Genomic DNA, 134,249 nt, shown 5'->3' with positions numbered 1-134,249 from the left:
CGTTCCGGTTTTGTTCTCTTGTCGTTGGATAATTGGAACGGCTTCTGACGATGCTCGTCGAAAGGCACAATTAGACGAGACCGTCCAGATGGCGAAATACTTGCCATGAAACAATTAGCGTAATGACAAAACCCTCTGCAACCACGACAAGGACGCTCAATTGAGTTGTTTCTTCTGATTGAAAACGATGCTCTGATCCTGTTCACAGACATACCGTGAAATTCTTTCATCCCTGTTAACAAACCTTTGATTGGATTGCAACATACCTCAGCCAGCCTCCAGCCAACAAAGAGGTGCAAGCCCTTCTGGCTCGTGATATATGAGCCCATTGCTGTAATTTGTATCGGAAGCTGTATTGATAGTCATCTGAATGGTTAACATAGTTTATTTTTATAGCGAATGTAATTCAAAATAGACTGATTTGCCGACGTTTGACAACAGCATAGCTTAGTTGTAACACACACACACACACACACACACACACACACACATATATATATATATATATATATATATATATATATATATATATATATATATATATATATATATATATATATATATATATATATATATATTCCGTATTACTTTCTGTTCGCTCTTATGCACATAGTCTTTATCTTATCTGATTTATATATTTTTTCACTGATCTTTCATTTTGGATTCTGTAACTCTAGCAGTATGACATGTTGACGTTAATTTAGACGGTTTTATCTTCCTCTTCCTGTTTACTTGCGGTTAGTTTTTGTTGGGGGTGGGGGTTGTAATTCCGTTTCTCTAAATGTTTGGAAACAACTTTCATTGGCACCATATAGCAATTATTGTGTTGACTTACTGTTGCACATTGCTTACTGTCTACCAATAAACCAACGAGTGGTGCTTACCGTCTACCAATTAAAGAACGCGTGCTGCTTACCGTTTAGACGATGCTCAATGGACATTTTTATTTAAGGGAGTCTGAAAACGCACCTATTGAACATAAGTAATATTTTATTAATTTTCAATTCATCTGTGCTACACACCAAATGTGGCGTTGTTTTAATGTGTGTGTGTGTGTGTGTGTGTGTGTGTTGGGGAAGGGGAAGGGGAGTAACACCATTTTTCGGCATTGGATATGGCGGTCAGTATATGTGGTGGATGAAGAACACGGGAATAACCAGCGACCAACGGGAAGCTACTTGAACACTTGAACCCACGCAGGCAGAGGTGAGATGTAAATTTCTGTAAAGGCGAGTCCCTTAGGCTTAGACCACCCGACATCCCAACGCTCGTTTTGTATCACTCTAGTCTATTCTGACACAGTGTGCCCCATGTAGCCGAGTAGTCTAAGGCGCTCCCTTTTAGAGATCACAGCCATCACACCTCTATCCACGTGGGTTGCTCTTTGGGAAAGCTTGCCAGTAGGTTCCCTTTAGTCAATGGTTCTGTCCTAGGTTTACCAGGGTTTTTCTTCCATTAGATATGCTAGCCGCCATGTACAGCCCACCATGTGCTGGAAAATGACGTTAAAACCAACAAAAACGAAATCTAACTGTTCTGACACATGGATGGCGTAAATGGCTGCTTGCCCTTGTTGAGTGGTTTCTCGTACTAACTTCCTTAACAATTCAGTTAATAGTAACGTGACTGCGAACAAGCTAGTATCCAGTATTTCACGAAAGAGAACTTTATTCCTTATATCTCCGCCACTGTTGTGGGCGTTATTGTTACCGCGATGTCTGTCTGGATTGAAATTTTATCGTTTCGGTTATTAGTGTATACTTGCTTTTGAAAGGTCACTGTTATAATTTTGAGGACAAACTTTATAACGAAAAGGTATGTTTCGATTGTACTAAAACATGTTGCCTACGTACATCTACTGACTGCGCGTTTATGTAAGCTATATTCAAAGAATTTACGTCGAGATGATGTAAATCAATGCGTCGAACGACATCTGAGTGTCATTTTGAGACGGGTTTGTTCCAAATGTAGTTTTCACCTGTTCATCCAGATTCCTCTACAAAAACGTTGATCAAACTGTTGTTCGATTTGCTTCATTGGTCCTGAGCCAGCTTAAGAAACACCTATGAATAAAAGACCCATGCATATTGAAGGATGCTCAAGAGAGATTGTTTCATCTGACTAAAATTCCGAATTTCTTTACAATTGCAGGAATCAGCTAAGATATAAATAAATATTAGTGAAAGGCGATGTCTCTTAATTCATGAATGGACCGAACAAATATTGATTTGAATGCCACAAGAAAAATAGCCCATCCACTCCGAGTAGCTGTTTTACTGTAGACAAGTGCCAAAATTCCGCGACACTTGCAAGACGCTTTTATTCAGTGCAAAAAAAAAAACTATGTACTCTCGAATGTACTGCGACCTTAATCGTACACGTACGATTACCATAAAATGTTAAATTTATATATGGTATGACATGCTTTTTGCCTTTCTCTAAGGCCACAGTTGAAAACAAAAGATTATGTAACCCTGCACCCGAAGACTGTATCAGAATGTAAGATTTATATTTGTGTGAAAAACACCAATTTTGTCAGCGTGGATTTGGGAGCGGAGGTGCACTGAAAGATACTACTACTACTACTACTAATAATAATAATAATAATAATTTGTATGTATGTGTGTGTGCCTGACAGTTTGCCTGCCTGAACACACGCACATACGTACGTACGTATGTATGTATGTATGAGTGCGTGCGTGCGTGAGTGCATGCATGCATGGATGGATGGATGTAGCGTGCGTGCGTGTATGTATGTATGTATGTATGTGTGTGTTTGTATGTGCGTGTATGTGCTTGTGTGCGTACCTACGTACCTAAGTAATTTACAGGAAGGAAACTTACCAGGAGATGAATTGACCATCGTTGTAGAAACAACGTTAACAGCATCAAAATAAGTAAAGTGGCACTGAGTTTATTCAGTGATTAACGCTATTTTGTGGAAACCGTAAGTATTTTGCTATACGGACAAGTCATTTTCTTCAATTAAAATGAAAACTCTAACCTCACTAAAAGTTTGTATCTTTTCTTCCTTCTGTTTAAAGTATATACAATCCCTCCATTCCTCCCGTCCTGAATAATACTGATCTCCTCAAATATTGTTTATATTGCTGTTTTGTCCTTGCTATAAAAGCCGACCAGGGAACGCATAATTCCTATAAATACTTTGATCACAGAGTTGTAATGTTATAAGACCACACGTATGTTTCCAAATGTCCAATATCTAAAGCTAATTTTGTTAATCTAGTTCCTCTTTACTTTCATTATGTAAATTATAACAGATTTTGAAACAAAGTAGTTTGACCTCAGTAGACATCAAACCGCAACACTATAAATTTTCTCGAGGTCCATCACGAGCATCCGTTCATTTACTCTGTCGTATGCCTTATTGCACAGAACGCTTTCTCATGTGATAGCGATAGGATCGAAACAGTCTTTATATTTAATGTATACCAGATTTAGTACAAACAATGTTTTCCCACAATTAGTCACTTCATAGATTATCAGGTTATGACTTTACTTCAAACACAGTTACTTATCCTTGAAGGATAACTAACTTGGTTTATTGTTCTTGATATTATCTGCAGCACCCAAAAATAAATAAATATCCATTTGTGGGTATCGCTATTTAATTTACTGTTGATTTGAATGGAGATACCGTGCTGAAGGTTGGCCAATTCAAGAGAGATATAATATTGCCTATACTTCGCGAATGAAGATAGTTGCGATTAGTTTCAGTGTATAATTATTAGGACTTATGATTCTAGTTTCTGTGTGCTTTTAGTGTTCATCGAACAAATACTTAGCGGCTTCTGCAAATTCTTGCTTCAATTATATAGAACTTGATCATCACGGGCTTGATGTAAATCAGTGAGTTTGGGCTTTCCATTTGTTATGTGAGCTTAGTCTTGGCGTAAGGTTCCTTTAAACCACATCTGCCATCTGCAACATGATCTTATATATATATATATATATATATATATATATATATATATATATATATATATATATATATATATATACACACACACACAGACCTTATTATTTCATATCAATCTTTCCCTGAAGTTAGCGTATGTCTTTCATTCGGCTAAATTGAACTCTTAATTTTATTCTCTGGTGTCCTTCCGACTTTTCCGTGTTTAAATTAATCATCGCCATATCCATCTGGACCCCATGAACAGAACTTCATTTCATGTATATACATGGTTGTTAGCTATTGATCCTTCTATCATAACGGCTGCCTTGGCGATTTTATTATATTATAGCAATCCACAAGTTCTGCATCAGGAACACGTTTATTGTTTCGTATTCATGAATAAAACATGTTAATGTTGTTGCCAGTGTTTATCTTGCCGTATAAAGCATCTGAATCTATTACATTATGCAATGGTACTTTTCTATGTTTCAATAATAGAACATTTCTTATGTCATTTGTTTAGGCTCGAATAAACAGTAACACAAGAAAGAGTGAAAATAACAAGCTTTGAAAAAATACAATAATTTATTTCCCTGGAAAAATTCTGTAAAAATGAAAAAAAAAACATGAACTTACAGTTTTATAGAATCAAATCCAAAAATTATCTGAGATTTATCAAAAAATAAAATTTTTGAAGTCCTAATAACAAAGTGTTCTACTGATTTCACAACGATGTATCCATGATGGAAGATGATGACGTATGCTGTAACCTGTAGTGTTAAAGTCTACAGTTCCTTGTAGAAACAAGAATTATCACTCCGGTTTCTGATAGCTAAATAACTTTTTATAAAAAAACTGTCCTTGTTCTACAATATTACATGAGCACACTTATTTCCAGAAAGATAACAGAATTCATCCTTTTGAATCCAAGTAATTTGAAATAACTCCAAACCATGTAATTTGAAATAACTCCAAACATCACAACATACAACATTTTAACAGCCCAACTTCTACTGAGATTAATTCTCCAAAACATGGGTTATATGGGCTTTCTAAAAAGTGAATAAGGGTCACGTGATCATCTTCTGGAAGTTTATTGAAGGAAATACTTGTTACAGATGACGTTTACCCAGTGTGACCCTGACGAAAACCAATCATTTTTAGAAATAACAAAATTGTTTATATCATAAAGACAATGTGCCATCATGACCTTGGAAACAACAAATCATTTTAAAATGAAATAGAACTTGTTTACGAAAATTGCTATCAATTCTGAAAAAAGGTCAGGATTTAGATCAACACCTGGTGTTTATAAACTAACAGTCAAGGTCAAACTATTTTCTAAAAATTGTATCATCTCTAGTGAGTAAATTTACATTACAATATCATGTAATGAAAAATAATTTTTTTCTTCAAACTGACAGACAATTAAATTGAAATAAATATATATTAAATCAGATATAATTAAATCAACTATACATAATAGTATTGTTCTCTTGGATGTAATGTGTATGTGATTCTTTTACACTGTACAGATTATATTCCTTGTTTAGAGTTGGTTTCGATTAGATTTGTTATTGACGTAATTCAGGTCTCCGGCATATTGTTCTATAGTACACAGAACTAAAATGGCAAACGTTATTGCACAATCCCATACACTATAAATTACAATAATATTATCATGTACCTTGTCAATTTATATCAAAATACAGCGAATCAATTTCGACGCGCTTAGAATAACTTAGCTTTTCAAATTTCATAAAATTTCTTTTTCTCGCCTGATTATACCAGGATTATTGTAACAATATCTTCTCCACATCTGAATATTTTTAAGAAAGCAATAAATGGTGAACGCCGATTTTAATCAACAAATACACTTTCTCAAAACAATGTTTTTAATAATAATGCATATTTATTGGTAAATCTACAAGTCTTCCAGTCTCAACCTTAGATCATTGACAAAGCACACACATCTAGCTATTAAAGTTGTATGTAAATAACAAAGCAGATATTTTTGATCATTTAACATAAGCGTATACTGCCGAGCTTCGTCAGATTTTGTACATTCTACTAGATCTCCACATCGCTATTATTATTGTGTTCAATATTTGGGAAAATTGGTTGACACATAAAGGTTGACATATGCACACATACCCAAAAAGGTTCAAAAATCAACATATTGACATATCCACACATACACAGAAAGGTTCACTAACCAACATCTCGACACATCCACACCTAGAAATGTTCAATAACCAGCATCTTGACATATCAACACATACCCAGAAATGTTCAATAACCAACATCTTGACATATCCACACATACCCAGAAATGTTCAATAACCAACATCTTGACACATCCACTCATACCCAGAAATGTTCAATAACCAACATCTTGACATATCCACACATACCCAGAAATATTCAATAACCAACATCTTGACATATCCACACATACACAGAAATGTTCGATAACCAACATCTTGACATATCCACACATACCCAGAAATGTTCAATAACCAACATCTTGACATATCCACACATACCCAGAAATGTCCAATAACCAACATCTTGACATATCCACACATACCCAGAAATGTTCAATAACCAACATCTTGACATATCCACACATACCCAAAAAGAATTCTGATTTTTGTGGCCCATGCTATCCTACCAGTCATCTAGTTCCTTTAACGTCTCTAAGTGATTATTTGGACATCGATGTTTCTATATTTGCACACACTTGTACGAATACGTAGTAGATAGTCATCAAAAAGCAACGAACTAAGGTAATATTCCATATTCTCCTTTTACGACCGAGACACAAAAAATTGAAATACATTCAAGAAGCATACTCTAATATATACTTTCTCAATCGAATTCGAGTATTGGCATCAACAAATTTCATTCAAAAAAGGAATTGTTTTATCATTGAAGATTATAACAGACTGCTAGTTGCCACTGGCTGTCTATATACAGTATTGCATTTTATAATAACACATTTGTCGTATAGTCGATAGATGAAGTTTTGTTTTGCCACGTTTTGTGTCCACGGCTTGCTCTTTTCTTCCATTTTGTGGGGGGCGGGGAGGCTTCTTTTATGCATTTGTTCTTAATGATAATTGTGATTTGCCATATTTCTCAGTTTGAGTCAGAACAATTTCCTGCATGCAAAAAAAAATGATAAGCAGATAATGCTATATACATTAGTAGTATAACATTTTACACTTGTTTTATTTTCTGGTACAAATGCCTGGAAATAAACAACAGATTTTCTGTAGCTTTTAGTTCCATAAGCGTATCGTCTGTTTTGTAAGGAGACAGCTGGCCTACAGTACACCTCTGACTTGAGCTTTTTGCTTGTTTGTTTTTGTTTTGGGGGCGTTGTTTATTTCTTTTATTGTATTGTTCTTTAGTCATCTATTAGAAAACAACAGCTCTTCTCTTTTGTTGTCCTTTTTTGGTAACATTTGGTTTTATAAACCAGATGACTCGTACATGCAATAGCAGTATTCTTCTTCCCTTACCATACACGACCTTATTTATTAAACGTTATCAGTGTGCAGGGTATATTTACAAACTCAGCTGTACACAAGGAACAACTACAGAACCACAAAACTATTCTTAAAGTATACGCCTCAGACAATACATATTGAAACACTGAATTGTCAGGGTTTGGGAATCTTAATAAAAAAGGGATGCATTCAAGTTTCAAAGGAAAAGAATTCAATATACTGTCATCATGATAGACACTTCATTGAGAATTGGGAAAATTTAATTTCGACTACTCGGGATAGGAATATTTTCTAGGTCATACTCTACTATTTCAATATGCGTAGTCATATTATAGAAAATTAAATTTCCAGTTCGCTTTCATTAAATACAGATAAGACAGTTAATAAACGTAGGAAGGATATGGCCATTAGAAACCATTGGACCATTGGAAACCACACATTTACACTTATTAATATGTATGGACCAAATAGAGACAGTCCAGACTTTTCCCTTGAGATAAAAAAATGATATATTGTATTTTTAAATTGATTATGTAAAATTTAGGGAACATTTCAATCTTTTGATGGTCACGTGCATGTTTTTAATTTATAATAATAATGTAAATGACCAAAGAGAAAGAGATGTTGTCGTAGATACAGGTATAGAACATAATTTCGTATATACATGACGCCGACATCATATAGGGATAAGTAGGTATACTTGAAGGGAACGTAATCCAGTAAAACAATCTGAAACTCGACTTATTTCTCGATTGAGAACACCTGTTGATAATTATTGGAAAAGTAACTGTTGATAAAGTATATATACTATAATATAATATGTATAATTCTTTTGTAAAGATGAATATAGTTTTAGATAAGGAAAGTAAAGGGAAACATTCTGAAAAGTTAATAATTCATCATTGATAGACCCAATCTATGCTGGAAGAGCGACATATGTTATTTTAAAAGTAACTCATCAATAAATGTGTCCAGACCGTTAGATACTTTCTGATAATATACCTTTATCTAACTTTCTATGTGTAATAAACGGTCAATTTTTCTGTGAAATGGTTCGATTAGAAATTAGAGGAAACATCATTTCATATGCATCATTTAAGAAATAAACTTAAGATCGGCAGGAAAATCAATTGGTTGCAGATACAAGTAATTTAACAGCGGGAAAAAGTATCAGTGAAACACTAGAACTTGAGTAAAACGAACGAATTATAAGACATTGTAGGAAACAAATAAATGGTTGGCGGGAGAATTGGGACTAGAACTTCGTGGATAAAAGGAGAGAAAGTGACCAAATGCTTCAATAATTTAGTAAATAGAAAATAAGTAACTTAAAGTATGCTGTACGTTATTAATACCAATGGATTTTTTTTTACAGTCAAAAATTCATTTTGGATTGGCTAAAATTATCTTAAATGAATTTAATAAAAGGTGTGAAGTTGCTCCTGTCAATCTTGATATGGTTCTTAGTGATCCAAACATTCCTCGTCTTATGTATATTTGATTTAATTTATATCCGATTTAATTGTTTGTAAGTTTTAAAATCTTTAAATTGTTTTAATTTCATTTTGCAAAATAATGTAGTTTTGTTCACTAATTTTTCCAGAAAATAGTTTGACCTTGACTTTTCATTTCTGTAAACACATAAGGATGACCTTGTTCCCGACCTTAATTCAAATTTAATAACAGTCACGTCAACAAGCTTTTCTTAATAAATTTATTTTTATTGTGGAAGTAATAAGTTTGAGAACGAGACTGTGATTGATACGTGACAATCGACATGTAAATAGTTTTTAATGAAGTAAACAACTTTTTTCTCGGAGTAATATGATTGATTCATATCATGGACATACAGGGGCTGCATGATTATTATATGTAAACATGATCACGTGGTCCTTCTCCGGGCATCTGTTTTGCGTAAAATTCAAGATTGAAACCATCGTTTTAGAGAAATAATCTCAGTTGAACATCTAAACACTGAGACGTAAAGGTGTTTCATTCTTTGTGCCATTTTGGGAATTACATTTTAATGTTGATTCAAATTATTTGGATTCAAAAGGATTATTTCTTTTCTCTGGAAATATTTTTGAGTGCTCATACAGAATTCTTGAACAAGGACATTTCTTAAAACTTTTGTTTGGATTTCCGAAACCAGATGATTATTATTTCTTGTGTTTCTACAAGGAACAGTAGACAACAATATTGCATAGGATACAGCATACGCCATCGCCATCTTGGATTCTTTGTCGGGACTCAAACTTGAATTCATTAGAACATTTCAGTATTAAGACTCCTAAAATTGTATTCGTTAATTAGTTTTGAATATTTTTGGATTTTATTCTGGAAACCGTAAGTTTTTATTTTTTCATTTTTAGAGTATTTTTCCAGGGAAATAAATTATTTGTTAAATTGTTCAAAGCTTGTTGTTTTTGAAATTTTCTTGTGTTACTGTTTATTCGATCCTAAACACAAAACATGCGACTAGATTGAATGATTTCCAGAAATTTCTGTTAAATGGTCCTGTATGTTATACAGAAGCCGCAAATATTCTTTAAAGCAAATTAAGGAGCTGATGGATTTACGTACGAATTTGATAGAATTCTTGGGACGTACATTAGACAGTTTCTGGCGAAGATGGTTAATTTGGGTATAAACTTGTTTAGTCGTAATCTGCACAGTTAGAACGAGTTATGATTTTTCACATATAAGACACATTTTATTCTAGAATGCATCATACAAAGTTGATTCTGAATGTATTAAAGCAGCACTAAAATTGTCTTCCTCGCAGTTATGCACAAAGATGACGAAAGATTTCTAAACTTACGAAACATTGGAGAGATCATACGAAACCTGCGTGATTTAAATTTTACGCCAATTAAAATATTCTTCAGACGCTTCTTTTGATCGATTTTGAAACCGCAATTAACTGAGTTGAATGTAAATTCGTTGATAAAGTGCATTGTTTTATTTTGAAGAACGAATAATAAATTGCACAAAACCTTTTGTGGAAACATAAAATCTACTGTAATTTTTAATGATAAATCCATTAACTGGTTCGGGTTCAAAAAAGCGTTTAGACTGCCCATATATTGCTCCCAGTTTGTACAGGTTTTAACATATTTGAAAAGGAAAAATGAATCTATTAATAGTATAAACATAGGTGATATCAACCCTTGTTCTTTCTCAGTATGCTGACGATACATCACTAGTCCTTCTTGGTTCAAAGAAACCTCTAACGTCTGGTCTACATCTTTTATGTCAATGTTCCCTATTTTCTGGTTTCAGTATAAATATTGATGTAAAAACAAAACACAAAGATACATTGGTTCCGAGATAGAACACGTAGCAGCAAGAACTACAATACTGTTCAGAAAACAAGCTTAACTGGGGTTGAACTGAGCTTGTTGTCTTACCTGTCAAGTTTTCAGCTAGCTTGAAAGAAAAATGCAACTATTACTTATCCGTCGCAGACTTCAGAACATTAACAACCTGCTAATTCAGGGGGATGAATTGTTTTTAGCTGTTTTCGAAGCATAACTAAGACAGTTTTAACTATCTCTTCTAACCTGGATCTGACTGAACTAAGTACGCTCGTGTATACGTTTGTATAGTATGAGTCAACAGGCAAAACCAAAAGTAACATTGCCGGGATCGATTATCATGAGGAGGTATTAAATATGATTAATATATCTAATTTTGTGAAGGCTTTCAAACTTAAATGGATGAGGACAGTGATTTTGTTGAGACGAAATTGAAAACTGTGTTACAATCTGCAATATCAAGCAACATACTATCTTCGAAGTCTGAAAAACTAAAATAGAAACGAATTTAAATCCTTGTTGGATAGAACTTTTCCAAGAATTTTAGGTCAAACAAGATCATCGAAAATGGCAACATTTGAACATTATTTGAAACACAATTAATTTCTTATATTAAAATTGAAAGACAAAATATGTATTACAACACGTGGGTTACTAATGATATTCGGTTTATGAATAATTTTATTAATGTTTAATTTTATTTATGTTTTCCCGTTGTCTGATAAAGCTACAAAATTCAAACCTTTGAAGGTTGCAGCTTAAAATATTACTTAGAATATTGCCTTCCAATGCATGTCTAAATATTATAATTAATTTCAAAGGACATCTTGTCGTATGTTGCATGATGAGACAGTATCTTGGGGATTGTCAAATAAATGTGTCTTTTTCATTTATATTTTACAATGGAAAAAAGTAAATGAAACCACCCAAAAAATGTGGACATCATAACAATAAATATAATTTTAGAACTAAACGACAAATCCCAGGATGACGTTTGTATTTAATTTAATTTAATTCAATAAGGAAAATGTATGTTTATAAATCTTCATTTACAAAAGACAGGCCAACATTTTTGTCGCAAAGGAAAGAAATGTGTGCGTTTAATTTTAAGGTAGAAAATAGAAAACGTGAAGAAACTGTCAATGAGAAAAGATTGAAAATTGACGGCCGTTGTTCAAAAACAGTGTTTAGAGTAGTTTAGAATTATAAATACCGTCTATTCTGGCCTTCGAATTTCCCAGTGTCTTTTGCCTAAAATTTCACATTGGGAAGCAATCATGTATTTTGTTACGTAGATCATCAGTCATAAAAAGGATATTTCAAGCATATTGTTCACCAACTTGATATCATTAAACACATATAGTCCCATTACAAATTTTGCCCCCAAAAGTGCACAAACAACTTAGTGTCTCCAAATTGAAACAATATAATGTGAAACCGGCATTTCTCGAAGTACTGTACAGCCAATCAGAAACAATCAATACAAACTAACAGAATGTTTAGTAAAAAAGGGCATCCATCCTAAATTGTGTACTCAACTAGATTCTGAAAGCTCGGTCCCACCACTCGACAAGTGGCATGTCACCTGGAGCAGATGATATATCAGAAGAGGTCTACAAATCAGGAGGTTTGCACATGGCACAGAAACTGATTGCGCTCTTCCTTCCAGTCAACGTGGACTCAAGGAACTATACCTTATTATTACCAGGATGCATCCATCGTTCAAATGTACAAACGGAAAGGCAACACACAATCCTCTGATATTCCTCGGGCATCCCCTTGCTTTGAACAGACGGCACAATCATCGCCATAATTCTGCCGATTCTCTTTGTTCATCACGTGGAACAAGGACTCCTGTCTGAGAGTCAGTGTGGCTTTCAAGCATTTATACTCTGTTGATGATGTCACGGATGAGATGGGCAGACCACAACAGGTTGTCCGAATAGCGACTACCAATGAAGATATACGGTGTGCTGAAGGAGAATAGCAATCAAGGACATCAGAAGAAACGCTTGAAAGATTCCCTCAGGTCATGCTTGAAACATTTAAACATTGACCCTGTGTATTGGGAAGAACTCTCACATCTGGATCATTCTCATCCATACTGGAGCTACAGACTTTTCACTGAGTAGAATTGCAGAGGCAGTGCAAAATCGTGAGCACCGCAAATCTAAACAATGCAACACATCCTCTACTGATCAAGAAAACCCAATGGACATTTCCTATCAAGTGTGGCATAGGCAGTTCAGCGCACAAATTTGCTTCATTAGCCACTCATATATTTAGAGAAACCAGGTAGCTATGTCATGGTAATCTTCGAACTCGAGGGACGAGCAACGACAAATCTTAATAAACGCTGAACCAACATCATGTCACCCCCCAACCCAACTCCCAAACAATACTATTTCACTGAGAATACAATATCTAAATTTAGTTTGATGTGTTTATAATAACGGTATATATTTTGATGAATGTGACGCTAAAGATTTTCGTCCCCGTTAGATCTTACTGAATTCGGGAAAACGATACACCAATATACTAATAAAATTGGGCTATTTGTATAAGGCCATTGTTCATAATTCATCAATGACCGCCAGCGCTGAATAAACCAGGGATTGTTTCATCAAAGTTCGCATTCATGTCAGTAAATTTAGACAATATGTATTTGTTCCTTTGAACCTGCTTCTATTTCTGCGCAATTGTTGTCATCGGTATGTAAAATAGCGCCGAGTTCTGATACGTCATTTGATATATTCACTTTTGCATCTTGATCACAGTAAATCGTGCTGTTCATGTGAAAATAACAGAGGGTTCAAAACATAGCTCTGGCTGGTACCTATTGTAGATCCAAGGTATTCAATTAGACCACTCTTCGTTCTTGCACAAGATTTTATGTAATGTTTCAAGATATTATAATAGTCTCTTACTCTTTGTCATAGAAACAGAAATCAATAATTTATCATGAAGAATATTATGTAATGTTTCAGGATATTATAATAGTCTCTTATTCTTTGTCATAGAAACAGAAATCAATAATTTATCATGAGGAATAGTATCAAATGCTTTGGAGAAGTCGATAAATAAACAATAAAATTTAACTGGAGTGCTTGAAAATAGATTTTTGTACTAATAATTGCAAAATGAATATATCATGAATGGTAGCTTATCCTAAATGGAATGCCACTATTGTTTTATCGATCAGTTTATTTCGTTCTAAAACAAACCGTAAGCGTTCACTTAATAATGTTGCAAAGATCGTCACCTTGCATTAATTAAATATTCCCTTACTATTTGAATTCTCATCTGGCCCCTTTACAAACAGTGGACATATACCACTCTCTGTCGTTAAAGCATACAAGTGCCAAACATTTGTTAAATAATACAGCAAGTAAGGTCACAAGATACGAGGAGGTGTGTTTAATTTAGACCGTATGAGCCTTAGACGACACCATCAACCGCACACGACACTATCAGCCCCAAACGATTTACAAGCTTTCAGGTTACAAATGCCTACTTCATTTCGTGGTTATGTAGGTAATTACTATTCATCAACCAGACCTCTTACCTTCGTTTCAAGTAATTCAATGTTTTCTTATTTTTAAATAGGTTCAGATGTGTAATTATCAACTAGTAGGGATGTTATACTAACATCCCTACTAGTTGATAATTACAATTTAAATTGTTTATAGATTCTGTCTGTCTTACCTGTCGAAGGCTCTGTGCTTTTCTCCGCATTGCCATTCACAGTAAGAAGAGGCGACATAATGACTTCAATTCACCAAGTTGCAGAGACTGTAATTTTGGGTAGTCAACATTTTCCATTTATTTTTATTTGGCTGGTGAAACATCCCATTTCTTATACCCAATGGCATATTGCTTCCATACATTTTCCAAGAGACTTTAAAAGAGCAATTAAATCTGAAAGGAGAGAAACACGTGTTGATATGGGAACAGTTGTAGTATTATTCAACTAGTAACTAGCAATAATTAGTGTTATAGTTCAAATGCACGTTTTACAAAATGATGTACACTAGTAGTGTAAATGTGTTTTTAATGCATAATGTCCATTCATGCCTAATTAAGTAATAGAATCTGAAAATTATGTTTTTTTCTGTCATCTTACAGTGACGAAAAATCATTGTTTTAGAACTGATGTACTAATATAAAGTACATGAACCATCTTCTGTATCTTTCTCATTTGCTTCATCTATACGCATTGCTTTTTCTTCAATACTGTCTTCGCCACATCTTTATGTTTCAAGCAGTTCTTTATCAGCATATTCTTTTGTTTTAGATAATTCAACCTTAGCATGCAATTATAGGTAAAATCCAGCGAATGTAAAATCTTGTATAGTTTTGATCTTTCTACTCTAATCTGTACTAGGTAAAGCATTTAAATTGTAAAGTGTTTTCATCGATCTAATTGGATATTGATTAGCATTCAATGTACAGTCTCCGTCAGCGCCAAACATCATGTGTTAGCCTTATCATTTAGTCTGTTTCATTTTATTATTCAAGTCATTATGTAATTGATTTAATTGAGATTCTAATGTAGTTTTCCAGTGATGTTTTGCTTTTTTATATGTCACTCCCCAAAGAATCCATGTCAGTGTATGTTCCCTGCACAATCGAGTGTGTATGTTCTAAACCCCTAGGCACATCTTCATATCTTTCTCTTTATGTTATCAGAAGCTGTATAGCAGTAGCCTTTGCTTGGAAACTGTCTAAACAAACCCCGTGCATCTAAATTTAATTCCTGTCATCGTCTACGTTTTTATTAGTTCTAAGATTTTGTTAGCTCTTTCATTAGCACTCCGATCATTAACTTCAAATTTATTATCAATTGTTCCTTGCACATATTGATATCTTTCAAATTGTTTAGCTCTGAGGTTTTGTTAGCTCTTCATTAGCAATCTGTTCATTAGCTTTTATCCTTTTGTCAACTTGTTCCTTCCACTTCGTGAAATCTTTCTCCCCGAGTCGTACATATATATCAAACTGTTGTTACAAAGGAATTCATATTAGCCACATGAAATCTGTGTACTAAATTTATTAGACTACCAGTAGGATTAAAGTTTCGGTTTAAGTCACTGTTCGGTGTTTCGCCTAGCGCAGGCTTGTCAAACTTTTCTGAACACATGTTTCAAGGAGAGAACTACCAAGACTTTTAAATGATATTTCTCCACTCTTCCTGTCCACGAACTATTTGGTTCATATTGCATAAGGAAACATGTTATATGCATACCTGATATCTATCTGAAGTTCATATTCAATATGTTAAATGTAACCATTGTAATTGTGTGCAATATCCAATAGCATTGGATGAAGTAAGGCCTACATGAAAGTATATTCGAACAAGAAATCACTCTAACATAATCTCCATCAAAATAATTGTTAATGTTATTGATTGAACTGAGGAAAATGTATACATTTTCGGGTTTCAACTTGATTCCGTAGGCTTATATACAAGTCACTGTCGGCTGTTAGGGAATCATAGCAATTAATATTGGTAATATGTTATAACAATAGTGTAATAGTTCCTCGGAGTGATCTGAACTTGTGAGTGGTGTTTCACACATTCAGACAAATGATTTCTTCTTTGTGACCAACTGCAGTCATACTTTTGTATCTTTCATCATGTACATACCAACGTTGCAATAACATCCAATTTTTAAATTCTCTTTCTAATGCCTTTTGCGATAAATGTATGTGAATATTTTGTTTTTGAGTTCATTGGAAATACTGTAATGCCAAGAAATGAATTTCAATTCTCAGATTGACTTCTTTCTCGTGTAGTCTGTACATTATTACATAGCCCTCTTCTTTTGTAAAGGTTTCGTCTTTTATTTCTGTAGAACAAACAAGCGTAGACACGAGTTGTGACTTTGTCGTCGCCAGTAGTAACGAAATATCCAAACATTAATTTGGTTTTAAAAAACTCATTCTTTTGTAAATTTAGTCAAGATCTTTTCCTCGTTCTGTTCGGTTTCGCATTCATTTGTTAATGTTTTCATCTGCATGATATAGGCAACAGAATGAACCGACTTTGATGTTCCGTGTTACCTTGTGTTGATAATGTAAGTTGTGTTTCTCCATATCTTATTATCAATATTGTTATATATATCTATAGTTTTGCAATTCATGGTACAAATTTTTGTAAATTTTGTTCATAGTCGTAAATTGTACAGAATATCTTAAGATAGATTTTGTCTAAGTGACCCGAGTCTGATAAGAACATAATATCACATAGGATATATAAATAGATGCTTACGTATGTGTTGACAATTACTAATAATAATATTAATAATGAGACTCAATGGCGCCTTTGTATTAATATCTCTTTGACTGATGGGGTTTGGACTGTTCAGCAAGAATTTAGTAACTTCCCATTGGTTGGTCTAGGTCACTTGACTAGGAAATTAGGAGGAAAATGAGTAGTAACATCCGTCAAGTGGGGTATATCGTGAAAAATAGTTGCATAATGAGGTTACTAAGCAATCAGAATCATTCCGATTTTGGAGTCACTCTCATTTATTGTGTTCCTGTTGTGAGTCTGCATACAGTGTTTTATGATCTACTTATTCGAGAGGAAAAACACTTGTTTGGACTCTTTAGTGGAAACAGAAGGTGCCCATTATTTGGACTATAATATTATAACAGAACTATTATGACGTATACAAAGGAGTTCTGGGAAACGCCATCATGACAACGTCACGATTCTTGTCGGATCAGAACATTTCCGGTTTTGAAATTTATACGGGACTTTTCAGTCTTTTGGACTTTCATGAAACTTTGTCAGGATTCGTTTGGATTCACTTCGTAATACTGCAAGTTCCTCTCATATTTTCATGTTGGTTTTGCTTCTTTCTGTTACTTCGTTTGTGACCATAGGGTTATGACAGTAGCCTCGAACAGAAGCATTGAATTAAAGTTCTCCTAAAGCATTTAGAAATATATATTTACCTTCACATTGCTTTTAAAGTTGTTAACAATTTTGTGAGTAAACATTCCAGTGGCACTACGTAGTTGATTCTAAACTAAGTGAGCAAGGAATATATAATTTTACTATTCCTGTAATGTATGTGTTTGATTGGCGACTTTTGACATATTAGATATGTCTTTAAAGGACACACGGTACTAATTATACGAAAGAACCCTGAGCCAGTCTAGAAATGGGCGAACAATAGAGTATTTACGGGTTTGGTGGTCCATACTTGGTTCATAATGAAAATTAAAATTTTAGTAAAAATATATTTTGAGAGCTTATTGTATCTGTAATTTGAAAAAAAAATATATAGACAAATTTTAGTATTTCTACATTCTTGACGCAGGAGTACTCAATAATGAAAGTAGCACCTGATTTATTTGGTGTAGAATCAATAACATGTGTTTCATGCACACGTAGATTTAAAAAAATGCCGCGGGCCATATGGTGTTCTCCACACAGAAGCTTGCACCAAGGATAGTTGTGCATGGAGACATGTAAGTCTGATCATCAGCACCCAGAAATTTTAAGTTATTGAATTTTGAATATGATGATGTTTCCATATGTTTACTATGCAAGTTGAATTAGTACCGTGACTCCTACGTGTGACCTATACCATAATAGGAGCCTGTTGTTTCCATGGTTACCATGTGCATCCACAGTATCATTTTGGTGGATTTTGCATAAAAAAAGTATCTCTTTTTCATGGTTTGCATGTGATTTTGGAGAAACAAAATCTTTACAAAAGACAGATGGGAAGGGTTTTATACACTGGACAGTGACAGTAGCTAGCTCAGGCATGAGGAAAAGAGCATAGTATGGCCTAAAGGCAGATTTTCATACGATGATACCCACAGATTGGCCTATATGGTTAAATACCATTTAACACATGCAACAATTCCCCAAACGGGGATGGGGGAGATATTTTAAATGTAAGTCGCTTATGTCACAATCACTTATGTATCAATACTGATCATTTATCTTTAGAGACACATTCAGTAAATCAAATTAGAGAACACTGTAAAAATCAAGGACTGTGCACAAAACTGCACATGCTGCATTGCCTCAACCTGTAAATTGCATTATTATACATTGAGTCACATTGAATATCAATTATATCTGTCTTATTTCCTATCACAGAATTAAACTCCTTGACACCTTTTCTATGTTCAGCCATGTCTCTCATATTGGTACATTCACTTGTTTGGCAAACAGTATTGGAACTTTTCTGCATCCCTTTTGTTGAGGGAGCAGGGAGGGATATTTTCACTTAAAAGAATAGTTTTCAACCCTTCATTCCCAATAGAAGTCTGCAAAAGTCCTATCTGTTGTACATTATTTACACAGGCGGTTTTTCTTCCCCAACCTCTCTTCGGCATCTCTTCATACCGTTGAAACATTCTTGATGTATAACTGCAGGTTGAACATATTGCTCTCTCCCACCACACCAGACCTCTTTTCTCTTCATGTACCAAGTCCCATGACAGAAAACCTTTATAGTAAAGGTGTTGGAACTGGTGCTCTCGGAACACATTAATCCACATCTCAGCATTTTTTTCCTGTGTGCACTAAGCGATTTGTTTTTTCCACCAGATATGTTGTTGTGAATAGATGAAAACAAGTTTCATGTCAGAAATATGGATTCCGATTTAAAACAAAAGCTATTTATAAGTCAACGTTGATCTGCGCTTACTATCAAGTAATAGTAAGGAATCATTTAGCTGCAATTTAGAGGTTGCTACTTGGTATGCTAAATCAAGGTGTATTGCCTCCCCTTTGACTGTAATTGAGTGATTGCAAGGTTTGCTTTGTTTCTCTTTTGTTCAATAATTTATGTATTTTATTCAGCTTTATATTAAAAAGAAAGTAATTTAACACTGCTTATAGTGGAAAGTAGCCACAATAATGATTTTGAGACTTTTTCTTAACTTTTTATGAGTTTTGGGTAAATGTAGGTATAGATTTATGTATTAGATAACTTTAATATGAAATTCAATTATATTACTTAAATTTAACAAGTAGTTTATGCAGTGATAAGTTTTATCAGTGTTTGAATATTGCATAGCAACATGGACTTGCCTTAGCATCGCAAAGTTTTCCAAATATTTCTGCACCTCCATCTTACTTCATAGCTTGGGCCGCAGCAGTTTGTACATGGGCTTTCTGTCTCCAACATTAATGTCAGCATTATAGGAACTTTCCATAGCTTTTTCAAATTTGTCTCTTGTTGTCCTTATGTAACAGACCTCAAGTGGCTGTGTCTTTTGGGTTGATGCACATTTCCCCCCTTGTTGTGAGGAACATTACCAGGCTTGAAGAAATTACTCTGTCTAGTCTTTGCTTCCTCACCCTTCCTCATAGTTTTATACTAAAATGTAGCACTATGTTATTTAATTCTTCAGTATAATAAAGCTTATGTAACTTTTCTTTGGCTTTTATACGTTTTTATTAAGATTTGGGGGTGATGAATCACACGAGTTAATAGTTTAAATAAGTTTGGAATGTCAGCATCTCTTGATGCTTCATGGGTGTGTGTCTCTGTTTTAGTCACAAAAGGGCAATGACCTCTTATCATTTTGACCTGTCATGTGGCACACTTATTTGTTTTGTTTAACTGATATGAATACGGATGTGCTGCATCTTATTTCTGTGAGAGTCAGCAAGAAAAGAAATGCAATTTTGAAATTTAAAACATTTAAAACTTGTCTTATAGCCAGTGAGAGATGAAAATACAATGCGTCATGTAGTTTGATACCCTGTGATGACATATTTGCTGATGTCAGCATGCTTGTGTTTCTTTTGTGTAGCATGCATGCCATAGAAAGAGCACGAAGATACAAAGGCAGAAAACAATTATTTTAATAACAAGAATAAGTCACTAATAAGTACAATACAACACAGCAACATGTAATGCGGATGCAATTTAGCTATAGAGAGTGGTATCACATACAATGCTATTACACTATTATCCATGCACAAGTATGACCAATTATTTCTTACAATTATGATCCAATATCAATGAGTAAAATACAACTTTTTCAACAAAAAATTAAATCTGGTTATAGGACACACGGTACTAATTATACGAAAGGACTGTGAACCAGTCTAGAAATGGGTGAATAAATAATAGAGTATTTACGGGTTTGGTGGTCCATACTTGGTTCAAAATGAAAATTAAAATTTTAGTAAAAGTATCTTTTGAGAGCTTATCCTATCTGTAATTTGAAAAAATATAGACAAAATTCTATTGATGCAATTTTAGTATTTTTACATTCTTGACGTAGGAGTACTCAATAATGAAAGCAGCACCTGATTCATTTGGTGCAGAATCAATAACGTGTTTCACGCACATGTAGATTTAAAAAGAATTCCTCGGGTCATATGGTGTTCTCCACACAGAAGCTTGCACCAGGGATAGTTGTGCATGGAGACATGTAAGTCTGATCATCAGCACCCAGAAATTTTAAGTTATTGAATTTTGAATATGATGGTGTTTCCATGTTTACTATGGGAGTTGAATTAGTACCGTGACTCCTACAAGCGTTATGTATGTAACCACTAGAAAATATTTAAATCTTTAACTGTATTGTTTAATCTATTTTCCACGCTAGACTTTAATGAAGTATTATATCAACACTCGGGTAATCGCCATCATGAATTGCTTGAATGGAGTGGTTTCTTCATCTGTTTCTAAATGCTCCTCGTACTCCTTCTCTTTCTTCTTTAGACACTCTGAAGACCAATGTCCTTCTTCCTGACACTTTGCTAAAAAGACACCAGGAGAAGAAACCACGAAGCGACGACGACAGTTTTCGGTGTCGCCTCACATTCTAACTAAAAGGTTATTACAAACGCATACCAGTGATTTCGAAAATGGCATGAGTGAGCTTTAACCAACACTCTCTATATCTCTCAGAAGACCAAGCGAGTTAAGCTCCACCAAGACAGAAAGTCTTTTGATAGCTCTCGAACATTATTAGAGAGACCCAAAAATAATGCCAGAAAATTGAGAACCACCACTTACACAAACACGGTGCAATTTAAAGAGTTTAATTGTCAAGTGCCACCAAAGATGGCAGTTGGTTTCATGTTAGATTTGTGTGATTCATAGTTAGAGACAAAGAAACGCCGATCGTTTGGCGCTCGCCATTGACGATAATAGTTTAGTACACCGTCAGAATTGACAGCTCCATAGTCATCGACAAAATTCAACACGTTATGCAATCCAATGACGAGCCTAATATCACCTGTGTAAAAGCCACTGTTCACATGACAAACGTTTCGCCTCCTAGAGGAAGCTTACGCCAAAAGTGTTCTTGGTTCACGAAATTCGCAATAAACAACGCATTATCGTCCAAGCCGAAACTTCACTAGACAAGATCGTTTTAGCCCGTGTCATCGTCGCTGGTCGACCTAAGACAAAGAAAAACCTGACAGTGTAATGAAAAATACAATGGGGTAGGATTCGAAAATCAGAAAGGACATTACAGCAAATCAGAATTCCTTTTGCAGCAAGCGGGCATTTCCAAAGGAGTGAATGGCATTACCGAAATGCAGAAACTGCAAGACGTGTTTGCTCCTCGTTATAAGTTGATAGTATATCCTTAAGACCGTCGCGGAGATCTCCTATTTCAAGGACCATATTTCGCAGACAAACAAATACGCTCATGTGCATCGTAATCAAGAACTTCGATGCTATTATCGTTATCAAAAAATGTCGCTAACTATTGTGGCAAATGTGACCAAGGATTTAATGACTCGTGACCAAAACATTTTGTGCCCAGAGAGATGCCGGGGCTTATTAGCATCCAACATGCATTACTGAAGTAAAAGAACGAATTTTGCTCGACCTGTAAACAAAACGTTTTCAGTACACTTTGTTACGAACAACGTCGGGGACTAATGGTCTAAATCACTCGTATAGACCAGATCTGTCCGAGTCTCGGGCTCAGTCAATTTGGGTATATGAGAAAGCTGCCAGAAATTTACCGTGGGTATGTGGTTTTTACTGTGGTTTTACAAATTGCAGAATTAATATGAGAATGAACTGGGGGGGGGGGAGGCTTCAAGGAAGACTAGCTAAAAACAAAACAAGCAGACAACCAATCTTGGCTTCGAATATACACATGAAACTTGCATTCATATTCCCAAGTTTTGCGCAGCTTCTCTAGCTTGTGAGAAAACATTCAAGAACCTTTACTGTTCCAACTTTAGTAAGATACCAGGAGGTTGAGAAATACTCATTCTGGCACCCTACACTCTTTCTAATTTTGCCTAACAGATTCTGGACCCCACATATGATATTGGGAGCGAATAGGACATCCAGTGTTATGGGGACTATCATCGATATGCTACAATCATGGGTTACAATTTCTCATGATACAATGGACAATTTCTTTTGAAATGTTATTCAAAATAAGGTCCCGACTGTAGCCAAACGATTATACAAGTACAGTTAAAAGGTTCCACGATTTATTTGCAATGCTGAACAGAAGATTAAAACGTTTGGAATAACATAAATTGCCAATGATTATTTCCCAGACATTTTCAATACCGAATGTTATGTATATTTAAAATTTGTATATGTTAGTTATTTTTATTAATGATTATATGTTATTATAATTGTATTTGGGAGTTGACCTTGTCAAAAACAAGTTATTTCTATACCTGACCACTGACTTTTATTATTGGTAAACAAATGAAACATAGTTAATAGTTCCGTATAAGTCGGAGTTAAATATTGTGATCATTATCAGAAAAGGTAAACGTGTTTTAGGGATTAGGTCTAGGAAATTGGTATTCCGCATGGATAAACGTGTTGTACCTGATGTTTGCCAAGGTCTTTATGATGATGTTAGCAACAGGTTCAAAATGTTCTTGAATGGAAACTTCCATTAAGTGTCAGAATATTTCCAGAAAATGATAATTGGAACCTAGGTCAAGTACAGTGGGTTATAATCTGGGTTACTTGAGAAATTACTCATTATTGCATTAACATTTTTAGCTGAATCATTCTTATTGTTGTGTTCAGTATTTGATTTTAGTGGAATTATTTATTCAAATTATTATTCACTGGACATACAAAGTGCTCTTCAATAATATTCTTGGATAGAAACGGTAATTTGGAATTATAGTGAATTTAAACAAGGACATCTTGGATTATATCACTGAGTTCCTGAAAAGACTGTTCGCACATATGTGCGTGACATGCCGCAACAGGCATATGAACACATTCAGCGCTGAATCTTATTTCAAGCACCACTGGAATTTAATTAGAACTTTACTCGTTTAGACTGGTGATAAAACGTTTTGAATAATTTGGGATTTAATTCGCAATACTGTAAGTTCTTAAATTTTCACTTTGTTTTATAGGAAAATAAATTATTTGTTGTCTTAAACAAAACTTGTTGGTTTTCTCTCTTTCCTTTTGCTTAGTTCAAGACCATAGTCATAGTACGAAGCTAATCAACACGTTTTACCCATTAACCCATTTGCCTGAAATTCACTATTATGAACCCGATAGTATGCACACAGAACTACATGAGCAATGCTACGCTTGGTACCAAACTCATTCCTCTAATCCATTGACTTTCAGGACAATGTTGAAATATCGAAGATTTGATATGGACATTTTACGCCGTTGCAATGGCAAATTTCGACAATTACTTATTGATCATGGGAGGTGCCGATCTTTTATTAAGGAAGCTGCTACCGTCGCTAAGCCATGTAAATTAGTGTATCGAAAGATATCCGAGAACAAATTTGCCATCATACCTCTCATTCATAGCTCTCGGTAGGCCGTCAAAACTCAGCCAAAAATCTGAGCTGGCTCCATTACTTGTGTTAAAGTTATGACACATTGATACATGCTACAGACAGTGTCGAAAAGATAATTGGAACTCTTTCTAAGAACGGTTAGGATTTAGAAAAACCTCAGATCGTCTACGAAATCCGGGAATTTTTATTTCACGGACGCACTATTTGTTTTTCTCACCGAAACCTGTAAAATCCCTTCTCAGAGTTTACCATGGAAGAGAAACATGCCAACGACGCCTGCGATTAGAAAGTCAGTGATACAAAATGACTTCAGAAATTAGACGCATTAGCGAAAGTACGATGTAGTAGACGTCGAATAAAATACACAACCCCGTGTATATTTGTTAGACGCCAGTCTCAAAGACGTGTTACGATAGTTTACTTAGAAAGCACGTCAATTACTACAAGGTATCATTCACATAACCCATTAAACCAAACGAGTTTTTGAAAAACATAAAGTAGCATTTCACGGCTGGCAGATCCAAGAATCGATACTCCGACTCCCCAGTAATAATATTAATTATTAACCTTGGAGTTAGTTGCGATTTAGGAGGTTCCTTTTTAATATCGGATCATAATGGCACAGTTAAAATCCCTCCCCCGAGACTACAGCAGACCAAAAATACGAGTAGCGGCACAACAAGTTCACACAAAGAAAAAGAAACGTCCCAAGAATAAAAAAATCAGAGAAAACAGATAAAAAACAAACATTTTCTGCCAGAAAGAGAAGTACTGCTTCAAGGACGCGTACGTACCCCAGAAGAACACGCCGCTCATTGACGATGTTTCCTGCTACTTAATTTTCAGGAAAACATCATAATGTCTTTGCAAAATGGTGATAAAGAAAATACCTATCCGACAAACGAAAACATTGTTCGTTCAAAGATGTCGTTCAACGAGGTCGATTTCTTCCAATATTGACTGGATCTTTGTAACAGCGACTGCTCCACTGCTTGGACCACTTTTAGAAGGAATCGTGAGTTATGGAAGAAAAAAAGCTCAAATATATACCTTCTCTTGAAAGATGTCACACTTATACCTTTTGATATTTGTGGAAGGACGAAAACTCAGAACAACCGACACTTCATTTGCCTCCAAACCCTAGTCACACCTAGATGTCCGAGTTGCAACAATATTTACAATCATTATTGGATTTAATATGTCAGAAACTAAACACATCGCAAAGGTATGGACAAGTATTGCAACGTTTTGAAAGGTGTCACCAGAAATGTATAGACGAAATAGCGAAAAATACTCTGAGTCATTTCAAGAGGTCGTAAAAGAGAGAAGAAAGACACCGGAACAGACACAGACATATGGATGCAAGATGAAGACACGACAAATGTTTCAACCCCTATTCTACTCCAAAACCTAGTAAGATTGCAGTTTCATGCTGATACCATCCTTTACTCTCAAACGTGACGAAACAAAACTATTGTGTCAAAACCTTCTTGTAAAGAAGAATCAATGAAGGAAGGCAAAAAAGTGAGAAAACTAATCCATGAAAAAATTTACCACCACAAAGAGGTTCCTACCCCGATTTCTCGTCGGATACGTCAAGCCTCGTCGCAATCCCTAAACTTCCACACGAATCTAAAAGTAGTATAAAAACAGTGTGTCACTTTTTAAGGAGCAGCAGCAACAAACATCTCAATCAGTACCATCGTGGAAACACGTTTAGCCAGCTTTTACAACAATCCTGAACATGATGTTGGTTCCGGGTGGAATTCAATAATTATATCACCTTGCTAAAACCCAAAATGAACAATGTACGTCTGTCAATAGCTACAAGAACAATTGATGTGTACGTTACACAAACCCATTCGACGAAATTATGCAGAAGTCAAACTAGAGTTGCAACTATCGATCATCATGGGCAAGCAGATTTAGCTAATGTCACTCTTTTCATGGCGTACAATCGTGGTTACGAATATTTGATTTGTGTCATTGAATTGCTTTCAAAACGAATTTGGTCCGTTTTTTCAATCAAGATTAGAGATAGTATGAGCTTTAAAACTGGTTTTAGAACAAAGTGGTGGTAAGTTCTGAAGCAAGCTTTTCAGAAAGAATCGGAAAAAATACATTCATTTTTTCATCACTGCGAATTCTGAAACGAAACCCAGTGTCACAGAACATTTTCAAGGATTTTTCAAGAAGATATGTGCAACTATTATTTACATATCAACATACTCTCAAGTACATCAAAGTGTTACCACGTCTTGTAAGAGCTTTCCATCAATGGTATCATCATATGTGCAAGCGAAGACGTGAGCCCTGACAACTACGTTATGACATTGGATCGTTTGGAACGTCACCTACCAGCAAAACGACAGAAGAGTTGTTAAGGACTGGAGATTCGATTTGCGTTGGAAAAACCAAAAATGATTTTGACAAGGATTATCTACTTAACTGGATAACCGAATTGATTCGTGTTACGGGGCAAGTATGTAGACGTGATCCGCTTGTATATAAAGTGGAAGACATGAACTGAGATGTGCTGAAAGGAACTTTTAATTTGCCTGAACTACAACGAGTGAGCCAAAACGTAGACGGCGTGTACGATATTCTCGATCGAGGAACATATAAAGTGGGCTATCGTCAGCTTGAAGTGAGAGTGCGTCGAAAGGATATCCAACTAGTTTTAATTCTTAGAATATAATCTTATCTTAGAAACTAATAATCTTAGATAACTGTCTCTTCAAAAATGATTGACCATATTAAGCATACGTCACCATCATGCTGCTAAAAACAGCAACTATCTCAACGTCTCAGAGTTCCTCTCTTCAAGAACTACAAAAACAACTTTTGTTTGTGTGGTGTGGAACACGTATTCCGAAGCACAAATCGTATTTCTAGGCCAAATCTTGGTAGTGTATTGTGTCACAGAAACAATGATTTCCAATCCGAGTTAACAACAAGAAGGAAAACAATTGTGGACAGCTTTATTCAGCAATTGTATTGATTATCCACTTCCTTGAAATAAACTACCGATAGTAACAACAAGAACAAAGGTAGCCTTGCAGCCAACTCCTGTCATAACAACATTTATCCAGTCACAACATCAACCCTCTATTAGAAAACTTGCTAAGTCGTCTTCATTTGACATCGAGTGTTACCAATTTTATTTATCTGTACGGAGTGACAGTTCCAAAGATGTATTTCCCAACAATAATTTATGTCGTTTCAAAGCTAGATTTCCTGAAGCTATAGAACTGGATGACGAATTTTCATTGGAAGTTGCTATGGTAGAAATCATTCATCCAACTCATGTCCTGAATATCAACGAAGATCAAAACACTTTCCTAATCAATATCCTGAACAAATAAGTTCAAGAACAGTTGGACAAAATCTATCCTCTCATTTACAAATCCAAAACAATAACATCTTCCCTTAACTTTCAGTTAACTACCTGTAAGATGAGAATTTATGATAGGTATTGATTTAATATTCAACATCTGGTCGAAACAACTGCGGCTATTTCGAACGATATGCAACAAATAATCACTAAAAGCTGACAAAGCTATAAAAAAGATATGTAAGCACAAATAAGACATACCCTAGGTTTACTACAATATAGCTACCTCGAAAGTGATCTCGCTTAATCAATCGGTGCCACGTGATGTTACCCAAATTTTTTGATAACAAAAGACACCATTCTCTGTGTTATATATGCCGTTGTAGGTAGGTTGTTCATGTAACCATCCTTTACAGAGTTCTTTATTTTCTTTTTGTCCCTCTTAATTTGTTCGCATGGTTTATTGATATTTGTGCAAGAACAGGACTTACAAGAAAGTAGCAGAGATGTATTAAATACTCCTATCAACCAATGAAAACGGAATAAAAACAGCCAGAAGCTACTTTCCGTTCCACAACGGGGACGTTTTATTTCAGAAATTGGCAACATTTCTGCAGTCCTTTTAGAAGTATTAATAATGTAAGATTTATCTCAAATGGGAGTGTTATTCGATTGTGTTGTTTTACTTTTAAATTTTGTAATGGTTAGTTTAGTAATCCTCGTATTCTTTACATGAATGACGGGTCTGGGACTCTATACAAACCCTCCCTTGATGAGTACTAAATTCACCACGAAGCATTTTTAACTCATTCATCCCCGAAGAGTTCAGTCATTCTGGCCTGAAATGAGGGTAGGAAACGCATTCTGGATGTTAGCCTGAATACATCTAAATACATCTACTTCTAAGAGTTTTTCATTTAGCCGGATGCCTCCTTGTGTTAGAAACGTACCTCACTTATTTGTTATTTCGCCCGAGCATGTGCTGAAGGGTTAAATTTTTATTTTTTCTTTGCTTATCCAAATTCCGGTTCTGACAAGCCGCAAATTTTTGGTGTTAACAAATATGGTCTCAAAATTATGTTTATCCCTCTATATTTTGTAATTTGATTAGAAAGTCTAGATTATTTGGTATCATTGTAGAGCTATATATGTCTACTTGACTGGAATATCTCACACTCTGGTGCATCTTAAAGGACCTTGACGCTACAGAACTCGGAAGTAAGGTACAACCTTATCACGCCTAAAGGCGGCACTGGGGCTTAAATAAGTTAATGGCTGTAATATGAGTATGTAAAGCATTGCTTACCTGTCTGGTGAATTGATAATCGCCTTTAGCATATATATCGATCTATTAGCCGACTATTCCGTTAATAATCCCAGCCCTAGTTGTAGCTCATTTTTGAGAATATTATATTTGGCTTCAGCTTTTCTTTATACTACTGAATTTTCACTCATAAATGCATTGTTATTAACTTAACATCTGACATATGATGGTTTCATTCATTGACTTTTCCATTTGTAGAGTCGGAGGTATACACGGTCACACACTAGCAAACCTTTTTGTCGGATCGTCTAGAGGCGTGCTATCTGTGCACGACTGCGAAGGAAATGTACTGGGTTCGATACTTAACGGCGACTTTACTCTGTCCGTCTAGAGATACCATTTGGAGATTGTTTCGACCTTCGTTAGTCAGTGACTCTATGTGGAATGCGTTTCGACAGCAGATGATTGGATCTAGGATGATATTAGGGACTAGTCGCAATATGGACAGCTTCGCAGCATACGAGTGTAGCGGTAGCGGTATATCAATCAACTTACTAACCAGCCAAGCTGGCTCTCATCGTTAAGTTTCATGGCATGTGCTCCAGACTACAAAACCGAAGAACCGGGTCCAATACTTAATGTCGGCAATGCTTTGTCTTTTCCGGCTACTCATTTAGTTCAGATGTCCATTGCAAACGTATTATACTAGTCATCAATTCTCTATAGTTAAATCATTTTGTAAATTAGAACTAGTCCACATTATTATACATGCTCTTGTATCAAAACGTATTAAGCTTTTCTTCTACACCCAGCATGAATAACCCACATGTACTATACTGGTTTCTGAATGACATGCACTGAAATGGGTGTACCCAGCTGGATTATTTTGTTTTGTTTCATATTGTATGACACTGAAATACTAAGCTCATAATCATGCCGGTGCTTACCAATGAGCCACCATGGCTCCACAATCCTATGCAGTATAAGTGTCCAGACAATTTCATTTGTACACGGAAAAACTCCGCCTACAGTGTATGTTCAAGCTGGTAGGTGCTCGTAACATAAAATCTGGCGCTCTTGGATGCATAGCCGGAAGTTGATATCTAAAGGGAAGCGTCCTTGAAAATCACGTGCTTTGACAACTGTGTACATCAATGTGCGAGCGTCTTTTTCACTATATATGGCGAATAACACTCATTTCAAGTGATTGATTCAGATAAATGCATCAATTTCTAGCTCAATACAAATATGTTATAGTGTGAGCAACAAGCTGAAATAAACTAGCTGACATAATAAATTTAAGAGGCTGAATTCCTGTAGAAACAGCCATGTAAAGTTTCGCAAACAAAATAATCGTTTTTCTTCTGTTTTATTTGTTTGTCTTGTCTGTTTTGGTTTCGCTTTTGAAAAGACTCATTAAAGAGTCGAAAGCGCTCGTGCTAGCTTGATACTAATTTCGCACTGTTCGTTGTCAGTATGTTGCATATATATTGTAAGGGGGCAAATTTCTGTCAATCTATGAAAAGTACATTAGTCTGGGACAGAGAACAATTAGCTAGATTTATCGGGACAGGTGCTTGTTACATCGCTATACTGCAGTGATTCCAAATGTCCGGTCGGTAGTGGTAGAGATTTTTAAATTAAGAATTCGTTTACATAACCGCGAGACGGACTATTAGGAACACGGCTAACTTCAATTTCATAGTGGAACTGTCAAATTTGAAAAATTCCAGAAACAGTTATTCGAAGACCTGTGTCAAATTGACCCCAATTTTGGCGCCTAGAGGAAAAGGCGGTAAATATATTTCATCTCGATTTGTTACGTTAAATAATGGGCGTGTTTCCCACACGAAATTTTCTAGCGGTAGGTATTCCCCCATCGAAAAATCTAATTAGTCTAAGCTTTGCTGCAAGAGTAAAGGTACAGGGGACTCCGAGAGTTAATTTGGAAGAAATTATCTCGTGAAACATTTGTTCAATGGACCGGATGCCTGGAAGGTCGACGGACTAAGTTTTGGCGGTAGAAGCTAGAAACGCTTAGCATAAAAGGTATTTGCGTCCATTTCATGAAATTAGTTGATACCAATATAATGATTTGCTTGAATTATTTGACAATATTTACATGAATTTATTAGTTAAATTCGTAGATCAATTTTCTTGACATAAGTATAACTGTATTGAGTTCATATATATATATATATATATATATATATATATATATATATATATATATATATATATATATATGAATTCATACAATAATCTTTATATACCGTTGCCGAATTGTTTGAATTTTTCGTCTTGTTTTTATATGAATTAAGTTCTAAGAATCTCATGCATTACGTTAGTTAATATGAGCTACGAGAATCCTGATGAATTCAACAATCTTAGGTAATTTCATGTATGCTAAAGACTTGAATATGTGTAGTCGCTGAATATAATGTAAAGCCAATGTAGTGAGCTTCATTCATTGATTTGTGTAATTGAGACGAAAACGGAACCGTTATATGTTGTATGTTAATGCGAAGTGATGAATTAGCCATTAGAAAGTACATTAATATTACGAAACTAGGTTTGTTTTGGTCTGCCATGACCAAATAGCTTTGATATCTGTTTCAATACCGATAGTAAGATCTGATAACGAGAGGGGAGTAATGATCTATCCCCAGTAGGATAACCGACAGAAAGGTTAGGCTGTTCTGTTTTAAAAGGGGAAAATAGCTCTACAGACGTATCCTCAGATGTACCTACGCACTGATGTATCCAAATATATTTGCATATACATGCTTACATATCCACCTACCTTCACAAAGTTTGAGGGCCGAAAGGAGGCAATACAGTAGGGAGGTTAGGATAGAAAAAAAAAGGGAAAAGGCGCAAGGACAGAGAACAGCTACAGTGAAATTGGAGTAAACCTGAGATAAGCAGGTTATGCAATTGTACAAGGCAACGACTTCAATTGTTCATTCGATCGTATGATGAACTAATCCTATCAGTAAAACGGCTATTTTTATAGTTATATTTGTGTTCTGAATTCGGTGACAGACAGACAGACAGACAGACAGATAGATAGATAGATAGATAGATAGATAGATAGATAGATAGATAGATAGATAGATAGAACATGTTTGTTTTTTTAAACCGATACACGACGTTTCAGATTTACCTTGAAAATAAATCACAGGGAAGTCAGCCTAGAGGCCAGATAAATCAGTTGTGAAAACATAACGGAAATTTATAATTACACGCGTCCACCAACCTTTTCATCCATCAGAATTAAGTTACCGTAAGCGGATCAAGGAGTGGTTTGAAAAAGATAAAGCTATAACTGAGAGAGTATTTTCAGCCTGTTTTTGAGGTGGTCACTTTAATACTTTCTAAGTCCTGTCCATTTTGGAAGTGGTAGAGTAAGGGTGGGACCAGTCCAAATTTCATTAGAGACTAAATATAACGAATCAAATGCTTGCCAAACCTCGTCTTCAGTCTTCATACCTCTTGGTGATTAACTTCATATCTTAGTGGAGGCCCCGAGTGGCCGCGTGGTCTAAAGCGTTCATTGTTACGGATCACTGCCATCTCACTTCTGTCTGCGTGGGTTCGAGTCTCGGATTCGGACAATGTGGGTATCTGAGAAAGCTTGCCGGTAGCTTCTCGTGGGTCGGTGGTTCTTTCGGGGGTTTTCCCGGGTTCTTCCTCTACCATTTATACTGGCCGCCATGTATAGCCTATTTTGTGCTGATAAATTGCGTTAAACCCTACAACAACAATAATAACATACCTCATACATTTTGATGTATGTGTGTGTTGGGTCTAACATCCCGTCCAGTGTTTATCTTAGCAGAAAATAAATGTATGAAATTTCCAAAATAGTCTCGTAGGAATAATTTAAAGCACATTGTTTTTGCTCAAAACTTTAATCAAAAATCTGTAGAAATAAGTGAAAACTCATATTTATTGTACCATTTCTTCGATAGTATAACAACAAATACATGATTGTGTACTGCAATATGAAGACCTGTAAAATGACTGTGAAATAAGTTTACTTTCTACTTAAACCGTGTATTGATGATGTGACCTTGTCTGACTGGGTTTGATCTGCAACCAGAGAACGCTTTGACTAGTGCTAGTGACTAACTCGCACATCAGTATATCAGAGCACACACGCCTTAAACAAGCAGTATTAACGCATTTAGATCAAAATAGTTTCAAAATATCTTGCCGACAGTTCCCAGTCTATGTGTTCACATACAAAGCGGAAACCTATTTTCAGCCTGGACGTTTGATACTCCTAAAAAATATAGTTTGATGCATCCAATATGCAAAGAGTCACTACTTATCCGTCTCTCCACTGCTGAGGGTAGGAATAATATGTCCGTCTTGCAAAAGAGAGTATGCTTAAGTCAGAAACTGTTTACGTCTGTATGTTTATTGCTCCCAATACAAGTCAACAATATTTCTATAACTGACTGCACGCCATCTCTTCTCCGATATCAAGATGAACCGATATTTACATTACCTTTCGACATCACCGATAATAAGAACACAAATGCATTTTGTGTTTATGGGATATAAATAACTTCTGTCACACAAAACAATATGTAAAATACCAAAACAATACACAAAGAATCAATCCAGCTATGTAATTTTCTGATTTGAATAACAAACAGGTCCAAACAGCTGAATACAACGACAAGTTCATATTATTAGCAGGCCTTCAACATAGACAAGAAGGTTAAAAGCTATACTGAATTCCATGAAATATAAATTACAATTTTCTTCTCATTCATGATTCGCCACCGACCTAACACCATGTGTCAAGTCAATTCTTGTATATTTGCAACTCCACTGGACGCCTAAAATAACTTCAAGCCTGGCGTAAATCGTTACGTAGTTCCATTAAGAACACTAAACTGCAGCTATATACATTAATGGTTGAATGCCTGAATGGTGTTCACTGTCCAAATTCAAACTTTTATAACTGTTGTTTTCCCTACACTTTTACTGAAACTTCCATTGACAAATGAAATTTTAATACTAACACAGTAACAAACGGCACTGATGATAAACTTTGATTTTAATATAGCCTTATGGCATATCAATGAACCAATTTATCTAATCACCTATGGCCACTATGACGGCAACTGGGTTAGGCCTGGAGTGAGTAGCTGGATCATGGTACATACATGTGGGTCACCATTAGCAAATATTCCCACTGCTTGGACTAAAATACAGGAAATACATGACAACTTGAAGTCAAAATGAATTAAAAACTACTTCGTTGACTTTGCTCAAATTCTTATTATGACTTTTAAGAGTTTTAAAGACGAGTCAATATGTCATATACTTGGTGTAATTATCTACAAGCCTTTCACGTTAAAAATAGCTGGGCAAAAAGACGGCAGATGACCTAGTCACATAAAGTACCCTATATTTCGATCATTAAGTAGTAAACATAAAATTTCATCCAGTTCCTCTCGCATTCATAATAAAACCCTATATTCCCATTTAATATTCATTAGAAAGTGCACATCATAACGAGACAGAAGTACACACACAATGATCAATATTAATCTAACAATGTGGCTATCTGCCACGAAGTATCTCTCGATTTGTTAGGTGTTTAAGGGCACATCAATACGAGAAAGACTACTAATACCGTGGGAGATTGAGTATAAAGTGCTTTGAACAGGCAGACATAGTAACATTGCCGACTCGTTCCAATCCGGAACTCCTTCCGTAAAGAACGGTATATAATGGTTGTATATCTTCAAACTTGCTAAGGTTTCACAACAACCGTTCATATTCAATCTGTCTCATCATAGGCTGTTTTCACCTGTTTTAAACTGTTACTATTATCAAATTACTATGTACTCTTTATGGCCACTCTTAAGAAACCACTTATGAAAATCGCTTCTGAAAGCTTTTAGCATATAAACAGTCTTCCATTAACATTAAATACCATTATCTTCTAAGTGGTTTAATGCGTTAAGTGATAATGCATACACAGCTAAACCAACTCCGGAGCACTAATTTGTATCTGTAATGGAATACGACGTCATCATCAAGATGTTACGGTAGGAATTTAGATTAGTTTCTTAGAAGTATAATGGACTACTTTGCAATTAACTGAAAATATATACGTAGTCATCGTAAATTAAATCCTAACACAGTATATAATAATATTGCAGCGGCTTAATTTGTCGTTATTTTCGAGTTGAAAGAAGCAAGAAAGAGAATGAATTGTGTTCAAGTGAACCAAATAAAATCTTGGAACACAGTAACCTTATTATTGACTATTTAAACATAATGTGTTCACACAATTGAAGGATAGGTGTGTGTGTGTGATTTTAATTTTTAACGTAGCTTTAACAATTTTTCAGTCATATATTCAGGATAGGTAATCCGATTGATACCAATGTGATGGAGCCCGTATCGCGTCTGTTTTAGGGACCGACCATTAAGTGTCAGAAAAGGACAAGAGGGGAGGGAAATTTTTATTTTAATTGCCGGCTTTAAAAATCTGAAGAAATATTCTCTTGCTGTGACTTGTATAAAATGCTAATGATATCCAGCATATTAGTTGGGCAAATAAATTATCTTCAAAAGAAAAAAGTATCCAGGTTTCAAAGACAATCCCATCCGCCGACACACATACACACAGACCCCAATATTACAAAATGGTTGTTTCCTTATAGTAGACAGAAAAGCTCTACACGTTACCGCGAGTTTCATTTGTTATATCGATGATGAGTGAACTTTATGCAGAAGTGAATAATCTTAGTAGTCTAATCCACGCTAACCTTGACGTCTCTAACAATTCTTGTAAGGATAGTCTTTAGCATAAATGACCTGTCCATTTGACCATAAAATGGAATATGCATCAAGGTCAAGTCCACTTGTAAAAGGTATTAGTGTACAAGAAACTTGCACCCACGATTTTAAGGAACTTTGTGCACATCCAGCATGCACAAAACATGCAATACCTTCTCAAGCGGATCAAATTTTAATTTATATTCTAATGAAATGTCAAACTGATAGGCCATTCCTGGCCAACTATTAAAAAATGGGGTTTAGTGTGGCGGAAGTCATAGAAAAATAAAGCAAACTGCTAACGGCTCCTGATTAAATGAACAATATATGAACACAGAGCATTTAATTAGTTTCATTTATTCATGTCGTTTACAATGTCTAAACGGTTTATACTGAGCACTCTTCATTCGGTCAATGTTGGAAATGTGTGGTCCTTAATATGTAAAAATCGAAAAGTCCGGAAGAAACAACCAAACTTAGATGTGTGGCCATTTATGCTTGCACATGCCGATACCGAGCACCCATGTCTGGGCAGCAGAAGTATAATGCGAACACATCACCTCTACCCTCTGCAAGCCCCTTACAATTTAAAGCTGGCATAATACAATCAAGATAATAACTGATGTCATTTTATAACATTCTTCTTTGCAGTTGCATTATCAGCCTTACAGAGTTATCTTTCTCAGCCTTACATAGTTATCTTTCTCAGCCAGATCACCCAATGTCGCACGCGTAAGATAGGACCAGTGGTGACAGTTTATTATGATTTATACTGATATTACTGATTCTGAAGCCACTTCTGATTTTATTTCACGGAAACTATGTAATGGAAATACGCGAATAAACAATGTGTAACTTGAACTCTTGCCACATTTATTTGTTAAAATATTCATATCGGTCACTGTTTCTAATGCATAACTTTTCCAGTGTTGTATTTTGGTGTTGTCTACATTCTTTGATGAAATTGCCTTTTACTTCACACACAGTAATTTGATTGTTGAACTCTTAGCAGAAAGTTATTCAATTGTTCATCAAATGTATGTATGATATTCTTGGTCCTACTTTCTGACATGTATTATGGGGATACTTTATTTTCCAAAAGCTGGAGAGCATTCTAGTACGAGATATATTAGAATGGATATAGACTATTACACAATAGGCATTAAAACCACAAGCATTTGAAATAATGGAATATGGCTTTATTTTCATGGCTACATAATGAGCAAAACTTCATTGTGGTTAGCAAAATGACTGCATTACTTGCAACATGTGCGATAAATTTTTACATTGTACCAAATGCATTTTTTTGAAAGAAAACAGTGAGCGAACTATGTATTGCCCGCCTTGGCATTGCTGTTAAGTGTGCCAACACTGCAATTAACGGTACAAACCAACGTGTACAAAATAAATATAGAAATATTAATGGAGTGTGAACGAGAAGGATAAATTGGTTAACAGAAGTGTCATCATCATGTTTCTTTCACAACCTATTTGTAGCATGTCAACCTCTGACTGTCCGTGTTTGTTATAATACTGTCTGTCAAGTGGTCTTCACGAATGGATGGTTTCATTCATTCCCATGAGAAAAGGACAGTGAAAAGTTACAGAATCCATTTCTTTTCGGCCAACTTCTGACTCTTCCAGTATTATATAGGATGCTTCTCTTGCAAGAATGGAATTACTTCCCCAAAGTATGTATTTTGATAAACAATACAGTGAAAACTTGAACATTTTTTAAATTTTAAGCCGACAATAATCATAATACGACAAACTGAAAAATTGTCTTTACTACACATAAATACACAAATTTATAATAATTCGTTGTGAATCTAATCTTTAAAATTAATTAAACTTAGAAATCTAGATCTAGTCTAGTAAAAATACATACTAAGGGGAGGCAATCCGTATTATAAAAGAGAGATAACTTCCTTAACACGTACAAGAGAATTCGACTTGTCATTATAGTCACTATACAGGTAGATAATATGCTGTTGACCTACAATCATCATATTCTGACAATCTGCCGGTATACCAAAAATGACAGTAATACAAGCACACTCATCCTAGATAATGAGGTGCATGATGTATGCAATTCAGATACATGACACTAACACACTGGTCTTCGTTGTCTATGCAGTTCAATTACCATACCTACCGTGAAACTTGTACTTAATTCCATTATCGCGGCTTATATAGATATAAATCTGAATAAACGGATTCTTCCATACCGATGAAATAAAATAATCGCGGCCACTGATACATATTTTTGCCAGAAGTACAATTAGTATCTACAAGGCAAATGAGCGGGGTCAATAAGATTTGCCCCCATTCCCAAACACCTTTGTGAAAAAATACACTGTATACAAAATGATATACCTCCCACAAACAATTATACAAAATTGTTCGCAATTCTTGACTCATTGCAAGTCCCATCGTACTTAAATGTTTTGTCATCTCCATGGGAAAACGTCGACTTTCTAAACAAAGGCGATTTTTATTTGCCATTTAAAGTTACCGGGTTTATGTTTCGTATGAATAACCATGCGAGGCTGCACATTTACGAAGATTTCACATCCAGTGTTATGTACACTAACGTAAATAACGAAGGCAAAATGCAAACTCACCAGTAGAATCTGAAATTACATATCGTACATCACACAAAAACTTGAAATGTGACATAGACATAAAGTGTCAAATGGCACACTACAAACGGTGAACTAGTTTGTTGAACACCACCATCACATTGCCATACATTAGAAAATTACTATTTCACACAATACCAGTGGTGGAGAACTGAACTTTTGGACTAGGTCGACCATTCAAAGTTTGCTGTCCCTTCAGGACCTTGGGATAGTCTTGCTCACAAAGAATGCTTCCGTTTACCACCCCGTAGCGGTCCCCTGGTGTGAGCTGATTGTGACACGTGACACAAACAAAGCACTTGACATGGTATACATTTCCCTGTGACCTCATCACAAGTTCACTGGCGGGAATGGACTGACCGCAAGACGCACATGACCCATTGGATCCAAATAATCTGAAACAGTAAAATGAATTTAAGTAAGAATTATGTTTTTTGTTTTTGTTTTTTTTTAAAAACAATATATAAACAACGTCTAAAACATATTAAAACAGGCCAAAAACGAGTTATAATCTAAATATAAAATTTATCTTTCATGTGGCTATATATTTAGTCAGCTGCATGGAACATGTATAACGGTCAAACATTGTATTACGTTTGTTCAAAAGTTATCACACATCGTTTATGGTTGAAAACCGCGCATTCATATACACTGATATATGTGTTTTCTCAACAACTCCATCAAACGCCTTCATCACTTTTGTTCGCTTCAGACTTAATGGCATCCTTTGGAATGACTTCACTGTTCCTTCTTATAAGAGGCTAAAATAACATATTTCTTATATGGAATAACTGTACCTCTTTTTTCTTAATAATGCAATCAAGCACAAAAATATTTTGAACAAAAAATGGATGCCATGGTATTTAGTTTTGAACATGATACTATAAACAGGAGATCTACATTCATGAATAGTAGCAATAAAAAGATATTCAAGATGGCTGCTGCTGTTGCAGCCCACTTGACGTCAGACCGACGCTATTTTCATTTAAGACTAGCTGGACATGATAAGAAGTCTTCTAGTCAAAATACCAACTTCAAGAAGACACTGTGATGAGAACGTCAATAGGATGCGTACATGGCGGTCAAAGGCCAAGCCAGGCATCATAAGGTCTTCTTAGTGAAATACCCATGTTGATCTGACCATCTATTCAGGAGTAGCGATAACAATAATTTCCCGATGCTGTCATACTGGATGTCAGATCAGCACCATTTTTGGTTGGAACAAACTAGACGTGATACGTCCTTTAGTGAAGCTGATATGACCATTCATTCAGGAGGTGTAATGATAACAGATTTTCACCATGGCTTCCGTTTCGACCATTTTCGACATTTAATAGGCTCCATTTTCGTGTAGGACGAACTAGACATAATAGGTGTTTTGGTGAAACTCCATGTTGATATGACCATCCAGTTTGGAGGATTAACGATTACAAGAATTTCAGGAGAGCTTATTTAAATTTTTTAAGGGCCATACACATGATTTAAACACGTGAATAAAAGTATGTCTTTGAAATAACTTGAACTACTTTCCATCACAGCTTACAAATACGTTCCACTTGCTCTCTCCCATGCATTTCTTTAAAGTTCATAATTGACAAGTTACATAAATTTTCTGCTGAATGTACACGCTTTGAGAATGCTAAATTTAATTTGAAAAAGCTTGTGGTCCAGTGGTCTAAAGCGCTCCGCTAACTGACTGACGGACGACCGACAACAGTAGGCCATTAGAGTTAACAACTACATATTCCAGGGAAGTTTGTTTTCAAATCATTTTTAAATGTCAATACAACCATCCATTAGGGGAAAATTTGAATACGCGCCAATATGACCACAGATTAAGGAAAAGTAGCGAAATAACATCTTCAAGATATACGCCAAGGCCGCCATACTTGGTATCTGATTAGTCCCTTTTTCATCCGAGATGAGCTAAGTAGTACAAGTCTTTCAGTGAAATCCCCATGGTGATATGACCATCCGTTCAGGCAAAGAAACGACATCAAGCATTTCAAGTTACTGGAGGTTTGATACGCAATCATTTTTACTTCGGACCAAATGCACGTTACAAAAACTATTTTATAGGAAACCCTACGTCTTTACAAGTATCAGCTCTGGAGAGATGGTGAATTTATGACGGCTGCCATCTCCGACATGGTGAAGGTCAGACTGGCACCGTTCGAATTTAGGACCAGTTAGACATCATATAATATAGCTTAATTAAATCACATGTTGGTACGATCATTCGTTCATAAGAATGCGCGAGGTCGAGGGTTCGAACCCGGTCGTTATACCGAAGACGTATAAAAAGATGCTAGCAGCTGCCTCTCTTGGCGCTCAGCATTAAGAAGTTAGCTTTAGAGCTGGTCGGCCTGGTGTCAGGATAATGTGACTGGGTGAGACATGATGCCACATGCCTGCGGCATGCTGCCCCAGTGCTAGATATCTCTATAATGTCACACTGCAGACATCATAGCGATATGACTCAGACTGTTTAAGTTACGTTCAAATCCAAATCACACATATACACATCATTTGTTGTTGTTGTTCTAGGGTTTAACGCCATTTTTCAGCACAAGATAGGCTATACATGGCGGCCAGTATAACTGGTGGAGGAAGAACTCTGGAAAACCCAGAGAAGAACTACCGACCCAACACATACACACGTAAGAAACACAAAAAGGTCTCATTAGCAAACTTTTCATTTAGGATCACAGTAAGTAAGCTCTTCATCCCAAAGACGATACAACTACTAAATCAGGAGAAAGGAGACATGTACTTAAATTTAGAAGGCTTTTACTGAAAAGAAATAACGAGACAAGTCATTAGATGACTGACTAATTTAGATAAATAATTATGTAATAAAGCTCACACGCGATTTTAGTCAACAATATTCAAATTAATTCATGTTAGCTATTTTTTACCGGGAAAAACTGCTAATTTATTGCACTACTTTTCATTGGAGTACATGGCTATTAACTGAAAAGATAACATCCCAAAACATATCTAAGAATGGCGATATTATTACAAAGATTTAATATTTATTTTGTATTGATGGTGCAAACAAATTCAATAAATTTTGTTATTGATCAAAAATTTTAATTATGTAACCCGTTCTGACATCGGATATTAATTTATCTAATCCTTCAACCTCAATTTCAAGCATTAGCCAGCTAGCTACCTTTTCCAACTCTTTCGAAAGTGATATACGAGTTTGCACTCAGAAATTAAAACCGGAATTAATACAGTTGTAAAGGGTTCCTAACGCACGAAAAGAAACGTAATAAATTATTCAGCAATTCTAAAATCCCTCATTCAATCGCATACTGCTAGAGAAACTCTCAAGTAATTTTTATATTTTCGGAATAGCTGAGGTATGAAATTACCCCATTACCGGAAAGGCATGATGGTGTTTCTTTGCAATTGCCGAGTACTATCAAGGGTTCTCTATCCCATCCTAGAAACCCACGTGAGCGCGGATTTAATTAAATTACATATAACCATATCGACAAGTTGAAATTGCCTCGTAAATTAATGTGTAGTTTACCTATATCGAAGTCTTGAGTTAATATTTATACAGCCGGCTACCTGAAAATTAGTTGCCGCCTGGTTCATAACGTGTCAAACAAAATACCACCATACCCGAATGAAATCACCGAGGAACCAACACAATTTTGAATATCCGCTCTTTTAATAATACGATAAAGCGATCAATCGCTTGATAGATTAATCAATTAAACGAACGATCAATATTTTTAAAATAAACAAGATAGTGCATAGACCACATAGAAAAATGTTAGTGCTGTAAAAGTCTTCAAACTAAGTGGTCGGTTATAACACCCTGTCTGCATATACTCGTAAAGCAAGGTTAACAATTCTGCTCTTTTTTTCTCTCTCCTATCGTGTCTGCGTATTTCAAGATTAAAATTTTCCCTTCTGATTAATTAAGCTGAGTAACAGCACTATTATAGAGTGATATCTCTGGCAATGAAACATGGTTATGTGCATTGCGCACAACATGATTAATAGTCCGTGGGACTAAATTTGGATTTTTAACGTAGCTTTAACAATTTTTCAGTAATATCGCTACAATGTCTGCAGCGTGGCAGTTTATAGTGATGTCTAGCACTGGGGCATCATGTCGAAGATTACCATTTCTAACACTAACCTCTTAATACTGAGCGCTTAGCAAGGTAGTTGTAGTTAGTACCATATTATATCTTTGGTATTGCTAGGCCCGGGTCGAAGCCGAGACCTCCCGCATCCGAGGCTGACGCTGTAACCACTAAGCCACCAGAGCGGTCCGTGGGACTGAAAATATCTTACTTTCCTATTAACGCCTGGGTCTGCCTATATCAACTAGTGTCCTTTCCCTATTAACGCGTGGGTCTGCATATATCTACTATTGTCCTTTCCCTATTAACGCCTGGGTCTGCATATATCTACTATTTTCCTTTCCCTATTAACGCCTGGGTCTGCATATATCTACTATTTTATACTGTCCTTTCCCTATTGACGCCACAACTAACCTTCTCCATTTCACGTTTCAAGAAGAAATAGGAGCACTTTAAAAATAGCTCAGATTCCTTTGTAAACTTTCACAACATACTTACAACAATGTGAAATTTCTTGATGATGATAAAATATACTCGTTTTATATGAATCTTGACAGATGTATATGAACTGATGCCTGATCTAACATCCCATGTCAGTAGAGAAGAGAACCGAATGCATTACATGATGTTGGTGACAGTATTTCCCATACGGAAAACATGAACTGAGTTTAATGTCCATTGAACGAGAATCCATGCAACAAAACATTTAAAAACGTGTAACACATGTCCTAAACCACAAATTAAAAAGTTATAATAACTCAAAAACTATCGCAGTGATGGAACACAAGGTTAAGTAGGGTATTATGGTAATCAACATATCTAAATCTAACCGAGTGATTGTTGGAGAGAAATTAATACGTACTGTATAAAGCAATATAAATTATTAGGGGATATATACACTAATGACATTTTGGATGGAGTATTATAAAAACACGTATGGTTCTCATCAATCAATAGCTGACTATTCTCAAGATAATTACCAATCCCGGTAGATAGTGAAATAATCGTAGATCCTGGTATAGATATTTCACCAGATAAAGGAAAAGAAAACAATCTGTTAAATCGAAAATAAATATACTGTATGACATGACTGTAAACCCTCTGGACTTTTTATATTAATTTTCTTGTAGAACTTTTAATGATGTTATGCGAAGTGGTCAATAACCCGATTTATGGAATCAAAGTGATGTAGTGCCTACTTACGAAAAGGTAGGATTGATGACGTTAATGACTATATTCGTATTACACCTACTAGTACATTTGCAACAACTGAATCCAATAAATTTAACGACCGACCACGTAAAACAGATGGCAGGTATGAAAGAATAATTGAAACGCAATATGGATTCCAGAAGAAGAGTCAACCACTGATTGCATATTTGTCCTCGAAGCAATTATTTCCAAGGTGTCGAGTTCTGGCAAACAAATATGTTGTGCATTCATCGATTATGAGAAAGCGGGCGAGGAAATCAATCGCAATATGCTATGACCTAATTTAACCAATAAAAGGGTTGGTTCAGTGATGGTGAAAGAATTACGTGATATTATTAATTCTGTAAAATATTGTGTGCGATTAAATATTCGCTTTTTTGTTGTCTTTTTAAAACAAAACAAAAACACTGTGGCCTGAAACAAGGGAAAACTCACCAATATTGTTTGCATTCTTAAAAATGATACAATGACCGCTCCGGTGGCCTAGTGGTTACAGCATCCACCCTGGAAGCGGGTTCAATCCCCGGCCGAGTCGTACGAAAGACATAAAAAATGGTACTAACAAATGCTTCGCTTGGCTCACAGCATCAAAAGGTTAGTGTTTGGATTGGTCGGCCTGGTGTCAGTATAATGTGACTGGGTAGGACATGATGCTACACGTTTGAGGGAGGATGCCCAAGTGCTAGACATTACTATAAACTGTCATATTGCAGATATCGTAGAGATATGACTGAACATTTTTTAAACCTACGTTAAAATTCCAGATCACACACACACACACACACATACACACATAAATGATAGTTGCAGTGTAGAGCATAATGTAAATCTATATTTTCCATAAGAGCAATCGTAACATCCTTGGCTTTTTCCGTTAAATCCAGGAAAACAACTCGAATGTAATTCGCCGCCATTGAGAACTATATTCTGAACTACTTTTGTTTGCAGGTGACAATATGGCAACATCATTTCAAGGGATGACGGAAATGGTCGATCGACGTTCTGAACATTGATATCAGTGCGACCGAGAGAGTAGTATACATGCCACCAAATTGGGTCTATCATTCACCGAGAGACTTGCAATGCCTTATGGGATGTTTACTTATTTAAATATATTACTCTGCTTCAATCCCTCTAACGTGTTAATACACAAGACCATATAACGTTCATATTCCGTAAAGTGTAGCGCATCTGTAATATTCAGATAACTAAAGGTGTGTGTGTGTGTCAAAAGTCGGAAAACGGCGCGGGGAGTTGCCCAACATTTCATACTCAATTGAGTATCCGAGAACAAAAATGAAGAACGTTTACAAAGTAATAAGCACAGTTACACAGGGCTCGCACAGACAGGACGTCATGGTCTTAGAAGTGCTGGAACGTTACTAGTCGTGCAGAACTGACCAGAGATATATAATTCGACACTTTTTAAAAAATCTCTTGGACTTCTATCACTGAAGCCTGGAAAGTGATCTTTTCATGCCAACTGGAGAGAACCCTACTAGCTGAGAGGTATAAAACGCTAGCCTTGTACGGATCACTGCCATCTTACTCATGCCCACGTAGGTTTCAGCCTTGTGCTCTGCCAATGTGGCCATGTGAAAAAGCGTGCCAGCTAAAATGGGGTCGGTGTGATCCTATCATGTGCTGGAAATAGCGTAAAATCTACAATAACGACAGCAACACGCCAAAACGGCTTGAGTAGACATACTTCAAAATACGGTTTAGAAACGATCCCAGATGAAATGAAAGCACTTTACTTCATTTGTGGAAAAACAGAGCTTCAAAGTAGCTGTAATGGAACAGCAGCCAGCTCCAGTAGTCGCAGAAATGGGAGACAAAACCAACAAGAATTTAATAAAACAGTCGCAGCAAGTAGCGCTGCTTTCATGCTTCTTTAATAACAATACGCCCTATTCAGACTGGAAGAATAGTACTGTATCTAAAACTACACCCTATTCAGACTCGGAGAATAGTACTATATCTAAAACTACTCCTATTCAGACTCGGAGAATAGTACTAAATCTAAAACTACACCCTATTCAGACTCGGAGAATAGTACTGTATCTAAAACTACACCCTATTCAGACTCGGAGAATAGTACTGTATCTAAAACTACACCCTATTCAGATTTGGAGAATGGTACTATATCTAAAACTACACCCTATTCTGGCTCGGATAATATTACAATATCTGGTGTGGCAACTTCTGCAGAAATATGTAACAGTCGCCAATGTCCGCAAAAATCGAAGTACATATTCAGACGTGACGTTAAGAAAACCAAAATCCTGTGGACTTAGCACTATTCCTGTGGGAAAACGTAGTACAACTTATGTGAGAAAACTTTGCATTCCTTTGGAAACAACTCTGCGGTATTCCTGTTGGGGGGAAAAAGAATGTATACTTGTCTGTCTTCAGCACTGAACCGCACTCTAAATTCAAGTCTTGGAATGAAGACTTGCAAGAAAAGCCACTCGACAACACGTTTGGAAGACAACGAAATAACGACACACACAATGATTGAAATTTTCTTATATGTGCCAGAGATGACGATGTACTCGAAGAAGAATTAACTGATATATGACACACTACCATGATACACATTTCCGTGTAACTAAGTCACAAGTTTTGATAGTCTATCGGTACATCGTGACATTTGTAACAATGGTCAATGAAAGTTGTTCATGAATTTTGTTTCTCAAAGTCTGTAAAAACCCTTTAAAAATAGGTTAATAGATCACTGACACCTGTGGGAATGAGGATTTCGTTCAAGAAAATATACCGTGTATTATCTGATATCGAAGGCATAACGGACTACATATCAGACATTGTACACATTCATCTTTGCAACAACTATATAATTTTCATCCGCAGTTTCAAGTCCAATGTATTGCACCTTCACCACTGATCATATAGATTTTGAAATCTTCCGCGTCGAACATGGATTAATTACCGCATGCAACTGTTTCGGTTTCTAGACTAGCCTCAACCTATCTTTTAGTAGTCGAGTTTGCAAAGCTTCTTCCTGTTAATAAAACATTTCTCCAGCACGAGATACGTGATAAATCTTGTTTAATTAGCTCCTCACAGCGCATAAGACACGGGATCCATGGAAAACAGAATCAACGTTCTATAAATTGTGGGACCTAATGATGTGGGGAGAAGAAAGGTATTAATTGGCTTTTCCCTACTCTGTCACCAGTAGTACCGTAGATATCCGAATAAACGATTCTTAATAAATTTTACCCAGTACACGATTAGCAGAAAGTTGATTCTGCGTTTTTTTGGCAAACTGCTATACGATCACAATGGTCTCACATGTGCATCAAGTACCAAATAAAAACGCACGCTAAATTCGTGTAATTTGTATAAAAGGTTCCACCTGTACTTGTAAGAAGGATGCCGTGTTAATTTGCTCCTGTTAGCTGCACGCGATGGGTGGTTCCGTTACGAACAAGAGTGGCTCGAAGAGTGGATTTAATTAGTTCATTATCCCAAGTTTGTTTGCCATCAACATTCACAAATTCTAAAAAGTTTAATCATTTCCTTTAATTGGACTAGCTACTTTATCATCAAATTGGCCCAACCCGAGACCATGTGAGAACCTAGTTTCTTGGCAGCCATTGTGTACCTACCACAATAATAGAATCTGACAACCGAGACTGGAAGGAATTAAAATCATTTCGCATATTAGTTTTACCAACTATTATAGTAAATTGAAATCCAATTAGCCCGAGAGGTGCAGCAACTATTTCCAATTGCCAAGGCTATAATGGATTTGCGCACTTTATTAGCACGAGCGAAAATTGGCAATTACTAAGAGAAGTAAACGCTTCCATGAGAGAAGGGAATCCCAATGACAGAAGGCCTTTGTGTGTGTCTAACATTTCCGGTTTAATTGAGCTGGAAATTGCCCAATTTGTCATGAGCGCGGTCCACTATCTGTATGTAGGCTAAAACGTTCTTCCTTGGGAGAAAAAAACAACAACATTAGAACAAAAGAAATTACATCCAAATTAGAGATTCCGCTAAAATTAGAGTAGATTGCAATTACATGTGATAAACATATCACTCAAGGACGAGAGGAATGTATACTTTGGGGCAAAACGATGTACTACCCAGCGAATATTGCTTGTATTACAAGAAACTGCAATCGTATGGTTCACAATCATAGACACGTCCCAAAAGTGAACATGCTTTTAATTTCGGATCCAACAAAAGGATAAAACAGAACTTTATTTTGACACAGGTGTGTTCATAATTGTCATTACATCAGCATTACCAGTCAACCAATCAGAAACCATTTGATGGATTTCCTAGCTAAGTAGAAGAGTTTACTTTGTGTTGATCCATCTAGATTCTTTCACTCTGACAAATTCTATATTAAAGTTATGTTCGCTTTGGAACCACAATATTATCTCAAACGGTATTTTGACTCAAAATATTTTCTAAGATTAATTTAAAGACATCCTGCCTTAAAATCATTTGAAAATACTGATGTTGGAAGAACGATAATAACAGAGCAAACCAAATGTTTTCACCTTTCAGGAACGGGGCAATGACAATATGGTCAAAATGGTAAGCTGAAGCAAACTTGCTGTTCAGAGTATATTGTTAATTTCTTGGACTATACATAATTAGTATCCTGCTGCATTGGCTGCTTTTAAATGTCGCCCATGTCTAATATAAATGCAATCATCAAAACTGATAAATATGTTTGTATATTTTTTTCATTCACATGCCAGTGTTCACCTCAGTGATTTAGTTAATCATTTTATCTACTGGTTCATTATAAAACTGAACGCACTTCTTTGTATTATGATCTGACATTACCTTTTGTCATAAATATCACAGAAAATAGACACTGACTTTCTTCAAACATGCCTATGTCTTAATCGAAATTAATGGTATCCCAGTATAACTATTCTCGAAACTAATATCACCCTAGTATATCACTTTCCTGGCTAATATTATCCCAGTATAACCATTCTCGAGGCTATTATTATACCATTATAACCATTCTAGAGGTTAATATTATCCTATTAAAAACATTATCGATGTTAATATTATCCTAGTATAACCATTATCGATGTTAATATTATCCTAGTATAACCATTATCGAGGTTAATACTACCCCATTGTAACAATTATCGAGGTTAATACTCTCCCAGTATAACAATTCTCCACAAATTATCTCTTCACCTGCCAATATATGCATTCATTATTGATAATTTCCTTTGTAAACATTACATTCACACAGGCAGCCCACAAACACGGACGCACAATCGATTGTCACAGAGTGCGCGATGTCAATAAATGATAACAAAATACATAAAATATTGTTACGTATGTAATCGATTTAAGTCAATGTACACTATGTTAGTTCGATCGAGCCCGGACCAGGCTATGCATATCCGAATAGTCGTAATACGTTATCGGTTACGGGACGTTTATCGCAATGCTTGCATTGACTGAGACTGAGGAAGCATACGATTTGACTGTGCCAAATTCCTGAGCAATAACAGTAGCTGGTATGCCTGGGAAGTACGGGATAACGTACCAAGGAATTTAACTTGAGACTGAATGGATTATCCGAAATCCAAACCGTAATCTCGGTAATACCGGCCTTTCCACTCAATTCCAACAACGTATAATTTTGATTTAATGGTATACAAACATGTAACGATCATACAGAGGTGGTTATACCAAATGTTCCTTTTCCGCGTCTACTGCAAGGATTACCTGTCGTAATCTCGTTTCTCACACTGGTTTTACTAGTATATTATAAGTGGAACGATGCGTAATGCGGGGAGGGACGTTTAAGCCCCTCCACCCGACGATTCCATTTGAAATGACTCTCTCTCTCTCTCTCTCTCTCTCTCACACACACACACACATCAAAGTTATGAATACAGTCTTTTAACAGCCGTCACGCAGGACAAGATGCTAATAAAAACTATACAACAAAACTCTAATACTAATTCTAACCGTCCAGACCCCAAGAACAGAAATCAAAAAAATATTCTGGAGTTGTCCACGTGCGATCCAACCTATTATCGTGATCCCTTGAGAAAGCACATTTTCCATAAATCGCGTATACACATAATGAAATGCGTATTTATCTGCACAAAAGACAATATGTTTCATCAGAACCATTTGTAGAGTGGGCCGTAAGTGACTTTTTGATACACAAGTTCGCATGTAAATCAGGTCACTATATGCAAGTCTGACAACAAATGAGGACATTTGCAGGCTGTGCCGAGAGTGGGTGCTATATACACGTTTGACTACAAATGAGGTCACATGCAAACTGTGCCGTGATTGGGTGCTATATGCAAGTTTGACTACAAATGAGGTCACTTGTTGACTATGCCTTGAGTGGCTCTTATATGTAAATTTGACTGCAAATGAAGTCCATGAGTTCAGTCATACATGTAACGAAATCATATAATGAAATTCTGAAACCTCAGTGGTTAGTTAATTAGATGATTTACTGAAATGACTTCCCTGTAACTGTAACATCTGTGATATCACTATTATCACCAATTGGTGCTACACTGGACTTGCATAAACCACCTCATAAACTCTGCGATAAGAGCACATTTATTTGCAGCTCTTTCATGAACGGAAGGTAATATCATCTCGAACACGGCACCCACAGCTGGTGTACTTATCGTTCTGAAAATTAATTAACTCAAGTTAGATTAGTTTTTCGTGTAATTGATTAAATGGCTTAGTTTATGAAACCCGGTGTTAAATTTCCCATCGTTTCTCCGATACAATCAGTGTTTATATTGTATACTTATCGTTAACGGCAGCACAGTGGTGACTGTAGTCAAGTATAAACAAGCAACTTTTTTTGGTGCCATAATTACATGAAATACCAATCCAAATTTATTTCCTTGAAAGCATACAAAAAAAGCGTTGTTTCTTCTCACACTTATGTATTTTATGGCTTAAAAGCAGCGTGCTTGGCTGGTGCTAAGAACTATCGGACATGCCAATAATGACATAAAGTATATAAAAAATCAATTAGTTATTTATGACAGGAGTCGTGATCTTATCTGACTTTGACGCAAGGGGTACTTTTGCACAATCACTGCATAAAATACTTTTACAACAGTTGCATAAAATACTTTTACAACAACTGAATAAAAGTTTAATCGAAAGGGTATCTTAAATAAAAAATAACACGAGGAAAATATACATACAATAACAAAAATAGAAAATGGGGGAGACATAAAAAAAGAAACAGAAAATGAAGAAGACATGTATACAATAACTGAAGCAGAAAATGAAGGATAAGTGTATACCGTAACAAAGAGAAAACGAGGGAGACACATATACAATAACAAACAAATAACGAGGGAAACGTGTATACGGTAACAAATAGAAAATGAGTGAGACGTGTATACAGTAACAAACAGCAAATGAGGGAGATGTATATACGTCGTAGTAACAAACAACAAATGAGGGAGACGTGTATACAGTAACAAACAGCAAATAAGGGAAACGTGATTACAATAACAAACAGAAAATGAAGGAGACGTGTATACAGTAACAAACAGAACATGAGGGGTACGTGTATACAGTAACAAACAGAAAATGAGGGAGACGTGAATACATTAACAAACATGAAAATGAGCGAGACATGTATAACCATAACAGAAACAGAAAGTGAGGGTGACGCGTATACGATAACAAAAAAGAAAAACAGATTGCCGCATTAATATATACACGATGAAAGACGGCGAGGAGAATACTGTATATTGCAATTATAATTTTGAACAAGCTGTTTCATCCAAATTTTGTTTGGACACACATAACCTTTATAAAATTAGTATCTAAAAGTAGTATTAACCAGTTTTTGCTACATAAATATATCATGCTAGTAAAAGCAAGCAATGTTATGTAAGCACATTATATATATTGTTCAGTGGATAGTTTAAGATCTCTTATTTCGGTCCTTCATAATGGTTGATAACATCATTAAATGTGAACGTGGCATTCACTAATGAAAATGTAGTTTAAGTTACTGAAGATAAGTGTAAGACTGATCCTGCGAAAATAAGAGAGCCTTTGGCTAATTGGATATTTCCAATTACTTTAGAGAAGGTCTATTTCACGGCAAATGCACAAGAAAATGAACAAATTATTCGGCACTATGTTTCGTGTTATTACAAGAAAAATGAAGCAGTTAATCGCACCCACATGTCAGCGTGTTCTCTAAGCACGTACCTGTGTGATTAATTCTAGGATCTGGAAATGCCGTGTTGCAAATTAACATTTCTCGTCTTGATTTTGCTGTGTGCAGATACTGTTTAAACATTTAAAAAAGAACTGTGCACACGCAGACACCTACGTACCCAACTACCTACCTACCTACCAACCTATATACATATATACATATGTACAAGATTTGCCTAAATGTATACATCCGCATGTTGCTTTGCGTTTGTAAGAAACAAATCACCAAGAGCGAGTGCAAGTGCCATCCTTTACAACAACCAAAATTACTTGACTTAGGACTGTGTTGTCCTTCTGCATCAAAATGGTTTCTTGATTTGTGAAAGGGAATCATCTTTACGGCGATAAGGTAATCTAATGAGGTCTTTGCGAAAATAACCGCAGCTTTAACGAGGTCATCGTTGACCCTTTGGGAAATAAAGCTTTATTTTTCGTCTACCATTAGTGAGCACGGGGCAATTACCTAACGAATTGGTCCTACCTCACTCTTTATAATGTGTCAATTATCAGTACTAGTCCTCTAACGAGGCTCATCTATAACTTGGATAATCGAAATACGCTTCAGAAGTGACTTCATTAGGGAAACAAGGAAGAGAGGGCTCATGTGTACAACTTTATAGATGTCTAGAGAGAGATGAACAAAGGATTCCACGCAACTCATTTATTAGCACATCTCATTAAGTCCAAATCTGAAGACCATTAAATATGCAAGACTCTGTAAAATGTAAGCAGACGCTCATTCGTATTATTATTTCATTGTCGAACAAAGCTTTGCTTCTGGGAGACAATTGGCCATTGGTCCGGATTATTCTATTGGTTAATTTCCAAGTCCGGGCAATTATATTGGCTGACTTCAAGACCCGAGTAATTCTACTGGTTGACTTCAAAGTAACCAACAACATACCGTGTACCTCTAGTAAAGTGCTGAATAAACTTAAAATGAAATCCAAGAGCTTTTGCCAAGGACACTTAAATATGAACAGGTACTATTTATAGCATCCAAATTGATGATGTGAACCCACAACTCACCTGTTCTGCGCAATTACTACTGTGGAAGGACTATATAATAATAACATTGTCCGTCCATACAAGTTTTGCGTTAGGTCAGATTATCAGGCAGTGTGGAGGGATATTTGTCTCTCATGAGTACGTTCTATATTTTTCCTAAAAAGATCTTGACTTCGTTTCATTCCTTTTAAGATTTTTTTTGAAAACTGTAAATAGATGTATATTTTGTAACCAAACTTATTCTCCTCTGTTGCCTTGCTGTACTCATCAAATTTAAACGAACTTTTAAAGTATTTCACAACCGTATTATCCAGACATGAAACGATTATCAGATGACTAATACTTATCTCAATTAGATGCATAAGTTTCAAGAGGAAACAAGGGCTTGTTTTTTTTACTTAAATCATTTCCACACTTAGCAAAGTGTAAGGAAAAAATACACTACCAGTGGCTCTTATTGCGCATTTGTATTTTTGTCATAACAATGTATGTCTGTCTCTTTGACTCAACCAAACTATTTAAGAGTCATCTCGTGAATTTGTTGGGATTTATTTCTCCCAGCCAAACAGTTAAATACTTCCTTCCCAAGACTGCCTTTATATATAATAAATAAATTCCCTTGAATATCCTCCTTGATCAGAACATTCCAGCATTGTGTTACAACAAATATCCTTGAATCATATCCGAGATCACAACATTAAAACCTTGTGTTCCAAAAAAGTTTCAAGAACATCCTCTGAGATCACAGCAATCCAAGTATTCAAAAAGACTCCCTTGAACATCCTTCAATATCACCATATAGTGTTCCTAATTAAACCTTTTCACACGCATTGTTAAATTCGTCGATACGCAATTTAAAATCTGAGTGCTAGAACGATGTAAAGATCCGGAATCACAGGATAAATGGCCATGGTGCTCAAAACTTTGCTTAGATTCAACTATACCAGACATGAGTACCGATCCCCAAAATGACAATAGGATTTTGAATTCTTAAAAAATCTCAATCTCTCTCTCTCTCTCTCTCTCTCTCTCTCTCTGCGTATAAATACACCCTGATGTTTATGCAACTTTTCCTTAACTAAGCATGATAAAAAAGGAAAAGAGATAAATCAGAAGAAGAAACAATTAACACATTTATCTGAACTGTGCACTTTACTGGAATATTCGCATGAGCTGACGTGCTTGGTCTTTTTATAGAACTGCTCCCTAAGCGCAGGTTCAAGTGAACCTTGTGTAAGGCAAAATTTATTGCGGAAGGCGGAAAATGATTATATTACAATCTTTTTCACCATATCATTTTCATTATAGACAAGAGTCTTTCCAAGGGACTGTGGCTTTACTGGTCGAAAGGAATTTCGAGGAGTTTCAGATAAGACCATTTCTTCCTTTTAACTGCTGCGAGTTGAAAACTATCTGATATTCGTAAGCGATAAAATGGCTTTCAATGTTGCTTCCATGGTGAATATACTAAATTTCAGACTGGTACCAGTACCATTCTGGAAAGAAAACGCTAGTGAAAAACCATGTTGATATGACTTTTCTGTTTTGAAAGAGTAACAATAACAAGATTTTTAAGATGGATGCCTTGGTGGTCATATTAGATATCAAACTGGCACCATTTCCATTTAGGGACAGCTGGGCATCATACAACGTCTTTTAGTCAAAGCCTAGTGCAGAGAGTACTAATGAAAACATGTTTTCAAGATACCATATGTAGCGGACATATTGGATTGGCTTCAATTTTATTGACAAGCATCGCAAGAAGTATTTCAGTGACAACCCCAAGCTGATATGACCTGTCATTTTGAAAAAGCAGGTGAGAACTAAATTTTTAAAATGGCCAATGTGGCGGTCATATTGAAACACATGTTCGTTAAGGACCAACTAGACATAATGAGTAGTATTGTGCTTAAAACTTCATTTCAATCTGACTTCCATTTATCAGGGGTAGCAATAAAACGATTTTCAAGATGGCTATTGTTCCGGTTATAATGAAGGTCAGTCGGCACAACTTCCATTTAATACCAACTAGACCATAGGAAGAGTGTACGTCAAGTTTCATGGGTAACATCAGAGTAGTATAGTTGGAGTAACGATTGCAAACTTTTGCTGAAGGACGGACGGTCGGACAACATACCATCCATCTTATGGTCGATGGCCAGTAAATGTAAAATATGCCGAAAACTAAAAAAGAAAGCCACTAACCTTTATTAACGAAGGATATTAAGGCATTGAAATAGGAAAGAAAAAGTATTATTACGAACACGTGGGTTCAACATGGTAATATAGAGTACCATATAGTATTTTTAAGCATGAAAGTCGTATTGTTCCAAATGTATATTCTTCGTGCAGAGTTCAATCAGAGTTACTCAGTGTTTTATTTTAAAACTGACAAATTATTTCTAGCAAATAAGTCCGTTGCGCTCTTGGGTATATATTGATTTACATTCTGGAAACCCCCTATCTACTTACAACATTGTACAAAAATCTATTTCAAACCACTTTCTCAGGGTTGAAACTGGATCGGCAACATTCCCATTTGCGTATTTTCATAAAATTCAGAGCTGATATGTGCAAAATATATGAAATATTTAGTCCTCTTGAATTTGTTTTGGTCGTTCTGATAGAAGGCCGCTTTAGACACCAAAGCATATAAAATCGGCCTTGTCCTGCCTTCAAGTGAACTTTTTCTACGATATAAGACAGAGACGAAGCTTTCAAAGATTAATTTAATATCATCCAGCGTTGTTCTACTCTCCGAGTCTCATAAACAAAACAGGAGGGCACCTCAGCTAATCTTATCTATTTCGATCCATGGTCGCATTAAATGCGATTTCTCCATATCGTGTGGAGATAAAACCATTTAAATAATACTAAATAAATTCAATACGTCTTGACACTGTTGGAAGAACAAAGATTAATTTATTTTGACCCTGACAGCCATTGAATTACGAAGACGTCACGCAGTGAGGATGAAAAACAGAACACGCCCCCTAGTGGCAAGAGTTAATTCATAATCGCTAGAGGAGAGACCATAGTTTATCGACCCCAGTGTTTGTAGCAAATTTAGAATATAAACCTCTGGTAAAATATTATGTCACGTGCGAAAATGGGTTATACTGGTAAGGTTTGGTGCTTTGCGGAACAACAACACAAGTAGGCTATTTAGTGCCTAGGCAACTTAAAATGCCTTTCTTAAGGGGTGATGTTGGATGTTGCATTCTGGTACCCTGCTTCACGGTATCACCAGTATGTACAAGACTGAGTGTATTTAAACAATTACACCACTTTCACGCACATACACACCAGTACTTGTACACCCTAACGTACAGTACGTAATGCTTCAAATTATGGCTTATTTTGTATCGCCAAGACCGACAGAACAAAACGTAAAGTTGAAAATGTCTCAAACAGGGAAGATGATTGATCTTAACTGCATTATCATAAAACGTCTACATTAGAATAGATTACAATGTATATTTAACAAAACAAAAATTCCTATTGTAAATCAAAACTTCATTTCCAAAAGGGAAAATAAATCTTCCTCATTCAATATCCAAACATATAAAATAAAAGTTCAATATTGCCTGAATATTGTTTTGGTTTTAATGGACATAATCCCATTATCCAGCACACGATATGTACACATTTCGACCAGTATGTTTGGTGAAGGAAGAACCCATGAAGACTACCCGGAAGTTACTGGTAAGCTTTCTCACATACCCGCGCATGTCAAACCGAGACTCAAACCCACACGGAAAGCGGTGAGATGTCAGTGATCTGTAAAGGCAAGCGGCACTGACACCTTGGGCCCCCATTAAAAAAAAATAATAATAATAAAAAAAAATCAACCCATTACCAGAGTAAGATATGCCAATACTTCGGCAAAGGCTGCGTTGCCTGACTATGTGGGTCGGGTAGATTCAATAAACTGCCTCTTCCCAGCATCGATCGTGGGTATATCTAATCAGGAATGATATTATATTATTGATTAATCACGAATTCCTCTCAATAATATCATATATACTTGTGTACAAGATGGTTGGAAAAGCAGATTTAACAATCTTTCATATAGACACTGAATACAAATATGCGTGATATGTTCCATTTTATTCCACTGTAGGTACGAAAATGTCAGACGGTACATTTTCTTCATCCTTTGGGTTTTATATTACAAGCCTGAATAACATTACATCCTAGGTAAACATAAAATATTATGGTTGTTTTCCATCCCGCCGTTTATTTTGGCTACAAAGTATATATAAAAAACTTCGACAATGCAGTTGATCTAATAAACTTTAATATTAATCTTAATACATGACGTGGACGGACGACGGACACGCACAAGAACGCATAAATGAACGTTATGGTGAGCTTCGGCAAACACGGGCTCCACCGAATTGAAACGCACTATTCAAATGTTTTTTTATATTTAAAAAAATGAAATTGTAAACTTCCTAAATTTAACTCATTTTTATGTCGTAATTAACCCATTGGTCAAAGCGAAGCCCTTCATGTGCACATCTCGTAATTAACACATTAGTCAGTGAAGATCTTCATGTGCACATGTCGTAATTAACCCATTAGTCATAGTGAAGATCTTCACGTGCATATGTCGTAATTAACCCATTAGTCATAGTGAAGATCTTCATGTGCACATGTCGTAATTAACCCATTGGTCATAGCGTAGATCTTCATGTACACATGTCGTAATTAACCCATTGGTCATAGCGAAGATCTTCATGTGCACATGTCGTAATTAACCCATTAGTCATAGTGAAGATCTTCATGTTCAAATTCTGCAAAACACAGCATTAGCCCTGATAAGAATCTGCTGAAAATTTCCCTCAACTTTGGAAAACAAACTTAAAAGTTATAGCTGGATAAAGTTATACCAATTATATAGGCATAATTGTCCAAGCGATAGTCAGCAAAGACAATGACAGGCAAGCAGTTGAGAACGTCTTGATTAATATCACATTACTAATTTTCATGATATATTAAATTACTAACCATTATACGATTTACATTATTGTAACGAGTCTAGCATTCGTTTGCAATGGAATATCGGCAAAAGACAAAATTATATTATCATTATTTTACTTACGGTAGATAAATATATTAATACATTAATATAGTAAGTTTCAAATAATGACAGGAATCAGTATGTTTTATGATTTCATTTCGCAAACCGATCTCACTTTCACATACATGGTCCTATTTCGTATACCGAAATTATATTTGGCATTACTAATTTGATTGTTTAACAACCGTGTTTAACAACCGGGAACCATGAAAACAATATCTAAAAAATATAAATAAGGAAAATACTTTTTAAATTTCATTATATTACTGATTAATGAATTGAATAACCAATAGCTATTAACTGTCAATGCTTCATTTTGCATGCCAATTTTCCTGTTTGCACCAAATTAATATGCAACAGCACTGGCAGTGATGACTGCTTCTATCTTTTAAAAATCAAATTAACTAATGTATACATGAAATTTGAAGTAAAATAACATTAAACAGTTCGAAAATTAAGAAAAATAAGTATAATTTGCGATGATTCCGTTCCGCATTTACATTTAAGTAACGAATCGTTTTCGTATAATGACTGACCCTTTTGCGTCAGAAATAACCGTTATTCTCATTTCAGGCATTATATTGAAATCATTAAGGTTTTGCCATCTCCACTTTAACTATATCACCCACAATACTTTATTATGTCAATAGTTTTAAAGGTTTACAATCAAAAAGAATATGTGTTGATTCCATTGAGCATGCCGATATTTCATTTCGCTCCATCTCGTAAAAAGATTCTTCACTGAAGATTTAAAAACCACACGAATAAACAAAGATGAATAAAAAAAAATGGTGCACCAGTTAAAGTCGAGAGTCTGGCTTTGGATCAAGTGTAGATTATAAAGTATTTTGATATTAATAACAACTGTTACGGGTGATCGGAAGTTAAATTTCCTGTTCCTAGAACAGGATCGTCTTTTAAGCCTGTGATAACAAAAATAAAAACAAACAAAACAACAGCCATATTTTGGTTTAAAGTAATGATGGTGCAATTAGTTTAAAGAAGAAACAGTATCATTTATTTCAAGCGTTTCAAATTTCACAACCTACACACAGCAGTGATAGCCTCGTTTTGATTGTTAGTGACTGATATCAGGAACGGCAACTCTGCAATGGGTCTATTCAGATATGGCATAATGTCCATAATCATTACATTTCAGGCCTTTTCCCAAGCGGAACATGGTACATGCAATACAGTTGTTGCCATATCCGAACTCTTTCAATCATAATACAGCAACTTTAGTGCGCCCTCGGTATAAGACCCTATATTGTTTACATCGGTGGATGGGGAAAGTACAAAATGTTATCATCGTGGTTACATGTATAAATCGACAGGCATCCAGCGAATGCACACCGTTTGAATAAGTTAATCTACCGTTTTATATTCCGGGGGCTATTTCACGCTCGATATATTGGTATAATTTGCATTTTCCATTCTTTCCTTTACCAAAAAGCGATCTGTTGTGGAATCGACAAGTCTGGGCTTTACTTCTGTGTTGCTTACGTTATTATTGATAAAACTCAACACTTGCAATTAAATACACCAAAGGTACTTGAATATTGATGTCTGAAAACGTGTTGCTTCCACTACGATACGAATAGATTGGTATATACTTTAAATTGAAGTCAAACTTTTCGAATAATAACCATCTACAGCTCTAAACAATAGCTCGACAAAATATTATTCATGAATACCCGAATGAAAGAAAATTACACGAACAAACTTTTCAAGAGAGCTCAGATCCAACTTAAAGCTTTCGAACGTGATTTCCCAAAGGAGTTAATCTGTTCTTTTTCCGATTCATTATCCAAATACCAATCCAATCGTGTACCAATACATCACGTGTACTTCAATAAAAGAGGTATCGCCTGACGGACCGATTAAAGGCTACTCAATTAAACCTTCTATTGTATCATACGTCACCTAAGGTATGTCTAATCAAGAGCGACAGCACTGGTACCTGGCTAGTTGATCAGTGGCAACTCAAGTCTAATTCTAGATGTTCCTTGCGGCAAGATTTTATACATGTATTACGTGTTCACTAAGGCACTAGTGTGTACGAAAGGCCATATCGAATTTGCCTCCGGGTTTAAATACAAGTCATTCAACCTAAATTCTGACCATGATGGTCAGTTTCATGTAAAGGCCAAACAGATTTTAGAAATATAATGTGGTAGCCCGTCCATAATTGGACAAGATGATACTAAAAGGCTGTCCAGTACACGAGTATCTGTTCTAACAATCGCTATTCTAAATTTAAACCTGGAAATACCGCTCAGGACAGTTAAGATTGGTTGGTAGCATCATTTCCTTCGCGATGCATGATTGGTACACTGTTAAAAAAAATAAGGCGGGATGGCTGTTTTACTGCCGTGTTATGACTCAAGGTACTAATCAGTTCCCATAGTAAACGTATGCTAATACCATATAAAAATTCAGTAAATTAACATTTCTGAATGCTCATGATCAAACTTATATTTATCAGTAACGGTACAGCCTTGATGACAGATTCGCAGGAGAGAAAACTATATGACCTGCGACATTTTCTGGATCTACATGTGTTTAAACATATGCTTTCAATACCGCAACAAAGAGTCACCAAAGAGTCAGATGCTGATTTCAGAACGAGTCCTTCAAAGTCTGTAAAGAGACTGAAATCCTATAAATAAAACAATGTCTCTAGAGTTTTTGTTTTCACTTACAACTAGGGTAAGCTCTCAAAAGATTACTTTTCTTAAAATCTTACTTTCATTATCAACCATTCCTGGTCAGCCAAACCCACATATACTGATCTTCACCCATTTCTTTGCTGGTTCCGATTTTGCATATAATTAGTACCGTGAGTCCTATTATGACCACTGTACGCGAGACGCAGATGTCAATGCTGAATCGACAGCGAGCTATCATCCAAGAGATGATTTATGTTGTAGTACAAGAATGTATCTTATAATATCCATTCCCTATTTCTGATTGAAAATGTAAAATCTGGGGGAATATGTTGTTGGAGAACTCGACTGTAGCATAGCTATTTCAAACCGATTCTTTTGTGTCAAAGTCTCGACATTATAAAACTGACCCAGAGTCTCTGCTATGAGCTCTCGGCTAATCATAATTGACGTTTTCAAAAATAGTGACAGTTTGCAATTGACTGGAACAACAACTTGAGCTTATAGTCAAGCTGAAACGTGTCATGAAGTCCAGGCCTGTGCTACTGGAGTATTATGTAACAGACACGTATAACGAAGCCCCCTGCTCGCCTTTATTATTCATTAACAGAATCATGCGGCCCAGCGAACATGCTGCAATTAGTCACTGCCATGAGAACGCTATGTGATGTCAGCTTCGGGAAGTACATGATGACACATCAAGTTCATGATATTTATATCAAATCATCGTTAAAGAAGGAGAGGATGGGAAGAAGATATCTTCTGCCATTTTGTTCATACTGTAATCTGATATACGTCGAGCACACCGCTAATGATTTAGTGTTTTTTTAGTTTTGTGCTTTGCGACAAACCACCATAAAATGGCTGCAGAAACTACTGCGATAAAGTGACCTGCCTTGCAAAACAGCCGACCCAGGACAATCCGATGGCATGATACAAACTTCTCATCGCGGGTTCGGCACATCAACCACTGGGCAACATTACTCCCAAGCAAGGTTTTCACTCCTTGCCACACTTTCCTGCACTGAATCGCAGTGTACTCTTCCGAAATGCGCTGCATCAGACCAGAGTGTGCCTGTCTTTCCGTTTTTATGAAATGTTGGAATACCAGTCTCGACAGTTGAAAACGAAAGAGATGAGATCTACCTTTGGGTTCGTGTAACCTTTCTTAAGGCTTTCCATGCAAATAGGTATTTTTCAATTTACTTAACTGAATGATGCCAGCTACCGACAGATTATTCGGAAAGAATCTGAATGTCAACAAGTCTATTCTTCAAAGCCTCTGATAAGAAAAATAAAACTGTGCGTCCTACTGAGACCGGTATAACAATGAAAATACTGTCCGCTTAAGAGATGACCTACATCGGGTGCAACTGACAAAAACAAGCCCCGCCTTCCTACCCAAGGAAAAACGACAGCGAAAGTGATGCGAGATTTTAAAAAAAAAAGAGTTATCGATGACACTGTAAAGACGTGAATAAACTTTCTGGCAATGTTCATGTATCGGGTAAATATAATGAGATGACAGAAAAAGCGTATTAATGCTTTCACTGTGCATGTTATTCATTAGAAAATTACTGTGTTAAATTTGGACAAGTTTTGTTGCAGCGCGATGAATTTAGTGCATAATGAAATGTAAAATATGTATTGTTACTAATCATTCCAATGAAAGTATTGATTCATTTTGAAGATTTGTTACCGACCGCTCCGGTGGCCCAATGGTTTGAACGTCCGCCTCGAATGCAGGAGGTCGCGGTTGCGAACCCCAGCCGAGACATACCAAAGACTCATAAAAACGGTACTAACACTCGGCGCTCAGCATTAAGAGGTTAGTGCTTGGACTGTTCGGTCAGGTGTCAGGACAATGTGACTGGGTGGGGCATGATGCCCCAGTGCTAGACATCACTATAAACTGTCACACTGCAGACATCGTAACGATATGATTTAATATTTGTAAAAGCTACGTTAAAATCAAAATCACACACACATACACACTCTTACACGCACACACACACGGTTTGTTTTGAAATCACTTAATGGACGTCTGACTCGTAATGCAAGGGTCGCAGGTTGAAAACGCCCTCTCTTGTTCCTTGGAAAAGGTACCTTGCAATAATTTCATGGATATAACATAGCCAATGTTTTAAAAGTTAAAACCAAAAGAACAAACAAACAAAATTAAAATTACAGGGGACATATGATGATCAACAGTTTGACGAGTAAAGCTAACGATCATTAAAGTAATTTGTTTTTAATTTTAAAAAAATAGCTGTTTCTATGGTGACTTGCGAACTACCAAATACAGATGTCCCATATCTTCATCGATATTAGTTCTAAGAATGAAAATAGTATCTTTTGTTGAGGAAATTTCAATGAAATGTATGTCAATCTTGTATTAAATAATAAATATGTCTACTTCTTGTATCAAACAGAGAAATATGCATCACTCTTGTATCATATACAGAACAACGTCTCGTCTATCAAATAAATATGTTATCATTCTTGTATCATATACAGAACAACGTCTCGTCTATCAAATAAATATGTATCATTCTTGTATCATATACAGAACAACGTCTCGTCTATCAAATAAATATGTATCATTCTTGTATCATATACAGAACAACGTCTCGTCTATCAAATAAATATGTATCATTCTTGTATCATATACAGATAACGTCTCGTCTATCAAATAAATATGTATCATTCTTGGATCATATACAGAACAACGTCTCGTCTATCAAATAAATATGTATCATTCTTAGATCAAATACAATAACGCTGCATGGTATGTATCACTTTTGTTGCTGAACGTATACTTGAAATGGTATATTTCTTCAGTCTTGAACGTTTGATAGGAAATATCAAAATATATGTACTTTCCCACTTTAACAGAATTAATTCTAAAAAAATGCAACTAAACTTAAATAATTCACAAATGCATAACTGTATCAACCTGACGGCTAACATTATTTCACAAGTTTATTGAAATAGGAATATTCCGCGAGTACATAAAAGCCATTCCGCCGTCTTTTTGTAGTAATACCTCCTCAATTTTCTAATAGTGCAAAAAGTTTTGACTTTCAGAATTTCGTGACATCCTAAAATGACTTGTACTAGAATCAAATGGAGGAATAAGTGATGATAATGTCCATCATCATCATGAACCATAAAAAGTTTAAATAATGCAAGATATTTTTTCCCAAAAAAAAACGAAATAGATACACCTTAGGCGAAATTTACGCCAGTTTCACAATGGGCATTTAAAATATATTATTTTCAACACGCTACGCTCCACATTTATCAATGCTATTTATATCCAATTAGGCAGTCATTTCGGGCAGAAGAAATCCTCAAATTACATATGCCAATTACGTCGGCAAATAAAAACTGAAAATTAGGTACGGTATTATCCGGAGAACTAATGAAGACCAAAATGACCCTAATTGAAATTTTCTCCAAAAATCTCACTAACAACCAGGCATGCAAATCAGCACTACTCGCTTTTTAATGGGCAAAATTTCTATTAAGCTATCGGACTGTTACGTCTTGTCGAGCTGAGAAAACGTTGTAGAAACTAACAGTTGCAGCTATTACTGAAATCCGTCCGATTTAGAACTCGTTAGTGGCAAATGGCAGGGTTTATAATCACCCCAAAGTTGTTGAGAACTATAATGGTATTAGAGCTTGTTACAACGTTAATTGGACCCCTCTGATTTGATCATTAAGTCTCTTGTTCAATTATCGTAATACGACCCCCTTCATTAGCAATCACAACAGTCGTCTTTAAACATCCCAAACTCTACAATTACTTTGTCTTGTGTTTTATTATGTATGTTTGGCTTTTATTTTAAGGAAGAAGAATATTCATATCATGGAATTTAAAAATATAAAATCTGATGGTTGGTTTTCTTTTTTTTTCTCTTAAAAAATCATAGCTTGTATTGTTGTATTTCATAATTAGAATCATTTGCTTCAGTGAAGTGAACGAGATTGTTTACTAAATTATTTACAGAAGATCTTTCTTGCACTCTTACACTATTTTGTAACTTGAAATGGAAATGGACGGCTCATCTGAAAATCGGGGCCCGCAACACAGTTTTGGTTAAAGATTTCATAATCAGTAAATGATGATCTGAAGGAATAAATCACCGTTCTCATTACGGGAGTCAACTGAGACAATCGTATCCATCATAAGTGAAACACCAGGCGTTATGTCCCTAACATGAACTTTTCTCGGAAATCTGGTCAACAATCATACAGAAAAATATATCAGGAATATTCTCTTTTTAATGGGCAATATTTCTATTAAATTATCAGATTGCTACATCTTGTCGAGATAGGAAAACTTTGAAGAAACCAACAGTTAAAACCATGCTAAAATCCGTCCGGTTAAGAGCTCGTTAGTGGCAAAAGGTACAGCTCATTATCGCCATTATGTTGTTGAGAACGAGAATGTCATTAGGACCTTGTTATAATGTTAATGGAATCCCTATGAATTGATCATTAAATCTCTGGTACAAATATCCCCATATTCTCCCTTCATTAGCCTAATCACAAAACCCATCTGCTTACATTCAAAACGCCAAATTACCCCGTCCTTCTGCCCAGTTACGTTTTCCATACCGGTGTCATGGAATTCAAAAGGCGCAATTATGGTTGTTATAAACTCGCTATCGTACTGTAGCATTTCGTTACGCAAACTTACTTTCTTAATGCAGTATTCTGTTATGGTAAACAAATTTTAAGGGCTTACATTACTGTTTACTTTATAGAAATAAATGACACTCAGAAACCTGGTTATCCGTTTGATATCTAAAGACGTCGTGTTTTTAATATCTGTGCTTAAAAACTGCGAGCTCAGAATGGTGACCGAATCAATAAATGGCAAGCCAATTCTGAATCAGTTTCCTCTGCAGGAGGCGATTGACACTAGAGGACTCCCCCACCCCACCCTCTTCACCATGAGTCGCCAGTGCATCAAAGGTTCAACACATTAGCTGTAATAGTCAATACTTAACCTTTTACATAAGCTGGTTGACAGAAACCATGCATATTAACGTCTTTAAACAACGGCATAACACTAACCGCGCTATGCCCGAATCTTTTTACTCAAACCTGCCCAAAACTTCATTGTTTTGGGGGTTTTTTGATGGTTTTAACGGCGCCATTAAGACATTGTTGCTTGCATCATACCAAGGAAATGCGAGATAAAGCTAAGTGTATTTTCAAATGACACTTAGAAAACCGACCGGGGCTGGACTGGACTTAGCTGGGATCGAACCCGCGAACTTTGGATTGTGAGTCTTCATTTCCTAGGTAAGTACAGCTAATACTGTAAGTAAGGTCACTGTGTCTGAAGAAGAGCTTGTCCTAAGTCTTCGGTTTTTTTTTGTTTTTTTTTTTAATAGGGGGATTGGGGGTTGTCTCTTTTTGTTTCTTTAGCGTCTGTCTTTATAGCGCCAAGGGAATTCAAATAGAGGATCGTGTCCAGAGATATAGCACGGCTGCCAAAAGATTCAAACACGAAACCTCGAGTCACGAGTCCTTCACGTTAATCATTGAGTCAGGTTTGCAACTTTCAACATTCCTGACAGGAATGCATCATGCTATACAAACTTGACCGAAAGCATGAAAACACAACAACACACAATGTAGAAAGAAATCACACAAGATGATTGTTGTAAAGGCTATGTGAAGAAGTGTCTTAAACATACAAAAATTACTTATAAATACAAGCACAAACAGACGACAACTTATAAAACTGTTGAAGTTCAGTTCGTTCGCTGGGTAGAACTAGACCTCGGGAGTTAAATGATTTCATACTATATGAAATTATTATTAAGTAACTATTGAAATGGGTCTATTGTGGTTAATCAACTTGTTAAATTGGTCTATCAATATTAAAGAACGCATGAAGTCTACCATGATAAAAATCTATGAAATGTGTCTATCATTATCAAACAACTCATGAAATCGATCTGTCTTGATCAAACATCTATTGAAATGGTCTCTCATGCCCAAACAACTTGTGAAATGGGTCTATCATTTCATGCCCAAATAACTTATGATTTAGGTTTATCGTGCTCAAACAACTTGTGAAATGAATCTATCATTAAGAAACAACTTATAAAATGGTTCTATCATGCTCAAATAACTTATAATTTTGGTCAATCATTTATTATTTAGTATTATATGCTCAAACTTATGATCTGTGTGTATTATGCCCAAACAACTTATGATTTGTGTCTAACATGATCAAAAAACATGATTTGGGTCTATCATGCTTAAACTACTTACTATCATGCTCAAACAACTTATGATGTGGATCTATCATGTTCAACCAACTCATGATGTGGGTCTATCATGCTAAAACAACTTGTAGAATGGATCTATCATGCTTAGCCAACTTATAATTTGGGTCTATCATGTTCAACCAGCTTATGATTTGGGTCTATAATGCTCAAACAACTTATGATGTCGATCTATCATGTTCAAACAACTTATAAAATGGGTCTATCATGCTCAACCAACTTATGATTTGGGTCTATCATACTCTAACAACATTGTATGTCATGTTCAACCAACTTATGATTTGGGTCTATCATGATAAACAAACTCGTTAAATGGGTCTGTCATTATCAAACAACTTATGAAATGGGTTGTATCATATTGAAACTTATGAAATGTGCTTACCATGTCCAAATAACTTAAGAAATGAGTCCAACATGATGAAAAAATGTATGACATGGTCTATTGTTTTGAAAAAAAAAAACTTTTAAAATGGGTCTATCACTATGAAACAATTTGCAAAAATGGGTCGATGGCCTGTTTAAAATAAGCACTCATGATTGTTCGAAGGCAACCATCATGCTGCTTCCTTGTCATCAATTCCGAAATTCAGAATCACATTCCACATTTAGAGTATAATCAGATACACGTTATCGACACGCGGGACTAGTGGGGATGGGTGAAGAACAATTTAAATTAAATGAAATCCATAAACAAACTGGGTAGGATGAGTTCAAAGGAAATATTCCAATTAAAATTACCTGAGGTAGTCATTTTTACAAAGAATCATCCCAGATCTGGTGAAACACGAACTAAAATCCGCCAGTTTGGTCTGACAGCACGAACATTTGAGACACCCTGTATGCCAGTAACGGTCTACAGCGTGAAGCAAAAATCTGTCGATAATTCTGCCGCCACATCCTGCACAAGACTTTATTCCGCCTGCCGATATACCGCCAATATTGTTGTTGTTAAGGTTACTGTTACTTCCACCTCCCGAGTGCATGATGGGACTGCTCGGATGTGATGGACTATTCGTTCCTGTAATAATAATAATAATAATAATAATAATACAAAAGACGATAAAGACGATATGAAAAGGAAAAGACCGCGACAATATCACGATAGGAAAAACGATTCTGATTATTGATAGTGATGCATGATGGTTCAAACACTGAAGACCTTAAGACTAATGTTTTTTATGCAGCTTTCTGCATGAAAACAATACTGGTTCAGGCGAGTCAAATCCATGATAAAAACTCAAACAAACGGAATATCTTTATATATGATGTTTACAATTTACGAATAAGAGCATGCAAATAACAGGAGCGAGAAATGTCCGGGTTGGTGGAATTGGAAGTCACAAATGAAGTCTACATATAGACTGGTTTCAAGATGTTTCCTATCCAGATCTCCGGTCAACACTGATTCAGTGCTAATAGAAAAAGAAACAATATTCGATAATGGAGTGATAATAGGACAATTCTATAAGTATTGATGCTTTAAAACTGGCTTCTACTACATATTTTCTTTCACTGATTGATTAACATTTACATAATACAAGAACATTCCCACACACAGGTCTAGTTTTGGTTCCGGTTTTATTCAGAGACTGTATAAATGAATAGCCAACATAATACCAGTTAAATTAATTAAGAGATGTACACTTGTTCCTGTAAATACCCACCACCTCCACTCCTCGTCATGGATTCAGGCATATAGAATAGGTTCGATACGCTCTCCCGCATGAGGCGAAAACACAACCAGGAAACACGTTGGCACAGCAGTTAGCGTGCCAGACTCACGACCACAAATGTAAGGGTTAGAATTCTACCGTCAGATCAGCACTTTCCCGCTAACAAGGTGCGTCCTTGGATAAAGCACTTTTCGAATAGCCTCGACACTAAATAATCTACTTGTGCTGCTGTGCCGTAAAACACCAAATCAAACCTTCCCTGAAAGGTATTTCTCTTTACTTTGTGAGGCAAGTAAAAACCTGCTCCTGCGAACAGTTGCGCAATTAACCTGGGAGACTAGTAAATCTTGGCTACAGGTGATACTAATTAGCGGTAACGGTGAAGACCTACCAGGAAAATATTTGTTTGTAATTAACGGTAAAACCCATTTACATCGTTTTAGAACAGGTATTATTCAGGTATAAATAATACCCTACTTTCTTGTTCAAATACCGATTGTAAGAGATTAGTCGGAGGATGTTGTGGCCCTATAAAGTCATGACGCGAATGAGATATTAGTACAAAAGCAATGAGTCACAAATCACAACGTTTTAATTACATATTTCAATCAATTTCCCCTCTTATCCCCACCGACTTAAATAGCACATCACCACCACCCAGACAGTGGCCAAGCGAACATAAATAAAATTCATCGAAATACATTGACTCTTCCAGCTATGATGACATACATATAAACTCTACTGAACATTTGAGAAATTCGTTGAATATCAATATTTCTATATTATCCGATTTTAACACCATTAGAGGGACCACGATATCAGGTATCAATGACGACACCCTTAGAAGGATCACGGTGGCAGACACCAATTATGGTACACATCTTGCACAGGCAACATTTCTTTAATTTCCATCCAGCGGTTTAGTAGGTAATTAACGGAGAGACTGGCTAACGTAGGGTATCACAATATTCCCCCGATAACACGTGGGTATAATGAGAAAGCCAAATCCATAAAGAAAACTATTTACACGTTTGCTCAAGATTAAAGTACAGTTCTGATCAATATTGGAATACGTGTTTCATTGTTGATCCTTATGCCGCCAAATATGCAATGTAACGTGTGTATGGTTGCGTTACGTATTTTTTTTAGAAAGGCTTAAGTATAACTGAGTAATACCTTTCAAGTACAACTCAGTACTACTCATGAAATATAACTGAGCACCACCCACAAACTACATCCGAACAGTACCCATTAAATATCGCTGAGCGCTGCTAACAAATCTTACACTTAAACGCACCCATTCCTCATAACCATGCACTGACAATAAAGTATACATGATAGCTATCATCAATTATAACTGAACACTACCCATTAGGTATAACTAAGCACTCACAAAAAACTAAAACTGAGTACCACCCATTAGGTATAATTAAGCACTCGCCAAAAACTAAAACAGAGTACCACCCTTTAGGTGTAACTAAGCACTCACCAAAAACTAAAAATGAGTACCAACCATTACCTATAACTAGGCACTCACCAAACAATAAAAATGAGTACCACCCATCAGGTATAACTAAGCACTCACCAAAAACTAAAAATGAGTACCACACATCAATGACCACTATCCAATATCTATAACTGAGCAAAAGCATCACCGAGAAAAAAGTTAAACACTACCCATTAAGTACAAATGAGCACTAATAATTAGGTTTAAATGAGCACTATTCATGGAGTATAAATAATTGCTAAGCACTAACCATAACCTGTAAACTAAGCACTAACCATAAGCTGTAAGCTAAGCACTAACCATGGGCTGTAAGCTAAGCACTAACCATGAGATGTAAGTTAAGCACTAACCATAAGCTACAACCTAAGCGCTAACTATGGGCTGTAAGCTAAGTACTAACCATAAATTATAAGCTAAGCACTAACCAAAGGCTATAAGCTAAGCACTAACCATAATATATAAGCTAAGCACCAACTGTGAACCAAACGCTAAACCATGGACTAAGAGCTAAGCACTAAAAATATATATAAGCTGAGCACTAACAAAGAGTTTTAAGCTAAGTACTGACCATAAGCTATATGCTAAGCACTAACCATAAGCTATAAGCTAAAGCTAAGCACCAACTGTGAACCAAACGCTAAACACTAACCATTGGCCAAGAGCTAAGCACTAAAAATATAAATAAGCTAAACAATAACAAAGAGTTTTAAGCTAAGTACTGACCATAAGCTATATGCTAAGCACTAACCATAGCTAAGCACTAACTATAAGTTGTAATCTAAGCACTAACTATGGGCTGTAAGCTACGCACTAACCATCAGCTGTAAGCTAATCACTAACTATGAGCTGTAATCTAAGCACTAACAATGGGCTGTAAGCTTAGCATTAACCATAAGATGTAAGCTAAGCACTAACCATGAGATGTAAGCTAAGCACTAACCATGAGATGTAAGCTAAGCACTAACCATAAGATGTAAGCTAAGCACTAACCATGAGATGTAAGCTAAGCACTAACCATAAGCTATAACCTAAGCACTAACCATGAGATATAACCTAAGCACCAACTGAGCCAAAGACTAAGCACTAATCATTAGCTTTAAGCTAAGCACTAAACATAAATAAGGGCCCCGAGTGGTCTAAAGCGCTCTCCGTTACGGATCACTGCCATCTCACCTCTGTCTGCATGGGTTCGAGTCTCGGGCTCGGGCAATGTGGATGTGAGAAAGCTTTCCGGTAGCTTCTCGTGGGTCGGTGGTTCATTCGGGGTTTTTCCCGGGTTCTTCCTTTACCATTTATACTATCTGCCATGTATAGCCTATTTTAGGCTGATAAATGGCGTTAAACCCTACAACAACAATAATGATTTATTCAATTTTTAACGGCGCATCAGTACTGTAAGGCTATTTATCGCCAAACAAAATGTTATATGTATAATCTTTTAAAAATTATAAAAAGTCTCATATCGACCAGCGATATAAAAACAAACAGTTGAAATTAAGACGGTTGTATGGTAACGGTGCAAAATAAAGCTTCCCGATCAACGGGGGATGTAAATGTTGTATGTTAATGAAAAATGATGAAAAGGTATTAAAAAGGGACGGTATATATATATATATATATATATATATATATATATATATATATATATATATATATATATATATATATATATATATTGCATAAAACTGCACAACGTGATAGCATACCAGTTAGAGTTTAGAGTAAATACTCACTGCTTTCAGGAGCTCTATAATACGAGTGATGTTTATAGTATCAAAACGTTCCTTCATGTCATACACTGTAATACTGATCGCGCGTAGGTTGCAGATCAAAACAATATCATAAAGTGCTTGACAGTGAATGGTTCATTGCAAGAAACGCACTCTGGTGGGTCTTCACCTTTTAGTATGTGGGAGTGGGTGATATAAGTATGACCAATTCGGAGTCTTGCAATGACTACCAACGACTACAACAATAATAGCATACCTCATACATTTAGATGTATGTGTGTGTTGGGTCTAACATCCCGTCCAGTCTTTATTTTAGCAGAAAATAAATGTATGAAATTTCGAAAATAGTCTCGTAGGAATAATTTAAACACAACAACAACAATAACGCCATTTTCAGCACAAGATAGGCTATACATGGCGGCCAGTATTAATGGTGGAGGAATAACCCGGAAAAACCCCGGAAAGAACCACCGACCCACGAGAAGCCACTGGCAAGCTTTCTCACATACCCACGTTAGCTGAATCTGAGACTCGAACCGGCGCAGTCAAAGGCGAGATGGCAGTGATCCGTAACCGAGAGCGCTTCAGACTACTCGGGGCCCCAAAAATGACGTTAAACCCTATAACAACAACAACAACTAAACATAAATACAAGCTAAGCACTAACAAAGAGCTTTAAGCTAAGTACTGAACATGAGTTAAAAGTTAAGAAGACCTAACCACGAGCTATACGCTAAGCACTAACTCTGAGCTAAAAGCTCAGCACTAACCATGACCTAAAATTTTAACAATAACTAAGAGCTACAAGCTAAGTACTATAATAGAGTTATACGCTAAGCACAAGCCATATGCTAAACGCTATCAAGCACTAACCAAGAGCGAAAAGCAATGAAGCACTAACCAACAGCTTAAAACTAAGCATTAACTATAAGCAATAAGCTAAGCATTAACCGTGAGCAAAATACTATGCACTAGCCATGACCTATAAACTATGCACTAGCCACGACCTATAAACTAAGCACTAGCCATGACCTATAAACTAAGCACTAGCCATGACCTATAAACTAAACACTAGCCATGACCTATAAACTAAACACTAACCATGAGCTACAAGCTAAGAACTATGAGCTATGAACTAAGTGCATACCAGGAACTATACCTAAGCACTAGCTACGATATAAAGTAGGCTACAAGCTAAGCATTAACAATGAGCTAAAGCAAGGCACTAAACATGTGCTACGAGATAAGCACCAACTAACCGTAAGCAACAAGCTAAGCATTAACCATAAGCTAAAAGCAAGGCACTGAACAGGAGTTATGAGATAAGCACCAACCAACTAACCATGGGCTATAAGCTGGGAGCTGGCCATGTAGTTTATGGAGCAGTATTCTTTAAGTATAACTAAACTATACCCGTACCCGTAAAGTGTGCTGTAACTATGCACCAAATTCAATACAGAAAGACGCAAAATGACTGCAGACTGATGCCTCTAGAAACAAACGCAAACAACTGAAGAGTCAAAACAGTTTGCCTTGAACAACTCCTAGTGAAGGCATAGTCCACAACATTATGGTGATGACATAGTCCACAACATCGTAGTGAAGACATAGTCCACAACATCATAGCGAAGGCAAAGTTCACAACATCACAGTAAAGATATAGTCCACAACATTTTCGTAAAAGCATGGTCAACAACATCATAGTGAAGGCATTATCCGCAACATCTTAGTGAAGGCATGGTCCACACCATGTTAATGTAGGCATGGTCCACAACTTCTTAGTGAAGGCATGGTCCACAACATCTTAGTGAAGGCATTATCCACATCATAGTGAAGGCATTATCCACATCATAGTGAAGGCATTATCCACAACATCTTCGTAAGGACATGGTCTACAACATCGTGAAGACATGGTCCACAACATCTTAGTGAAGGCATTATCCACAACATCTTAGTGAAGGCATTATCCACAACATCTTAGTGAAGGCATTATCCACAACATCTTAGTGAAGGCATTATCCACAACATCTTAGTGAAGGCATTTTAGTGAAGGCATTATCCACAACATCTTAGTGAAGGCATTATCCACAACATCTTAGTGAAGGCATTATCCACAACATCTTAGCGAAGGCATTTTTGTGAAGGCATTATCCACAACATCTTAGTGAAGGCATTATCCACAACATCTTAGTGAAGGCATTATCCACATCTTAGTGAAGGCATTATCCACAACATCTTAGTGAAGGCATTATCCACAACATCTTCGTAAGGACATGGTCTGCAACATCATATTGAAGGCGAAGTCCAGAACGTCATAGTGAAGGCAGAGTACACAAACATAGTGAAGACATGGTCCACAAACATCATTTGTGAAGGCAACATCATAGTGAAAACGTATTCCACATCACCACAAAGAAGACATAGTCCACAACATCATCGTGAAGGCATGGTCCACAACATCATTGTGAAGGCATGATCCACAACATCATTGTGAAGGCACAGTCAACATCATAGTAATGGCATAGTCCACAACATTATAGAGCAGGCATGGTCCACAACATCTTAGTAAAGACATAGCCCACAAATAGTAAAGGCATAGTCAACAAACATCATTTGTGCAGGCAACGCCGACAAAGAAACAGATGATCTTTTGACCTAAATCGTTTTCACATGCAATCAGGAGCACACTTTTAGTTAACAATTCTAATATGACGAAAGTAATTAAGTTATAAAACTAGAACAAACCCCTCCCTACAAACAGTCTTGAGTTTAAATCTTGACCCGAGTAAACGTTACATTACTTTGTAGTAGGTTTCATCATCGTTCCAACTCCCTGTAATGACTAGACCCCGTGACATTGTATATATGTATGTATGTATGTATGTATGTATGTATGTATGTATGTATGTATGTATGTATGTATGTATGTATGTATGACATAAGGTCATTAGTTTTAGTAATCACTGTCAAACCATATGTTGGCTATTTCATAAAATGTCTACGTACGTACATATGTAATAACCTACCCATCTTCAAATATAAAATGACATACATATCTACCTACCAAGAGTACCAATGCCTGTATATCTTTGTAAATATTCACTGAGAATGAGGTCCGCCTTAATATATATCGTTACTGGAGAGCACATACAATTCCAATATCCCCAGTTATCATCTCTTATAAAATATTAATGTAGTTACATTATTTGAAAAATTACTTGCCTTCCATGTTGAAACTGGGGATCTCTGGAATTCACATTAAGATTTGTAATAGTATCTCTTCCACTTATACGCTACATTAAAAGCCCATGAATTGCCTACAACTGTTTGCTTTTTATCCTCTCCATCTATTTCAAAATTGACTAGTTGATGATAATGTTATATTGGATCGAGGCATTCTCCATTACCCTCGACTTCAAACCATAAAAGTTTTTCGTTTCATTTACATTCATTAACCCGTCAATATTTAATGGGATTTTGAAACCAAATCCCACTTTAAATATGAGGTTGTCCATTATACAATTTAAACGCTCAGCTTCGGCATGACCTCGATTTCAATGATTAATGGCCTAATGGTCTGAATCATTCCGACTGACATCGTCCCAGAATTCCCAGATTAGAATGGCGGAATAATTGTAAACATGCGCCATGTACATACATGCTATCAATTTAAACTGTTCTGAGCCCGATTCATTTGTAAAAAGTTTTCCAATTTTGTTTGCAAACGAATCATAAGGTTGTTTTAAAAGACAAATGTAACATGATCAACTACGAGGACGAAATCAACGGATGTCACCAACACTGCACTGACCAAACGCACAATCGTTCTAAAACGGTTTTTGAACAATTTAACTAACATAAAGGATAGCCACAAGCAAAGCATTCCATAACGAATCCGACAAATTACTGGACACTACCACTAGTACATGCTTGTAAAAATAATCAAGATTATTTTGTTCCATTCAAAACAAGAATATATCGCACTGACTATATAGCAAGTACTTTCTTTATGCTATACATTTTGCAATGTATTATTTAATTTTCTTCACATCCCATCTTGTTCTCTTTTTGTCAATCTTTCCTTCGGTAAGGGAATAAATATAATCTGTAGAATCTGTCAGTTTTTTATATATCAAATGTCAATCAAAATCAGAAAAATGAAATAAAAAACATCTTGACAACGCCTTTGTAAGGAGAATTGTCAAGGGGTCTTGCACTTTTCGAATACTAGTATTTAAAGTAGACGTCAATATACAAGCTTTATCCAGTGTTTATACGGGGTTATCCATACACAACCTTGACATGATTAATGGGTTATGGATCTGAAACATTCCGTGTGATATCGTCCAAAGATGGGAGGATCAGTTTTCAACCGAATGTTAATACATACCATTGGATAAAATGGTTCGGAAACCACTTAAATTTCAACTATTTTCCCAACACTGTTTAACTGTTTGTGAAATTCAAACGTTATATGAACACAACTGAAACACGATATACTTCATAGAAGACTTAAATATGTCACCAATACTGCATTATCGAAAGCAAAACATGTATCATTACATTGTGCATACTACGTTACAAAGATACATAATACGACGTGGTAGAATGTGGGATAATCACTTAGAAAGCATACAGTGAAGAGAATAACAGAAGTAGAACATTGTATATCCGCAAGTAAAAAATCTCGTAAATTTTCAAGAATTGTTTTTCTTCCGTACAAAACTAGTAAAAATACAGAACATATGACAAAGAATATTTTACTTAACTTCACGTGACACGTGACCCTTGCGGTATGTATGTTAATATAACACTGAACATCGTGTCAGGTTCAATTGAAATTTCATTTCACTTCCATTTTACCTTGCATGCAAATATACTGATGTCTGCGTGGAACATTGGCATATTATCAAATATATTGACACGATAAGTATCATGTAAATACGCATATACATAAATAAATACGTATATACATATATAAATAAAATAAAATATCATGAATATGACATGCTTTTAAAATAACGCTAACCCTGTCCTCAACTGTTATGGCTGTAAGACCGACAACCGGGCAATATTATTCATATTAGGGCGCGGCATAAATGCCAATTATACACAAAGAATGAATATTCATACTAAATACATTTACAACAACCTGCTGACGACAAGCTGCGAGTGCTTGATCCTATTCCTTTAATGTACACGATTGTTCCTTGTTGCTGGTTTGAGAGACAATTGCTAATACATTATGAGCGGGAATCAATTAGTAATCGAGTAATGAAAGACAATGAGAGTTGTTATGGCTAATGGCTCTCGTCTGATATTGTAACGATGATGAATACCAATCGAACCCAAGGTGAAATTAGCAGGAAAATGAACATAATCTTTCTTACGTCGCAGCAAACACTAAGCATAATGGAGCTATAAAGTACGGTCATATAGCAAATGCATGCTGCGGGCATATTCAATTATATATAGGTAAAAATGTACTTCAAATAGAAAATATATAGCCCAAGGAATACATGACTATAGAAAATCATACAAATTTTTATAGTCCACCACAATCACTTTTGCTTATCGACAACTATCCGTGTACCTCTGACCGGCCAGCCAGTTGCAAATCATTGTGTAATGCAGATAACTGTCACAGCTTTACTAACAATTACTAATAACCAGTTTGCTGTCGCTAAAATATCTAAATTATCACATCACCAACCAGGTGGTAATAACTACTGTGAAATCTAATAAAGAATAATCACTGCCCGACATAAGTGTCCTTACATAAGGGTGTCCATTAAGATATGATTCCCTTTAAGTTTAGTCATCTATCTATATAGGTGGGATTCATTTTCACACAAGGTGGCCAAGTGGTCTAAAGCGAACGCCTTTACTTATCACTCGTATCTCGTTTCTATCCCAGAGGATTCTAATATGGTTTGACGAACGCGGTTGTGTGATAAATCTTACATGTAGCTTCCCGTGGGTCAGTGGTTCTTCCCGGGATCTTCCACCACTAAATGTATCCACGTACATATATATATCATGTGCTGAAAACGTGGAACTAATCCTCCGAAAAACCAGCAATTTTTTACACGAGTTGTAAGATGTACAGGTTTTTGTTACGGGGGGTGGGGGGGGCGCCACTGCAACGCTGAAAACTGGTATCTATCTTTTGGAATTAAATACTCTTTTCAAGTCATTGTTTCAATTTTAAAATTGCAACAACCCACCCATCCACCCCCAAAACGCTTGTTCACCTCGATTTCATTCTGATAAGTCAGATATCTAATAAACACCAAGAGAGCGCCTGACTGTAACACTGTCTGCTCTTTCATGTGGCGACGTCGGAATGTTACATCATACAGTGCGTTGCTGGTGCGCGTGCGGACTTTATAAGTGGTATCTGTTGTGCAATCTAAAGTCCTCTTTTGCTGCATGTGTTGGAAACAATACGGCTTCATGATAGACTGCGTATATTTACCTGTAAATCAGGGCCACTAGCTTTGATGGACCATTTTCTTGCTAGTCTTATAAGTGTCCCCACAAATACTTGGTTGTTTATCTGATGTTTGCTATTTTTTCATATCTTTCAAACCTAACATATGTTGCTTCAATGAATAAATGAATACTGTATCTTGTTTACTACCTGTCTAATTGCAATTGCAAACACAGGTGTGTCGATGTACATGTGAAAATACTGGTAATCAATCATTTAGTTTGACAAATCACCATCTGTCACAAAGCGTCGACTCTTCACAGCTCAGGGGCTATATTGTATGCCTAACAACATGGCAACTCTAGCATCAGTAAATGCTGAACAGGAAAAGGAATTTGCGTTTATTTCTACTGGTTTTAACTGCACATTTGTTAAACACATTATTTTCCGTACAACGCTGAAGTGGAAACTAAGTACCTTTCCCGAGGACACGCAGAGGCAGCCAGCCAGGACTGGCCTGGGTTGGCATCGTACCTGCCACTCTTGGGAGTATGCATTCGACGCTCATTGGTTGAATGTTTCACGGCACAGGAACAGGTATAAAGAAACAGTGTACACTTGCAAGTAGAGCAAAGCGCCTTGCCCAAGGCCACACCGAAGAAACCCATCGGACATATTTGATGGTATGATTCGAACCCGTATGTTTCTGGTCACGAGTTCAACGTCATAATCAGTGCGTATCCTCCATAATATGTGAATTTTTTAAATCTCATTTTGTTATCACTACCTAACAACATTTTCTGATAATGTGTTGGTTCTATATCCGAAATCTTTATAAAGTTTTCATGCGTGACAATGAGTTCCCATGATTACATTCTTTCAGTCTTTTCCAGTCTCATTTAAGTTTAATTTACACAAGCACACATTAGCTGGACGACAGAGACTGCTTACTTTTTCTGGATCGTACCCTCTATAATACAGACAAGGACGGCGCCCCGAGTGGCCGAGTGGTCTAAAGCGCTCTCCGTTACAGATCAATGCCATCTCACCTCTGTCGTTGCGAGAAAGCTTGCCATTAGTTTGTCGTGGGTCGGGGGTTCTTCTCAGGTTCTTCCTCCACAATTAATATTGGCCGCCATGCATAGCCTATCGTGTGCTGAAAAAATGGCGTTACAACCCACAACAACAACAGACAAACATTCGCCATCTTTGCTTTACTACTGCATGGTTATACTGGCTGGTAATTCTCACTTCTAGTGCGTTTTCACATTGTGCCGAGTTAATTCGAACGAATATACACCTTTTTACAACTCTTTAATGTACTGAACAATTTCATCAGCTTTTATGCCACCTTCAAAACGATGCTCCTCCATGCACTGAGAAAGAGGAACGGAACGTTACATCTGCAGGGAACTGACATGCACTGACTGGTCTACTTTCGATTACTAACTGAAGCTATATTTTCAGCTCAACAGGAGTATTATGTGATACTACATAAATTGAACATGAATATGTATCTATTTGCCCCTCCCTCAATACAATATCGACATGATTCTTAGGAATACGGTAACTCTTCTGAAATCTTATAAGTAACTCTTTGAGAAATAAGCGTGGAAATTACCAAATGTTACCAAATACCTAAGAGAAGAGGTGAGCATGAAACTGAGTAACTTGCAAATATCCTATCAAAATTACAGCCTCTTAAACATGCAGGCATGAAGATTTCAATTACCACAGATAATGTACATAGAAGGATCAAATTACGCGTTCTGCACGCCATTATTACAGCCAATCCAAACATGTTGGTGTGTCATCATTGTTGGATGATATGATCCAAGTTTAATTAGAAGCTCAGACGAGGGGCTGAAAGATCGAATGTGTAGCTAATTGCAATGTAGCAGGACATTTAGGTTTTTGGAGCGCAATTAGATTTAATCCAGGCACTGCCTGAATTGCAGGGGTTCTTCTTGCGTGTCAACTGTCGAATTAGCGCACTCCTCATAACCCGCAGGGCAGGAACACAGATCAGTCCGCCATAAAGGTCTATATAATAACAACAGTACACGTATGTACAAGACTGCCCCTTCCTTATGTTATATTATTGTTTATATATTTCAAAAGAGCATTTTCTGCCCCATTTTTAATGATTTACCTTAAACGAATCGCATCTCGCCTTTTTAGATATGTGCAATACTGTTATACATACTTCTATCTATGTCTGACTGTAATATAATGTTACCCTGCTTGGCTATAGCTTAAAAAAAGTTTATCTTTCATTCACATGAAACAAGATAAATACTACAAATTTAAGCAGACAACAAAAGAAGCAAATAGAAAATGTTTAAAATATATATCACCTCTGTATACGGTCCACGTATACTAAGTAGTGACTGAGTGCAGTAAGGCATGTAAGAGATTGATATACGGTGTAACCCTGAATTCGTTGACAATTTACCCTGATGTATTTGTAATCTACAATATCAATTATTGTGTTTGTTTTGCCTGCACAATAATGGGGGATAATGGAACACGCAAAACTGATTGTCGTGTTGGCAGCTATGACCTGGCAATATCAACATGTATAATTGTCCCATTAAATGTCATTAACTCTCTCCAGATTTCTCCACCATAATTACCACAGTTTTAGTCTGTTAAAATTGGACAGATCCAAATTTTGGACAAAGCGGTATTTCTGCACCTGTGATGCAATGTAGATCCATTCCATGTCTGGAGAACATGCTCGTTAAGTTATAGACAAGAAGTGGTTATTATCGATATTCCCCGCAAATTTTTGATAAAAACGAGTCTCAACTGTTACGCCTGTAGTAAATGCCATTACATTGATCTCTACTGTTTTGGTACACAATAAGTGCTATCTTTTCGTCTCTACATTATGTATCGATAAACTATTTTATTACAATGCCGTTTTGTTGGCACTCTTGAAATCGATATAGCCATTGATATCGCGTGGTTTTTACGGCAAGTTTTAAGATATTATTGGCTATCTCATGCCGATGAAATATGACCAAAGTGCTTTTTCCAAGGACACATCGAGGCATCCAACCCTGGCTGGTTTGGAGCGGATATCAAATCGACGATCCTTGGATTATGCATCTGACGCTCTACCAACGGAGTTGTCCCGACTACAACGTTCCAATCTAACATAAATACAATAACGATCAAGTTCATTTAATGCCTTGGATAAAAAAGAAAGTTTATTTCAACAAGAGTACACTTACGGCTTTGAAGACTCGGGCGAACTGTGAAACACGTGTTATAAAGGCAAATATAAGCTCTTCCGTGTTTGACAAGCAAATAACGATTTAAAACGTCTCAAAGGTCATACAACACAATTATCTTCTACGCAGGAAGTATTTCATTTCCAGGACGAAAGAAAGCTTGTATCAATTTATGAAATGCATTTTCATGATACTCACCTTATGAGGAAGAAAAATAATCGGGACTCCTCCATCGAAAAGGCTGACACTTTATTCGAGAACATATATTTAGCGTGTCTAAAGGATATTGGAAATAATACGAGTCAAAACTACAACTTTCATTTATTCTAGCAATATCGTATCACTATCTCGCATACATTTTATAAAGGCCTCCTGGCCACTGACATAATACTGATAGGTAGAATTAAGAATTAAAAGGCTACAATATCGACAGTAAGCGTTACTATGGTAACATTGTGCTCAACTGGACATATATTAAAAGCCTCTAAAAGCCAACAGTAACGTCTTCGGTTATAAAAATACTTAGATATGCAAAACTATAATTCCATCTCAAATTATCCTGACCCCATGTCAGTCACTTTTGGCAAACTGAATAGAACTACTACGAATATTACAGTTGGTGAATTGCCTCTACATCGGTAACTATTTTTCAATTTAAATTATACCAGGTGTTTTAGAGGCCATTTAATTCACAGGACTGCTTGCACCCAACGTCGGTACAACAATTAAAGATCACTGATACAATCATACCTGTCTTAAGAAGACACGTGTCATCTAGGCAGTAATTAAAGTTGCCCCCAATGATAGATACTTGCTACAAGCTTATTTCTATACTTATTTTGTACAAGAGGCATAAAGGTAGTTTACGATGTGTACTTTTGTAACAGAGATGAATTTTAAAACATGTCCAATGTGTATTATATATTACAAGTCTTTAAAGTGTGTGTGTGTGTGTGTGTGTGTGTGTAACAAGTCAAAAGAATCATCATTGTGCTTAATAAATGAACATTATAAAAACGGGAAAATAAACCCGTCCAAAATAGACGTAAACATGCCAGTCCTTCCAAAACAAGTTAATATCTTATAGGTTTGTAAATACACAGGGTAAGAATAATACCGTGTCGTGATTAATCCTTACAGAACATAGTTTCTAATGTGTTCTAAACCCCAGTACTCGTTCTCTTGACTGAACGTCATTCCCGAGCAACGATGATAGGGATAAAGCAAGTAAACAAAAATTGTATAATATGTTTATAACTTAAGCTGTAACTGATGAGGCATGAATTAGTGCGTGAAACAATGTCATAGAATCTTCGGCACATGCTGATGGTATGTAGTGATTTATAAAACTTTTAAAAGCTGAATGAAGTCCCCCTTTTTTTTCAAATAAAAATATGGTATAAACACAAACCAATAGAAGCTTCAACCCAATTACCTATGTTACTATGTACATGATTTATACACAGGCCATAACGTAATGGTGTACACTGTGGGAAACTTGCGGAAAATGAACTGCTCCACTGTGACTTCTATCCCCATCGTCCACTCTGTTAAAGAAAATGACCTGCAATTGAGTGCCCCCTACTTCAACCCCAAACCGTCCCAGTCCCTTATTGCTATACTGTAATGAACACGTCCCGTCATGCTAGCCCTCTTCGATTGCTACTATAAAAGAAATACGCTAAGAGCTTCGAGTTTTACCTTACGAACATGTACATGGCAATTCATAAGGAGTAAACACGTATTTCGAAACTTACCGCTTGTCATTGACGCCAGGCTAGCTAGGGCATTGTCCATGGGTGTGCAACCGTAGAGTGGGGTGCTGTGATAGTAGTCCATGTAAGATGTATATCATAAACACAACCACGTGCTTATCAGGGATAGGCACAAATGGAGATTGCCGTCTGCACGTGGTTTAGAAGTACAGAATTATCTTATCACTACGTAATGCGAATCAATGATACTTGATGATACAAGTACTTCAGCTACACTCCGGACAAATTTGCTTATCGGGATGGAATGCGTGTCTCACCGAGAAATTAATGTCAACTAAACATAGCAGTTAAATAGCTTCACTTGTGTGCCTTCATTGCTGCATAATTCAGTCTCATTTTCTGGTGAGCTGAACGAGTTCCTCGTTTGCTGTCACAATCACTGTTGTGGTTTATTAGAATAACGAACAGTCGATTAGACCTTCATATAATCCTCGAATAACCAATCAAATCTCGAGAACTATTCTTTCTCGGACGAAACCATTTCATCAGAGGGGAGAACAACTTAACAGTAAAATCTATTGATCGTACGCATTTGTGTTGTTAAAATTAAACACGGCAATTTAATTAACTTTTTCTTTCTCCATTTGAAAACGTTGGACAATGTAGATCAATTTACTGCGGGCAAACGTTATTGTTACATTTGTTTCCATTTGAAAATTGATTCCTTGTCACAAATGAGAGAAATTTAATAATGCTCATAATAGCGATTATGAAATTGGAGATGAGAAATTGGTGATTATATTGAATTCTTAGATGAAACGGATAAGTCGAACGCGCTTTGTGACGTGTGTTATTAACTGATTAAAGTGTCCACATAGTCTAACGCGAACTAGGATTTTGATCAGATGGAACAAAATTGCAAGGACCGATGCAAGGAACAGATGGCTATGTATTTATACCCACAACCCACAGCCCTGTTTTTATGGAATTTTATCAAATTACGTCGTAAATAAGCTTATTAGTAATGTGAAGAAATTTTGAACAGTTGACCAGGTGTATTGCAGTTGCCTAAAAATACTTTCTCTCAAGTGTAGTGTAATTTATTTATTGATTTAGTTATTTATTTATTTTGTTATTATTATTTTAAGGCGAGAATTATGGGCGCTAGTTTCTGTTGTGATGTATTGTGTTATGCCGTGTTTTCTTTATCAGCATGAGAGAAAAAAAAATCCAAAATGCCTTTCTTAGCAACATAGCATCATGCGAAATGTATGTCTATTTCTTTATGTCATCCATGAATCCGAACCATGAATATATATAGAAATGTATATCTATTTCTCTATGTCATCCATGAATCCAAGCCATGAATAACAATAGAAGTGTATGTCTATTTATCTATGTCATCCATGAATCCGAGCCATGAATAGCTAGCTAGCTATATAAATGTGTATCTAATTATCTATGTCATCCATGAATCCAAGCCGTGAATAGCTATAGAAATGTATGTATATTTATCTGTCATCCACGAATCCAAGCCATGAATAGCTAATGAAATGCAATATACATGAAAATGTAATATGTAATCTTAACTTTGATTTTGATTTAATTTATGTTTTCTGTAAGCATTTGTTAAGATACAATTTTTTTTAATTAATAAAACGTCATTTTTGAAGAGCAAATTTAAACCGCTACTATAGTGGAAAAAAATGGGGGGGGGGGCAGTTAGAGAGAATAAAAAAATTATGGCTTGAGTGTTCAGTAATTTTCACCTTTGTTAAAGATTTGGTGAAAACTTCGAAAGCATAATGTAGAAGCCACGAAAATGAAAATAGGTCGTTTTTAGCAAGCATTTTCAGTTTATTATAACGCACAATCGTTGGATCTAAAACCAAATGATTATACAAGGACCCGGAATTCCGCGCAATCAACTTTCTAAATTAGCCAATTCGTGCTACAACTAAGAACGTTTGAACAATCTCAAATAATAACAATGCTAGTCATTCGTTCAGTGCCCAATTACTGCATTTTACTCATTTGCAATCAAGGCATGGTGCGTGTGGGTATAATGGAACAACACAACAAAAATGAATCAATAATACCGAAAATAATGAACCAATAAAAGGAATTGCATTAATCATTATTAAGGTAATTGTCGTGGAGAGCAGATTGAGTGGAGAGGCATTATCCCCATGAGTCCTTGGAGAATTGCCTTGGCACTGAATCGAAGCAACAATTTTTATATAAAAAAACAAAAACGTTTAATACTTGATAACTATAGTTGTTAAATGCATGTTTATTTAGAAATATATACAAAATGGCGATGGTACCATAATATCGTCATATTTGTCAATATCAAATAATGAAAATGGAATTATGTAAGTTTAGTTACAGTTTTACATGATCTGAAGGACAACACAGGCAGACCGATGGTTACTTAATGAATTTCCCATTAAGTACATTTTTACTGCTTTAATGTAGTCAACCCTGGGAACTCCACAGGGTTAGAATATACTGTCATTACACGGAATGTAACATCAAATTGAGTTGACTAGACTTCTTTCATCTGCCTATTATTTGTAATGAATTTTCACATGTATTATCGACCATAATTTATATGTTATCCATAGAATAAAGGCAAATATAGGACATAAGCACATTGTATGTATGTATGTGTGTATGCGTGCATGCGTGCGTGCGTGTGCGTGCGTGCGTGTGTGCATGCATGCACACTTGTATGTATATATGTTTGTATGTATTATTCATGTTTATTTCTAGAGGAAGAAGATAGAGACGATAAAGACAATGAAAGCTTGTAACAAGAATGACCAAACACAAAAAGAAGTTGGCGATAATAATGGCAATGGCGGTGGTGGTGTTTGCGCATATATATATATATATATATATATATATATATATATATATATATATATATATATATATATATATATATATATATATATATATATATATAACCAGTTATTGGAAATATATCACCCTTTGCCGTAAGCACTATAATGATACAGCAATTACTTCATAACTCGGTTCTGCGAGATTGGGAGTGTCGATCAACCCTCCATTAAGACGACCTCTTTTAACGGCCTTCCTAATATGTAGTGATATTAATGAAAATACACGAATGTGTACTCAAAGCAAATACCACAAATGAAAGTGTACATTTCATTTAGACCGCTCCAGTTGCCTAGTGGTTAGAGCGTCCGCCCGGGATGCGAGAGGTCGTGGGTTTGATCCCCGGCCGAGTCATGCCAAACACTTCTAAAAATGATACTAACAGCTGCCTCGCTAGGCGCTCAGCATTAAGAGGTGTTAGGACTGGTCGGCCGGGTGTGAGGATAATGTGACTGTGTGGGATATCATGTTACATGTCTGCGGCATGATGCCTCAGTGCTAGACATCACTTTAAACTGCCACACTGCATACATCGTAGCGATATGACTGGAAAATTGCTAAAGCTATGTTAAAAATTTAAATCACACACATTGCATTTAAAGGTAACGTCAATTTCAGTAAATATCCTTGTTGCATTAAGTTTCACGTCCGCACGGATAATTATATGAATTATAAGTTTATTATCAACTGGACAAAATAAGATGGAGTGTAAATTTGTTTTCCCTAGCTCATTAGCGTTGGATGTATTTGCTTTTCATTCCCCTTATTTACGAAAGTATTTTCAGACTATTGGCCATTAAGGAATTCTTAGCTACGATCTGTGTGTGTTTAGGGAAGGGAAGTCGAAATAATCCCCAATTTCCTGCTAATTATCACAACTGACGCTGTACACCTGGACCAGATGTTGAGGAAAATCAAATCTTCTTCACCATTAAACACGCATCCTAGCATGTTCAAAATTTTTAGAATTAATGAGTGGTACCAACTGGAAATATTACGCTTTGTTATATATATAACATCTGTTATGCAATTGGAATTTTATTTATCCCAAATGTGTTTCAATGTAAACGTTATTGACAAAATTCACTTGAAACCAGTGATTTGTTTCATTACTCTTGTCAGTTATCATCATACTTTTCGTATCTCGTCCATGTTATATTTTTATGAGAGAAACTGAAAATGAAGATGATTGGTTGCTTTATTTATAAAATCTAAATTTCAACATTATAATGAAGCATAAAAACTAGGATGCTAAACCAGTCTCCGTTATTTTTCTTCCTATAATTTAATTTGTCTAACGAGATTTATGTAGCTAAACAGTATACTCATGTGCTTTTCTCTGTTCTTCGTCACCAATTTTATCACTCTCTTTCTCTCTCTCTCAGAACCCACCCCCTTTAACCCCATTCCCCTGGGACACATTCGTCAAGTCCCCCGAAAATCAAGAACTCAAGTTCTCTTTCAAAATTCTAAAGCTGATTTGAACTTCCAAGATATCTTTTGAAATCGTTGCTTGCTGTGTTAAATTTCAAATCCAGTAATTCTGCAACTGTAACAAAACACGAACGTGCTTGCAAACGGAATAATATTGTCAGTTTATTCGCTCTGAGTCACCACATGATATAAGAAAACATTCAATAGCTGCATATTTCTTGCTTTTTGTAACCGCTACAGCTGAAACAGATGAGCTAATCTTTACATATTTCGCCACAATAGAGTAGACACACTCGGCGTAAATTGAGTTCGTGGTTTTCGCTTTGGGCAGATCACCGATATTAACAAAGGCTAATTCAACATATTTTTGTAATACAGTATGCGACATACAACTTATATTTGTAAGCCTGCATTCAATGTGTAATTGAAGAATATGGATTCAAACGCGGAACTGAGTAGCATGATAATTTTAGGAACAGAGTGTTTTAATTACAACGCTTTCCTCTTCTCTAAATGTAATTGACAAGTCAAATGAGGATCTTACTTAAACTGGACTCGAAGTTGGCGCCAAAAAGGGTTAAAATGAAGGCAATATCGACGTAGTTCCAAACACACGACTACAAACATATAGGGGTTGACATTTTTATTTTCATTTTACCTTGCCGTTTTTTGATAGCTGTGATATCTCAGTTGGTAGAGTCGGAATCGTAATCCTAGGGTCATGTGTTAAATACCCGTCCATGTCAGCTCGGATCGGCTCCCTTGGTGTGTCTGTGAGAAGGATACTTAACTCCCATTTCCTTTATGTGATATAGCCAATAATTTATAAACCGCGCCGTTAAAAGCAACCAACAAATAAACTCATTGTTTTAGAGAATGTTTCGATGTTGTGCCAGTGTGTTTGGAATATCTGTCTCAGATTCACAGCATCAGGGTGCCATATAACCATAAAGGGGATACGACCTTTTGTGGTTTGAGCTGTACTGAGAGGCATGACTTTAGCGACAGCTCTATAGATGTTTCTTCTTTCTATGTCCACTTCTCCATACTAAGTCTAATCTGATGGTTATGACATACATATGGGCGTATTTTTGTTTATAGAATTTCGATGCCTGCATACAGCAGCCTAGGACAACTACAGTGGAGTGTCCTTGGGCAATGCATTTTACTCATATTGCCTCGGCCCTGATTAATTTGCTTTTGTTGCTGTATTGTAAAGCACAAAACAAAACAAAACCTCTCAATACTAAAAATGTTAGATGAGCGGGTTTAGCTCCATCTTTGCTAGCTAAAGATCATCAGTCAGCTTCCTCCCACGTCGCTGTGGATCGAAGTGGAGCGACGACTTTTAACTTGAGAAAATTGTTTGTCTCTCTTAACTCGAGTATTCTCTGATCATTATTGATGAGACCTTTGATTTAGTTATTGGTTATACGATAACGAACTGGGCTTAATCTTGAAAGTCTTTGTAACGGTCTAAATGAAAGAACCGTTAACAAACTACATAATTGTGCCATTCTTTTTCCATAGACGAGTGTTGCATTTACGATCCGGACAAAAAAGCCCGTATCAGATTTTGGACTTGTATCAATTCATTAGAAATGCCACATGCTGGTGAATATTGTTTGAGTGGGCTAGTAAAAGCTGCGAAAGGAAACAGCAGATATACATATATAAATACGACTTTAGAGCTTACAGAGTTCTTCTGAGGTGAGATTGAACAAATGTACCCCTCCTGCATATAGCTACCAATGTATGGTCTGCTAAAAGTACATATAATGGTGAATTTTAATATAACGATTGAGGGGAAAATACAGATACGGACGGAAAGATATACAGACTGAGGTTTTCATAATGTAACCAAAATAAAACACGGGGAGGGGCCAGGTAGGGGACAACTTTGGGCCATATTACCTGCATTTCATGGTACTGCTAATTAGTCAGTTTCATAACTTCTACGTATAACGAACAAGAGTTGAAGATATCATATCACCACATTTTACCCCGAGGTCTTAGTAATTATCGATGACGTTGAAGATTGCATATTACTACATAACACCGAAGACTCTGCAATTCCTGATGACACTCGTAAGTTTTACATGTCTGTGTGGCATACGACGATTCTAATGCTGTCATACACACCTGCAAACGGAATCCTAATATTGTATCCTTCTTGCATTTGGCTCCCATTTGGACAATGCAAAAATGAATTTTCGTGAATTTCCACACATCATTTTAAGATGATGTAGATCTCAAAACAGAGGGATGGAAAGATTATCCGACAGGTTTTACCCATGACTCTATTTGTAAAACTCAAGGATAACTTTGAACTTTATTGTTTGTTTGTGATAGTACCTAGGCACTGTTTCTGAGACTTCAGAATTGAATAAGCTCTTTATTTTATGTTTAATTTAGGTTTAAAAAATTTTAAGGTATGCAGATGTCATTGCTACGGTACTTGCTTAATTGCTTCTTTGGAATGGAACATTAACGATGTTACAAAATTGAGTCGCAATTTATACAGTTAAGTAAATTTGATTTAAAAAAGAATTTTAATTAGCAGCTCTGGAGACTTTGAATAATTAAAAAACAAACTAATGGATTTCATTTGAAACCTGAAACTGTCAGGATAAATGAGAAGAAACGAGTCGTTGTCAAGTCAGATAAAAACACCTAAGGTCAAATAAATTTTCATTATGTGTACTTCAGCTGCTAAAAAAAAACGTAACGATATATAATTGTTACTCAAAAACGGTACTAATTTATTCCACCGAAGTAGAGAACAAATATAACTAGCCTGAAGTAAACACATGACTATGGATTTCTTGCGTCATTTGGGGGGAATAGAACACTAAACAAGAGACATAAAGTGCGAATGCTTTGACGTAAATCACCTTTTAGATTTTACGTAGATGTTTAGTTTAACGTTATAGTTTCCATATTATATCAATGATTTTACATTAGAAAATGACGCTGCTATATGGAGTTGCCGTGTGTTAGGCCACGAGATGACACGTGATAATAATGTTCCTATATCCCCTGAATGATACACTAAATGAACGAGGTTAAGATGATATACTTTTCTATTAGATCCAAAGTAAGGTTTTGGAAGATTCTGAAAAACTTCTGACAGGGAACAGAACACGTCATATGCTTTTGTGATGCCGCTAATTCCGGTTTAGTAACCGTTAGCGAAGCCACCAAGTCGGTCTGGAGAGTACAATTCAATTATCAAGGCATATTTTGGAAAGTCACTAAGTTAAACGACACGTACACGCATTTATATATATATATATATATATATATATATATATATATATATATATATATATATATATATATATATATATATATATATATATATATATATATAGTTAATTATATTTCATTTGTATTTATTTGTTGTTTCTCCATGATTATATGTTATGTATAACTGTATTCCAAAACCTAACCTTATCCAAAATCAAGATCATAGTGTAACTCATCAGTAACTTTTAGCTTGTAAACAAATAATAAATAGTCAATATTTCTCTACCAGTGTGGGTTAAATATTAGGATCATTATTAATGGAGGTATGTGTTTATTGGGGTATGGGTATATGACAGCGGAATTCTCCCAGGAAGAACCTGTTGTACCCGATGTTTCCCTTGTTTTCTTTATTATAATTGTATTAATACATTTTATCCTGTTGACAACTTAGACTAATCTATCAATCAACTTTTGACCCTCATCCTGGTTCGAAGTTAAAATACGAGCTTTCTATATAATGCTGTTTACTTGAGAAATGAATCATTCTTGCATATTACATCTGAGGCAGAATTAGTCTATAGTTGTGTTAAGTATTTCATTGGTGGGATTATTTATTCAGATTCTTATTCACCGGAAACAAAGTGTTTATCTATTATATTTTTGGACTGTAACATTAGTTTGGAATCATCGTGATTTCAGACATTAAAATTTTGGGATTATAATATTGTGATACATCAAAAGACTGTTAGCACACCGCCACACTACAGGTCACTGGCACATCAGCATATTCGAGACTACAGGCACGTCAACATATTCAATACTGGAAATTAGTTGGAATAGCACTGGCAATCAGTAGGAACTTTATACGATTAGACTAATTCACACTACTGTAAGTTCTTTTTATGACTTTACAATTTGTATTGTAGGGAAATAAATTATCTGTTGAATTTTTCAAAACCTGTTGTCTATATATATATATATATATATATAGAGAGAGAGAGAGAGAGAGACAGAGACAGAGAGAGAGAGAGAGAGACAGAGAGAGAGAGAGACACGCAGATAGATAGATAGAGAGAGAGATCAGGATAGAAAATTAGAAAACTAAGTTACGGGAATTGATGAAATACTATAACGTATTACCTGACGCTGAAAGATGTTCATTTTCAGGTACTCATTACATTAAAATTTTGTTGAGGGGTACTCAGTTTAGATAGCGTGAAAAACGGATTCTCACACACTGAAATCGTATAAGACGGTACGATGTTAAAAAACCTACCTTGTTATCCAACCGAAACCGACTTACGTACTATAGAAAGGACTATTTCCGTTTGCATGGGAGAAGAGATCATACAAATATAGCAACATTCTTGAGATATTCACCCGTTTCAGAGATTTAAACAGGAAAATATCGTTTAAAGAATATTTGGAAGAATTTATTTTAGCAACTATCTAATAGTAGTATGGTAAATATTTTGTATTTAAGAAACACGCCTAACTGGTTTCAGTTTGTTTTCCTTGGACGTCAATACTGTCTGGAAAGCTGTAGATTCCCATAAAAGGCTAAATTAATCGTTAGAGCGTGCAAGTCTCCATACTATGTCCAATCCAATACACGGTAATTGGTTTCATTTTCCACAGGAAATGGATGGTAATTGAGATATAAACGAAGAAAGTATCAATACAGAGACCAATGATCAAGCAATATTCATTTTGACAACAGATGGGAATATTTATTGAACAATCCTTTTTCGGAAAATCTATTGAACAACCCTTTCCGTTCACGAACTACCGTCCAAATCACGTTTTTATGTATTTATCCATTTACCTACTTATCAAAAGTCCTATTTTTAATGTCCTTTGGAACATGATTTCTTCACACACTGTTGTGCTACAATTCCAACATTAATATATTAACCAGCACAGAAGATACATAAAAACAACCATAAAATTAGAATATGCGTTCTTTTAATATACACTGTTGGGCTAGTCTTTTAAAGTTTACCAGCCAAACAATGCCTTTTAGTTGCTCGGGCTAGCTGGGCATATGACTTGTAGTTTTTTTTTTTTGGCATTCAAGGATGGATTGATTCACACAATATGCCACATTCTACCACCTCTCTATTCATTCGTTGATTTAGTTTATGCTAACCACTACCAACCACCCATCCATCTAATAATATTACCTCTATGATTTGTCTTAATGCAACCACCAATCCAGTCATCCTACAACAATGATATGTCTTAACGATAATGTAATCACCCATCCATTTATCTTACCTGTATATGTCTTTACACTAATGTAACCACCCATCCATTCATCCCAACTGTCATTACAATAATGTAATCACCCATCCATTCATCCTACCTGTATGATATGTCTTTACAATAATGTAACCACCCACCCATTCATCCTACCACGATGTCTTTACACTAATGTAACCATGAATCTATTCGTTCTATCTCTATAATTTGTCTTTACACTAATGTAACCACTCATCCATTTATCCTACCTCAATGATATGTCTTTACACTAATACAACTCCAGCAAAATGTGTATAAAAATCAAACATGGAAGTCGTGCTGTGTTGTGCAGTTTTTACGGAATATGTTACCGCCTTATAGTTCTTGTTATATGCTTGAGCTTTCGTCATCACAGGTTGGATTATAGAGGATTAATTGAATTGTATTATTTTCTCTCCGGAAGGTTGAATTATAAAGGATTAATTGAGCTGTATTATTTTTTCTCCAGCTATGGTAATGAAACGACCGTAAAATAGGTACTTATTGGTCAGTTAAGTGCCCGATTGTTGTGGATGCCATGCCTGGCCAAACACCTTTATTGGGATATCAACACGTAAGAAAACCCCCTTTGGTACAAATTTGTTTACTTAGTTCTTCAAAATTTTCTGCATAGTTACACATTGCAGCCTGGTACTCCAAACCCGGGTGTACTTCACTTATAGGGTTATCTAATGACGTAATAATCCTTTAATTGATTCAGATGAAATCACAGTTTGTTACCTTACGACCATTATTCCATGAGATATATTGAGTCGAATTTGATCTAATGGAAAAGTATTCTCGGCCAAGGTCCCCGTAACTAAGGTGATCAAACGGGCAGGCATTCCAAACACCAACATTATGCTGATGAAATCGCGTATGAGAAGGAGGCTGCCTCACCGAGATGTTGGACAAGCAAAAGATCCTTTTTGGAGAGCTGAATGAAGGAAAGCGATGTTATGGACGTGAGAAGAAATTCTAGAAAGACTCACTTAAGTCACCCTTGAAATACATCAACATTGACTCTGAGTCACTGGAAGATCTTGCACAGAATCGCTCCATCTGTCTCTTCTGGAGCTACAGAGCATGAGCTGAGGTGACTTTGAAGATGCAGTGCAGAAGCGCGAGCACAGAACTAAAGCAAGAGCCCTATTACTGGCTATTGTTAATGTAGAATTCAGTACAGTTGGGGGGGGGGGAGGATTTTACTCTCATTGTGAAGAAATGGCTAAACATTATGGTAATAGTGATGTTCCATTTTTTTCAGTTAAGTATCCTGCAACATTTAGCAATGGTGTGTGAAAGACTAACTTGTAATACAAATAGAACAATTTTGGTGTCTGTATGTGGTGAATATGAAGTGCCATTTATGAATAATCCATTTAGTGGCGATGAGATTTTGTATAATACTTGGAGAAATAAAACATGAGCTGTTTTTTGGTACCTACTGTTCACGAATAAAATGTATTCTAGTGAGTACTTGCCAATTTTTACAGTAGTTCCCTAAAACAGTAGAGATGCCTTTATTGGCCATAAGCAACATTTAATGATGAATACAGTGGGCAATTCCACGCATAATGTGGTAACAATAATAATGACAATTGTTAGTCCCAAACATTACGATAATTCTTAAAATGCCACATCTGGAATATTTTCGTATTTTCTTCTCAGTTGTCCTTCTGTACTTGTTATACATGCTGTATATCTATCTATCTATCTATCTATCTATCTATCTATCTATCTATCTATCTATCTATCTATCTATCTATCTGTCTGTCTGTCTGTCTGTCTGTCTATCCCGTCCCGTTCTATTCTATTCTATTCTACTGCAATTTGTAATTCTATGTTTTTTAAAATAATTTACTAATAAACGATTCTTGAGTTTTAATCTCTACTCACTTTTTTATATATCCAATTAATGGGTTAAAGGCAACATGTGTAAAATGTATGAACTTTGGTCTAATATTTAACCTTTATGGAAAAAAACAGCTATATTCAGCTGCCTATGAGTATCATGCATTGTCTTTCCAAATGGATACACTGTACAATGATAAAACTAATTTACACAAGTGTTCTTATGTTATATACAAAACAACATAAATAACTATTTATAACAAATACACTGAAATGTTACAAAATCATCATTAATATGTGTATAACTAACTGTACCAACAAGTGCCACCTCCTTCCCTATAAATGACATATTCAACACACCGTAGAATCGATTGTAGAAAAACGCACGGATATATACATTAATACATGTTCACTAACACTAGGCATGTTTGGTCGATACTTAGTTTGACATTCACAATTAGTGACAAATAACGATAGAGTACTTCTTATTATCTTTAGACGCGTATTGAGAGCAAAGGACTGATGATGCCGAACGATATTAACTTTCGTGTATAGATATATAAACTACATGAAGTATTAAAGGAGAGGAGAATGAAGTAAAATGTAAATAAGTCATTTTAATTTATGCATTTCAGGGATGTTTCGGAATTTTCTTAGCTATTACCAGTACCGACTAAAACTGTACCGACTAAAACTGTACCTTCAATATCGAATGTTGAACAGCCATCGGATTACAGGTTTACGTGTAATATGACTATCAATCAAGCGACTGGGTTGACTGGAAGGAAAACAATATAACAGTCCCCATTACATAGCATCGCGATGTGTACTACATTCATTATCCGCAAGACGCGATGTACATGAAAAATGTAACGCGCATTGCATCTTGCTCAGTCTCAATGTACAAAGATAATTTCAATGCGATATTTCAACACTATCTTAATGCCGTGATCTACTGCACTGCAGTGCATTATAAATTGCATATTTGAAATCATGTAAATACATTATCCGCAAGACATATTGTCCCAGAACATTTAAACGACAATTTTGTACAGTTAATAAGTGATAACTTTTTTATTATTACGCACTATACTTGATATTTGGCTATACCACACCCACCACCCTGTTAAACCTATTCGCAGTACCATTAGCCCTTTACCAAGCATCCCTAAGCGGCAGCTTCTGTCAAGTGTGCCACGGACAGTTAAGAGTATACATTTTTTGGCCAGCTAAGCCATTCACGAACTCACAGAAACCAAACCAGTTAGTTAGGTCGTGGTAATATTAGAACTTCAAATCTGAAAACACCACCTACGTGTGTATGATTTGGACTTTTAACTGGAAAATTGGTAAGGTTACGTTATAAATCCAAATCACACACACTTTCGTGTACTATATTACTGCCCTGCTGTAGGTATAAATTTACCTGTTGCATTATTCCAGTCGGTCCACGTTCATCGATTCTCGGTTGAAGGTAATTCTCCAATTAATTACACAAAAAATAATGGGGCATCACTCCTTGTCTTAACGACGTTACTTTGCCAATAAGAGGTTCATTGTTGACATATATTATATTTCCAGACATAGAAAAATCAATCCACAGCCTAAATATTATAAATCATTTCAGACAGATAACCTCCATGTTCAGACAATTTGTATCAGGATAAATCACAAAATATTACACTACATGATTTCTATTACCTACAATATAACTGAATCCGGCATAATTCATTGAATGAAATATTCTATGACATTCGTTCAATACAAAAATAATATAACAATGCACGATCATTGCTGAACATGAGGAAACATTTAAGTATGAATTTAATAATGAAAGAATTCAACAAGCAATATAAACTTACACCAATTAACACATTGCATGTAATTGAGTCTACTCTTGCCTTCCCGAGTTCTCGCTCGCTTATCATAAAAGGATTCCTTCTGTTTCTTCTCTGGAAACAGGTCTCCCAAATTTCCAGACACCTTGTCTCTTGGACGATTTGTTTCACGAGAGAAATTGCTTATTTATTTTCCTCGGCGTCCCACAGACTTCCCCTTGACAGAAGACTTGGACTGACTAATATCGCGAGGGAGATTGCTTTAAAACCCTGAATTCCGTATTGGAACACACACACACACACACACACACACACACACACACACACACACACACACTCGTTTAGCTTAAACAATCAGGATTACTACTTTAACCGCCAAAACATTATATCACTCTCATAGAAGTCATAATGATTCTCTAAAGTCCACCTTTATTAATAACTATTATTAATAACTATTTTTGAAAATATAATTTTATGACACATGTGTCAAATGTCCCCTGACTCCTACAATTTTCCTTGGTTCGACTCAACTATTGTCCATTTACCGATATTGACGTTGCGTTAGCATTGCACCCTATCTTGCTCTAACCGTTAACTGCGAGAGTCCTAATTAAAATTCAATTCCTGCCCAGGCATAATAGATTCCATCCCTTGCAGCCAATAATTTATGGCGAATTTAATCCATACGTCAAACTTGACATGTACGTGTCAGGCTGACCACAGCAGAATGTACTACGAAATGATTTGTAAAAAAACAAAAAGTTTGCACCCTTACACTGAGCATGTTGGAAGATCAGGATCTTTATCTGTATATTTTATACTGAGTACACCTAGCAAGATGAGTTGACCCAGAACTGTGTATGGAGTATTACCTTTAATTAGCTTATGTTTGTTTTGTTTTTTAAGTTCTATTTCATCAAGGCTATTAAGGTATCTTTGTGCATCCAAGCATGTTGTCTATTTTGTGTACAATTTAAAATTGTCGCTACTAACTAAATTAAGAATGTCTTAAAGACAAGCATTCGTGAGAAATAAAATTGGAGAATTTTTCCTTAGTTATATAGCGAAAACATATCTCGCCGAGACAGCTTTTAATTGATTTAAAAATTTGCTCAGTTTTAGTTTTTCGGTACTTTAACTAACTGTACGCCTTTAATTTTTCTAAATATTTGTTCAGACACCACTTTGTGCCTTTTTATCTATCTTCGTCTAGCTGGCATAATCCATGGATGTTTCTTTATTATATGCTCATTTTTTTCTCCGTTAACTTTACATTGTCAGGATTGTTCCGTATTTTACGATATTGAACTCACGCGCACTTCATATTGCATTTACGTGTGCCCAATAGTGTATTAGGAGCTACTTTGTAAACAAATCTTGTACACTCAAATAATAGACGCTTTAGGTTTTGGTTGATTGAATTTGTTTTTGAATGAACCAAAGCAGATGTTTCGTGGACTGCCACATACCAGCTGCTTTGCCACATTCCGCGTTAACTTTTTTGATACTATGTTTCGGATTTAGGCTAGCTATAGACGCCAGGCAGGGTCCTTACAAATAACATGCAAGTGACAAGGCATAAACTGTTTTCTTTAGCTGGTAATAGGAATGGCAAAAATATACTTATAGTTTTACATCCTGAATTTCCTCAAAATGTACTTACTTAGTTCTGCAAACCCGAATTACATGAGCCGTGCCATGGGTTCTCAAGCTTGATTACATATTTCGAAATTGTACTGTAATTTCAATTATATTCCAAATGCAATTACACAATCCTTACTGAATTCAAAATGAAATAAACATTATATTCCATAGCGTCTTTTTTATAATTGCAATTGAAAGACTTCATATATTTCGTGCATTATGATGCAAATATTCAATGAAAAAACAGAAACACACTTGCAGATGTCAACACGCTGCTGCAATCCGATGTACTTCATGTAGAATTGGCACATAAGAATCCAGTCCATAATCAAGAATTTTCGTAGAATCGACCAACATACCAAAGACTATTCATTCAATATCAAATGGAAAAGTTGTTGCAATGCGCATCCATTCACAATACGACTCTAAATTTCAATTTTAGGTAGACCAAAACGCCATTTTCTTTCGAAAGTTATGTCTAGCGTGCGACTAAGTTCAAATTCATCTGGGCGAAGTTATGTGCGCATTAATAATGTTGTTGTTGCATAATGGTGCAATGATGATTATGTGCTTATATATTTAGTTTGGAATACTGCATACATTCAGTTACTTTGCTTCTTGTAGTGTATATTTGTTTATATAATTAAGCCTTAGGTAGAATAAGAAAATGAGCATATAATAAAAAGGTTACTGCATTTGTATGGAAAAATATGAACCCTTTTGTCGTGTAGTATTTCCATCCGAGAAACTCGTTCGTATTTTCCCGTACAAATGCAGTAAACTATAATAACTGAATTTCTGTTGTATTTCAATATATATATATCATTGTTGACATATATTATATTTCCAGACATAGAAAAATCAATCCACAGCCTAAATATTATAAATCATTTCAGACAGATAACCTCCATGTTCAGACAATTTGTATCAGGATAAATCACAAAATATTACACTACATGATTTCTATTACCTACAATATAACTGAATCCGGCATAATTCATTGAATGAAATATTCTATGACATTCGTTCAATACAAAAATAATATAACAATGCACGATCATTGCTGAACATGAGGAAACATTTAAGTATGAATTTAATAATGAAAGAATTCAACAAGCAATATAAACTTACACCAATTAACACATTGCATGTAATTGAGTCTACTCTTGCCTTCCCGAGTTCTCGCTCGCTTATCATAAAAGGATTCCTTCTGTTTCTTCTCTGGAAACAGGTCTCCCAAATTTCCAGACACCTTGTCTCTTGGACGATTTGTTTCACGAGAGAAATTGCTTATTTATTTTCCTCGGCGTCCCACAGACTTCCCCTTGACAGAAGACTTGGACTGACTAATATCGCGAGGGAGATTGCTTTAAAACCCTGAATTCCGTATTGGAACACACACACACACACACACACTCGTTTAGCTTAAACAATCAGGATTACTACTTTAACCGCCAAAACATTATATCACTCTCATAGAAGTCATAATGATTCTCTAAAGTCCACCTTTATTAATAACTATTATTAATAGCTATTTTTGAAAATATAATTTTATGACACATGTGTCAAATGTCCCCTGACTCCTACAATTTTCCTTGGTTCGACTCAGCTATTGTCCATTTACCGATATTGACGTTGCGTTAGCATTGCACCCTATCTTGCTCTAACCGTTAACTGCGCGAGTCCTAATTAAAATTCAATTCCTGCCCAGGCATAATAGATTCCATCCCTTGCAGCCAATAATTTATGGCGAATTTAATCCATACGTCAAACTTGACATGTACGTGTCAGGCTGACCACAGCAGAATGTACTACGAAATGATTTGTAAAAAAACAAAAAGTTTGCACCCTTACACTGAGCATGTTGGAAGATCAGGATCTTTATCTGTATATTTTATACTGAGTACACCTAGCAAGATGAGTTGACCCAGAACTGTGTATGGAGTATTACCTTTAATTAGCTTATGTTTGTTTTGTTTTTTAAGTTCTATTTCATCAAGGCTATTAAGGTATCTTTGTGCATCCAAGCATGTTGTCTATTTTGTGTACAATTTAAAATTGTCGCTACTAACTAAATTAAGAATGTCTTAAAGACAAGCATTCGTGAGAAATAAAATTAGAGAATTTTTCCTTAGTTATATAGCGAAAACATATCTCGCCGAGACAGCTTTTAATTGATTTAAAAATTTGCTCAGTTTTAGTTTTTCGGTACTTTAACTAACTGTACGCCTTTAATTTTTCTAAATATTTGTTCAGACACCACTTTGTGCCTTTTTATCTATCTTCGTCTAGCTGGCATAATCCATGGATGTTTCTTTATTATATGCTCATTTTTTTCTCCGTTAACTTTACATTGTCAGGATTGTTCCGTATTTTACGATATTGAACTCACGCGCACTTCATATTGCATTTACGTGTGCCCCATAGTGTATTAGGAGCTACTTTGTAAACAAATCTTGTACACTCAAATAATAGACGCTTTAGGTTTTGGTTGATTGAATTTGTTTTTGAATGAACCAAAGCAGATGTTTCGTGGACTGCCACATACCAGCTGCTTTGCCACATTCCGCGTTAACTTTTTTGATACTTTGTTTCGGATTTAGGCTAGCTATAGACGCCAGGCAGGGTCCTTACAAATAACATGCAAGTGACAAGGCATAAACTGTTTTCTTTAGCTGGTAATAGGAATGGCAAAAATATACTTATAGTTTTACATCCTGAATTTCCTCAAAATGTACTTACTTAGTTCTGCAAACCCGAATTACATGAGCCGTGCCATGGATTCTCAAGCTTGATTACATATTTCGAAATTGTACTGTAATTTCAATTATATTCCAAATGCAATTACACAATCCTTACTGAATTCAAAATGAAATAAACATTATATTCCATAGCGTCTTTTTTATAATTGCAATTGAAAGACTTCATATATTTCGTGCATTATGATGCAAATATTCAATGACAAAACAGAAACACACTTGCAGATGTCAACACGCTGCTGCAATCCGATGTACTTCATGTAGAATTGGCACATAAGAATCCAGTCCATAATCAAGAATTTTCGTAGAATCGACCAACATACCAAAGACTATTCATTCAATATCAAATGGAAAAGTTGTTGCAATGCGCATCCATTCACAATACGACTCTAAATTTCAATTTTAGGTAGACCAAAACGCCATTTTCTTTCGAAAGTTATGTCTAGCGTGCGACTAAGTTCAAATTTATCTGGGCGAAGTTATGTGCGCATTAATAATGTTGTTGTTGCATAATGGTGCAATGATGATTATGTGCTTATATATTTAGTTTGGAATACTGCATACATTCAGTTACTTTGCTTCTTGTAGTGTATATTTGTTTATATAATTAAGCCTTAGGTAGAATAAGAAAATGAGCATATAATAAAAAGGTTACTGCATTTGCATGGGAAGATATGAACCCTTTTGTCGTGTAGTATTTCCATCCGAAAAACTCGTTCGTATTTTCCCGTACAAATGCAGTAAACTATAATAACTGAATTTCTGTTGTATTTCAATATATATATATATATATATATATATATATATATATATATATATATATATATATATATAATGTTCATTTTATACAAGGAATGGGAGATTTGGTAAAGCTTAAAAAGATGAATGAAATTAGGCAGAAGCGATGATTTTGTCAAAACAATTTTTCCAATATGGGATACTTGTTTTTCTGCTCCACCAGCCAAACAGTTTCTTTTTCTTCTTTTGCTTCGTCGTACTTTCTATCATGATCTCCAAATTCAAGAGAAATCTACTTCAAGTAATTAATTTAAAATATCAATTTATGGACATATTTGTTCATTTGAATTTTTCAATATTTCCAGATCCCAAAAGCTTTTTGTTTTAAAACCATTTCAGGACACGCCTGATACCACAACATTTGATCTAAACATTACACCTTCCACCTTCTCTTTCCTGATGTTTGTTTCTAAATCTGTTTTTTTTTATTATTCAGTTATTCCATAGTGGATGGCTTGTTATTTTGATTTATAAAAGCGTGAAAGGTATCTATTTCAGATTCAGTTAGCCTAATATTTTGTTTTTCTTGAATTCCATTAGCTGGCGAATACCTGATTGACTCTTATCCTTTAATCATTTTAAGGATTTCAAAATGACCCCCCACCCAATTGATAGTTACAAATCGGTTTTACATGAAGTGGGTTTCTTATCACATTTACAATTATACTCATCTACTGAGATGGCTATGCATTTTGTTTTAGCAAATGAATATATTAATTTTGCTTTAATAACTTGGAATTGAATTTCTAATACACAGATCGTCCAGGCAACGCACTTATAATCATTTTTAGTTTTATTGCGAAATTACACATTTTATACTAGGAATATGGTTCTTTATATTTTATGCTAGGAATATGGTTCTTTATATTTTATGCTAGGAATATGGTTCTTTACAGTTTGGAAAGATGTCGTCAAGGATTAAAAATCCGTCCAGTCTGCTCTGCTTCACAGTGTTTGCCTGCCTCAGGTAAATACTCTACTGTCAGAACTGGCTAGTATCCGTGGATCTAGGAAGTCAGGTTGATTCTTAATGTCAAGGAGTGTTTATTATGCAAATTATTGCAAGAGCCAAACATTATCCTAAACAACATTCCAGTTACCACAAAAAATAACAGATGAATTGTCAAAATTGATAAAATCCTCATTCAAACTTCTAAAACAACAAGCATTATCATCAATAGTCAAAATAAATAAATAATTTATCAATAAAATAAATAATCAATAAAATAAATTATCAATAAAATCAATAAAATCATCATTGAAACGTCTGAACCAATCCGCATTATTATCATTATGATCATATACATTCACTGTCCATTACCTGATAAATTATCTCCCTTGGCAACCAGATCTGTCTCTGTAAATATTTCTAAACAGGATAGCAACACCAACACAACAAGTAGTTTTATGGCTAAAATACACTTATAAAATCATTCAGCCTGCCCATAATTCTCAGTCTCCTATAAACATTTAATGGATGCATTCATCTGTTTGGAAACCTCCGATACTGAATGGCGACACAGGGCGGAAGAAAAGCGAATGCTCGGCGCTATCCGCGCGGCTTTAGTTAATTATGTTCTTCTTTGTTGCGTTACACATTCTCCATATATATATCGACTTCACATAACACTTTAGTTCCGTGTGGATAGGATATGGAGGAACGGGAGGTAACGTTAAAGAATTTGTTGGGATAGGGCTATTTTACACTAGTTTAAATATTTCAATACTTATCACGTACCAGCCAGTTGCTACATTTAAATAACGATACTCTACCGACCTGATTCAGGGTTATGTGTGAATTCTTACTGAAACCAATTCATGCTTGGGTATATTTGCAATTCTTTAATCCTCCCACCCAGGTTTTTTTAAATCCAAATTAGAAATGATAAACCCGAGATGGTCAGTTAAGGACATATTAGAATTGAGGAAAATGATGTTTTGCTCTTTTAGGCAGATGAACAATTCGAAGAAAGTTAAGTAAAATCTCTTGCATAAAGACATACCATGGTAGTCGATCCTGATTGATCCGAAGGTGGGAATCGAACCTCACCCTTTCTGGCTTAAGACGTCAATGACTGAGCCACATCTGCTCAACTATCTCTGTACAGACTTGATCGTCCCTACATATCATCCTATACAAATCGAATTCATTCTCACCCTCTCAAACTCCCCAAAGCCTTCATCAGCAAAATGTTTGTGTTGAGAAATAGATGTCTGTTTAAACATCCAAGCAACAATTGGGGAGGTTAGATGGCGCGAAATATCCTCGAGATCAAAGAAGGAAAAGCAAGATGTTTGAATAATTACCGTATAACTCATATGATCAAGTCGGAAAATAATAACGAGACGGATTTTATTTTGGGTGGAATATATTTGCAGGCCCGGCCCTAGGATGTGCGGGGCCAAGGCAGCATGGAGGGTCCAAGGCAGCAAGCGATGAGTGCGGGTCCCGAAGCAAATAAAAACACAACAAACTGCATTATCTGAAAGCGCGGGGCCCAAGGCGGTTGCTTTGTTCGCCTTGTCCTATGGCTGGGCCTGTGTATTCGAGCTAAATAATAAAAAAAAAATAGCTACCACGTATTCTTGTATAAGAAGGAAATGTGACAAATAACTTATAAATTTTGAGTCTCCATTTTATGACTTTTGCCACTCCATATTAGGAATATACCCAAAAATGAATGTTGCCTGCTCGCGCGGCTTACAATAAGCAACAGCTTTTTACTGTCTCAGTACAAAACCTACCAGCCGGGAAATTTATCCGGAATACAAATACTAACCGATGCTCAATCTGATAATTAAATGTCAAAAAGTGTAAAGTGGTTTATTTACATTGAATTTGGGGATAAATTCTCCATACTGCAATAGGATAGGTTACAATGCATCTTAAACTAGAAACTACGTTCGAGAGCGTGAAACTTGAACTGACACCGAATCCTCTCATATCCGACCGACCGGCGAGTGGGTCCCAATTACTTTAGTAATTTACTCTCGAACAGATGGTTTTCTATCTCGCTGTCAATTGGTAAACATATACAAATTGGTTGTTGAATGTCTAATTGATTTCAAAGAGCCCAATTACGGAGCAGTTAAAATAAACCTAAGGTTCTAATTAATCTCAGAGCTAATTAGTGTTCTTCTGCTTGTGCAATGAGTTCCTCTGCACACAGGGGTTATTTGTATTCGAACGTAAATAAAACACCCTTTTCACGTTAACGACAATGGAAATTATTGGATTTATACAAACTCTTGTGAATTACTCGCCACACTCTCACCCTCCACCTGAATTGGACCAATTAGTAACTTGTAGGACTAAGAGCAGTCAACAAGTACAAGTATTATTTAAAGTACAAACCATAATTAGTACAATTTGAGGTATATTTCATGCACCAGAGTGGGATTGGAGAGAGAGAGAGACAGTGCGTGCCCTTGTATACGTGCGTGCGTGTGTGCTTTTGCCATGTGATAGACACAAGAACCTGCTCGTATATTATTTTCTCACAACTTTGTATTGTTGTATTTCTTTGCTGCAGATGGTGCCTAATGATTCTGACTTGTAGTAGTCCAGAATATTTCGTAGATTTTGTGACAAATGCATATTTGTAGAACTAAGTTGTTGTGGTTGTTTTTCCCGAATTTGTACTCTGAGACAAGTGCGTGCACATGTGAAAACCGGTGACAAGAGCTACATGTACAGTGTATGACTCTACGATGCACCCCTTCTTGAATCGCAGAACAGTGGTAGATGCAAAAGTAAGTTTTTACTTACCATTAACTCGATTCAACTTTAGGAATCCTGTTCCATGCGAGAATTAGACATTGTTTTCTTCACTGCACAGACATCGTATAAACGCGACTCTATTTTCAAAATAAGTAAACTATGCGGCATACACGTCAACGCCGAAATATGATTGGCTCAAAAGATTATACTTATTATCACATGAGCTCGGACTTGTCTCAGAGTAAAAATTTGCGAAAATCGCGCGTTTCGGAGCCCGTAATTTCAGTTTGGTACAACGCAGAAAAGTCAATAATGCCTTGATGAATAGAAAAATATCTCGGGAGTAAAACAAGCCATATAGTATGGTCGTGTGCCTTAAAAAAACGGAAAAAGCAGAAGGAAATAGAGAGTCATGGGTGGAACGAAGTATTTGGAAGTTCCGTACCTTCTCTCTTATATATTACGATAGAGGGGGCCCTATGTCAGAACGGGTAATCTAAGGTATTTTTGTCACTCTGTATGATTTTTTCTTATAGATTATTATTTTTGTTCCCTTCTCATCAGCAGGCTCGCGTCGAGCACCTGTGACATAAACATGGCGAGCGAAACAGACAAGAGGAGACTAGATTTAGGTTGCAAAAGTTGACTCTGTTGTCTGGCATAATAGTTAATGTACTGTACTGGTCAGTGCTCAAAGAATTTTTTTTAGACGCAGGCTATAGGCTGGTGTCAAATAAACTCACGCCCGGACTGAAATTCCACAAGCCCGGACAGTTCATACCTGTCAACAATCAAGCCGGGAGAAAAACCTACCGATTTTGGGGGTATTTCCTCATCTAACTCCCTGTCTCGTAATATCTCCCAATTATTCGCAGAGAAGTCCCGATTACTGCGTTATGTCTGTCATTTTTGATTTCTCACAAGAAGAAAAAAAAATCACCAAAGCATATTATAAATAGATATAACGTATGCAATCCACAGACAGATGCCATATTATATTTTGTCACTTGTGAATGATGTAGTGATGACATCAGTGCCGGATTTAGGCGTAAGCTAAACAACCAACAGATTAGGGCCTCACAGTCTGAACTCATAGTCTGAAGGGGCCTCTATTTTATACCAAATAGGGCCTCTACAGGTCTAAACTGCCACACCAGACATCGTAGCGATATGACGGAAAAATTGTTAAAGCTACGCTAAAAATCCAAAACACACACACACACACACACGTGTCTAAATCCGGCACTGGACGAAATAATAAACATCAAACGACAGTTTTTTTCTTCTTCTTCAGTAAATAGAACGTTAAGATTAAACATTACTCACGTAGATTTCATATGCTTTTAAACAACTACAACAATACCATAGCATTAAAAAAAATTAAATAATAAAATTGTCACCAATTAGCTTAAATGAATGATCACTGTGGATGCTGTGAAATTTTCTCGGCAAACAAAATCGCATCTCCATTTCCACCAAAGAAACTCGGTCAGTTAACACCCGATATTCCTCTACCGTATATGTAAAATTTAATTACCATCATTAAATTAAAAGAAGAAATAAAACAAAATATACCATGCAGTATATGTGCCCCTAATTCAAAATAAATATTTTATTCAGTAAACAGTGTTACATGCATTAAGACTTAATCCTAAGGAAATAAGGTTCGACATATAACGTGGAAAAACAGTTGCCACATGTACGGTAACTTGTAACTGCAGATTTGAACTGTTAAAACGAAGTCCTAGGCATCCATAAGTTACAACAAAATAGGCATCGTTTATCTTTCTTCTTTTTCTTTTTTTTTGGGGGGGGGGGTGGGGGCACCAGACAGATCCCCCCCCCATTTCCAAACAAAAGGAAGTATTTTATGTTTGTGTGTTTCCCCCTCAGATGTGTTGTATGTTTTATTTAAAAACAGAATTTTATATCAAAAATTTAGTTTTTAGAATTTTTGATGGGGTATTTATGTTTCCTTAGCGTTATCTAAAGGGTTGTTCGTCCGAGCCTGGTTTCCCTCACCTTGCTCGAAGTCCCTTCCTTTGAAATTTTTGTGACCTTTGCTAGAGGTCGCCTAGGTCTCAGTGTTTGCTATATGTAGTGGTGCTATATTGTGTGTATGCTATATTTTCTGTACGTTTGAGACACCAAGTCTATCAAATATCTTTCCCAGTTGTATTTCTTCCTAATTTGGATTTAAGATCCGCTATGATATGTTATATTTTATCTTTTAATTTGTTTTATGGTTTTCGACTTTTGACGATGGAACGGTGTATTATTTAGATTTTGTTAAAAATTTCTTATTGTATTATTCGAGTGATAATATGTGTCGTTCCTCGTAATAATTTTTAAGGATGCTGATAGGTAGGTTACGCTCGATCCAAGGTCCACACTTCTTTATTCTCTATGTCAGTGTTTCTCAAACTTTTTTGTCTTGCTGCGCACCAAAAAGATCTAAATATTTTCACGGCACACCTGAAAAGATTTAACAATTTTTGTGGTGAAGAACTTATTTATTTTTACATATATATTTAATTTTAAATTTAATGTGAAGGATGTGCCTGCTTTTGAGAGCAAATCAGATTGAAGCGAGGCTCCAAAGTCGACAAACAAGCGCGCATTTCATCGTCGATTTTAAGAAGTCTCTCTCTCTTTTTCGATTTGATTTCAGTCAATGCTGAAAATCCAAACTCACAAAACCACGAAGACACAAATGGCAGAATTACTTTGACTACTTTTGAACAGACTGCAGGATATGACTTCTTGATTGAGATCCAAAACTGATCCAGGCTCTTTTTGGGAAATGTTGACTGAAAAAATTTATCGTTTTTTAAATCAATGAGCTGTTCTTTTTCTTCGGTTGTAAGATTTGTAGTTTCGTTATTCATATTCGCATTACGAAAGGAACCAATGAATGACAGACTGACAGAGATTGCGTTTTTATATATGTTACTTTTTTTTAACTTTTGCGACATTGATTTACCATTTAATTTTTCGATATGTTCAAGGTTCAAAACGCTAGCAATTGTAACTATTTTCCAAAACTCCCACGGCACACCTGCAAATCTCTCGCGGCACATTAGTGTGCCGCGGCACACAGTTTGAGAATCACTGCTCTATGTGTTTCTCCTGGGTCGAGTTAGGCCTCCTTTATTTAGTTTATCTGATTATTCTTTTTTGAAAGATCCAAAATTGTTTATGAGACCACATTATTGTGTAATGGTCAACCATTCAGTGCGGGAGCTGTATGGTTTTTACTTAAAAATATATTATTATGCAAAGCGTTGAAGATCGGCGTTAGTTCACCGTGGAACTTTTGGTAGAATTCCACGGTGAGTCCATCTTTCCCTGGCGATTTCTTTTTAGTGAGTGTAGCTATACTCTTTGTGATTTCTTCATCTGAGATGACGTCATCATATTGGTCTCTATGTACTGTTGATGTCATCTCACAGTCGACAGTTTTTAAAGTAGCTGTCGATTGTGCTGAAGTCTATGTTCTGTGTGGTGTATAGTTCTTTATAATATTGGGAAATACTATTTAGGATATCTTCTTTTACAGTATGGGTTACATTGTTTATTTTGATTTTGTTTAAAATTTTGTATCCCCCTTTTCTAAATTCTTCTCGTTTATATAAGTTTTTTGCCTTGTTGTAGATCTCTGTAAATTTTCCCGCCCTTATTTTTCTCCCCTGACTTTCGTCTTCTTCAATGATTTTAATGTTGTCTGTCAGTCGTGTTTTTCATCGTCGTTTGTTGCTTTGCTTAGTTCTAATTTGAGTTCATATTTGTCTTTCTTCTGTTTCTCCGCCCTTCTATCTGAGTACTGAATAGATATTCTTTTTATTATGTTTTTTAAAACATCCCAATCATTTATTATATTAATATTTTCTTCATTTTTGAAGGTTTCACTTTCTTGTTTAAAAAATTATTTCTACATATTCTTTGTCATTTAAAATCTTATTATTTAGTTTCCATAGTCCTGACCCCCATTTTTCTCTTTTTTCGTTTTTAGGTCCATAGTGACCATGCAATGGTCTGATAGTTTTGGGCTGGTTATTGTAGTATTAATATATATTAATGGATCATGAAAATTCCCGTAAAATTTATCAATCCTGCTAGACTGGTTTTGTGTATAGTTAAAGGTAAATTCTCTTCTTGTTATGTTCACTTTTCTATAAATGTCATGTAAATTGTGTTTATTTAATAAATTTATCATTTCAGTTCGGTATATTTTGTCACTCGTTGTTAGGTCAGTCGTTCTGTCAATTTCGTCCCCATCCCAATTGAAATCTCCCCTATGATTAAATTTTCCATCGAATACTGTTGTAGGTAGTTAGATAAGTTTTCTGTAAACTTTAGTTTCTTATTTCTATTAGCTGGCATGTACCCATTTATTGTATGCCAATTTAACATTTTAACATGTAGCAACCGTCCCTTAAAAAATTCCCCCTCCTCAAACCTTTCCCAGCTTACTCCCTGTTATTTTTTACTGTTGTTGCTACACCCCCCCCCCATATCATTATTTGTAAAATTGTTGCATATCACTATTGCGTTAAGTTTGTCTTGTAATAAAAATTTGAATTCTGGCTTATTGCCATTGTGTGTTTCTTGTATCATTATTACATCAAAGTTTGTTTCTTTGGCTATTTTGTCTGCTTTCGCCTTGTCTATCCCATTGCTGTTGATAGTAGCGATCCGGAAGTTTGTTTATTCCATTTTTGCTTCACGCCCAATTGCCGCATCGCTTTTATATAGAATTTAATTGTATGTATTTCAGTTAATGTTGTTATATTTTTTTGGTTTGCATTTATATTATGTTTGCATTCCTATGGGGCTCTGGATTGGTCTCAAAGCTTCGTTTGATTGGTTGCTGTTTTCTGTAAGCTGTGAGTTGTTTTTGGTTTCCATGTCTCATTCGTATTCGCTTTCGTTTTCCGTATCAGTTCCATTGTAGTTTTGTTTGTTTGTTCTGTCGTGGTTTCAAGGTCCTTGTCTTTGTCTTTCCTTTATTTTAGCCCTTAAGGGCGGGATTACTGTTTTTTGGTGTTTTGTTTAGTATTTGGTACACATAGCTCATCTCCTCTTCAGGGGAGGAGCCATGCGACGACGTGGCGTGTTTGCGCTTCTGCGTCGGTGTTGATGTTGATGTCATGGGCTTGGTTCCCAATATGTCAACAAGTTGTATTAGAAAATACGGATTCTTCCCCGATATTTCATCCTCGTATTTGGGGGTTCCTGGATGGCAGGTCTTTTTTGGGGTGACAAAGTCTTCCCACTCCATATCTTTGCCGGTTGTATTTATTGTGGGTGTCTGAGTGTTTCCATAAGGTGTGGTTGTTGTGTCATTTAGTTGTGAGGTTGTCTGATCAATTATGTCCGTATTTGCGAAATCAATCAAATTTTCGCCATCTATTTTCTCACCAACAGTTTTTGTTGTATTTGTAGCCGCCGCACTTGCATATGTGTTTGGGGCTAACGGATTTGTACAGTCTCTGCGCGCATGCCCAATTTTCCTACATCGTGTACAGGGACGCTCGTACTCGCATGCCTTGTACCACGTTTTTAGCAGGAAACCCAAAACATAGAAAACTATTGGGAGCTTGGCTGCGTCCTCTTTGGCAACTGTAATGATTCTTACCCCGGGTTTTATTTTTTGGTAACCCCACACAGTTGCCATTTTTTTAATTTGTAATGTTGATCTGGAATTTCTGTTTTATTTTGTCTGTCAGAACTTCGTTATCAACTTCCAAGGGGAGCCCCGAGACCATTACGTATCTTGTTCGGGGCTCTAACCCTCTGGTGATTTGGGGGGCTTCTGACACCTTTGCTGTCATTCCCTTAATGTCTATTTGCCCCATGTCTAATACGGGGGTGTCGTAGTCTTTGGAGGAGATAATAAATCTATTTCTCCCTCCATTTTGTATTCCCTCAATCTCATCTATGGGTAATCCTTTCGCTTTCAAAGCGGTGATTATGTCTGATTGTCGGGGGCAATCTGCAACGTCCCGGAAATCTTTATCTAGCAATCAATTGCTGGTACTTACATACACACACTGTCGAATATGGTATCTTTGAAGTATGTCCGAAGGGCAGTCGTTTTCACAAGATGAATGCAAGGATAAGGATTAACTGTTAATTTGTCACACTGGCTTTATTGTGTGTGTACTTAAATCAAAACTTTAGCTTTGTTGCAGTTTAGCCAGAGCTGACCAGAATATGAAAAAGGGGCTTGTTCAGGGGGAATAATAAGGTGCATCACATGGAGAAATGCCACGTCCTATGAGCGTTCGCACATCGAGGCGAGGGGGTGGGGTCAATAGTCTCCTCCCCCCAGTTTCTATTGTCAGCTAGTTAATGTGAAAGTTTGACCTCTTTTCTTTTAATCGCTGCTATTTAAACTGTCAAATGGATATTTTACATCATTTCCACTCGTTACAGATTACCGATTATACATACATGCAACAGGCATAGACTGAAAGTTTCTTATATAAAAATTTGTTTTTTTTAAAAATAAAAATACTGATAATTGTGTTTTCTCGAAACACGACAGGTTTAGAATCTTACCTTTAGCAAAGCTTCCAGTTGATTAAAATCAGATCTCAATTTCACCTAGGACAGTGGTGATTTGATTAGACTGTGCCGTGTTACGGCATGTATGTCAACATCTTGAAAATACATTTACTCATTTCACCAGCACGATCAAAGTTTCCTCAGGCAAACAAATTTTGTTTCGACAAGCCCGACGGGAACCTAACTTTGAATACAGGATGGGTCCGAACTAAAATCAGAGGGGCCCCGGGTGTCGGGCTATCAGATTTATTTTATCACTGCTGGTCTAGCTAAAAGATCTGTGAACTGATTATTGCATTTTGTGGTCACTTACTCGACCTTCTGCCATTTTCGTAACTCACACGTTTAACACTTTTCCCAGGATTTAAAATATCTAATTGCATGTCTGGAACAGTGCCGACTTTTAGTCTAGGCCTAGCATTTGCGTATCATAGAGCTGCCATTTTTTCAAGGAAACCTCTCGTAAAATTTCTTTGAGAAATATCATGAGCACAGCGTGCTGTATGGTTTTTCTTTGAAATCGACTCGCTTGTAGTAATGCATCCATACTGTCTTTGTGCCTTTATCTTTTGGAAAAGAAATAAAATGTTGTCTACAGGCTTTTATTAATGTGCTATTACACCCGAAAGCAACGCAAAACGGCATTGTTTTTACTTTGGCAACTCCCATTTGGGATGCTGGAGTCGTTACTGTGACGTAACATTTCGAAAGTAACCGAATAGGCGCGAAAATTTTGCATACGAAGTCTCGGAAATTCAGCTCCTAAAAGATATGCCAATATTTAAATATTGGCATCACGGTCGCAGACGATACTTCAGAATAAAGTTTTATTCTATAGTGCTTTTCTTATTATTCTATATTTCCATTGATTTCTGGTCTCCTTTAACTGCGACAGAGTACGCAGCCCTATCGTGGACAGTGATGAGTAGTAATATAGGATAGTGTCAGAGCGGGTCATGCCAGTGGTATATTGTTATGATCATTATTTTTAATATAAAAAAATAGTTGATGCTGTTTAAACCAGGCGATTCCTTATTTTTCTTGCATTACTCGTGCGTATGGCAGTGTTGTTATAGCATTCCTTGTTATTGACTTCTATGCATTTCGATCTTTCAAAAAGAAGATCGTGTCCACTTTTAGTGAGATCCCTTGCTTGATATATGACCCTGATCTTTAAGAACAGTCGGTGAAACATTATCGAAACAAAATGCAATAATTTCTCAAGACTGACTTGTAATGCCTGCCATATGCTTTCTTTGGCAAAAGAGATGTGTTGAATTGCAGGAATGACTGTGTAATTTAACTCCTATTAGGCGATTTTAATCGGGGGTGGTCGGAAATCACAAAGGTGAGTAGCAGCAGGGGGGGGCGAATCCGACATTTTGTCCAATCGTTATTTTGCTTAATTATTACTTTCTGCACTCAGCGGATCCGGTGTAGTCAGCGCCTGGTAAAAAAAAAACGACGACGGTCCATCCTACACGACGGTGACGTCATTTAGTTTAATGCGCGCCGATCCCAGTTTTGTCAGAGTCCGGTAAACACAGCGACGACCGCGTCGATGTCATTGCCCCCCCCCCCCCCCCCCCGCTGCTAAGAAGTTATTTACAATGAAAATTAGTTACAATTTAACCGAATATTTGGTCAAGTCCGATACGATATCGTGTCCGAGGATCATGTAAATTTATCGTTACAAATCCATGTGGGGTCGACTGAGCATGACTAAAACAGTTTCGAAAACCATTAAAGTCCATGTCACCGCCACACCAAGTTTGCCAGATATTTCGTAGCGTGTGTGTATCAACGCCGTTGAATACAGCAAGAATATTATAGTTGTCTCTGATTACTTTTGGAATCTGAGTGTATCGTTGAGTGACATATATCACGTCGGTGTTTTTATGCCTGCCTCTGGAAAATATCCTAGCTGGGTTTTTTTGATTGTCTAACATAACATCATCGTACACGACTAGATTGTTAACGTCGCCATCAATATCATCAATACCTGGTGCATCACTGATATCTGTAATAAACTCAATAACATTTTTTTCAGCGATCGCTGATGCATTCTCGTTAAAATCTTTCAACACCTCGTAGCATCGTTGATCATCCACGCTAGGGGCGATTAAATACAACTTATCCCACTTCATCCATCTCATTATTAAACTGAGTAACAATTGCGTCTTGCCGGATCCAGATGGTCCGATGATAATCATCCGGATCGAGTTTGGTAACGCTGCAACATGCTTAACTGGTTATCTTCTTTTAGTCGCCGAAAAATCAATTATATTCATATCTCTATACATAAATTATGGATTTATATTGTGTGAAGTGTAGAGTGCGTACTGGCACAAATGATATGACAACCGTTACAACAAGAAATAACAGATCGGCGCTTACTGGTAAGTGTGTACAATGCGGTACAAAGAAATTTAGATTTATTTCTATTAGACCCGGGGATGCTTTAAAAAAAAGCGAGGAGGTGATATTGCAGCCAAGTTATCAAAACTCCCCGGAACACCGTGGGCAAAGTATCCAGGAGAAAAGCACCTCCCAGGATATAGCTACTGTGGCCCCGGAACACGATTAGATATCAGACTCGATGATCAAAATCAGCCCAAACCCGGTGAGTATCCAATAAACGCTATCGATAAGGCGTGTCATGCTCATGATGTTGCTTACTACAAAAGTAGCGATCTGCAACAGCGTCATATCGCGGATGTAAAATTAATTCACGCGTTAAATGCTATTCCTGATAAATCATTCAAAGAAAAATTGGCTTCATGGTTGGTAAAATCGGCTATGAAAGGTAAATTAATGATTGGAAGCGGAGCTTCTCGCGCTGGTAATTGAAAACGCTAGCGTTTATAATAACAACATGGAATCCATCTATTATTCTCCGAGAGGATACTGGAAGGGGAAGGCCGCAATTGGTAAACTCGCAAGCGCTGCAAAGGTAACAAAGGCCGTTGCGGCTAATTGGTTATCCAAACAGGTTATATGGCAAATTTATCTACCACCGCCTAAACAAATCAACTTTTCGCGCTTTGATGTTACCGTACCCAATGAAGTTCATCAAGCTGACATATTATTTCTGCCGCATGACAACGGTTACAAATACGCGCTAACCGTAGTTGATGTTGCGAGTCGATACAAACAAGCGGAGCCGTTAAAAACAAAGTCAGCAACTGAAGTAGCCGATGCGTTTGAGAGGATTTACCGAAGGGGTCCTCTGCGCTGGCCAAATCTATTACAAGTTGATCCTGGCAATGAATTTCGCGGTGCTGTTTTATCAACGCTGAAACATCATAGCGTCGCGATACGACGAGGTCATACTGCGCTACATCGTGATCAGGCAATTGTTGAACGATTCAATCGGACTCTTGCTGAACGGTTATTTGGATATCAATACGCGAAGGAATTCATCCAGGAAAAACGATCTCGTGAATGGGTTAAAAGGTTGCCAGGCGTAATTGCAGCGTTAAATAACGAGATTACCCGAGCAATCAACATGAAGCCCAGCGACGCGATTAAAAAAAAGTATATACCCGGAAGATCAAAAATAGATAGCGTTTCCAAGCCGATTCTCGGCGATGTCACTGTTAGATATCTGTATGAACCAGGAGAGCTTGAAGGCGGTAAAAAAAGAGCTACTGATCCTATTTGGAGTGTTACCACACATAACATATCAACGATAACACGATCAACTGGTAGACCACCGATCTATAGACTGGATTCAACTGCCCCACAGCGGGGGTTTACACTCGAGCAACTACAAGTGATACCTGACGATACTCAATTGCCCCCGCGTGGCCTTAACTAGCGCCGTTGCGTCTATTGCACTCAAGACAGGTCAACCTTACATTGTTTTTGACATGACCGAGACTGTTATCGATCCTGTCCACGGTAAATTGGCGAGCGTCTTTATCCGAATAACGCCAGCGCATTACACAATTGCAACTCGCGCAGTGATTATTCTGTTGTTGTCGTAACGCAATTATTAATTCGGCATCAATATCAAAACGCCGCTGTTTTTTTTTTATCCTGTTGGCGGTAACCCGAGAGTTTTCTATCAATGACGCTTGCATCGATGATGTCATCGTTGTCACTGGCTTCGTCAATAACAATTCTTCGAAGCTGATTCATTCTCCGTACTCTGGACACTGCAAGATAGACTAGATTTGACCATTCGATGCGATTATCAACCATCCAAACAATTGTGTCCGTGATAGTCAATCCCTGCGAGGAATGTATTGTCGTTGCGTATCCTAGCGTCCACGGGGATTTATCAGCACGTAGCGCGTCCTCGACGACGCTGATATCAACGAGCACAATATCATTCAGCACAAGAATTTGTTTTTTTGTCCCTGACGCTGTCGGGCCCGGGATTTCAACTTCAATGTTCTGCCGCCGTGTGTCCGCGGGTCTATAACACAACGGCACTGGACGCGTTGGAAACTTTTCCTTATGCAACGTAAACAACTTCCGCTGAAGTGTGTCTCTGACTATCTTTCTACTCGCTACAATCAAATCGTTTGGTCTCCATGTTTCCCAGAATTCATTTAACGGCGTTTCCGGAATCACCTCGCGGATTATTTCACATTGAACTCTATCCGGCTGTAATCTGATTAATTTTTTAACCTCGCGCAGTTGTTCATCAAGTGCTCGGTAATCAGTATCGGTTTCTTCATAATAGTCCACAAAACCCTTTAACCAATCATGTGGACCCTCGCCGACAAATGGTGGTGGTTGGCCATGGTCGCCACACATGATTACCGCTGTATTCGCGCGCAGCAACCACTCAAGAAACATTTGTAAAGTATCTAACGAAACAGTACATATCTCATCCCAGATGATAACCTCAGGAATAAATTTTTCCCCCATTCGATCAGGAGTCCACTCACCGCCGCTGTATCGAAAAAAGCTGTGATAAGTAACGGCGTCAACATTTCGTTGTTTTATCTCTCGCGCTAGTCTATGGGTCGGTGTAAGCACGATTATACTTGCCCGCGTTCGAAATAATTCAATTGCCCGAGTCGTCTTTCCTGACCCGCCACAGCCGCTTAAATAAACTGTTTTATGTCTACAAATTGGATCAGAACACGGTGGTGCATTAGACCATTCTGATAAATTATCACCGCGTAAGTAATTGTTTTCAACGGTGACATCTGCTGACGGGGAATAATCGCGTCGTATTTCATTTTTAATTCTCCATATACCCCAACTCTCGTCCGGACTAGTAAACTCGGCTAAGTTTCCCTTGTACTTTACGTCTATATAAAATGAATCAACGGCTACTCTAACCGCGGTGTCGGGAAATCTATTTATCATCGAGAATAAATTGATAGCGGCGTAATCCAGCATAGACGCCCTCAAATGTGGATATGCCGGGCTGTCTCCATCGCTGTAGGTAACAACTGTACCCAACTTTGTTCCATTGGACAAGAAAGCTGTTTTGCAGTTCACGTATCTATTTTTTGCCACTGCGTCCTTGATTACGAAATCATATTCTGCGTCATCTATAATCAGCCGTGAGCAATATCGTTTGTAGTCGCAGTTTTTTCCACCTTGTGTGAACTTACCAATTATTCTTCTACCGAGATCTTTTGCCTCGCGGTTTCGTTGGTTGAATATCTTTTTGGACCATTCGATGATATATTCCTCGTCGGCATCAATGTGTTTTCTGGACTCGTCAATTATGCTATCTAGACGCTCTGGTTCTGGTAACCAGACTTCAGTCTGCGCCCGATATGATATAATCGTGTCACTGACAATCAACGATACAAGCATGCTACAATCAATCATATACCGTAGAAGCGCTATTGGCAGCCACTTCTTTTCAGCCATGTGTCTACCGATCCAAATATAACAACAGCGACGAAGTCCTGCCGCGAATTCAAATGATACTATGCGAGCGAATCCGGTTAAATCAAAATCAGGCAGTGGTCCATTAATAGCAACACGAGTCATTTCATGTCTGGGGTGTCCAAATCGTTTGAAGTACACAGCGGCGGATCCATACCCGAGAAAACTCGCTGGATAACAGGCAACCATATCAACCGAGATCATAGCGTCGGGGTTGTATTCAGTGTTCCATAGTCCACCGTGATAATATTCCAAACAACTGGATTGTACATCCGGTAGAAATTCCTTGCGCGTTGGTCTCCACGCATTTTTCCTTGCTGCAACATGAGCCGCAACCGATGGAATCGTAAAACAATTTGTTAGCAGTTGTTCATCATGCTCTTCAAATTCCATGGCGGTTTTTTTCATCTTGTTGTGAAACGCTTCAGTGCGATATAATTCACCGTTTGGTCTTACAAACTGATCAAAGGTATCCATGTCGTTTTCAGCGCTGCGAAGTAACCACACTGATACAGGGTCATTTTTACACAAGCAGGCAATAGCATCAAATAGTTTCCTCTCCGCGAGAAAACCATCCTCTCCCAGGAATTCCCCCGGGATATACTTTACTGTTCTATCCCGTGGAAATATTGTGACCGCGGGCGTCCACGCGTGTTCGTTATGATCAATAATTTTGATTGGGGCTCCATTTGATTTATACTTTGATTCATATAATACTTCACCGGTTATCGTTGTAACGGTTATTGGAAATCTCAGCGACGTTTCTAATTTCGCTATGTCGCTGATGGTTGCTCCTCGCTCGCGCACTGTCTCCTCCCATTGGTTTATTTTGCTACGTCGTAAATCGGTCAATTTGTTTCCTCGACACGCATTTGTAAAATGCTCTATTACTCGTTCTGCTACACAATTTATCCCCGTTGACTGTTTCATCGGCGCTAGTTTTCCGATATCAGGTTTCTTATTTAACGGGTATATTCCATAGACAACTGCTGTTTCAGGATACGCTCGTTCATAGTATGGTCTGTCAATTCCGGTTAACAGCCCTGGCTTGGAGTCGCGGCTAACAATGACTGTTTTCTTGTCGCTGAGAACCGGTTCAAATTTATCACGTATGATCCAATTGCCTGATTCCACCCGGACAATAAATTTTACTCTGAAGAAATACTTGCTGGAGCCAAGTTGTGATATTATCGTTGCCGCGCGTTTGTCGTTCATGGTAGCATCAACAACACCATCAATTCGAAATGTTGACCAACTATGAGATGCACCATCACGCTTGAATTCATTGATACAATCGCGTATTTTATTTAACAGGGTTCTATCGTTTATTGACGCTTTTGGTGCGTCCTTGAGGGCTCTATCGAGATTGAACTTAATATTTTTCCAGGGCTTAATTGCTGCTAATCTCTCGAACTCCTCCATATAATTAAAACAAGTATTTAAATAAAAGAATATAGTATAATGAATAAATGCAAATGGTTGATGATTGGGTCGATAACCCCGTGCAATAAATCATGTAGAGGTGAATTCTGCGGGTATCATTTACAAAGCGTTCGTAATGGTTCTCTTGGCCCCCTACCGTGCTTGGTTTGCCACGTTGGTGTAAGAGGAAAATCACAATTATGTATCAATTGTGGCGCAAAGCGATACAGAGAGTTAAAACGCTATTATGACAAGCGAATAAAAAACGCCGTCATTGACCCCACCGCTGTCTCAGTCATCAAAACTCCTCAGGACTACATTGCAAGGTTTATAATTAAACCAAATAATGAATTAGACAAGTAGTATTATTATACAAATGAACCAAGAATTTCAGCCGCATCCCGTGCTCGTTAATTACGAGACATCTCGCGACGGCGTTGTTAGAAATTGTAGACTGAAGAAGCCGGTTGGTACCGTAAATAATCGCGGGTATTTGATGTTTACTGCGGGAGGAAAAAGCTATTATGTTCACAGGATTGTATTTGAAGTATTTAACGGATTAATCGAGAATGGGGTTGTGATTGATCATATTAATAATAATAAGACTGATAATTCTCTTATAAACTTGCAAGCTATCTCGCAAAGTCAGAATACCAAAAAAGGCGGAACCGGTAAATACTCAAAAAAAGCAAAACCCGTAAAGTCATTTGATACAATAACGCACGAAGAAAAAACTTTTCAGTCGATGAATGAAGCCAGTAGATATTTTGATATTTGTGTGCCCGCAGTACAATTTGTTGCAGAAGGAATACAAAATTCAGCGATCTCAAAAAAGACCGGGCGCAGAATTCGATTTTCATATGTAACATCAAAGGGGAATAACTCGTGATGGTATATCACCGAGTGACAAAGTTACCGACAGTGTGAACGCTACAGTCTATTACAATTAATAAATTGTTTCTTCCGGAAGAAAACTGATGGAATAAATTGTCTTTACAAACAACTGTAATATTCTGTTTTATGTTTCATCGAATGTTAACAACCTCGGGATTGATACGCGGGGTTCATTTTGTAAAATAATTTTTTTTTTGATATTAGAAATAAGATGTTTTATAAGAATATGAATATCGAAGACATCAATAATATATTAACCGAGATTTTAAAATTAAAAAATCAAGGAATTGAATTATCTGATAAGCTTGATAACCAAAAAATATTGTCCGATTATGAAATTATTAACGAGCAATCAAAGAAAGGTCGATATACCCTGCCACGCGAGTATTCTTTTATAAAGCGATTACAATATACGATCAATGAAAACTTGTACGGCAATGACGTAAATGCGTTTATTGGACTATTTACTGCCGTTGAGACAGTACGAAAAAAACTCGGACAGGCTTTTGAACGACGTCGAGAAATCTCTAATAAAATTAAAAACATTAGAAGGATTATAGACGAAAACTCCCTGGAGCCCCTGGGACATATCCCCGCCACACTCGGCGGGAAATTAGAAACTACGGAGCAATTGCAATAATGGTAGGCGAATCACTTACTACTCGGCTAGCCAGAGAGCGGCTAGTAGCGCTTAAAAAGTTCATACCGTTACGAGACAGGGTCCGAAAACAACTTCAAACGCGGCAACAACTACAAACTGATTTTGCTGTTGGAAGCGAACAGCTCTTTGCTCCGGTAACTAAAGCGACCAAAGATGTTACGGCGGAAACTGTGCCCGTCCTCGGTGCGCTTGAAAAGATAGCGGCTCAGACCGAGCAAACAAAAGAGTCTCTGGAAACACTCCCTGCGAAAATAGCGGTTGCTACAACACGGAGGCCACCACCACTCGCTATAACGGACCCACAAGAACCTTATGTTACAATAGCCGATGAAGAAGAACTAGGCACCACCGCAAGAGAACCAGAAGAAGAAATACCGGAAGAAATACCGGAAGAAATAGAGAAAGAGGGGAATATACCCCGTAATGTGCTTAAAAAGAGCACAATAGACACAATTAGAAATCTCGGCTACGAAGAATTGGTTAATTTTACTGTTACAAATTTTGATAAGGGCACACGAGATGAGCACATCAATAGCGGCTACGAGAAAAATATAAGGTCGTTAAAGGACTGGACAAGAATAGTGTATTTGGCAAGTAAATATAAAAATGAATTACCACCGCGTGATAATATTTATATAATGTTCCACAATAAAGTAAAAAGTGAAAGACCAAAACACGGAAAAGGATACTCTGTTGGTAAAGACGTTACTTGTCCTGGTAGTGTTTTCAGTGATATATCACGGCTAGAAATACTAATCGGAGGAAAACGAGCCGGAAATAACTCTCCGGAAATAATCAATGAGGCCGCTGATATTTGCAGGCGGTTATTTGCCGGTGGTATCATGGACATTAATGCATATCGAACGCTCATTGACGAGTTAGTGGATGATTAAAAAAATTATAAAATTGTCGTTTTTTGTCGTTTTTTTGTCGTTTTTGGTCGGTTTTTACGGGTGAAAACCCCAGGAAATCATTTAGAGAAAATCGATGTTTTTTTACCAAAAACCGGCAAAAACCAACCAAAAACGACAAAAAATCGACAAAAAACGACAAAAATTGACAAAAATTGACAAAAAACGCGGATTTTTACCGCCGATGAAAACCCCAGGAAATCATTTAGAGAAAATCGATGTTTTTGACAAAATTTATGATTCGGTGGTGGGAAGGGGGGGGGTGATCAACCACTAATTGGAAAACACTGGTGTTTTTTATAATAAAGATGATTATACACTACAACCATGATAAACCAGTCAGCGTCTACGTGGTAAACTCACGATTGCCCGTATACCGCGCGTGGTACGGAGACGGTCTCGGTAGCACCATTGCGGGGTTATTTACAAGAATGGCTCCAAAAGTGGCGCCGTTAGCCAAACAATTAGGAATGAAGGCTATTGATGTTATTCGTGATAAGGGAATCAGCGCTATTGGAGATGTCGCCGGGGGGCGTTTTCTGCAGCAAAGGACAAACTAATGTCGTTGGTAAAATCCAAGGGATTTTCACGAAAAAGAAAACAGAAACCACCGGTGATGCCATCAACGACAGTGATGCCTGCAAATATCAGTAAAGTAATAAATAACGCCGTGGAAGAAAAACTAGCGTCGTTGGTAAACAATAATCAAGATGACATCGCAAACATAATAGCGGGAAGTGGTTTAAAACCACGACAAAATTCGAAGAATTTAAAACGACGACGATGATTTAGATGCATCAGCGTATTATTAAATAAAATGTTTAAACGAACAGCTGACCCGGCGTTTGATATGGACGCACCAGTGCACAAGGATGATTCTGTCCGTAATTATCAATTTTATTCCTATCATGCAGTACAACCCAACATACGATCGCGAAGTCCATGATACCAGTAAATATTTTTTGCCGTGTGAAGCGTTTATTGAAATCGAAGGAGAACTTGTAACAGAGGCCGATACTCCTGCTGTACCAGCACCGTATCCAGATGGTACCAAAGTTGGCTTAGTCAATAACGGCGTAATGGCGCTATTTGAGAGCGCAAAATATCTCATTGATGGAAGAGAGATCGAGTCTATAGAACGTGATGTTGATGTTGCTACAACAATAATCGGGCTAGCAAGATATTCCGACGATTATACAAGATCAGCGGGTCCATCTATGATGTTTGCAAAGGATACTAGAAACACTGCTGGAAACTCGCAATTTGTGGTAAGACGACCAAGAAATAATGCTGATAGCGCTAACGCTGATGTTGAGAATATGATTATAAACAGCGATCCTAATTTTAACATCGGAGCTGCAACAGGCATATCAATGTTAACAGGGCCGCGTAGATCTTTCTCATGCGCGATTCCACTGCATCATATATTTGGATTTTGTAGGAACGTGCGAAAAGTTATCTACGGAGCAAAGCATACCGTGGTGCTTGTGCGAAAAGGTGATGATAGAAATGCAATTTGGAGAATTTCAGTGGATCTTGCGAATCCAAATAATGACTCTGGTAAAGTCGTTTTAACTAAAATATTATTGTGGATGCCAGTAATGACTCCATCCATTACCACAGAGGCACGATTGCTATCCTTTATGGAGCAGGGAGGAAAATCATTACTAAGTTGGCTAACAACAACAACAGATACTAAGCAATCAAATATCAATGGTATATTTACATGGAACCTGGCATCACAACAAGGCATTTCGGCTCCGCGTCATATATTTGTTGCGTTGCAGGATATGACGAGAGTTGATAATCAACTATCCAGCCATATGATATTTGATCGATTAGGCGTTACTGACGTCTCGCTGAGAATAAACGGCCAGCAGGAACCATCTGAGGATATACAACTTAATTACGGTCAAAACCATATTGCACGCGTGTACCATCGGTTGCTGTCGTATATGAGTCGTGATCAAAACGTCGACACTGGTTTGCAAATATCACAACATGATTTCAAAGAACTATATCCGATCTATTACTTTTCGCTGGAACATCTTGATTTAACAAGACAATCCGTCGTTGATATACACTTCCGAGCTAATGTAACTCGCGGTGTTATTGCCGATTATAGAGCGGTTGCTGTCATTCTCAGCGATAAATCAATGCTGTTGGAAGGTGTTAGTGGACGAATGAGAATCGTTGATGCACCAGTGGAAAACATGTAATTGAAAACATAAACGCGTTTACAATAAAAATGTCGTATAATGTTGTCGGTGTAGAGTTGACCGATGTTGTCGGTGTAGAGTTGACCGATGGTCAAGTCAAGAAATTACGATCAAAGTCGGCTAAACAATGTGGAACCACAATAACGTTAAAGCCTTCACAGATGGCAGGTGGTAATCATAAGATATCGTTGACGGCGCGTCAAATAAAACATTTCAATGATGCGATGAAGAATAAAAAGGGTGTTCAAATAGATTTTTCAGCCGCAGCGATTAAAAACATGGAAAAGACCGGTGGGATATTTCCGTTGTTAGCTGCGATTCCAGCGTTGATTGCCGCGGCGGCCCCAGCAGTGGCGAAGGCGGCGGCGTTAGGAGCCGTTGCTACCGCGGCGGGAATGGCATTGAAGAAGGCAACCGGGAAAGGCTATAAAAAAAAACTACCCGTAGCAGGAAAGGGTCTAAGACTACCGGGAACCCCGTATTCATGGTACTCGGGGAAGGGTCTAAGACTACCGGGAACCGTTTATTAACTCCTATGTCTAATTTTGATTTAATAGATGCCGCAAGCGCGTTAGCGATAAAAAACTTCAGAGGTGTTTTTATGAGGGATCAATTACCGACAAAACCAAGGAATATTGAAACCGGTATAATTAACCTCGATAAATCCTCCGGAGCGGGGACTCATTGGGTTGCATACGCAATTGATCCGCGTGCGATCGTCTATTTTGATTCATACGGGTTAGCCCCGCCAAACGAGTTCATGCGGTATATCCGGGCGTGTTCAGCCCCGGTTTTTTATTCCACGCTGCCAACACAACAATTAAGTGACCCACCGATATGCGGCCGTGAGGTATTGAACGTACTCGCGGCGATTTCATCATCGTGGAAACCACCTTATGTGGTTGTAAACGAATACACTAGTGGGGTCGTGGAGGCCCGGCGGGTTAATTAAAAACACTGTTTTTTTTTACAATAATAATGATTGATATCTGGGGACGACCGGTTTCGGCGCTGAAAAAATCCACGGAAACGCTCGCCACCGATGACATAAAAAAACTAATCGAGGATGAAATCGCTGATACGTTAAATTTAACCAGTATTGACCCGGGCGAAATAGTTGTATTTCAAGACCGCCAGGGTAAACTGAAATCCAGTAATGTGTCGCTGAATGACGTTTTAATACGACAGCGTGATGCCGCCGAGAACAATATCGTGTTGTATACCGATGACGGACGACTTAAATCAGGTGAATCCATCTTGACGATAAATGGAAAAATAAATAAACTGGGCGACAATTATATATCCGTGTCGGATTCGTTAAAAAATTTGTATGATAAATTTAACGCGCAAGCAAATCAGTTCGAGGGGATACAAAAGTCTGTCACCGATATACAACTCACTACTGCTAGTTTTTTTGGAACACCGACGGTAACCGAACCGAATCTTGTGGGGATAAAAAGTACTATTTCGGAGTTTACAACGCTGTCGGGCCAATTTTACACGTTACGAAAAATTTTTAACAGGGCTGATAACACCATTGATAAATTCTTTGGTAAAAAAAATACCAGACCGGATGAAATTACAATAACTATAAATGATATCACTGCGTATGGACAGGAAATAGGAACAATCAAAACTGATGTTGCAACGATCATAAATAATGTAGACGCGCATAAACTGATAATAGAAAAAATCAGCTCTAATGTTGCAACGAACATAAATAATGTAGACGCGCACAAACGGATAATAGAAACAATCAAAACTGATGTTGAAGCGAACAAAAGGGATGTAGACGCGCATAAACGGGAAATAGAAATAATCAAAACTGATGTTGTAACGAACGAAAGGAGTATAGACGCGCATAAATGGGAAATAGAAACAATCAAAATTAACGTTGAATCGATCAAAGGAAATGTATACACATATGAACATGAAACAGAAAAAATCAGAGCTGATTTTGCAGCGATTAAAAAAAGACTACCGGAAATGACAAAAATAAAAATCCCTCATGGGAACACCATCAACACAGTATACACGATTCGGTATGAATCATTCGATTGGACTCCTACGAATAATACAGTAAATATCACCGCAACTGTTAAGGGCATTTATCGATTGACATTGATTTCAGCGATGCAGTTTAATATATCATCGTCGAGTTCATCTGGGTTTAACAATACAATATCAACAATCATTGACAAGAATGCAACCGAACGGTTTATAATTAAAGCCGTTGATAGCAGTCTATTTAGGGCAAACATCACATGGTATGTGGAATTCGTTGTGGATCTAAGTGAGTAATTGAAAACACTAGCTCTTTTAAAATAAAATGCCCACCAGGGTAATTGAATCAGAGGTATCACCGACGTCACATCAATATCGATTCGATACCGCAAAAGAATTCTCCGCGAGCTTAAAAACGCTTTCCGAACAATACCGCGCAAAAATAAAAAAATACCGTCGTAAAATAACCGCCATCGACGTGGCCGTGTACTCGGTGTCCGGTATAGTAGCTGGTACCGGCGTCATTTTATCCACGGTGACCATGATGGCCCCGATCGCTGTTCCAATCGCTATCTCCGCGGCGACAACAATTGCTGGAGTCGCCAACGCAATCACTAGAAAGATATCATCGTGTTCTCAGAAAAAACTCAACGAGTATACAGTAAAACATCAAATAGTATCCGACGCATACTCGAAATTATCCGGGTTGATCTCGTTGGCGATAGATAATTCGTTTATATCCGATGCTGAATTCTCCACGATGGTCCAGTTGTATGACTCCGCGATGTCAAAAATCGAGGATTTTCAACTGGAAGCTGGAAACCACGTGGCTGAAACCACTTCAATGGGCTTAAAACACTCTCCTGAAACCACTTCAATGGGCTTAAAACACTCTCCTGAAAACAAGCAGGTTGTTAATATTCGGTGTTGAAATTAAACAATAGAAACAGCGAATAATAATAATGTCGCTGAACCCCGAAGGGTTGCAATTACTTCAACGGATCGCGGAGAACACCACTCCGGTACAAACAAATATGATATCGATAACATCAACGAAGCCAGAATTCAGTGTAAACTTCCCTTCTCCGATTCCAGTGAAGGAAATAGCGCTGGCAAAATTGCGAGTATATCACAGTTGGCCTAATATCCGAGCGGAAGCATTTAACGGACAACAACCTAATAACTCCCTGGTTTTTGCATGGACAAATAAACCCGATGGGACCCCAGACTGGAAGGAGGTTACAATACCAACTGGGTCATACCAAGTAGAACAAATCAATAAAGAATTTCAACGCAGGATGAAATCGATTGCAGGAAAAGAATCAAAAATCGATATTACGGTTCATGAACCGACGTTATCGTCGACGATTGAAATAAGCACACCGGGGTATATGGTTGATATTTATAACAGTTCAATAAGAACCATACTAGGTTGGCCCGAGAATCCACCTAATGAAATCCCCGCGGATTTGCACACGAATGCGCAATCGTATCATGAGATTAATCCCGAGTATCGAGATGGTTTGTCTATTATGAAAAGCACGTTATTACCCAGTTGGTTTATATTTCAAAACAGGAATGTCATGCAGTGGTTTTTTCAGTATAAGGAAACTCCTGAATCGTCCGCAGTGTTCACAGTTAATTTAAATGATATCGCTAGTGTTTTTACCGAAATTAATCATAATTACCAATTGCAACTAGAACAACTACGGAAAACAAAAGCACGAAAACACGTTGAGGTGTTAAATCAACTTATATCAGACATGGAATATATCAATGAACGAATCGTTAAAATAATATCCGATAACAGCGATGATAATAAACAAAAATTCCTAACCGAGTATAATATCACAGAAGCCGATTTACCCGATTTCAAGTTTCCAGGATACAACGCGCCAGAACTAAGAAAGTCTCTTAATGATTTTCTCGGTCCATCAATTATCCTCAGACACGATAACGGAGATGGTGGTAGGCATATTGCTCCATACAACGTAAATATCGCATCGGTGATAGCAATCAATCTAGTGTGTGATGTTATCGAAGGGAGTTACCAGGTAGATACCAAGCAATCAAATCAAGCTCAACAGGGGTATATCCTTTATTCATTTTCACCAACAGCCCCTCCCAGATTCTTAATCGTTGAGAGCCCAATTAATCCGGTCTATATGCGATGTCATAATCGGTTTTTAACGAGAATTAATTTCAGACTTACCGATCAGTCAAATAACCTAATTGATCTACAAGAGGAGGAGTTAGTAATCACTCTGTTTGTAAGATCATTGTAAATAACTTCTTAGCAGCAGGGGGGGGCAATGACATCGACGCGGTCGTCGCTGTGTTTACCGGACGCTGACAAAACTGGGATCGGCGCGCATTAAACCAAATGACGTCACCGTCGTGTAGGATGGACCGTCGTCGTTTTTTTTTACCAGGCGCTGACGACACCGGATCCGCTGAGTGCAGAAAGTAATAATTAAGCAAAATAACGATTGGACAAAATGTCGGATTCGCCGCCCCCCCCCCCCCCCGCTGCTTGAGTGGGTGGGGTTTGTTATGCTATTATAATCATGTAAGATGTTGGTATAGAAAGAGTTTTACATACAATTACATGGAAACTTTAAACCAGAATTAGTCTATAGAATTTACCGGTGCATACAAAATTCTTGATCAGTATCACGTGACCATTTATATCCAAACAGCTTGCAGAAACGTCAGTCATATTCATAACATTTGGTAACTTGTAATAATTAATTTGGTCTGTTGGGGGCGTGATTTGAGTTTTATTTAGGGGACCGCTTGTTTGACGGTTCGAGTCAGATTCGAGTGCAATTGTAACCCGAGGTCACAATGGTAAGGTGACAAGAATAGAAGCAAACCAGAGTAGATTTTTAGGAAGTTGTGTCCATTTAAAACAGGTGTCATAAAATCATATTTTCCAGAATAGCTATTAATAAATGTGTACTATAGGGAACTATTCTGACTTCGTTGGAAGTACTAACATTTGTGGCGGGTAAAATAGTAATCCTGATTGGCTAAGCAAAACGAGGGGGTGTTCCAAGAGGGAATTCAGGGGTTTTAAAATAGTCATCCTCACAGAACTAATCAATCCATGTTGTTGTTTTTTTTCTGCCGAAGAGGAAGTCTTGACTGCGGGAAATTCAAGATGTTTCGTTAGAGTGTCGTAAGGGGCGTGCGTCGGAAATTCAGTCACACGAAAAGGGGAAAGATTCGAATTCATAGGGAGGTACGAATCTAAGATAAAGCACGAGGTTATTCTTGGTTACATACGACGGTTCATTCATGCTAGAATGTTATCATTGCTGAATTTATTTATTTTGACATTCATAATTCAATATTTATTGAGTTCAGAAATAATAAGTGCATGTTTTATCATTCATGTTTGTTATATGCACGAGTTTAGATTACGTTACTTGTATGTACAAGATAGCATGTAGTAACGCAGACCGATCATCAGCAGTGATTTTGGAAATACCGGCAACACTAGGTGATGCTGTCATGCCAGGCTAGCTGAGTTCGATCAGCCGCTCGATCAAAATGATGAAATTTGACCTATCAATAATAGAACTGCTAAATGAATTTCGCATCATTTTCTGAAACTCTATTTCTGAGAGAAAGTGAATCACTGACCTGCAATTTGTGTATGTAATTGATGAAATTCTTGTATTTTACAACACGGGGGTTCTGGTTATTATATTATATATCTTTATATATTATCAGTTCTCTGTTATTCCAGTCCTTAATTCTCATTTTATGTTATTAATTACTCGATCTGGACAATAATATCGTGGTCAGTCATCTCCTAGATAACGATAACCAAAAACATTTAAGCGTGGGAAAGATCTCACACATCAATCCTCCACCACCCCACTTTACATACATACATCCATCCATCCATCCATCCACGCACGCACGCACGCACGCACGCACACACACACACACACACAAACGCACACATACATGCATCCATCCATCCATCTATCCATCCACGCATGCACGCACGCACGCACGCACACACACACACACACACACATACATACATACATACATACATACATACATACATACATACATAAATACATACATGCATACATGCATACATACATACATGCACATATATATACATACATACATGCATACATGCATGCACACATACATACATACACACATACATATATACATACATACATACATACATACATACATACATACATACATACATACATATCAAGGGCACTAGTCATTACAGGGAATTAACTTGAGTTTGAACGATGATGAAATCTCAGTAACAATCTAACTGGCTTACAGACTGAATTGTTGCTCTACTGATACTTCTTTCGATATCATTGATAATGGCTTTGAACGCTGAAGGAATTTTATGTTTAAATGGCAACATATGTCCGTTTATAGAATTGCAAGTTCCTCACAACATCGTAAACTAAACATCTAATAGAAATAAGCTCAGAGAATCTAAATCTTCATTGTTGTTTCGACGGGGAAATATATTTTTCTGAGCGACGTTTGCCACAAAACATGTAAGTATATCAAATTCTATGGAACTTTTCATATTTTTGTTACATGAAAAGCACGTGTCCCCCTGATGCATCTACAAGCGCATTTTCAAGCTTGGCCTTTGTCTTCACTGCGTTTAATTTCCACGTGCAACTCACTGGTAATAAAATACATCTGTATCATAAATAATACATACATTATATAATGTATATAAAGCTTTTAAGTTGCTTGGCATTTGCAAACATTTATCTGAAGATAACTGTGACCAACACGATGTATCCTAATCAAATAGTTGTTATTCCTCTGCCTAATGTTCGTTGCTGTACCTCGTCAAAACATTTTATAAAAAATGTCTAGCGGAGAAAACAGATGCGCATCACGTGTCATATTTCGTTATGATTACTCTGCCATTCTATTTTGCATATATTCTGACTTCTGTCTCACATTAAACTTGTCGTACCTCCGTGGAAGAGCAAAAAAATGCTGCCGATATGAGATTTTGTGATGTATTAAGCAAGCACTAGAGTTCAAACGATTTTATGATAACGATATCATATCCAACAATCTTTACAGGTGCTGATATATCAAAAGAAAAGAAGCTTCTGAATGCGTTTCCCTGATAGCAATAAACGCTTGCGATCGTTCTATATGTTTATATGCCTGCTACCAAAGCAAAACAGATATATATGGTTTCTTGTCCTATGCTAATAATGGATATATTTTATCGAGTGGTACAAAAACTAATATTTTAATGAATGGCGGATGAAATATACATTCACCTCACCTTCTTTGGCTGATCAAATAAATATATAAATAAATAAATAATCTATTGCAGTATATTATCTTTTTGACATTTTGCAAACTATCTGACCCAATTTGACCACAAACCAAGTCTGATTCAGCAATGCATCAAAGCGGGTATATCGCTGTTTTCAAGTTAGTAAGGGAAAATAACTCTATAGAGATGCGAACGGCATTGAGTTCAGATTTCTTCAGCAGAAAAAAGATATGACCTCTGCTATAGTTTCACACATGGATGTATAAGTATATATTTTTCAAATGTGAAAATATACGAATGGAAAAATTATGGAAAATATTTCTCAGAATTTTTCTATATTTCACACTTTAGTATATAATGATTTTTATGTAAAAGCGGTTCTTTTTTCTTTCTACCGCGTGCTACCTTGTACCATCATCAACTCTGTGCTCTGTGATTGGAACTAAAACAAATCCTGACATTTTCTACCGAAACGTTAAAGCCAATCTCTAGAAAAGATCACAAGTAGTGGAATCTAAATTGAGCGTGATGCAGTTATCAAACGTAGGGCTTCTCGCTGTGGTGTTTTACCACCAAATTTACGTCTTTGTACCAGTTGTATTATTTTACCTAATGGAGGTTGAGCACTGTTAGGGGTATGCTCGGTTTAAATAGTGGCCATTTTGAATTGCCTTCAAACCCATTGTTGTTATTCTGTCATACTTTGTCGGCATCCGTTAGTCTCGAGAGACGATGGAACTGCGCCCATGAGAGATGTCCTGGTTGGTAGTTGTGCAGCGTCTGCTGTGGCTAAGTAGTCTAATGCGGGAGTGGCAGTCCCTGATGAACTTGAAGGTTGCGTCTGGTGTTGGTTAGAGCTGCTTCTTCTTGCTCTGTGATCGTCTTTCATCAGCTAGCAAGCGTTCTTTGTCCTCTCTGGCTTGCAGACCAGTGATCAGAGCATGTCGCCAGCTTGATCTGTCTAGAGCGAGCTCTTCTCAGGTGTTGACATCGATATCAAGAGCTTTTATGTCGTGCTTACAGACATCCTTGAAGCGGAGATGTGGCCGTCAGATCGACCTTTTGCCAGAGGCGAGTTCCGAATAAAGAATGTCTTTGGGGATCCGTCCGTCATCCATCCGACGTACATGGCCCAGCCATCTGATGCGGCGTTGGCGGATGAGTGTGACCATGCTGGGAATCTTGGCACGCTCGAGTACCTCGTTGTTTGTTACTCGATCGCTCCAGGTGATCCCGAGTATGCGTCGGAGGAATCACATATGAAAGGTGCTGAGTTTTTTCTCTCGTGAGGCGTACAGAGTCCAGGTTTCACTAGCGTACATGACAGTGCTTAGCACGCATGCACGGTACACGGTGATCTTAGTGTTCATGGTCAGCATGTTGTTGTTCCACACTCTCTGAGACAACCTGCAGAGAGTTGTCGATGCCTTTCCGATCCGCTTGTTGAGCTCAGCATCGAGCGAGAGGTTGTTGGTGATGGTAGAGCCGAGGTACATGAACTGACTCACCACCTCAAGTTCGTAGTTGTTGATGATGATGCTTAAGGGGTCCGCGTCCTGAACCATCACGTTTGTTTTCTTTAGGCTTGTGGTCAACCCAAACTCATCGCATGCTTTATCAAAGCGGGCCATCAGGCTCTGAAGCTCAGCTTCTGTGTGGGTGGCTAGAGCAGCATCGTCTACGAAGAGCATGTCACTGATGGTTACTTCACGCACTTTGCTCTTTCCTTCAGTCGTGCCAGGTTGAACAGTCTGCCGTCTGATCGCGTGTGCAGGTCAGGTAAATCCCTTCTGTGGACGTCTCAAAGGCGTGCTTGAGTAGGACTGCGAAGAAGATGCCGAAGAGCGTGGGGGCAAGGACACAGCCCTGTTTAACTCCACTGCGGATGTCAAAGGGGTCGGATGTTGAGCCATCATACTGCACTGTGCCTTTCATGTCATTGATCCACATGCTTAGCAGCTTTAAAGGACAACCAATTTTCGCCAGGATTGTGAAGAGTCCGTCTCTGCTGACCAGATCGAATGCCTTGCGAGGTCTATAAAGGCCAGGAAGAGGGGTCTGTGTTGTTCTCTGCATTTTTCCTGCAGTTGCCTGACAGAGAAGATCATGTCGATTGTGGACCTCTCTGCGCAGAACCCGCACTGCGACTCTGGGTAAACTCTGTCAGCAAGCGTCTGCAGTCTGTTCAGGATGACGCGTGCGAAAACTTTACCCACGATACTGAGAAGTGATATGCCCCTGTAGTTGTTGCAGTCGCTTCTGTCGCCCTTGTTCTTGTACAGGGTTATGATGTTAGCGTCTCTCATGTCCTGAGGCACTGCACCCTCGTCCCAGCACTGGCAGAGGAGGTCATGCAGGTGTGTGAGCAGCACGCTACATCCGCACTTGATGAGTTCTGCTGTGATGCCATCCTTC

The 134,249-nt window shown here is 36.8% G+C and overlaps 1 protein-coding gene across 2 annotated transcripts; it reads right to left on the bottom strand.

Annotated features, from left to right (window-relative positions):
* Positions 1-37,105: 37,105 nt before the first annotated feature.
* LOC149779269 (LIM domain transcription factor LMO4-like) lies at positions 37,106-83,947 on the bottom strand. 2 transcript variants are annotated; one of them, XM_089939860.1, is made up of 3 exons: positions 83,542-83,947; positions 67,941-68,220; positions 37,106-38,958 (listed from the first exon to the last, which is right to left on the bottom strand). In XM_089939860.1, the coding sequence occupies exons 1-3, from the start codon at positions 83,621-83,623 to the stop codon at positions 38,691-38,693; spliced, it is 630 nt and encodes a 209-aa protein (XP_089795986.1). In that variant the 5' UTR covers positions 83,624-83,947; the 3' UTR covers positions 37,106-38,690. The 2 variants fall into 2 exon arrangements, with proteins under 2 accessions (XP_089795986.1, XP_089795987.1); XM_089939861.1 differs by lacking the exon at positions 83,542-83,947 and adding an exon at positions 83,220-83,387.
* Positions 83,948-134,249: the final 50,302 nt, after the last annotated feature.

The sequence above is a fragment of the Sinohyriopsis cumingii genome, chromosome 17 (genome assembly GCF_028554795.1).
Source record: "Sinohyriopsis cumingii isolate HCF-2022 chromosome 17, ASM2855479v2, whole genome shotgun sequence".
In the NCBI taxonomy this organism is placed as follows: domain Eukaryota; kingdom Metazoa; phylum Mollusca; class Bivalvia; order Unionida; family Unionidae; genus Sinohyriopsis; species Sinohyriopsis cumingii.
Note: the sequence above shows the minus strand (reverse complement) of the source record. Positions and strands in the feature narration are given on the sequence as shown.

Bases quoted from the DNA above. Each gene is read 5' to 3' on its own strand.
- LOC149779269 (XM_089939860.1), bottom strand. From the start codon at position 83,623: ATGGACTACTATCACAGCACCCCACTCTACGGTTGCACACCCATGGAC. The intron at 68,221-83,541 runs GTAAGTTTCGAA...TTATTATTACAG, and splicing joins CCTGGCGTCAATGACAAGCG to GAACGAATAGTCCATCACAT. The intron at 38,959-67,940 runs GTAATTTTAATT...TTACTGTTTCAG, and splicing joins TGTAAAAATGACTACCTCAG to ATTATTTGGATCCAATGGGT.